The 144179-nt window shown below is 38.1% G+C and overlaps 2 protein-coding genes across 2 annotated transcripts; both read right to left on the reverse strand.

Moving 5' to 3' along the window:
• Nucleotides 1-11710: 11710 nt before the first annotated feature.
• ITGAV (integrin subunit alpha V) lies at nt 11711-57369 on the reverse strand. Its single transcript, XM_059820122.1, has 30 exons — nt 57218-57369; nt 52474-52601; nt 40728-40819; nt 40107-40221; nt 38758-38819; nt 37097-37142; nt 35419-35544; nt 34646-34690; nt 34417-34460; nt 34272-34328; nt 33777-33829; nt 33167-33369; nt 30848-31039; nt 30691-30736; nt 29993-30094; nt 29176-29234; nt 27985-28139; nt 26267-26404; nt 25480-25547; nt 24140-24287; nt 22849-22941; nt 21721-21800; nt 19471-19551; nt 18314-18419; nt 17192-17350; nt 15646-15759; nt 13935-14048; nt 13733-13840; nt 12569-12691; nt 11711-12183 (listed from the first exon to the last, which is right to left on the reverse strand). The coding sequence occupies exons 1-30, from the start codon at nt 57367-57369 to the stop codon at nt 12088-12090; spliced, it is 3105 nt and encodes a 1034-aa protein (XP_059676105.1). The 3' UTR covers nt 11711-12087.
• A 13126-nt stretch (nt 57370-70495) lies between these two features.
• Nucleotides 70496-84167, reverse strand: ZC3H15 (zinc finger CCCH-type containing 15). The gene is made up of 10 exons (XM_059820368.1): nt 84049-84167; nt 81559-81660; nt 79125-79236; nt 76932-77084; nt 75753-75844; nt 74518-74700; nt 73680-73826; nt 73413-73517; nt 73056-73182; nt 70496-72323 (listed from the first exon to the last, which is right to left on the reverse strand). Exons 1-10 carry the CDS (start codon nt 84124-84126, stop codon nt 72130-72132), a joined length of 1293 nt encoding a protein of 430 aa, XP_059676351.1. The 5' UTR covers nt 84127-84167; the 3' UTR covers nt 70496-72129.
• Between the last annotated feature and the right edge of the window lie 60012 nt (nt 84168-144179).

Raw genomic sequence — 144179 nt, forward strand, 5'->3', positions numbered from 1 at the left:
TTTTTTCAATTTTTTATGAAAAAAAATATTCAAGAACATTTAGAAAACCAGCCAACAAGTTAAATAAAGCTCTAACTGTATTTAAACATAACAAACAAATGCTGAGGATCAGCTCAAATGATAATTTTTAACATTCATAAAGTGGGATTAATCATGAAAGCTACGTACTGTAAGACACTTGCAGGACTTCCATACCTCAAAACCTATGAAGCATAATAAGCAAATAAAAGAAAGCAACAGCAGCTAGGCATGTGGGTCTGCAAGAGCAACAACAGCAAACCAGTAGCATTGGCATAAAATTGTTTGGTACCAACAAAGATTTTGGCCAGGGCTGAAGGCTATAAGGTAATAGAGCTTCTTGAAAAGAAATCAATACCTGAAACCAGAGGGTCATTGAATTACAAAAACAGTCCCCTTCCCTCCCCCCTTTTTTTTTGCCACTCAATTCCCCCTTTTTTTTTTGCCACTCAATTTTTAATGAGCAAAATGTTCACTGCACAAGTTAGAAATGCTGCCAATGCCTTTTAAGTGGGGTTTCCTGGTGATTAATGGTATATTCCTTTAAAAGCACGATAAGAAACAAAATAATGAAAAATCATCAGTTCAAAAGGAAAAACAAGAACCAAGCTGTTCATCAAATAGTCTTCTTTAAAGTCTATAGTTTAAACGTTTGGAAAAGAAAAACAACAAAAAACACAAAACCAAAAAAAACCTCCAAACCCACACAAGAAAGAAACCAAAAAGCAAATCCAGGCATTTTAAGAGTGTATGAGGAAAATTTAAGAGTGTGTTCATATTCTACCCAATCTAGTTTCTCATTCTACATCTTTAAGAAGTTATAAGTAAAGACCATAATGCAAAATGTTTGCTTGTATTTCCTAATTAACATACATACTTTGGCAGCTTTGTAAATTGGCTTCAATTCAGCAAAATATTAACCATATGCCTGAAACTAAGAACATTTTATACCTTCTTGAAATCAACTGGAAATAGAAACATGCATGTACGTTAAAAATGAAACATATGCTCTAGTGATATGCCCAAACGGAGCCTTGGTGCTAAAATGTCTTAAATAATTCATGTTTGAAACCATTTTGAAATTCTTTGGTGAAAGGCAGTATGTCAAGAAAAATACTGGTTTTACCCTAATTTAAGCCACTAAGATTTCAGAATATACACATATATTTTAAACTAGACGATAGAACAAGCACCTTATCACTCGCCCCAGTTCTGCAAAGGGGTAACCTCACAGATTTGACCGCAATACCAAGGCCTAACGCTGAAATAAGTACGTTATTTTCACGCTCTCAGCTGTTGGATAAACGACGTGTTTTCTCGTTCTGCAGACAAGATGCAAAAACTAATGAGCTCACCAGCCCCATCACTCATTCGACAGGCTGAAGATACCTGCACATCGATCAGCTGGTTTCTATTTATCTTTACACTGATATAGATATCGAAATACCTTTATGTGTATTACCTATGTGGTTTTCTATTTTGTGTATATACACATATCTTGCCCTGGTGACTCCTGGCAGCAAACAGGAATCTGTAGAGCCGCGCTTCCCCCGCGGCCCTCTGCCCGGCCCTTGAGGGAGCGCCTCCAGCCAGGTCAGGCACCGGCTGCCCGGTGACGGGGCCGCGTTCCTCGCCACGCCGGTGACACGCTACGGCAGCTGCATACAGATCTTGCGATATTAAAGATGGATCCTGCTGGCCCCGCTGCAACCGCCCCGGCTCCGCTACCCGCCTCATGAAAAACGTAGCGGCTTGATGTTGGCTTCGGGTACGCCGCCCGTCCCTCGCACGGCAGCACAACACCGGGCTCAACCGACGCGCCCCTCCGCAGCCCGGCGGCGAGCTGCCGAGGACACCGACCCCCCACCCGGGAGGAGAGGGACGCGGTGGGGCTGAGGGGGCCTCAACGGCGCGGCCCCGGGGAGGAGAGAGGAGAAATCTCCACAGGGAAGGCGGGAAATAGGGGTATCTGCCCGGCGGCAGCGGGGGGGGGATCGGTACCTGAGGCCGCCGCGGCGGCGGGGGCGCCCCCCGGCAGCGCCGCCCGCTGCTGCTGCGGGCGGGTGGCGGCGGCTGCGGCGTCGACGGGAGGCGGCCGCCCCATCAGCAGCAGCATCGCGGCCGCCAGCCCCAGGAGCAGGGAGGAGAGGCGCCCGCAGGTCCCCGGCATGGCGAGCAGCCCGAGGGCAGCGGAGGCATATTGCGGGCGAGGACGCGGGCGGGAGGCCGGGACCAGCGGCTCCGGCGGCGGGACTGCGGCGGCGAGCGGCCGCCCCCACGCGCGGCAGTGGCCGGCCCGGCAACCGTGCGCCCGCCCCGCCTCCCGCACGTGACGGGGGCGGCGCTCGAGCGCCGGGCGGGGCCGCGCTCTCGCTGAGGCGCGGGCCGGGCCGGGGCAGCGGGAGGCAGGTGAGGCGGCCCGCCCTCAGGAGCCCTGAGGGAGCACCCCGGCGGGGGGGCCCCGCCGCCTCTCCGCCGGCTGCGGTCCGGCCTAGAGGCCCTGCGGAGGGCGGGGGGATGCGGCCTAACGGCTTTCCTGAGGAGCCTGTCGTGGTTTAACCCCAGCCAGCAACGAAGGACCGCACAGCCGCTCCCTCTCTCCCCCGCAGTGGGAAGGGGGAGAAAACCGGAGAAAAGGTAGGACTTGCGCGTTAAGATAAAAACAATGTAATAGGGCAGACGGGGAAGAAAAGGGTAGTAATAATGATAAAAGAATATACAAAACAAGTGATGCACAATGCAATTGCTCACCACCCACTGACCAATGGCCAACCAGTTTCCGAGCAGCGGCCGCACCTCCCACCCCAGCCAACTCCCCCCGGTTTTTTCTCTTGTTCAGGATGATGCCTTATGGTATGGAATATCCCTTTGGCCAGTTTGGGTCAGCTGTCCTGGCTGTGTCCCCTCCCAGCTTCTTGTGCACCTCCAGCCTCCTCACTGACAGGGCAGTAGGAGAACCTGAAAAGTCCTTGACTTAGGGTAAGCACTGCTCAGCAGCAACTACATCAGTGTGTTATCAACATTGTTCTTGTCCTCAATCCGAAACACAGTACTATACCAGCTACTAGGATGAAAATCAACTCTATCCCAGCCAAAACGAGGACAATATCCACCCCTTATTCTATACCATCTACCTCACACCCAGGTCCCGCACTTTCCAATACATCCTAAGTAATCACTGCCGCCTTTCCTAGCTTTTGATATATACACGCAGATATCATTCCCTAAGTCTATCCCTCCAAAATGTCCGTTGAGTTCATGCAGTCCATGACTTTGGTTTCCACCTGTCTTACCAGTCCTTCAGGGCAGGAGAGACGGTGTGTGGTGTTGAACTATTGCACGCTGAAGCCAGTTCTAGTTTCAGTACTGCTCCCCTTGACTGGTTCTATCATCGCTGCACTTCGCTCGTTTTCATTGAAATTCATTCTTCATTAATCTGGGTGACTCTTACTGTAATACTGTTGATATGGCATATAGCAACCATAGCAGTGATAACATACAGTATTACATAGCAAGTAACATCATACAATTCAAATTATTGGCTATTCTCACTCAAATCCCCTTGAGGTACACATCAGAATTCCCCATCCTTCTGCATTATCCCCCAAGTGCACCCAGGTCCTTGAGCAAAAGCAATCCCATGGACAGGTTTGCCTTTGCCCAAGGCAGGAATTAACCCAGACTGTCTTCCCTAGCATATTTTTTCTGTGCACTACAGAGACTTTATCCCCTTCTGCAATACGCAGAAGTGTCAACTGGGCAGGGCCAGCTCGATTGGCAGATGCCCTAGTGTTGACTAACCAGGTGGCTTTTGCTAAATGTCTCTTCCACTGTTTGAATGTCCCAGCACGCATTGCTCTCAGCATAGTCTTTAATAGTCCATCGTATCACTCAATTTTCCCAGAGGCTGGTGCATGATAGGGGATGTGATACACCCATTCAGTGCCATGCTCTTTGGCCCAGGTGTCTTATGAGGTTGTTTCGGAAATGAGTCCCATTGTCTGACTCAATTCTTTCTGGGGTGCCATGTCGCCACAAGATTTGTTTTTCAAGGCCTAAGACAGCGTTCCAGGTAGTGGCACGGGACACAGGATATGTTTACAGCCATCTAGTGGTTGCTTCCACCATGGTTGGTATGATATTGCTGCTGGCGCACCGTTGCGGTAGCGATCAGCACCCATTGCTCTTCGACCCCCAGCAACCCCACAACAGAAGGGTCCTCCGAGAGACTGGGCAAGGTAGACAGCTGTTTAATTTCCTCCGTCTCCAAAGCAGCTATACCAAAACCCCACCGGTACCCTTTTGGGTCCTTGAAATACCCTCTCCTGAGGTAGTCTATGCGAAGGATGCATGGAGCTTCTGGGCCAGTCACAATGGGGTGCTTTTGCCACTCATTCCCAGTTAGGCTCACTTCGGCCTCCAACACAGTTAGCTGTTGGGAAGCCCTGTCACTCCAGAAATACAGATGGGTTCTGCCCCTTTATGGCTTGGTGGCATTAAGGTCCACTGTGCACCAGCATCCACTGAAGCCTTATACCCCTGTGGGTCTGATGTGCCAGGCCATCAAATTCACACAGTCCAATAAACCCAGTTGTCCCCTTTCTCCACCTGGCTGGAGGCAGGGCCCCTCTAGTCCTGGTTATAGTATTCATTATTCACTTCTCGTAAATACAAATCAGAAGTCCCTTTATTAAAATTGGAAGCAGGATCAACTCTTCTACTCTCTCTGGGGAACTGCCCACTGGAAACTGGAGCAGCAGTTTTCCTGGAAGAGCCCCCTTTTGTGATTGTTTTTCCTTGTAACTCACATACCCAATGCCTCTAGGGTCCAGGTAGGTTTTCCATCCCACTTCATCATGTCCTCTCCATGGTCACACAGGTGAAATCACAGGGTGGCCTGTGGTGCGTACCCACTATACCCTCTCTCTTGAGCAAAGGAATGCTTACTGCTAGTAGCTGAGATACTGGTCTGTACAGGTGGGGAGTAGGGCATATCCTCTTGAATTGCTGGAACTCCCGGGACAGTTTCTCCACAGCCGAGACGCAGGTCCATAGGGAGAAAGAGAGACTTTCTTCATATTGCGAGAGTTGGCCAGCCAGTTCATCTACCGTTTGTCCTTCTCCGTCTTTCCAGGTCATTGCTGCCAATAAGTTGGCATATGACAATGGTGTGCTCCGTACAAACTTCCACCACATCGGTTGTATGCACCTGACTTTGTCTGGATTGTCTGCTCATTGTCCAAGTCATCACAAATCACCTCCAGCACAGTTCATTCCCTCAGGTACTGGATACCTCTCCCCATGGTGGTCCACTTGCCTGGGTGATGTATAACATCTTCCTCAAAGGAATACCTTTCCTTCACATCTGACAGGAGTCGTCTCAAGACGCTGAGGGCTTGTGCCCCTTTTCCAATGACTTTGTCAATGGCCCCTTCCCCAGAAAGGGATCCCAGCTGCTTGGCTTCCCTACACTCTAATTCCAGGCTACTGGTCCTACTATCCCAGCACTGGAGCAGCCAGGTGACAATGTGCTCACCTGGACAACGGCTGAAATCTTTTCACATAGCTCACAGCTCACTCTGGGATAGGGATCAGGCAGTTACCGCCTCCTTCATGATGTCTGCATCTTCCTCTTCCTCTTCTCGTGATGGCCCTGCTTCAGAGTAGCCTGTCTCATCCACTTCTTCCTCCCTCCCCTTCTTAATAGGAGTTTCTCCCTTTACTAAATGAGCTGCCTTTCACATCCAATATTTCTTCTTGTGTATAGCGGCAACTGATTCCGGCACAGGCTGCTTCCCTGGTTCAGCTGCAGTGCTTGTTGCCAGGGTTTGAGTAGCCGCTGTGCCTGTCTCCCGTCTTGCGGCACCCACATCCATCTCACAGCCCTGGTTTAGGAAACCCCTCTGTGCACCACGCTAGAGTGCTCAGCTGCCAATTGTGCCAGCACGAGAGCTGCTTGCCTCGGCAACTGAGTGCTAGCTTTGGTTACACCACATTTAAAACTCCTGCCATTGCTCCTGGCCCCGCCCAGGCCCTCGCCCAGGTCTCGTCACAAACACGTATGCCTTCGTTGTGACACAAATCATTTACTGTCACCCCCTTCACAAAGAGAAGTATGATTGTTAATCATAAAGATTTTAATACTAAGATAAAATTAGTCTAATAATACAACAAGCAAAGAAACACCACCTCTCTGAGAATCTTCCTAACCAAAGGACAAGAATTCACCATTTTCTGCAGTGATGTGTCAGCTGTAAAGTCTGAAATACTTATTTGTGGTATACAAAAATTTTAAGAAATCAGGTTTCTGGTGACAGAATGTAATTTGTGACTAGATCCTCTTTCTTGCTTGTGATTACAAAATCTTTTGACTCACGGCTAATATGTGTCGCTTTAGCTGAGCATGTAAAAGTTGTGTAAATGTGACCTTTTTGTATTTACTAGACAACTGTGGACTACAAACATATCGTTTGAAATATTTTCAGGTGAATTAAATGCATTTAAAAAAATACACTTAGGATAAAAAAACCCAGAATTCTTGTTAATTAAGAGGTATTTTATTCCAAAATTCTAAATATCAGAATCAATTCAATACATTTTTCAGTTTATCCCATCATAATATTTCGAAACTGTATACATATATAGAAAAATATAACCTAATAAAATCAATCAAATTTGAATTAGGATGAAAAAATGAATTGAAAAGAAAACCATAGCTTAATAGCTATATATTTGATATCAGTACAATATTACTGTGCCACAATACCCACTTTTTTCCAAGACTGATAATTTAATAAAAATAAGGTGACTTCAAATATATATTGCTCTCCTTAAATGTACCGAAAACCTTTGAAACAAGTTCATAGTTACCGAAAATATTCCCATTTATGTTACAAGTGTTTACTACACGACTAAGAAACCCAAAATGCAGCACTCTCGTTAGTATGTTAATTTTCAGCTTGTGCAAACAATGCTCTACTGATTTAATGCACAAGCAAAAACAAAAAGGCAAAAAATTTGTCTATTACAAAGAAATAAAATGTTACATTTTCAACTTATTTGTATCATAGCAAATACAGGTTTCCTTCATCGACTAGAAAGGGCCACCTAAACCTGTGAAAGTTTTTTGAAGGTTCAAATGCTACATTAAATCTTCATTTACTTTACAAAAGCCAAGGGTCAAGTTATTGAACCTTAATGCAGCATATTTGGAGAAGGTCATTGCATGAAAGGTTAGATTTCCTGTGTTGCATAAAAATTCTACACACTGGAAAAAATAGACTGAAATACTGAATACCATAATCACATGAAACAGTAGTAGCACTACAGACTCAAACCCATTATTGTATAGTCTCTAGTCAAATTTTCCACAGTAGACTTAAAGAATATTGTACCAATTCTCAATAACTCAAGACTTAGTAATGGATACACTTTAGAATATACATCATGTTTCACCCAATGTGGGTGATCAAAAACTTTCTATACCATTCATTTATCACCTCGATTTAACACACTGGTTTTGTCAACATCCTTAAAAATATTGACCACTGCAAGTCAACAAATGCTACATCCCTTCTTAGGCAAACAAAAATAAAACAGACGACTTGGCAAGTGAACTAGATCTGATCATGTTATATTGCACTTGGGAATTAGAAGCTAGAGATTTAGTACCGAAGATTTCAGATCCCACTCAAGTCAATGCGAGTTATTAGAGCTCAGCATATAATCATGATTCAAACTGTGGGATTTGTTTGTGATAGGAGGCCACTGCCAACAGTGAACTAATGGGTTCTTCCCATCTCAGAAACAGACAAACACAAAAAGTCATCTCTTTGCTGTAAGGCTCATCTGTGGTCTGCCACCACCTTTTTATTTTTTGGATTTCTATTTTCCTTTTATAAAATCCCATAATTTTTTTTCTCATTACCAGCCAGCAGCATTGAACAGGGTCACATTCAACGCCAGTTGCAATGAGTATCAGGTTTTCTGTGACTTCATTAGACTGTGCAATATGTCTTAGTCTGGACCAAAGACAAAAAAGGACTAGATTGCACCAGGGTAATGCTGCTCTGCGACTATTTCTGAGGGTGTAGGAGAAAATACTGCCGGGCCTATGCCAGGGTAACCAACAGCAAATCCTAATGTTGCAGAAATCCAACTGCAATATGAATCCTTCAAATCACCAAGAACATGCTGATTATAGCTCAAATATTTTCATAATATCTGTGAGAGTTTACCTTAAAGACTATTTAAACATGGACACAAGTTTAGAAACAACTAAATATTAAAAATCTTTGCTTGGAATAAATGTTTTATAAAGAAAGAGCATATATAATACACTTTCTTAAAGTTTCCACAAGCATGTGAATCAAAGATCAACGTATAAATCAAAATTTAAAACAGAAAAATGAGACAAATAAAATTATAAACTTGATACTGATATCTGTGAACATTTCCTCAAAGATTTCAACTTACGTTGATAAATGTATCCCATATTTGACTTTGCAGTCATGCTTAAACAAAAGCTATCTCCACAATTCGGTAGTTTCTCAAAAGAAATGTAAACCTATAACTCAGGTTCCTTGCTTTACGTCTTCTAAATGTTGTCAAATATAGTAACAGATAATATGCATGTTGTAATATAAATCACTTTTAAATAATGATCATGAGATGCTGCAATAATTGCAAAATGGAGTACTTATAGAATTTTGTATTTCACCATAGAAAATACAGCTTTTTAAAAATGTTTTCATTGTCTAAATAATTACATAGCTGTTGATTTTATAGTCATTAAAAATACGCTTCTGAAACATAATTCTCAGAAGAGGACTCATTCTCTGTTACTGTACTTGTATTTTTTTTAATGCTTGCAGTATGCATCTTATGCACATCAATTCTGACTCAAAGGCATTAATTTCATTCCAAAATACATTTTTTAAAGTTTCTTTAAAAGTTTTAACATCATTCTACAATACTTGCTGTAAAAATACATCAGTGCCTGTAAGTCAGCATGAAATTTATACTGACACAAGTACATATATAGTCTGTAATCTTATTGCTGAATCTAGAATGTCATACCAAATGTTTCCTGCACTCCCATGCAGGAAAACATCCTGTTCAGAATCTTCCTGAAACACAAATGTTACTTTAAACATTTGAATTTGGGGTGTCATATCTATGTTCACTAAGTAACATGTATACTCCATTTAAATGTGCTACTGTGGGGTTTTTTTAACCAAACTGGAAATTAATGGACATGGGAGAAGCAACTATTTGCTTTTATTCTCCAGTAGAATGCAAGTAGATAAGTCACTTAAATAAGTCTTACTTTATGTAACTTCAATAAATGGAAGAAACTTTCCATAGCTACAGTAGTTGTAACACTAAAATGTACCTTCTTATCCTGAAAATCAGCAAAATTAGTTTCCAGTTGCCACAGTAAAATTAAGATGCAGTTAGTAGTGACATTAACAACGCTGTGGTATCCCTTCCATGTAAGCTGAAGAGATCTTGAGCGTGCTCTTTTTTTATTTTCATCTCCTTATAATGCCTAGACATGCAAGTAGTCTAATAAATTTCAAGTCAACATGGTGTGTACATGTAATAAAAGCACACATGTAAGAATTAGAACTATAATCTGTCTGACAGTCTCTTAAACCTCTTAACCTACTAAGATTAAGACTGGGTAAAAACAATCTCCTTGCATATAGATAATCAGTTGACAAAGTGTTGTGAACTAGAAGCCTGTGTAAGTAACTGAAACTGTGTTTTATAAAAGTCACATTTTTGAGGCCAGGATCAAAGCTTGACTCCTCATTCTTTACTATATTACCAGCAACGATACTAGAAGTAAAAGACAAAAATAAAACGTTGGCCACACTGAAGACCTTGAAAGTTCAGTGAAAGCGGAATTATGCCCTATACCCTCTCATATAAACTAATTGTATCTAAACAAATTGTCTAAACCAAAACCACGTAAATGGATAAATATGCAAGCCTATATCTGAAACACATACTGGCCCCCAACAGACTTTGTGCTGTCTCTCTGAATGACTCAAATGCCATCACGGTTCAGTGAATAAGAATGGACTTAACAATGAAAGCCATTTGTGGATTTTAAATCTCAGAAAGGATGCAGAAATGACAGTTGAATCAAACTGTTCATTTCAGGTAATTCTGGGTTTACTGGGCATTGCAGTATTTATGAGGGAGATGCAGCTTTGAACAAAAACCCCCAAGATACAAAACCTAACCAAACCAGAGTTTTTGTCCTTTTAAGAGCTTGTCTACATAGAAATCTCACTGGAATAATTATAGTAGAAGTCTTCCTTTCCCTATGTGGCTGCATACAGGGAGTTTATAATGTAATTTATTCCCTTTTTGGAATAGAGAATAAACAAATCTCATGTAAGGTACCTTTGTAATAGTTTAAGTATGTCCACTCTCAGATTTGTGCAGCACAGCTACACATGGTTGCAAGCCAAACAACCTCCTAATTTGCAGTTTCGTATCTACTGAAATGCATATAGACAATGTTCTTCTGTTCTCTTGTAAGTATAAAAGGCTTCATTTTACCACACCAATGGTAAGGGAAATAAGCTAAGAATGACATCAACCCATGGCTTTAAACCACTGAACTTTTGGTATGTGTAAAAAACAACAATGAAACAAAATATTTAGTGTCTTTTGTGGTAATGAAATGTATTGAACATAATGAAATGTCTTGTGCAATGAAACGTATAATGAATGAAACGATGAATGAATGAAACATGCCAAATCAACCTTCTCTTTTCAAACCCTTTCGCGTTGCCAGGTATACTTAGCTTCATTTGACAAGCTCACTGTTCTCTCAGGGCAGGTAGCAAAGCAGGCATGAGTGTGGCTTAAGTACTGATGTGATCTAGATACATTTGTCTGGCAGACAGTCTAGTTTAAACAGTCCTTATATTATTCCATCCTGCACTTGGACATGGTCAACCACAGAATGTAAGAATTAACAACAGCTTCCTTACAGTGCATCAGGTAACCTGTCACAAAGTATTCCCTACACTGATTTGCCAGAAACTGAAATTCAACCCAAGTAATATACAGACTTAACTTCAAACCCTGTGGAGGTTTAACTTGTGAACATCGGTTCACAACATCTGTTTTCTCATCAGACATGTCTGTTGGCAGCCACAGTCCAACATCTTGTCCCTGGCAGTACCTGAATGAATCCATGCTGCCAAGAATTCTTAGGAACACCTGGATCCTGCTCCATGGAAATATACAGCAGAGTCTTTGGATCTTGCCCTGAATCTTTTCGCTAGATCCCATCGAAAGTACATCATCCCCAGCTTTCTACCGCTCACTTCCATTTCTGTAGCCTCAATCCCTACAGTAACAGACCTAGGACCTGGAGAACAATATCTGTAAAGTCTAGAGGGAAACCACAAGACAGATGACCAAGCAGGAAGAGGAACAGTCATGCAGAATAGGTATTGGATGTGAATCATCCCACTGAATAATCTTTCATATTTTTTGAGCAGGAGGAAAATCACCAGCAGAGTTAATGGGTCAAAGACTATTCTTCAGTTTTGTAAAACAAGCTATGGTCATTTTTTTGTGCAACTAGCTTTCAAGAGCCAGGAAATGAAATGTAGTGTACTCCAGGAAAAAAAAAAAAAAAAAAATCGAAAAAAAAAAAATCAAAACTAAACATGTAATCCAGCAAGTATCTATGGAAGCTGGGAAGCTGTTGGCTTCAAGAGCAAATGCAGAATCTGTGTAGCAAATCATGTAAAGTTGGTCCACGAATCAAAAAAGATGTTTCCTACGTCCCAATAAGCAAAATCATAGCACTACATATTACTTATTTTTTTCACACACAAGTCAGTGCAGATGCTTTAGTCACATATATGAACATAATTAATACAAAAAGGAGGATTTAAATATATTGCTCTTATTTTGTACGTGCTGATACCTTTCGAGACCAGCAGCTTTGCAGTCATGAGTGTTTTTTCGTTAAGGGGGAAACCAATATTCGTAGGCATTGTAAAATTTCAGAATGTCTTACAGATAAAACTCTGCTTAAGCTTCTGATGTTCCTTCCCCATTCTCATGTGGTTGCAGCTGTTCTCTTTCCTGTTCTTCCTGAGGTGGTCTCACACGTTTGAAAAAGCCCATCTGTGAGTCAAGCGAACAATAAAGAAATTGCATTGTGATTTTCAAAACAAACACACATCCTTTCTCTCTCTTTCCTTCTTGATCAGATCTTAACTGATGAGGTTTTTTTTTTCCCCTCCTACTCTTTTTCCTTATTTTTGACCTCCAAAGCCAAGAAATACCAGCTGAAAAATTAAACTGAGTAATTCAGCACAATCGCAGACATCCTCTTTTATTCAACTTCTTCCTGACAAAGCTGAAAAGTTTTTACATCTGTCCAAAAAACTTAACTGATTCAGATGATTAGGGGACCAAGGTATTTCTGCAAGCTGCTGCTACTATTTGAAGTAATACATCACCAGTAGGGAAAAAAAAACAATACAAAAAACCCAAATACAGTACTTACCCTGTACATAACAAACACTAGAACAGCCAAGAGCAATAATCCTGCTAGGACAGCCAAAATTATAACCCACACTGGCACAGGCATAGGCTGCGGTTGAATGCCCCATGTAATATTTGTAGTAACCTAATAGAAAAACACAATAAATCACACTTGGCACAGCAGTGACATGCCAAGTTCATTCACACATTTTAAGTCTTGTATATCTTTATTCTTTCGTGTTTAAAATAATCTTAACCCAGCATAAATTACTTTTTCTCTCCAATATGAATAAACAGCTATATATTAATAGTGACATAAAGGCTTCACGGACCCAAATTTAATAGGATTTTAAAGTTAAATACAAACAGGGGTTTGGGGGTTTTGTTGTGGTTTTTTTTGGTTTGGTTTTGGTTTTTTGCAATCAGTGACACCACGGCAACATGTATGCTGTAATGCTTGGTGATTTTCAATAAAACTGTAGGAATCGGGAAACATTTGCAATTAGAGAAAAATAATTCAGGGCTTTTCCTTTGTTTTCTTAAAAGGCAGTATTCCTTGAAACAAAAATCAACTCCACAAGGCTTAGGAGAGAAAAAAACAGTTAATAATAGGCATGAGAAACCATATTCAAAAATAAATCTATCACAATCCTTTTCAACCCATTTCTTAAGATTTTTTATGCTATAGTGCCTACTGAACACTTTTACTTTGGCAGCCCAAATAAATGGCCTATATCTTCCTTTCTGTTTGCACCCTGTCTTCTTTCTCTTTGAAACCCTCTATGGTACAGACGGTCTTTTTGTTCCACATTCACATAGTACTTCATATAATATAATAAAGGTCCATTATTCAACTCTAAGTGCTACTACAGTAAAAGACAATTTTCAAGTAAAATATTTCTCTAACAACAATGGCATTAACAAGAACATTAGGACTGTTCACCATGATTTTTTTCATTTTCAGTTAAGTCTTTAAAGCTACAAATATTGTTAACTCTAGTTTTTGGACAAAAATTTTTGTTTGACCCTCAATTGTATGCGTGTAACTGAAATTAAGATCTGAATCAAATATTTGACAAAATTACAATTACACCAAGCCACAAAAAAGCTACTCAACAATCATTGTTTTTATATTTATTTCTAAGTAATTAAGTATGGTAACTCAAGCTGGATGTAAATGACTTACTACTGTGGAATTGTGGATATCTTCAAAGGAAAGGTTCTTATAAGGGAACTCTATAACATTGAAAGAAGCAGATGATTTGAGAGAATAGGAGTGATTCTGATTTTCTTGCTGTGTAAGAAAAAACAGAGTTAGTATCGCATGTGGGTACAAAAATCACTTTCTATGTTTCAGAAGTAGGGACAGAATATTCACAGTCACTCACGTTCATGAAAGTTTGGGTCCAAAGGCGTGATTTTAAATACAATATTGCGCTCTTTCCCCTTTCCAGGTGGCCAACTTGACAGACTATCTTTAAACAATCAGCAGTTCCACAGCCCTGCATATAAAAATAGGAAGGATATTCCAAATATCAAAATATTTGTAAAGTCATTAATGGCCTTACTTTACTCACATACATAGTTTATTGTCCTCTTTTCCTGGCAAAGCACCATAAATTATTCAAATACATTAAATAACCCCCAATACTGCATAACTACTTACAGTATTCCATAAATTTGCATTCAGAAAAATATTCTGTGAGCCACTTGGATCCCAATGGTGAAACAGCAGGCAGTAGCTTTAAGCTATGTACTTTATCTAAATATATAGGAAAAAAATGTTGGAGGGTGGGGAGGCGGTTTTTGGTCAATTCACATTACGATCCTCCACATGGTTTTTGATAGGAAAACTCATGGCAATTAACTGCACTTGGTGCCAACAAAATGCGCTTTGTTGCATTCAGCGGAAGTCTTCAAATTTGACTGACTGACCTAATCTATAAGCCATAGTTAGGAGTACAGAAGTTAAACTGGCCTTTCTCAACCACATTTCCATTAAAATCCATCAGACAATACTGATGTTAAACCATATTTCAAGAAGAAAGCAGAGCACAACAAGGCTTCATTTTATGATTGTGTTTTTAGCTGTGCTATAGATAAAAGCACTATACAGTGTAGGTACATCTGCCAGTGTAAGTACAACTCAGTGAAATTATTATGAATACTGGATATTAGTCTCTGGGGTAAAATTCTGCTAAGTCATTGGGAAGATCTGGCAAAAACCAAGCCCTCAAAAAAAACCAAAACAAACCAACCTTCAGAACTGCGTTTATAGATACTGAAGAATACTTGTAGCTTATATCTAAAAAAAAATAAGGTAATTTTTCTCACCATAAAATAAATTAATTCCTATTTTCACTTTTTTTGCTCAGCCCTTTTTTTGTCCTCTCCAAAGCCTAAACTTCCCTGGAATCAGGGTTGTACTGCCTTAGTCCCATTGGTCCACGCTAAACTCCCAAACATTTCTCTCAGGTGCCTGCCTGTCCTGCCTTCCCCAAAGCAGGGATAGGTTCATTTCTGCAAGCGCAGTTACAAAGACAGCGATACAGTAATATATTTACTTCATATTACAGATCATTTCCAATCTTGTTTAGAAAGGACAGGTCCTCCATGTGTCTGGTTGCAGAATGCCCAGTGATCAGCTAGGAGGCATGTGTTGTGAAATCAACTGTAATTTGTAGCAAAGATGATGACTGCAGCACTTACCTGCTTCCTCTCAGGTATCCTATTTCATCAGCCTTCCTCCTATGAAGTACTGATTTTCAAATTCAGAGAATAGCACAATATATAAAGACTGACACTGAAAGAAGTGCTCAACTTGAGCTTTGTTTTTAAGGACTTAAAACATAACAGCACAAAACTGTAGGCATATGCCTCATTGGCTGACTACCCCAAGGAAAAATGATGCACATGGGAAAAAAAAAACAAAACCCCAAAACAAAACAGCTCCAGAGCGTATCACTTTTTTGTCTGTTAAGCATTTAAGTACAGAACATGGATTTTCTGAAATGATTCTTCACCTCATGGAGCTTTCATCTCCATCTTTGTTTCTTAAAAAACCAAAATATTATCAACATATCAATGCTGAGAGCTTACCAAAGTATGCACATCTCCTTCAATGGCAGTTATGTCCCTTCGACTGATATGATGATCGCGATTATCTTCCCTGCTAAGTGTTTCATTCTTATCATCATCTTTAGAAGCAGAAATCTAGGATACACCCAGGAAACCCAAATAATAAAGAATTCTTACATTTAGATATTTGCAGACTTCACAGTTAGGTCAAGAATATATATAACTGATCAGGTTTCTCTCTTTCTATCCTAGTTATTCTTCAGAACCTGGCTTTACCTACAGCTGTAATTAAAATGTTACTCCTGCCTTTCCTAGATCACTGATGCAAATTTCTACTAATAACTAAGACAGAGCCTTGAGTATCTTAATTCTTCTTCAACTCAAAACTTTTTCATGTGTAGAAAAATAATACTCTTAGACTGCAATAAATAATTCAGTTTTGCTATCTTTTATTAAAGATTTTTCCTCAATATTTCAGTTTTTAACTCAAAAAATAGCACTAGTATGGTACTGATGTACCACATACCACTGTACATGTGTACACATGTTCAGACATACACAACAGCTTTTTTACAAGGGGCTTGAAAAAGTATACAGTTGGTTTAATAAATGATTTCAGTAATCCCTTAGAAATTCCCAATGTAAAATTGCAATCTTACACACAGGACTAGGCAGAGCCATGCTACTTGTCCTCTATGTAATAAATTTATATGAGAAAACTTATAAGAGTTGTTAAAAAAAAAAGTATTATTACAAATGGTATAGCAAAAGCACAGGAAATTTGTATTTATATATTCACTAAAGTTGATTTCTGATTATCAAAGATACATGAGTATTCTTTGTTGTTCTATACATTGAATATCTTCCCTTAGTCTTTTTATACATATGTTTGCTCAAATTCTTCTAGAACTAATATACTGGTTTTTACTACTTGTTCTAAATTGTCTTAGAATTCAGCTCTCTAGTCTCCATCAAACTTGCTAGTTTTTATCTGGTGTTTCTTTGTCTAGTCCAACCTAGGAAAAAGGAGTTTGTTCTGCTCCATGCTCTGCAAGCTGCATGTTTTGCTAGCAGTGATAGCATACTTTTAAGCCCCACTGAAACACCCCTATTGACCTCCGTGGCATTTGTATGAGAGCCTAAATAAATAAGCTAGTAATGGAAAAAATAGTGCCATTTTCTTCCCCCAAAAAACACCAAACCTCTGAAGATTCACATAAACAGCCCAGAAGCACCTGGAATGTTTTTGTTCATGGCCACATTCAATATAATTCCATTGCTTTGGACTTAGAACTCATACAGTACAGTCTTCAAGAAAAAAAAACCAACAAAAAGAAACAAGACAAATTTATCTTTGGGTTAACAATCTATTGTCTACCTTTTATTTTACGTGCTATATACAGTGACAAGTACTATCAAACAGTGCAGCCTTGTTCCTCCTCAGCAACAGATGAAAACTTAACTTAGCCAGTGTTAGGTATTCTCAGGGATTTGGGTATTTTGAGTGTGTTTCCAAAACAAACAAACATACTTCATTCCACTCAAACAAAAGAGAAGTCCTGCTTACCTTAATTTTCAGTGGATTGATTTCCATATCAGAAGTGCAGTTCATGGGACCGTCAATTTCATACTGAACAATATACAACAGTGTGTAGTTTTTATATTTGTAAGGCCACTGCAGAGTCATCATCACCTTGCTGAATGCACTTGGACCGTTGTTTCTCAGCTGATTATGAAAATAAAGTTAACAGATGAAAAAAAAAACAAACCCCAAAACAACCAATGCCGCCTCCTTTGTTAATGTGCATATAGTTATTATTTTATATTTGAGCCATAAATGATACTGCTGCTAACCCTACCCCCAACCACTTATGGCAATAGCATCAACAACTTTACCTAAAAATGGTAGCTAAACATCAGTCCCTAAACAGGCAAAACTTAAAATCGCTTCTGTAATTTGATAAAAATTACTTCGAAGAAAAGCTATATGGCATTAGGCTTTTTGCCTTGAAGAAATTATTTCTTTTTTGCCTTGAAAAAATGTATGTTTTTTGTAGTCTATTACATGAATCACAGCCACTGTACGTGTCTCAGCCAAGATACTCTGAGCACAGATACAGACCCCCATAAGTTTCGTTAGATAAATGGTCTCTTAAGTTCCAGAAGAACTTTTAACTATTCTTATTCACACAGCTCTCGAAGTTTTGTTTAATTAAACAATCTAGATTAAAGCTGTGATCATTCTTTTAAGGACATTTTAAATACTTAAAATCTTTCAAGGCAAAAGACTTTAAAATAATGATTCAGAACATTTGGAATACAAATGACGATACTGAATAATTTACAGTCATGAGTCATTTTCTGAGTTCAAGTTACTTCAAATGTTTTATCTAGATTTCAAAGGGCTAGAAAGTAAGCCGTGTGTAATGCTGTAAAAAAATCAGCCTCTTCTATTTGGCCACTCCTGTTACACTAATTGCAGGCATTCTGACGCTTCTTACTGATACCAATTACTGATCCAGCATTAAAAAATAAGTAGTAATAATAATAATAAAAAAAAAATCTTTGTTTCCATGCAAGACTAAAATTAAGAAAAAAATTATAATTTACTCCAGAGAAAAGCTACAGCAGAAGATTTCTTCTCATTTATCACAGAACTGTGTAATTGAATTTAGAAGTAATTGCATACCTCATAGATATGCTGAACTAGAGGCCCAATATCATCTTCTGTTTCTGGATTCTCCTTCGGCTGCCAATTTGCAATAGGAAGGAATATGTGATCAGGAGACGACACGCTAAACATCAGAGCAAACAAGTCGTTATTATAAAGTAAGAAATGATATATCTAAGTCTCTAGAACATCTCAAAAAAATCAACACGCTTAAAATACAATCTCCAATTTTTCATCCTCTGCATATAAAACAGAAAAGAACAGAGGTTGAGTGGGTTGTATATTAAATGTTCAGTTTTCTTCTCTACATGAAAAGATGAACCTTGTATTTAGAAACATTTTTTCCTGCCCTAAACTTTGGATTCATCCCACAACATCTAGTAAAACATTAATAGAAGTAAGATACATGCATATCATCCAAAAAACCATAAAGTATTAAATACTTCGATGATGAGAAATATTGATGATGCAGAGACTTATCAGTGCACTCAAGAATAGTTCAGCATGCACAGCAAACAGGGAAGGCAGCAATAATGTTTTCCAGCTGTGCCATCCCCCCACCTCTCAGATATTAACAAAATTAGATCACAATCATGAATGTAGTGGAAATTAAAAAAATTATGACACGGGAATCTGAGTTAAAAGCTATACAATCCTCTTGCTTAGCCAGTCAGGTGTGAAGTGTAGACTTCTGGTAAACAGAAGTAATGGAGGTAATGGAATCATTACAATATTAATAGCATGCTTCAGACTGAAGAAGGTGAGGGCATTGCAAACTTATCTTCAATACGATTTTCAACTTTGGTTTTAGAAAAGGTTTCAGGGGTTTTTGGATGAAAACCCAGTCAGTTCGTGGAAGAGGAAAGTGACCTGAGGATAGGTGTGCAACTGCAAAAATGAAGGGCGATTTTTTTTTTTTTCTTCAGAAAAAGCCTAATGCCAGTAATAGAGGCACGACATTCCTTTTTTGGAATTATTTTTTTAATTATTTAGAATTATTTAAGATCTGAAAGTCCAAAGGGTGGCTATAGAGAGAACCAGATTTTCTTTATGATTAAGTATTCCCTAAGGCTTCCTGAAAACTTATGTAGACCTGGAAGTTCATTGAATATAAAGAAGCAAACATGCAAAGCTCGTTTGAGAAAGACATTTATTAAAACAGTATCAATGCTTACCCTCTAATTTCAACAGCTGCTAAAATAGCAAGGTCAGCCTGATAGAAAGCTATTGGACTTAGATTGTCATACAGGTTGGAACTGCAGAGAAAATAAAAGTTAATTTCCTATATGAAAGAAGCTTAGTATTTAAAAAAACCTTAAAATAATTGTATGTAACATCATAACATGTCTCCTGAGCCTCTGTAAGAAAGCGCATTTACTAAAAACTAAGGGGCAGATTCCAGGAAGTTCTCACTTAAATGCATGACAGTCCCACCCTCAGCTCAGTTTGGAGGTCCCTCAGCAGCAAGAAGTCAATAAAGGACACAAAGCTAACGATGACTCTGTTCCTTAGCTGCCGCATGTAGGAAAGTTCAAGTGCCAGCGCCGTGGGATAACATCAACTATATAACTAGCAGAGTCTTAAGTTCCACTTTAGGACATCTGTTTTGCTCAGGGCCTTGTTGGCCTCAAACTAGCCCCAGGGCAGAAAAGTATGCTAGGGCTACTTTTGCCTACCCCTCTTCACAGTGTTAAAACTAGTACATGAATACAGTTAATATCTAATTCCTACACTTCAGATACACCAAGAGATGACAGATATTAAGGCGTGTAGAGTCATTCATACATAAAATTTTTCGGACCTTCTTTGTAAACAGAGAAAAAGAAATACAGAGAACAATCCTATTCCCCTCAAAGTGGAGCTGGAAACAGAACCCTGATCTCCTTAGACACATCTGACTATTTTGTCTATCTAACCAAACAGTTTCCTTTAGAAAGATCTTCTTAAATCCTGTAATGATTCTTCACTGCTGCTGTAATAATAAAAAATACACGCAACACTGTTTTCTTCACAACGTGTAAAAACCTCATTCTTCCAGAGAATTGCCAGCTTCGGAAAACTAGCTTTGCGAGTTTAAGGCAGCTAATGTGATCTTTAAAACCTCTTCAAGATAATACCTTGATAATGTCTGTCACCATGAACTGTGACTACCGTGTCCGGCTGCATCACTGTTCTTGCATTCAGAAATCACATAAGGAAATTCCTTCCATAAAAGGTGTAAAATGTTACAGGAATTTCCTTTCTCTTCCATCAGAAGAGAAGTATGTGACTTAAGCAACCTCACTGACTGTTTCTTCTCCCACTGAAAGGTAGTTAGTGACCGCTGTTAGCCTAAGGAAGACGACAAACACCCCAGAGAAGATCACTTTCCACAAAGAACTGGAGTCACATGCCACTGGCACAGCCTGCTAAGCTGATGGAGAAGAGGGGAAAAAAACTGAGCAGACAGCAATGTGCGATCAAAGAGGTATTTAATGCTGCCAAGGCCTTTGATCAGTATGGCAAACCACTGTATCATTAAAATAGAATGGCAGGTTTAAACTTAGTTAACTCTTGTAGACAAAAAAAACATATATGGATGAGAATAATTTATTCACTACATTTTAAAAAAATTAAGCACTTAAATGGAAAAAGAAAGCTTTTGGTCCATCATGGGGGGGAAAAAAAAGCAGCTGTATTTGTACTGTCCATTAAGCAACATAAAACTGTATGGGTAAAAGAGATTCCTATTGATCACATCTTCAAATCTTAACTATCATCTCCAGTAGGTATAAATTCAGAGTTATAGATCATATTTATATGAAAGCACTGTGCTCATAATTAACAGGAACACTACTGTTTTGTTCCATTTTAATTTTAGACTCTCTTATGCTGGCTACTGCAGAACACTGAAAATGGTACACTGCATGTTGCTTCTGCTCAGACCATCACATGCACGGCCTTTTCTGAAAGACTTACACCTCTCATCCTCAAAACACATAAAATTCGAAATTCTGACTTTACCTCAGAAGGAATTGAGTTCAATCAACAGTTTTAAAACAGGGCTAGAAACCCAGACACAAGTCATTCTGTGGCACTACACAAGTGTCAGGAGATCACAACAGTACGCAGGTACAAAAATACAAAGTTTTTCCTGAAGCACTTTAAATGGTTTTGTTCCTCATTGTTAGTATTTTACTTGTGCCACGGCCTGTCTAAAAGTTGTAAGCAAAAGAAACAGAATGCAAACAGAAAACTGTGTTTTCTCACACCTTTTTCTCTATTTTAGAAAACATAGTTCATTCAAAAGATGCGTTTATTTTTCAAACAATTACGAGGCAGAGACCAGAGAATTAGTCCAGAGTTAAACTAACTGCTTAGTTCACAGTCTATTTACTTTAGCATGTTATCTACCAGGTGAGGTACATACTCATAGATTTCCGTACCTTCGGATTTGCAAGTCAAACTTCACAGAGGTATCCATTTCAGACTGCTGGTGCACACTGAAACGCAGGCCAGCTAATAGCTTTAGGAAAAAAATCAACATGGTTCAGTGGAAGCACAATAAAATACACGATAAAAGCTTCTTAATACTGTTATACTACAACAAAATTGCTTGAGGCTTGTGGTCATAAGAGAACACACACAGAGACTGGCAAGTAAAACTTGCCCAGTTCATCAAGACTAGAAATGCACCGTGCTCTCTGCAGATTTCAGCCAATGCATCACTGCCAGAAAATAGAAATGTAAGGTTTATATCATGCTCACCCGCCTTGTTTCAGCCATGTTTATTCATAACTAAGCCTCCCTACGTGTTGCAAAAAGTACTGTAGTCTAAAGAACAGGGCACACTTTAATGATTCTAAATTCAGTTCCCAAGGTTTGTTGTAAGTCAGTACATGACAGTTGCTTCAACATCTGTACAGTTCAGCTTGATATACTTCGAAAGACTTTGCAAATAGCATTTATTCATCTATACAAAATGTCTCTGAAGAAAAGCACCATCAAAGTGTTTATAATTGTGACTGATTTTCACTTTATTTCCTCAAAAAGTAAGACTTACGTCATATCATCTTAATATCTGCCAAGTCCCATTAACAGTTTTTTAATTCTTCCAATTTCAGATACATTTGGTGGAAGTGCAGAGGTCTCAACTAGACAAAACTCTCTCTCAAACTTCACAAAACCAGGCAGAAGAGAGAAACACTATTAGGTTTCCACTAAGAGAAAGGTCTGTTTTGAGCTAGCTCTTTATTATGTACTAAAAGACATATATCAGGTAAGTTTGAAGACAAATTCATGAGGGACCAGAGTTCATTAATTCCACTGTTTTATGACACAACTCAAAAGGATTAGTTCATTAAACTCACGAAAACTTCTTTCAACCTTTAATTTAGCTGAAAAGTTGAAACCAATTACCACTGAACTAACCAAACATGTGGGCAGCTAATATCAGCTAGATATAATCTTAAATTCCTGTGAGTAAACATCCTGCCCAAACACTGCTGTGATTAAGAAAAATGCCAACTGTGCTCCTGTGTGAGCTACCAGACGGCTGTTGGACCAAACCTTACCTTAGTTCCTGCTTTCATGGGATTTCCCAGGTCACAGACTACCATGCGAGTTTGATTCTCTGTTTTAAATGCACACGACAGTCTTGCTAAAGCCTGCAATAAACCAAAAAGAAATCTTAAGGAATGTCATTCTTTACATCGGGACACCTGCATGAAAGTCTGGAGAAAAGTTCTAGATATGCTGCGTTAATTTAAATATAGTTTCTCAGTCCTAACAGAGACAAGCACTGTAATTAAATACAATCTGAGTATGGAAGTCTCCATGGAGACTAATATTTTTGATACAAGATAAATGCTCCTTCCAAGGTTATAAAAAGAGAAATTCAATACTCTCATACTGGGTAGCACTAATGATTTTTGTGACTTAAAGCATTTCTCCACTTGATTCTTTAAAATCTGTGTGAAGAAACTTTGGCAATCGGGCCGACTCTGCACAGGAAAATAAAGACTGAAAGGCGAAATAACGTGAATACTTACTGGCTCACTCAAAAAGAGGTCTCACAGAAGCTACCAGATTTTGGATAAAGCCATATCACAAAGCTCTAGAGTAGCAGAGGCAAACTGGAGAACCAAACCAAGGCATGGTCCAACATATATGAAGGATATGGTATCAAAGTTGGAATCCTTCGATATAGGGGGAAAATAGTTTTCCCCTTAACATTCTGCAGCTTTACAGATATATTGATTGATAATAGATTATACCAAATAAAAACAAGGATGAAGAAAATCTGAAAGTATATTACTTATATATAGCTATAATGGGCCGAAACAAAATTTGGACTATACCCACATTTCTTCAAAGAAATAGAAGTTATACAGACATTTTGTAATACAAGGGAAAGTCAGGAAATAAATTTTAATATTCTGTGTAATCAGGATAACTGACAGCCAAGACTTTCTGCGTACTTCAGTGGAAGAGAATAGTAATACCCAACATCACTTTTAGCCTCACAGGTGCCCAACTCTTCACCTAGCATATGACATGCTAATTCTAACTTTAAATAAACTAGCAAAGGCACTGTTCAAATAAAGACTTGCAGCAGATAGACTGTGTCTGTCAAGCTCCATCACACAGATGATTCTCCTTTGTTGCTAGCAGTAGGCTCTTAAACTGGAGCCATCCAGCCAGGTGTTACACAGCCTTGGGACTTGGAAGAGCCTTATCATTTTTTCGGTGCTTTGCTTTAAGATTGAAGCATAAAACCCACCACTAACGGACCCTCTCCTGCAGACTTCCATAGCAGCACCTGAAATATGACTACTCAAAGAAGAAAAATAGTTGGAATTTTACCTCGTTGTTACGAACAACACCAATGAAATCTGCTTGGGGTGGAACGATGACAAAGAGTTCTGCTTCATAGGCTCCTTCCCCTTGATTCTGAGCACTGACAATTAGTGTCAAGGGATTGTCATCACCAATATAGATCTGCTTCTGATCACTACAAAAAACAAGTGTAAAAATGAGCTTTGCATTCAGGTTTTAAAGTGTATTGAACTAGTTGAACTTATAGAAACAAGAGACATTCTGAAATTGCACAAAGACATTAGAGAAATCTAGAGGCAGTACCTATGCTTCAGGAATATCAGGAAAGCTCTACGCCACGTTTAAAACAAAAATGTGTCTATAATCACAAAAATGGAGCAAATATTACATGCTGTTTTGTAAGAATATTTTTTATAAAATTTACAATACACCACAAAACCACCAACACCTTTTTTTAACAAAGAACAAGCAATTATGAACAGATAAATCACTGTGTACATTTTGAAGCACATGCCTATCAGCAGAGGTACAAGCACACATTTATAACAAAACTTTGATGGAAGGTTCAAGTACAGAATATAGCCAAGACCTCTGTAATACATTTGTTCCAGACACAAAAAGAGTATCTTTGCAAACAATGTATTTTCATTTCACCGACAACAAGGAAACCTAACTAACTGTACCTGCAGTGATGTAAAATATTTCTGAAGCATTTGCATGAACGAGTGTGCTTGTGAACTCTGTTACCCACATACATGTGCATATGCTATAGCTCTGCACTAAGGGCATTAAAAAAAAAAAAAAGCCAGATGACATTTATGAGTAGAGATAATACACCAAGAATGGCTTTCGGGCATACAAAGTACAAAAAGCCCAGACTCATGAAAGATTTACGAGTTAAAACGTGTTTCTTTTTTCCAGGTTTAATAAAAGATATTGCCAACACCAACAATTTTTTCATACATGTGACAACAGACCCTACTCCAACCCTTGCCAGATAAAATCATGCCTGTTCACATCTTCATGTGTCTGTCTAATATTAAATAACAGAACAGCGATACGATTGCAGCTAACACTGGTTTATGCTTGCTATGCATGTCCAGCTTAGCAAATATACAAATAAATACTGCGTACTTATAGTGGGGGCCGGGGTGTGGGCTCTCCCTCTATTACATGCTAAAGACATGAGGTTACAAAGCAGAAAATGGGTTTTCCTTAAAACAAATAAGCATGCATTTAGATTGTATACATTGAGGAGTCCTACTTATTTCAATACATCCTTTTAACAAAAGTATTACAAACTCTTGAGGTTTAGAATTCAAGCAGGGAAGTTACTTTTCCCTGTATTATGTTTCTCATGTATTTACCTTTCTACTGAAACCTCCAGCTTTGGTTTGCAGACATTGTCATCACCACAATCCAGCAGAATATGAGCCTATGCAAAAATCAAACGCATATTGTTGTAATAAGTCGTGTATCGGTTCTAACATACATTTCCAATAATACTGTTACACCACCAAAGAAAAAAATTCTAAATAGCTGGTTGAGATATCTTCATCCCATTAGTCTCAGAAGAGAACAAATGAGTTTTCATATATGGGGGGCACTGTGCCTCATCCTGCCACACTGCAATTTTAGGACTGATGTCTACATAACTTAATCCTCTTTCCATACTTTGAATAATCTGTTCATCTTGAGTTGCATTTCCACTATCCTCTTTAGAAACAAGTGTAAAAATTTGTACAAAGGGCAGAAATAGAAAAACTATGTTTATACCTTAAGAGAACTAGGGATAAACATAATACACATTGAGCAGCATAGTATGAGCAATGGATGAAACACTCCAATCGTTCAAGATTAACACCTTCAACACTACTCTAACTGCTTTTCTCCAGAAAACTGTTAATTAGTATATGCAAAAAGGAAGTCCAGCACTAAGGAATAATGTGTCAAAAAGAAATCTGAGAGAAGGAAAAAAATAAAAGACAAACATACAATAACCATCAATATTTCCATAATTCAAGACTAAAGCCTAGACGTGTATTTTGGTATCTTTATTTTTTAGAAGTCCTAAGATGAACGTAAGTATTGAATAAGTATTGAAAGCTGAAAATATGTTCTGGGTTCTCATCACAGATTGTGTAAGAAGCATACCTGTCTGCTCATATTAGCAGGAGTGAACTGGTTGAGGATAGGGTGCAATCCTGTTGCATCTGCAGCTGTTCTGTAATCCAGACGATATTCCATAAAAATAGTAATGGGAGTTAGCTTGTCTCTAAATTCAGATTCATCCTGAGGAAAGCAAAGATTTGAATTGCAATTAAAACATGTGAAGAAAACAACAACAAAAATATCCTTCAAAAGTCTCTATAGGCAACAGTCATCCCAAGAGCAATACTGAGCAGTGTTTTTATTTATTGTTCATACTACAGTAGGAATGAGGAAGCCAAAACAACATTAAAACTTTGGAGCTCTTTTCAAACTAGAAAATCTCTTGTCAGAAAACTTGCAGCGTAAACTTTGAAGATAGACAATTGTAGTAGTTTTATGTTTTCAAAATGCCTGTTTTACAAGTAGAAAAACAGGAGCATAGAGAAGTATAGCACTACAACAGCGAGGAGCCTAAAGGGCTATACAATTCCACTCTTTCCTGTCAGACAAAATTCAGTATGCTTCTAAGATCCCTCACAGATATTGATCTTCAGACTTGTGATTTTTCCTTCCTAAAATTATTACTTTGCACTTGAAGTTCCGGACTTTCATATTGTTCATTTCAAATCATTCTGTTTATCAACTGCTGAACCTGCCTTTCAGAGTACTTACAAACCACCTCTTAGCTTTATGTTAGCCACAGATTTTACCCATGTAAACTCTGCTTCCTTATTCTTATTTTTGAGAATAATGAAAATTACTGAATCTAGAACAGCTCATTGCAGCATCTTACTTCAGAAGCTATTGTCTATGGGTAGAAACCTATTGATAACTTACAGTTTTCAATTAGTTTTGCACCCAGTTGAAGGTAATTTCATATACATTGTGTGTCATTACTTTCTTTATGAGAATGTCGGGTGGAAAAGTATCAAAGCTTTACTAACACCGAGATCTGGGATGTCTATTTCCATATATATTCCACTCACAAGGCGAAAGAAAGGTATTACCTATCCTCCATGAAACCTTAATGATTACTAGCATTTTTATCAGGTTTTGGTGGGGTTCTTTTGGGAGAGGGGAGTAAGTATTGTTTATGTTTTATTTATAAGTACTCAGAGATAAATCTGAGCTGCATCTACCTTACATAGCTAACACTTCGACATGTCTTTCCTTATTTCAGCCAGTGTTTCTTCTACTGGGTTACACTTTTTAACTGTGTTAACACCTGTCCACATGGGGGGTAAAACAAGAAGACTGAGAAAAAGCAAACAATATTTCAGCCTTCTCTGTCTCCTCTGTTATTTGCTGATCTTTGCTTTTTAGTGGCAGATCCGTATTTTTCTTTATTCTTTCACCTCCAAAGTAGAAGCATAACCTCTGCTTAGTGACTTTCATGCTCCTTTGAAATTATAACTAATTTTGTGCCTAGATGACTTGTCCAAGAAGTCCATAACAAAGTTCAGAATTGAATTTCCAATCATTTTAGTGACCAGGACCTTAGTCACAATAATATCCATCATTCATCCTCTGAGAGCAGTGATAACTTGGGACAGACATATGGTTTTAGTAATTTCAGTTGTACCCATTGGGCATGAAGTTTCTCTAGCATTTCTTTTTTCTACATTTTTGGGTTTGTTTTTTTTTTTTAAACACCTAACACAAGGAACTTGTACAGACAATGCACCAAAAATTATTTGCCTAAAATGTAAATGGCTACTTACCCTCAAAAAAGCATCAAGTTCTTCACAATTCATTTTGCCCCCCTTTGTAATAGTCATGTTCTTCGAGTGGCTAGGCTGTTTGCTATGGAGAAAGAGAGCTCTCCTTATAGCTCCTTTCTGCTTAAGTTTATCCAACAGCAGCTCCACTTGGAAATCTGTCCAATCCAAAGCATTTAGGTTAGGGATATTTCATTCAATTAAACACAGTGCAGATTCCCATCAGAAATGGAGCTGAACACCGATTTCAGCTACCATGAAAACCCAGTACTTGGCACTTTTAAAACTTCCAGATACTTCAATATAAAATCTGTTACTACACTAGTTCTCAAAATAATAACTAACAAGCACTGTTGTTGTCCTAAGTTGGACTCTGCTTTTTCCTTAAAAACTGGAAACATGTAAGAGCACTGATACATTTATATTATAATTGCTATAGAACTGGAAGAACAAAAGTTAATTTTTTTCTCCCAGAAAACTTTAAAGCAATCTTGCACATAATGCTTATATTATTGAACTGCATTGCTCATCTAATTACTTCAAATATTTGGTATAGATAATGAAATTTTAAATATGTAACAGCTATTTATATGAATATTCCCAGATCATACCACCTCTATCATGCCATACAGAAAATAAGGAAAAGCTTTTATAATCAGTAGACAAAACCTGACTGTAGCAGGTCTGTCTGCCACACTACAAAATCTCTTAGAGACAACTTAAAAACCTGTTCACAACAATCTCTTTCTGATTCTGATCCAGAGAATCTGATGAAAAAAATCAGTGACATCAATCAGAACGTCATGATTTCAGCAGAAATGTGAGAAGTCCCTTGTGGCTTCTCTATTTTTTTCAGGCCTAACAATGCACATACTTGACTATTCTTGTCTAAAACTCCCCTTAACGAGAGTTGATCTCAATTCTGTAAAATACAAAGGACTTTCCATGACTAGTTCCACCAAGTGGTTAAACATATGCTTAAAGTCCCAAGTATGCTCAACTCCCACTGACTTGAACACAATTCGGCAGAAAACCTGCTGAAGACAGTCATATAGATGTATATGGTTACTGAACTGTAGGATTGTGCTGTAAAGGGCAACCAGCTGTTTAAATAATGAAAAAGAACAATGAACAGTGCTCATGTCTGCAAACAATATAAAAAGACTTTAAAGTTTTTAAACTAGCAGAACTTACTGAGTGAATTCGGGAGCTTTCCTTTCCCATCCGCTTTTAAGCAGAACTTTACTTTGAAGCTGTTTTGGAGAAAAAGAAAATATTCATTTCACAGACTTTTTCTCTCATTTTCTTCTAAAATTCTTTACTGTTTTTCTCAGTTCAAAGGTATTCTCTTTTGAGACTCTAGGTCACTCCCCAAAAGCTATTCTCTACTGGTGGGAGAGAAACGATAACCTATTAATAAAATGGACAGCAATGCAAGCAATGCAAAGCTTTGGAGTCTTGATTCATGTAGGAATAGTCACCTGTGAAGCAGAGCATTTATTCCTGAAATCAAATGTGGCTCGTGTATTTTTAAAGCTAGAAGGAACTGACATACTGAGTTGAAAAGGAAGTTAGCTCTAGAAAGGAAAAGTGGGTTTGGATAACAGTCCAGGAACAAGAACCAAAACCAGTTTGCAGCATAGATCATTTCCCAAGGGCTCTCCACAAGCCCACCTAAAAAGTAAGTTAATGGGTAAAAACATTGCTAAAGCTGTGTGATCTGTTACCGTCTTGGGAAGATCTTATTCTACTCACAGACTACTGGCAATCTCTGCAGGTAGGATGTAACTTAGGAGTCAGTCTAGCATCTACTGAAGACAATGTTGGTCCTCCCACTGTTGCCAAAGAGTTCTTATTTTGTATTGTCTGTTCTTTCAGAAAAATCTGTGTTTGATTGCCTTTTTTTAATTAGATGACTAGACTTCCTGAATCCTTTCAAAATTGAAAGCTTACAAAAACAAAACCCAAAAATGTCCCTCCCCTCAAAGGAAAACAAAGATACCCTGCTTACCAAGAAACTTTTACATCTGACAGTGAACAGGCTTTGTTTTCTGGGTTTAGAATGGTTGGATTAACTTCCAGGGCAGCATTTACTCTAATAACTGGTCTAGCCCTGCAAAGAAAACATCCTCTTGAAGAGCATTCAACACCACGGTAGACAATAGCCTCCCCATTCAAATTGTGAAATGTACACATACACACTTAGTATTTAGTGAAACCGCAAGAATAACAAATAATCATCGAGTAGGTTAGAGAAAAGCAGGAAGCTTTCCTGTTCCCTTTCATCACCAGAGTCAGAAAATGGACAATTGTGCTAAGAGGAAGTCCTATCTATTTCTAGCACAGACAAATAAGGTATTTTCCCAAAATGAGCAAGTTTGGATGAGAATATCAGGATTGCAGTCTAAAAGCTAGCAGCACCCTGTAAGTCTCAGAATCTAGAAAACTGTCACTCAGAAAGCCTTGAAGACAGTTTATTTATATTTTCTCTTAAATATAGATTATTGAGAAAGATAAATAACAGATAGCAGACTGTAGATTTACTCAGTGAAAACAGCAATATAACCTTTTTTTACCTCCTGCAGTTTGGAAGGTGGGATGGCAGAATTTTAAACTTCCCTGATCCTTCCTGATTTCTTTTGTAACTGAAGAATGCTGCTGAGCTTTCATTCTGCTTGCATTTATGTAAAAGGATAGAGGGATACTCACCTATACAGAACAGCTGTGTCAACACCAAAGGCTCCAACAATCAAGTCTAGGAAGAAAGGAGAAATATTACACATTACAATTTATTTTTTAAAATACGCTGTTAGTCAGAGGTGGGCTACTACTAAGTTATTCTAAAGTGACATTTAGAGCAAAGGACCTGGATATCCATTTTTGTCCACATCCGTAGCTCCTTTCAGCGAGTACCCAAAACTGGGCGGCATAGTGCGAGCGGCCCACTGCCCTTCAAGAATTTGAGATGGGACTGCATTCAAACCATTTGCTCTTCCATTGTAGATATAGACAAGTCCTCTCTTGTCCTCTCCACCATATGGCGCAGCGACTGCAATATCTGTAAACCGAAAGAACAATCGTCAACATCTCCAGACACAGACAAGGAGAACATATTTGGGCTTACATCAGTCAGTAACTTCTGATATTACAGTTTCAATGCGTGTCAGTAGGGAGGAAATGCAACCGGGCTTTAAAACGTTCATCAACAAGGTTTTGGGGTTTTTTTTGGGTTTTTGTTTTCTTTAATTGGATGCTGTTTTTTCTAGAAAGTATAAATGTTTAACAAGAACATATATCATAGACTTGTATGGGGGGAAGGAGGCAAAGGAATGTTTCTGCAAACACTTCCGCACTTCAGTAACTGATTTACAGCCAAATCATACGGATTTGATATGCCTGTGAGAATGTTAAACACCCAGAATTAGTCACTGTTGGCGCCAAATCGCAAAACTAAGTGGGACTATCTGCCCATTTCATTAACACAATCATGTTCCAGAATTATTAAAATGTCCCACCCTTTGGGGGAAAATTTAAATCAGTCTAAAACAATGGTAAATATCAAATTCCAGTCTATCCTGATCACAGCTTGGCAATATGTTTTATGCAGAACTTTCACTTAGTGCAATTATGTTATCTCTTAAAGCTTAATAAATTTGAGAGTACTCATTATCAATGACTAACAAACAGTAATAAACAAAATGCTAATTAGACTATCTGTAAGGACAGCTTTAGAAGTGTACATATGATCTAAAGTCAACATTTCCACAGGCCGTTCAAAGACCAAACATGAAACACTATACAGCGTAATTACATTATTCCCTCCTCTTTTCCTAAATTTGAGGAAGTTTCAGGAAAAGAACGAGGACTCAAAAGTTGACCATTTTGTATTTTTGACTCATCTTTACAAACTTTATGAAAACAGCAGAAATTCCAATCTTGCACCATACTGTGATGGAAAGCATTTTAATTAACTCTCCCAAAATGAAACAGAAGAGGAAAAAAGAGACTAAAAAACCCAGACTAAATAATGGCAATGTAATTAAAAAGAGGCAGCTTTTGCTACAGTTTTCTTCACCTACAGTGTATTTCAGATTGAAATATGATGGAATCAAAACATTTTTTGGATAAGCTCATCAAGTGACCGGATTTTTAGCTATCAGCTGTAACCTTTCCCATGTCTTCTGTAAATAGTTGCAGTGAAATTGCATCTTTACACTAACTCTGTATACTATTAGCAACTAAAAAGGTCCCTTCCAACCCAAACTATTCCATGATTTTATGATTTAATTAAAAAAATTAATTAGAACTACCTGGGAATTTGAAATATTAGCCTGTTATAATTTTCGATCTTTCAGAAAATACTTAGCTTACAAGCAGAATGGAAAAAACCAAAAATGAACATTTTTTATGGAACTCAAATTCCTACCACGCTAGGAAACACTGGAGTATGACTTGCAAAACAAAGTGTTCTCCCTAAGATTCCTGGAAGTCTCCATCCCAAAACTATATGATTCTTGTCTGTTTCATTGCTCCCCATTCCTAAGCGAAGGTAACAAAAAGCACTGGCAATGGGTTTGAGAGTCCACAGCTTCAGTTGTATCAGACTCAGACTTCTCATCCAAATACTTGCTCAAGACACTCAGCTCTTGGTAGAGTTGGCTGTAGTTGTTATGGGATATTTTCACCAGATTCTTCCACTTTGAAATAAAAAAAAAAAATCTAGACTTTTCTCAGGAAAATCTCTTCTGTCAGAACATTTTTAACCAGCTCTCTGAAACAAAACCTTCTTTTCAGTCATCATTGTTTCTGAGGAGGAAAATTGGCTTTAAGCAATGGAAACGGGAAAATGATATTGAAGATGTCCTAACAAGTCACAGTGGAGAGTCAGATATTTCATCGAAGCTTCTGTTGTACTTATCACTTAGAAAGTAATAAACTGATCAGTGTAACAGCTAAAATAATCCATGCTGTAGTTTAAATGGTATAGTCTCTGCTCGATGCATACATGTAACTCCTGTTAGCATTCTTGGGAGTAGCATACAAGCATCGAAAGGAGTCTAGACCTTAGTGTCCAACATTCAGTCATGGTTTGAATGCCTAATGTTTGTGTGCAGAATCCACATTCAGTGTGCTGTCTTGATTTCATCTACGAACGGAAAATACTGATCAATAAATGACGTCCTACCATTGAAGCCATCCTGATCTAGATCCCCCAGAGGTGCAATAGAACTGCTGAATCTTGCAAATATCTCAAAACCATTCAGCTTTGTGATCTGAAACCCTCCAGAGGCTCGTTGTAGGCAAATGGAAACTTGGCCGACCTCTTGAAGTTTTCCATCAGAACCTCGATCCATAAAAAGAGGGGCTCCAATAAACAAATCTGTATAACTGGACCAAAGAAGGATAAGGTTTTTCAGTAACAGCATGACGATTCAGCTTCATTCTCTCTTAAGCATCCATTAGTAGGACTAACTCAGCACTGAAGTCAATATTAAGATGAAAGTTACCCATCTTTAAATTGCAACTGAAGGCAAATACTTATTGACAAAGTAAGCACAAATATACCAGAATTTAATGCATTTAAAGCATGTGAATACACACATGTGTATTTATGTAAATAAACACAAAACCCAATCTACAGTTCTACAAGTCTACAACTGTTAAAACAAACGCTGAGTGTTGCACAGATATATGTTAAGCCTGTAATGAAGCCTGTGGGAAAGACTTTTTAATAAAAACTTCTTTTTTCTTTCCAGAAACAAGTTGGGTGGCAGTGGGGAGAAGAGGGCACTTACTTGTCCCCATTGATATCTGCAGCAGCCACCGAATACCCAAAATAGGCCGCCATCTGGAAAACAAAATTCAAACTTCTGAGTTGTAGTGATATAAACGCACAAACAACTTTATACAAAGCTGTACAGAAAAGATGTTAGGGAGATGATAATATATACCACAAAATTTTTTGTCTCCTTTCTCCTTACATTTTCCTTTCTTTTGCTTACTCTGTTAGAAAGTAAACTGATCAGTTACCTTCCCCACTGCCCCTTTCATGATCCAGTTGTCTTTCCCAATTCTCAAAATAGGCATTTAAAGAGGATTGTTTTTCTAAGTAGTACTACAAAATGAAATCTCACAGAACACATTTTTATGATTCCTAAAGACTTTATAAAATTTTTCTTTGGCACATAAGCTAATAACATACAGAGTATTATATGTTCTAGTACCCTAAGTACTGTCTCAGTGTAGGAATAGCCTCCCAGTCACCCACCACACTGAACAAAGCTACATACCTGCTCTCCAGTGAAGTTGTACATGGAAGACATGTTTTTCCCATTGTAAATAGACACCTGCACATGAAGAAATACACATTACAGCATACCAACAAAATTATTCTTTTTTTATTTATTATAAGGTTTAATGTTTCCAATTTCCTACCATGCCCAGCGTTCTTGCTGCTCTTGGGACTCCTGATACAAAGTCTGAAAAATAAAGCAAGAGATCCAGATAACATTCAGGTCCCAAAGCACAACGACTTTGAACAGAATAGCTCATTCCTAGTGCTTCATGCATTTTCCTGGGCACTGTATCATTTGTTCCATACCATTTATTTGAGAGACCTGCCCAGGCTATTAACATGATTTCTTTACTGAAGCAAGGGTCTTACCTTCTATGCCATCACCATTGAAGTCTCCAACAGCCACCGAATAACCTGATCAACAGACAAAATTAGTAAATCACTTTAGAAGCTTTATTAAACCTTTCATCTCTCTTTACACTCTTCACAGGTGTCTATGCACAGACCTCTTGCTTCCTCTTAAAACACAATGGAATAAATATTGCCTCTAAGTAGCATAGACTACGAACAGCTACGTGAGTAGACTGTAATACATCAGCATCCATGAATTTGAGATCAGAAGATGGAAATTTTAAAATTACCATCCTGGGAATTGTCCTGGTTTATCCTTGCTTTTTTCTGAACCTGGTTAGACAGACATGAAGCTAAACGATTATTTTCTACTCCTCCCCCGCCCAAGGGACTCTCTTCGTTACTTTTCTTCCCAAACACAATTCTTTCACATTTTTATTTTGTTTTGGTAGATTATTTGGAAACAGCTGCTCTTCTAAAAGAATAGGTATGTGACTAACTTCCCACACAAAAATCATACCTCATCCATTCTCATATTAGGCCTGAATCACAGAGCACAAAAATTCATGGAAATATTTCCATTTATTTTTTCATCAGGCGCTTTTTGAATCAAGCCTATGGTAAGATAACTCAGCTTCTGTCATACACAAATTACTGCATTGTCAGGTATGTAGCTCTTTAGTTGTCTGTCAAATGTTGAATTAATAGTAGCATGATTTAGACTTAAATATGAATAGCGCAAGGGAGTTTTTCAAGTACAGCTGGGTTTTCTTCCTTTTCAAACTACGCACCCAAGTAGCTGTCATCAAAAGCAGCACTGGCAGGTCTGGTTGCTAACTGGTCATCATACTTTGTACTGTAGACTTTGGAGTCATATTTAGCCACAATCTCTGTCACTCGATCAGAAATAAGTTGGCCTAAAGAGAAAGAAAACAGCTTAAAACCACAACTAAAATATGTGTGCACTCATTCAACAAGCAACAGGACTCATTTACAGAATGCTTGCTTCTAAAGCAACAACTCTTGCACAATACCCACCAGAAAACAGCCAACAGCAGCAACACTAGAAAGGATATAAGTGAAAATCTGGATCCTACTTCAGCAAAGATTTATGCACATATTTAATAAAAGCACACAAAGAGTACTCACTGAAAACAGAAGCTGCTCCTACATGTAAGCCAGGGCCTAAATGGGACTGCTCAGTTAGGTAACAGTACACATATGCTTATGGTATTGCAGAATTGAGTCATCGCTCCTTGTCTAAATAGCCTAACATGAGAGCTTCATGTCAGAGGAGAGGCTAGTTAAGATGAGCACAGGGTACTATTGCGTTCTGTTTTCTCGTCACTAGCCACTAGGTGGGGACTTCACTACATTCTTTTCCTTCAGTTTAAATTGCATCTTCAATCACAAAAAAATTTTTCTTCACAAGAGCACTCATTTCACACATACATATTCATACCTGTATGAAGTACAGGGAAAACTACTCCTCCAGATTCTCAGAAAGTGGAATAAAAATTTGGGGTGAAAAAAAAAATAATCTAGTTTTTAGAAGTATACTGTTGTCTTCTATTCAGAGCTGAGATTTTTCTTTTTTTGGTAGAGGAGAGTAAGGTTGTTTCAGCAGATGAGATGTGGCTTTTGCCAAAATGCAATAAAACCAATGCAGAAACATAACCTATATTATACTGTATCTGCAGTTTCGTTTCAATCATTTTGGTTTGTTCAGAATTTAAAACATAGGACTGGAAACAAGCCTTCTGTGCTGCTGCATCTCCACGTAGGCTGGCGTGATACAGAAAGTCTTTCATAAACGTTAGTATTTACATTAATAAACAGGCAGCAAAGTTTGGCAGATATGTCCTGACTGTAGCAGCACCATCTTTTGAACAGAGAGCTATAGCTAAACGCCGGATCATCCTGCAAATACTGACTGAAGCCCATATTAGCAAAATATGTAGGTAATGTTCTGTGTAAACAGCACAGTTAGAGGTAAAATGTGCACCATGGCACAAACAGATCAATATGAACAAACTCAATACATCTTTGCCGTCAAAGAAAAATAATGATAGCTCTCTTCACAGGGTACATTTCTTATTGAAAACACATGCTTCATACGTGTGTCAGAAATTAGAAAACATGTAGATTTTGAAACAACAAGCAAAATATCCTAAAGGAAACTTATTCTGCTGATGGAAACAAATTCCACATTCCTGGGAAAAAGCCTTTAAAACCATCATAGAGTTATTTAAAGGACACATCTATAATAATTATTACTTCAGCTTTAATCTGTGGTTGCCTTGATTATTCAGGAAATATTGTGAAGGATGAATTAAAATTACTCCTGTTAGTTTTCTTACTGACAAAGACTTTGACAGTGGTTGGAGGAGCACGGACACAAATGACTAAGAGGATAAAGAGAAAAATCAAAGAGGTCAACTTCTCTGTAACCTAAATGATATATCTCACCTTGCCAGTAAAAACTTCCAGGTCCTCCAAGTAGCACTCTGTCTCCCTTTGAGGGGGGGAGGCAGAAGGGAAAGAAGAAAGAAAAAGAAAAAAGAAAAAACACATTAAGCATATCTAAAGACAAAAGAACATCTCCTATGTTTATGGGAAGTAATCCCATGCATGTATATCACTGCAGCTTCACTGACCCCAATACATTTTATTTTTTGAAGGAATGATTGACTAAAAATGCATCTCTCAAAATGCTAAGATAACAAACAATATGCTTTCAGTGACTTGCTTCTCTATTTTACCCATTTAAAATTCGAGGCAGAATTCTGTTTTTATTGTAACAGACCCTTCTCCCCACATAAATCTACAACAGAAATACAACTAGGAGAAAACTTAAAGACTGCTACAAGGCAATCATAACGTTTTTAGGTCAGTACACAAAACTAGTTTCATCTTCTGCCCCTGCCACTTTCTGTAACTTATCTTTAGAAAAGTTTAATTCAGAAAAGCTGTGATGCAATTCCCCCACTCCATATTCCTTGGCACAACTGCAATCCACAAACCATTTTATGAAACTTCAACCACATTAGCCATCCCAGTGCTGGGAATTTGCTCCGTAAGTACTGAACTGGGCCATAAGCTTTGCTGCATAATTAAGCCACTTATTCAGGTTTTAATCTTAAAAACACCCATATTCACCACTCAGAAAAATCTAGGTCAGAGATCTGGAGATACCTTACACCCAGGCTTGCCCACTCAACTAGGGTTTTGGATTAGAGCCCAAGGCTGGTTTTAACTGGGGCTAGAGTCTGCACAGTAAGCCTGAAGGGTGCGTGCAAAATAACTCAAACACTTACAGTTCTATACTGCATTTTGCATGGTTTCCTCTGGAGGAAAAACAAGAGAGTCCTCAGGCAAAGAGTGAAGGGATATGACCCAACCGTAAGATGTGAAGAACCCAAAAAATTGCCACATCACTAATAGGACTTGCATGGTCTTAACATGTCTAGACTATGCTAAACAACTTAACTGTACAGTATAAAAACCCTATAGTTAGTTCTCAGATTCATGCACAGTTTTATTGTGCTTGGATTTAAAAAGTAATTGTGAATTTTTTTAAAAAAAGAACAGTAAGAGGCAGGGAGAACATAAAAGTAAAAGACACATAAGACAGACGGCAAAAAAAAAGTCTACTTCTTCTAGCTGATGAGAAAAACAAAACATAACTCATAAGAACATTGTTTACCAGTTCCCTTTAGCAGTAAGTTATTCTTCCTCAAGAAGTAACACTATGCACCGATCCCTTCAAAGTAAGCGTCTCAAAAAACCTGACTATTAGAGTTCTTTCACTTGAGGACTAGCTGCAGCAGAGGTTTATGGCACGAGGCTGGAAAAGCAGATTATTTGTTCAGGACATGATTCCTACTAGAGGTGAAAGCGTGCTGCTGTCAAGATGTAGAGAGAAACAGGTTTATAATACCAGAGTGGTTTGAAGTTATTTTTGTTTATTTACAAGGATGTGCTCAGTTGTGGTTTTTTCAAACCCCTCCCCCAGGAATGGTAGTTTACATTTAGTTTCACAATAGCTGTGCTTGTATGTGGTAGTACCGGGGTTGTTGTTAACTTGCAACTATCTGCTGACTCGTAGGAATTGAGAAAGAATCACATACCTTTGTAAAGTCAATACTAAATCCACCTTGACAAAAACCCTGTCCATCTGCATCGATAGTGGCTACAAAAGAGAATGGATAGAAAAGAAAGAGAGAGAAAAATAAATAAAATAAATATTATCAGTACTAGATCAGATGATTCTGTGGATAATTTCCAATGCATCTTCCTTAAGTAACCTTGCACTCCTGAACTCGAACCTTGGAAATTTTTTTCTCCTAAATCAGTATTTTCTCTTTGTCAACAACTCACAACCAAATGCTGTAACAACTTTAGGGCTGGCCTAACATACATACAACATTAACATACATTCTAGCCTAACACACTCAAAGTTAACAGCAACTCCATATTCCTTTGTATGTAATCTTCAAAAGTTCTGGGGAAAAATATTTGCAATTTTTATTCAGGAAATAAGGTATCTGGAAAATAAGGAATAAGTTTTTCTTTCAGTATGGAAGGCACATAATCGTAAGTGGTTTCAAGTATTGGCCTAAAACAAAAGAAAAAAGCCTACCTAGCTGAAAAAATCTCTACATACTGAGACTCGTTCCAGCAAAAATTGTTATGGCCGAGTTTATCTTACGATTATACAGCTCCAGAGTAGAAATGTTGAGACCCCCTTATCTGGAAGTGTGACAACTTAAGTAGCATGATTTAGTTTAATAAATGCTTATTTAACTTCTTTTTATGTTGGACCACACTGGATTTCATTCCTGCTGTCCATCAATGATTTTCAGCAAATAAAAAAATCCTAGCTTGAACGTCCAAGTTTTAGACTTCTGTATTTTAAAAAAAGTTTTAAGTGTCTGAATAATCTACCAACTCAACTACATGATATGGAAGCAAAGCGTTTGGAAAATAAGACTCAAAACGTTCAACAACGAATATAATTAAAACAATGCATCGCTACGTACGTATGCATATATGGAAATCAGAACCTACTGTGCAAAACCTTGTCTTCTAAAACGAGCTTTCTCTTTAAATTACTTGAATAACAATAACCAAGCTTCAGAAAATTCTAGAGTTGGTCTTCGAAAAAGCACTTGCTATATAATTTTGCTCAAGTGATTACTACAGAAGTGGTCCTTTCAAAAACTGAAGTCCTTAATACCAACGATACTTGGACTTCAGATTTTCCTCTGGCCTACAGTAAAGAAAGCAAGGTCTGCATCCTGACCATCAACTGGTGGACAATCCTGATGTCTGGAGCTAGCTTAGTTTTTTTTCTAATTGCTCTGAGGCTATACATGGAAGGGGGAAATACCTGTAAAACACGCCACTTCAAATGTACACAAAATATAACACAAGAGAAATTCCAAACAGAAAAGCAACCAAAGTGCTCTACACTTACTTGACCTGCAGGGTGCATATTCCACAGATTTAGATCCGGCAAGCAGGTAACAAGTTCCTACAGGCTCTCTCTCCTGTTTTGTTTCAGTCCTCCAGTGGTATAATGGGGCACAGGCCTAAGGAAGAAAACATGGCAGTGAGAAAAGATCTCCTCTTCAAAACGCTGGGGGGTATAGAGTAATACAGTGGAATTTCAATTTTCTACAGAACAGTAACAAAAAAAAAAATTTGGTGGATGTACCACGTGTTATTAGAGAAGACTTATACTACCAGCGCTGGCGCAGAAGCATCACCAGTTTGTATTCTTAGAAATAGCTGATTTATCGCAAGAATTTTAGAAATAATAATTTCTTAGAGCAACAGCTGTAAGGAGCTCAGAAGGAGTTTTTAACACCTTCTAAGTTCAGGAAAACTAATTCTACTACTTTCCTCAAACCCAGACAAAAAAGCTACAACCTTTGTTTATAAAGAGTTAAAAAAGGTTAGCCAATAAATCCTGAAAAAGACAAGCCATACTGATTAGGTGCATTTCATTTAAATTCCGAGTTATCCGGATAGTTTAACATTTTTTTCCACTACAGTATACCAGTACTGAGGCATTTGACAGGCATCGAAAACCTACCAGAATTTTATCGTTTTTGGATCTCACAGAGGCTCCAAACCACTGATGAGACTTAAATTCCAGTGGATCATCAGGAGCAAAATCTCTGTTGCCTACAAAGAAAATGAAAAAGAATCATAGTTTTACAGGAGACTGTACAATAACAATGAAAAAAAGCTAAGTCATTAGTTTTGATGCATACAGCGAAAAGCTGAAAACAGTAACGCTGGAGGATATCACCCTTCCATGGAAATAGGCTTTAAAAAGGATTTATTATTATTAATTTTTACATCTAGAGCCAAATACAGCTATTTTGACATACGAAGCATTTGTACAATACTGATTTCTTGTAAAAGCGCAAAGTTTATAGCATCTTTGACAGAGACACAGTAAATACCTCATACTTGAGATACTTGACTTTCAAGTCAGATTACAGCACTGCTCAAGAATCAGTGCCAAAGCCAAGTTAGGAGTAATGCTTCTAGAAGAAATATTGCCCTGATGAAGTTATGTGAGTTTTGCCTTTGGCTAGAATTGGGACAGAAATTCTTCTACTATTCTACCAAGCGTTAACATCTCTATTCTGAATGTCACTGCAGTGTACAAAGCATGGCAACTAGCATGCTTACAAGCTATGAGTAAAGTGAAAGGGTATTCAGCAACAAAAATGTTAAGAGAGTTTGCCATACAGAAACATAAGTTAAATAAGGGATAACTTGCATCGGTGTCTGTATGTTAACTGCTGGGTGATGAAGGTGGGTAGAAGGAACTTAATGAGTGGTATTTCTGCAAGCGTGAATGCTAGAAGTCTTTAAATCATTTAATGTTTCTTATGTACTTTCATTGGAAGAACAATGGAAACTTTGCCAGCCTAATGAGAAAATGGATGTAACACTCTGCAAAACATATCTTTTAAAAAAAAAAGTCACCGAAATCGCTGGTTTACAGTGCCTAAAGCTAAAGGAGTCAATGAGGCCAACGGCTATACATCCCTTCCACAGACTGCTGGGGGGAATCCCCAAACCCAACCCCGCTGTGAATCAGAGACCTGTGACCACTTGAATCAAAACTTCCTTGCTTGTCTCACGCCTTGTAAAGAGCGTTTTGTCTGGAGAGACTGTGTTACTTCCATTAGGAAAATCCCATGAAAAGGACAACAAAAGTGATTCTAATCTGTGGTCAACCAAAACAAGCAAGTATCTGGACTACTTTTGCTCTTAGGTTAGAACTATGTAGAAATCAATGCGGAGCACTTACCATCACCGAGAACTACTGTGTTTTTTCTAATTTCAGCAAAGGTAATTAAAAAACCCCACTTCCTTCTGTCACCCCCTCCTCCTCCCTCTTACTGAGCAGGTGGCTAAAGACACGGAGGGCCTGATGATTAGCACATCTGTACAAATTTATGTACCCTTGAACATTTATACTGTCACCCTCGCACAGACAGAAACGTGGTTTGGAGACCTGCACGTCACCTTCTCAGAGTACAGAAAACCAAAACCAGATCAAGATGTTTTCCAAACAGGGAATTGTCTTGAGCACACTTCTAAAATCCCTGTTCTATCATCTTCTCTTCCCTTCCTTGACTTTAATTCATGAAAATCCACCCAAGGACAGTTTTGCTCAAAGGATGCAGTTGCACGACTGGGTTAGTTCTGGATGGAGCTGCCACCAAAAGGGGTAGCAGTTCCCATTTGCTCCTGTCCATATGTTCCTGCTCCCAGCCTCTGTCTTGGCACTACTACCTTTTGGACACATAGTCACAACATGAACCACCTAAGAATGAACCCTACTAAAAAAATACTCAACCGGATCAGGGACCAACCCAGCTGACTGCATGGGTGGGAAGTCGTGCTAACTGCTGGGGAGAAGACAGGAACATATGGCTGGGAACTATATCCTTTTTGGCAACATCAGGGACTTAAAATCGGTTTATTCTGCTTGGAACCACACCCAAGGTTACGCAGGCTAGAAAGACACATTTGGCTTCTACCCTCTATTTGTCCAGCTACTCTCAAATACAAAGAAATCTCTCAGCTTTACTTGCCAAACAAAGCTTTAAACAACATAAAACTTGGGAAAAGTTATGGCACGGCATTTTACACCTTTCTCTACTGTTGGAGACTTAGGCAACACTACGTATCTATGACTAAAATGAAAGGTAGTACAGCAGTTTTAGAGTATAAAGCAGATTCCTATTGTGCTAGGTGCTATAAAAGCATCTAGGAGGTAAATGTCCCATTTCAGTTTAAAACAATAGGCAGCAAGCAGAAGGAACGGTCTTGTTGCAATAGCAGGTAAGCAGCCATTTGTTATCAGCAACCTGATTTTATCACAGGTGTTAAGGAAATTAGTTCCTTCAAGTTTCAGCTGAATGCATCAGCTGAGACAGCATAAAGCAATAAAAAAAGAAAAAAGAAAAAAAAAGACAAGAGTATTGGTTACTGGTGCCATCTGCCCCATGTCTATGTTGATAGCACTGGAGAAGAGGGGAACCAGCAGTTTAACCAGCACAGGCTGCCAGAACAGCCCCTCTCTGCCTTTTCCCCATGCAGTCCTGAGCTCCAGGCACTGCCCCTGCCCAGGGAAGAATCAACATCCAGGACCGCAGCTACAAAAACCTCTCTCTCCCTCAGTCTTTAGGGGACAAAATTGTGGTTTCTACAATACTGAAAAAGCTCTGATTCAGCTCTAAATTGAGGATAAAATTGGAAAACTCTCTTCAATTTTATTTTAATAGGTAAACATCTAGGCTTTGAGATACAGTCAGAAGCTGGCATATAAAAACCTAAAATCTCCACATCAGAAAACAAATGAACACGACCCCAGTTATTATGTTCCAGATGTCATGACTTCAGAAGCCAGCATCATAATTTCTGAAGGCCTAAATAACAAATTAGGAATATTTATGCATAATCCCCTCCCCCAACCACACAGTAAAATGTGCTCCATTAGGCAATGTGGCTAAATAAATTTTATTTGTTTATAATACGCTGCTATTGCAAAAATATTTTACAAACATCCTAGTTAGCCAAATCATCTAATGCCAGTGCACATGACATAAACATCACTTGCTACAAGGTTAAGATGCCTTACATTGAGTTTATCCTGTATTCAAAAGTTTCATTAAGTTCTCTAAAACTCGGGGCGGGGGGGTCTTGGGGAGGGGGGCTGCTGTTCAGCTTGAGACTGGCTGTAACGCAGGAAAGTGCACTTAAGACACAAAAACTACATCAAGTAGAAAGTAGGTACATTGGAAACATGGACTTTTCAAATAAAAAAACTGCAAACATTAAATACAGGTCAAATCTGATGGTAACTCTCGATTAAAGAAGAAAAATAACCTTTATTTACCCACCCCCATTCAAAATTCTCCCCAGGAAAACACTGGGTAATAGATCATGAGCCTTTCCCTCAGGTCCAGAAGAGAAACTAATTTTACAAGGAAATCTGGAAAACACCCTGTCATTGAAAATCCCCTTGCTTTAAGTGAGAAACCATTTCTCCTTCTGTTCCTGACTGGGGAAAACAAACATAAAGGAGACTCAAATGTGAGCCCTCGCTGAAGCAAATCAGAGTTAAATAAGGTGATTTAGCTATACTGTAAAGTAGATTTGTCATGGGAAGGTATAGGACTGACTTCAGCATTTCTGTGGTTTAGTGTAAATAAATAAAGACTCTGACTTTATCATTATTTTATCACAATATAACTTTTCAGTGGTAGTTATAAAAAGAAGCCCAAAAGCCTTCCCCCATACCCTTTAAAAATGGTACCCACATTAAATGAAGCAAACTGTAATACAGGTAGGACTTAAACATACAGGGTTTTATAAATCCAGACCAACGTTTTGATGTAACATAGCCAGCCTTACTGCTGTAATGGTTCCTATAGCTACTGCTGTTTTTCTTGTATTTCTAAATTATTTTCCATTTAGAGTGTCTCAAGAATACCTTAGAGATGTCTTTAAACCAATGATGTACACTTTAAACAGGCATTCAAACAAATATAGCTAGGCAACACAAACTATGCTCTGTCTAGATTTATTCAAGAAAGCGTTCAGAGTTTTTACACAATGCTGTTTGTCAGACTAAAACACAGCCGCTACAAGGACTTCTACTTGATGGGTCATTAATTCCAGGATTATGCAATTTGACCATAGGGTATTATTTTATATCTGTAAAGGCAGCTTATACGGTGATTTTTCCTTTGCTCCTTCTTATTGTAGTAGGCATCACACGGTGATTCTACGTAACTCTTTCACTAGGGAAAAAGGGCTGTCATGCCAAGTCAACGGAGCTCTGACTCGCAAAGTACCTTCCAGGTGGGGTGATGGGGTTGTAGGAACAGGTTTTAAAAATCCATTACATAGGTGCGTTGTTGCTGCTGGACCAATATATCACTGTCACTTTACTGCACTACATAGGATTTAAATATATAAATGGAATCTAATGTGGAGGGTTGCTGAGTAGAAATTGCAGAAAAAGAGAAAAAAATAGTCTAAGCCGTCTTCCAAGTAATAATAAAGACATCAAAAGCTCTTTCAGTGCTGAATTTCTTTTGGCTATCAACTTTAGATAGCTGGCACCTTCTTTTTCCAATGTAAATGTTATCAGTTACAGAAACCATGTTGTTACTGCGAAATGATTGCAGTTGAGTAGGCGGATCCAGTTGTAACTTGCAGTCCATCCATTTGCATGGTAATGAGAAAACTGAACTAAAACATTTGTCCCTGATCTTGAGTGCCAGACTTAACCGAGATAATCACAAGCCAAGAGGCAGTGAGCTGATGAAGCCTGGTTCAGTGTCATCATACTGTGAATACTTAAGAAGCTGTAAAATTTGAATAGTCACCCAATTCACAGAATTTCCATTAAAATAAACCTCTTTGTAACTATGCCAATTCAAAGTAAATGATGTTGCCCCTTCTAGGTAAAGGGAAACTTCATGCAGCTAGCCAAAAGAAAGACAAACTTAAAAAATATCCAAGAGCGCTGTTTTCATAATACGAGGACCTTACGTGCTATAAAGCTAGCTACCCTCCATCCAAAATCTCAGTGACTTCGACCTCAGTTAACAGGGCCACAGCGAGTGAGTACAAGCTTATCTTTACTTGAAACTCCTCATGCTGTGAGGCAGCTGAGGGTTTAGCAACCTTGGTTTAGCCACAGCGTTTTGTTAATGACTCAGGGAGACGGGAATACAGAGCTTCCCACTACTCCCCTTCCCTCTTCTGAAGTAGGAATCCTGCTTCTTTCCCCGGGTGGGGCTGGAACAAAAGCATCTTCTCCCTTTGCCTAATATAAGAAAGACACTTTTTTTTTTTTCCAACTTGTCATGCAGTTGAGATCCAGCTACACACACACAGAGCCAACAGCATTCACGCAGGAGTCTACCTAATCACAAAAGCATGAGCATTTTTCCACTGTCAGCTATAACAACGCGCGGAGGAGGTTTTACACATTCTGCCGCTCACTTTTGCATTCAGAGCAGTACCCAGAGCCCAACGCAGACTCGGTTATACCAGCACACGCGATAAGGGTAACAACCCAACTTCAGTGGGGCTGAGGTAATGAGAGATTTAGCGAGATAAAAGTCAACCCATTTTACTACAAGTGAATGAATGGTCTTCACCAGATTTATTGCTTTGCTGTTGACTAAATCCGTAGCCTTTTGAGATTGAAATCCCCATACAGATTGCACCTCAATACCAATAAAACAATCAGCTAAAAATAAAACTGTACTTTGTTAAAGCGTATTATTCTCACAAAACACCGACCTATCCCACACTTCCTTATCCGTCTCCTTATTCCATAAGCGGATAAGATGGAGTTACGAACAACTGACTCATTTGCACAAATGATCAAAATCTCCAAAAGGCAAATACAAGCTCATGGCACCCACTCCAGACATAACTTCCCAACATCAGCAGATCTTAGGCTGTGCAATGCTACAGCATGAAGCTGCGCAAGGCAGTTAAAATACCCACTTCAAACTAAATAGGTCACAGATAGATACAGCCATGCCAAACTGGTGGTTTAGGCTTCCAAACAAAGACTCCTATTGTCTAGAATCACCCACTTGGGGATAGGAAAAAACCCAAACGTGGAAACATAAGGAGGAATTGGCAGAGTTTTTGTAAGTGTTTGCCTTTTCAAAAAGCTTCTTTCTCCTCTTTTAGTACAGATCAAAATAACCAGTCTTAAAAGAATTTCATACAAAAATATTTAAGAACAAACCATTTCTCTAAAATTACTCTGGTGCATCAAAACACACGGGAAGGGGAGGAGAGGAGCGACAGATAGTGATAAAGTGATAAAACTCTATGCAGCCAGAGGCTATACTGAATTCTTTTTCCAAAGCAATAAAAACGCCCCATGCAGAGCTGAAAACATTTGAGATGCTCTCAGTTTTTAGTATTCAAGAGCTTCTCTAAGTTTCCCCAGTCCTGAATTTTGAGATCTGATATAAAGAACGAAAGCAGTAGAGAACACTTTCCCAAAAGAAGGAATGACAATTTAGCAGCGTGTCAATCTGTTATGCTGTGTGTCTCAGAAGAGCAAAACACCACGTCGTCTGAGCAAGCAGATCTTTCTGTGCTAAGAACGAAATCTGCAATTCATTAGCGTAGAAGTTCAAAATTGTCTTAGGAGCATATTTTCCTTTGTAACAGTTCGTAGAGCTGTCTGCATTTCATCAGACGATTCCAAATGCAGAAGCTCTTGAAACAGTCTCAGTATTGCGCTTTTTAATGCTGACATAGAGAGCTGTGCTTTCAAGCATCCTGTACCGGAGCAGGTACATGTCTCAGTTAATGTTTTCATTAAAGAAGTGGCAGGTTTTTGCAAGAAACACTTCATCACCACAAAACCATTTGGTTACATTTTGATGAAGAGCCCTGGGAGCATGAAGAAATGCTACTTCTACCAACCCACTTCCCCGTATTCTCGACTGATGAAGAGCTAGAACCCCAAAGAGGAAAAGTAGAATAATATGAATAAGATTGTTTCCTTTTGGAAAACAAGCACATCGGAAACTCATTTGGTTTACATTAATTTGCTACATACTGCTCACATCTGTACAGTCTGATTAACTCCAACTGGTTACATGGGTCTCTGAAGAATTTTTTGTTTGTCAGAATGAAAATTCAGAGTGATCCTGCTCTCTAAAATTCCATGGCCAAATAATGGAGGGATTTATCTGGATGTCAGACAATTAGCTAAGTGTATCCACCCTGCTATTCCGTGTATGCCCAACTGTAAAATACATAAATAAAAATATAAAGATGACTTGATTTCCCTGAAAAGCACACTTGATCACCCCTCTGCTCACTGGTTGTGTTGTCTGGCTCAACGAGCTTTTGATCCTCCTCTTGCACAGAAAAACCATGTTTAATTTGATACACAAAAAATGGACAACTATACAAAATATAACTCGCAGAAAAACCCTTAACTTTTCAAGAATATTTTCCCTGAGCAAGATTATGGAAATACTTTCAGTAATATTTGGTACTACCTACGCAAGCTTTGCTGTGCCAGTCGGTGACAGCTGTGGAAGGAGAAAAGGGGAGGGAGAATAAACGTGTCTTTAAAACAGATGGTTTTGGACCTCTGTCTCAAAACTGATCAGAAACAGAAAATGAACTGCTATATTAAGTGCATTCCTTTAACAGTTTACCCACAAGAAATATGTTTTTCCTGGAAAAAGCTGCTAAGCAGCTAGCAGATGAAGCCAACTGCTCACTAGACACTGAAGCTTTCTAAGAGAGGAACCACCTCTCCAGTCAGTCTTGTAGAAAGAGTAGTACTAGGGCTCGGCAAGCTCTAGGAGCAGTGTTCCCACTGTTTGCTTTCCCAGATTCTTTCTTCTTTATAAGATTCAGAACATTCCCCTATTGCTATGGATTAAAACAAAAAATAAGCTAAATTTTCACCTCACAAAATTATCTCGTGTGGAGAAGGGTTAAGAATGAAGACAAATATTTACCCACCTTGACCTATAACTTGGGGTTTTTGGTAATTTGAATGTGAAATGTAAAACGCCTTGCAAAGGAAAGGATTTACTGATATTGTTCATGCTTATGACAATTTTGAAGAACATACCCTCAGAGCAAAAACCAGCCTGAAATAAATGCCTAACGATACTTGAAAGCCTTTCAGAAAAAATTTACTCTAACTTTCCGGCCCTGAAGACACAAGAACATACAGCACAGCTATATGCACCCCTGAATTCGAGGGCGTTTTCTACCACACATGTTTGTTATGCAATTTTCACATAGTCATAACTATGTTAAATCAAAGCCAACTGATGTCAATGCTAAAATGCTCAGAAGCCCCACAGCGAAGCATCTTTACATTTGGGAAGTGTTAATGTGCGATATAAACATTTTGCCTTCCAAAGCCACCATGTACAGCAGAACGTCAAAAGCAATTAGTATAATATGCACAGAAACACACGCACACAGACATATGTACAGAATATTCTCTAGTGCGTTTTCACGTGAGTGCAACCACTGTGTTGGGAGATCCGGGACAAGGGGAGATCCCCCTGCCCCTTTGCAAATATATTGCTGTTTTAAATGAGAAAATACACTGTGTAGAACAGTGAAAAAACATTTTTTTCTGGCCAACAGTTTAAAAATTGTAACATATGCTTTAATGAGGGTTTGGGGGGTTTTTTAGTGTTACAGGCTGGTGGGGAGGACATGAGAAGCAGGGAAATACATGTATTTTTAGCATGACAGCTACACGAGCTCCATGAACAGACTCCTATTGCGAGGTGCCCAGCTCCCCTCCTGAAAGAGCCAAGCTGTCACGCACAGGAAGGAAGAAACAAAGTAGTACATTTGGTACTACCAGGAACTATCCGCTTAATCACTTCCCCAAAGGAGCTGGGGTGAGGGCAAATGCAAGTAACGAGCAATGCTGGTATAAGGGCTTGACCAACTCCTCTGCCAAAGATTAAGTTAAGGCAGCCAGCGCCTTCTCTCCTGGGCTACGCAACAGCTGATGCTTTTGCCTCGTGTAGATGACCACGCTTCTGCGCCAATACGGTATTTCAGCCAAAAGCAAGAGTTTGAAAACGGAACCCAATTCTGTGCAGCCACTGCTGTGCAGCTGCGCTCAGTGTGGCCTTTGTACGGACGGGCAAAAGGACCCATAAAGCTGGAGGAAAACGTAACTAAAAACAAGGAATGTTTAATAAGAAAAAATAATTGAGAGAGAAGAAACCTTGCTCGCTGGACCTCTTAAAAACCCTACTCTCCTATCTATTTGTGATACCACCGTGAGACAAGCAGACAAACACAACCTCACACAGTCAGAAGAAGACTCGCTCTTTCCTCGGTTCCCTGGCTACGTTCACAGCCCAGACGCGTGGCCTCCTCCTCGCTCTCAGGCACTACGCACGAGACGCAGTGGCTTGGCTTGGTCCGGGATCTGCCAGCTGCGCTATCTGGCACAGGGAAGCAGGCGGAGGAACAGGGGCATGCCTTCTAGTAGTTTTATTTTTGCAACTCCACCTACAGAGTTTGGCATCGACAGGTAAACAGAGACAAGCCACAAGTACAAACGTTCTCATTTTCACAGACAGGATTTCTCAGTGGCTGTAAACTACTAGAAGAGAACTACGAAGAAACGCATGTCATTAATTATGCAGAACCTGTGCTGCTTTCTCCATTAACAAAACACTTAAATAATCTTGGAAGGGGAATAAAAGTCTGCCTTGTACCGCAGGGCTAGGACATACCTCTGGAGTTACAAATCATATTAAACACATGTTGAAGTAGCGATGGATGAACCTGAATTCTTGCAGAGGTTGCATTTAGTCATCTACAAAAAGCACCTTCACGTCAGCACCACAAGTCAGTGATCAAATCTTCTGCTTCCTAGTTCCTGCGAAGCAAACCACAAGTTTTCCCCAACCCCTGTTACCTTATGCGGCAGGGGCCGGCAGGAGCGGGGCTTTACCCTGTGTTGGCAGTAAGACAGTGTCATCATAAGGCAGGGAATCGGCCATTGTATTATGCACAAAGAAAAAGACGTTTTATTTTCTCTCAGTGCATTTATTATTTTATTTTGCTGAAACACAATGCTCCTTTTCACCCAGAGAATAATTGACAAATGCATTATTTCCCAATTCATTGCCACAAAGCCAGAATGAGTTAAAATGTGCCTGAAAGAAATCCTCTTAAGCTATCACAGCCTGCTATTTTTACTGTTAAATTTCAAGTGATTAACATACCCATTACTGAAAGGCAAATTGTAAGCAAACCAGTTTGCCCAGTAGCATATACCTTAAGCACAGACACACAGCAAAGCAGTGTGGCCTCTGTATCTATTTACTCTGCCTGGCACATGGAAAAGCTGATTGCAAATGTTCACAGTATAAACAGATAAATGCACTGCAATTCCCACTGGAAGGTGCATCTAGAACATACTCATGGGGCTCATCTTTCCCTACCAGAAGGTTTCTGGCTATTATATTAGTGGTGCTTATTAACGAGGGACATCTAGATTCTTTCTTCACACACATTTGTATTCTAGTAAACAATAAGCCCAAAGTCAAGGGGAAAAAAATATAAAAAAATCAAAACCAATTTTTGCTCTCTTACACTGACACAGACAAAACGTCACACTTTGCAGCTTAATAGAGAGCTTAAGTAATCTGGCAGAAAGGTTCCTGTAAAGCGAAGTAAAGAGACTGATAACGACTTGTGTTTTGTGTGTACCATTATGTACTCCCCCCCCCCCCCCAAAGGGAACTGGTAACATAATAGTTTTCAGAAAAATACATAGAGATTTCAGAAATCTGAACACGAACAACATTTTGTGGTATACCTTGACAAGGTAATTGGACCAAGAGCTTCTCCACTGTATCGTACACGATTTACAAAGGCCACATAAATCTAACGGCCTTTAGACTGCCGAGTCAAAATACCAGCAGCGGCAAGAACGAATTACAACCAAATAGACCTTACAGGCACAGGTGCTTCCTCTGCCCTACCGTATGGGTCTTGCTAATCCACTCCCATGACATGGAAAGATTTTTCCGCTGGCCTGAAACACGCTGTGGAAAACAGGATTCAACACTGAACGGCTCAAGGAGAAAAGCACATGCAGTGTGTTCTCATATGACCTGCCACAGCTTGTGGAAATCACTATGTGTACCGGAGCATGAAGACCGAGTAAAATGTTTCACATCAGCATCGCTGCCACTCAGCTTAAGTATACTTCAGAAATGGGTAAGTAATGCCTCTGACCTGAGGCACCCCGAGTGCTGCTTTCATAAATACTACAAATACTATGAAGCTACAACCAAGGGGAAAAATAATTAAAAAAAAAAAAGTATTTTTCCCACAGTTTGAAGTCTATACTCCCAGTTTCAGATTAAACTTCTGAATATTTCTGCATACACCACCTTTGCTGATATTAAAAAGTATCTTCTCATATGTCATGTTCTTAATAGGCAATAAACCCCTCGGGGTTTATTGGGAATTAGGGTGCTAAATGTTTTAGGATTGCTGGGAAGTACAGAGGAGAAATATAAATAGGTTAAAACAAAAGAAGAATAATGTATGCTCACTCAGGCTTTCAGCACATACCAAGGACAACAGAATTCTCAAAAGTCTTGACTAGTTGCCAGTCCAAAACCAGCTGCATTCACATTGACCATCAAAAAACCCCACGTGAATCTGAATCCCTTCTGCACTCTCACACTAGAATTAGAGCGGAGACACCCCATCTGCCCCCACAGCAAACAACACGTTACCTGTGGAGTCAAATATGATGGGCTGGCAATTTCTGTTGGAATCCCAGTTACATTTGAGCACCTGGCCTCCTTCTACGATGTTGTGCTGGGTAGTGTTTGCTTTTGGAGCTCCCACCAGAAGAAATATCCTGCAGTAAAAACAAGAAATAAAACAAAGGTTTTGACACCTAAGGCATAGATGTTGTTACTTTATGACATCTGAAAAGTTAATAAAGCAAAAGCCTTGCCCATTCAAATCTAAATCTGACTAGAACTACTTCACAAGTTTCAGAGAAAGTCGTATTAGGTTTCAGGTCTTGGGTCCCTCTTTTCTGCAAGCAAAAGCAGGCAAAAAAACCCTATTTACCAAAAAGAAGAGACAAAAGAAGATAAGAGAAAATTGAAGTATTCTGTCCTACTTAAAATGATACTTAAAATGAGATAAACACCTTTTATATTCTTTTTTTCCTTTCACAAATACGTATGTGTGCAGCGGAACAAGAAATCGTGTACTTCCGTAATTTAAGAAAGCCATCAGATGGCATAATTTCTGGTTAGTTTTGTACCTAAGAGTAATTCATGGAAGCCAGTCAAAAAAGGAAACAATATATAAACAAAACAGTAGTGCTTCTGAGCTCCGAAGGTACTAAGTGGTGAGTCAGTCTAGCGTTAGCAAATGCTCTTCCAAGAAGAATCTCCAAGTACCCAAGAGACTGTCAACCACAGGTTTGTATGTTAATGAATCTTAAGTGACATTCATTACCCAGTAATAACTTTCTTATTAAGATCTGTTGTGCTTTTATAAACCTCTGCTTATATGAACATGTTAAGTGCACTCTGAGCAAAAACTGCTGCAAGATTATGCCTGTGCAGGTGGTAAAATTCAGAAGTTGTGAAAGCAAGAAACAGACTGAATAAAAAGCCAAACCGAACAAGGTTCTTGGCATCTTTCAACAAGGCGATTAACATCTTCCAGGAACTCCAACACCTCTGAGGCACACTTGACTCATCAGCACTTTCCTGAGGAAGTCAATTTGAAGTATAGACAAAAACGTATAGAAGACGTAAAACTAAATGCTTCCTTTCATCAGAATCTTGCCTGTTGTTTCCATTTAGACTGCTTAAGAGAGAATATAGCTTGCAAGAGCAAGTCTTACCATCCCATATCAGGTATTACGGTTACTTAGTTTTGAAATCGGTTTCGCTGAACAAGCTGCAAGACTGGTTGGAGAGAATGTCTACAGGTAGGCAGATGCAGACTTATCAAACTCGTTCTGGTTTTCACAGTCATCTTCCAGACTTCACTTCAGTGCAAAGCTAAGTTTATATTCCTTAATACGTAAATACCAGGTATAAATACGTAGCACCTCATCAAAGCTCAATTCATATGAAGAGCAACATAGGCTACTAGTTTTCACTCGTTTGAATTTGCAGAACCTTAACAATTTCCTGGTGTGGAGCCTGATACAAAATCTAGGCTAGTCGGGAATCCATTTGTTTCTCTTAGTTGCCATTCATAGACTCTCTAGATTCCAAGAACAAGAATCTGAAATGCTTTAATCAACTTAAAATGTTCTCTCTGGGCATAACAGAAACGCTTAAAAATAAACATCATAATGCCAAGTAAAGAAACACATTAATTATTATAATTACAACCTATTAAACAAGCAGTAGCTTGCCTTCCACTTCACTCTTGCATCACTAGCATTTGAGAAGCCCCCCAAATTAAGTACCTGTTTTAAAAAAAATAATTCCCATTCTACATATTTAAATCTTTCTTAAGATAATCTTTGTCATGGAGTTTATTAACAAGATTACCAACAAAGGAATCATTATGGGGCTCCACAAAGGTTTAGTAACCTCGTTTCCTAAAGCAAAATAAAATAAATGCATTTTTATCATCATAGACCAAACGGGCAGATTTTGTCATAGGTCTTATAATAATATACCAAGTACCTAAATATAAAGAAGTCTCTAGCCCGCATACTTTGGGAAAGGGGGAATAGAGGGAAACGCGTTATTTCCACAGGAATACAGCAGCTATGTTTTGATACTGCCTGTCTCCTACATGATGCAACCATCTGCCCCAGCACAACGCTGTGGAGAAGACTGGGAGCGCACTGACACCAGCAGCAGTTCACCTTATGTAGGTGTACGTCCAGGAATAATCACTTGCCAGTGCTTTGCCATGGGCCAATAAAGAGAAACTGGTATTTACATGTACTTGTATACTGGAAGACAGACTATCAAATGCAATTCTTTTAAAACATAGCGTGTATGAGAATCCTTTTTCAGTTTTTATAAAGTTATGTTCAGTCACTTAATGTTACAGTTTTGCCCTCTGTCAGGCACCACATAGCAGCCTGATGCACGACTACCACACAGACTCCTAGAATAGGTCTTTCGTACTGGACTTCTAAATATGCTTTATTTTGGTATCCAGCAGGTCAAAATAGACTATGAAACAGCAGCTTGAGCATTCAAGAACTAATAACACTCCTTCATTGTAAGGCTACTCAATCCAAACAGCTTTAGCTCAACTAAATTTCCTTAATCTCTAGCAGTCCTGCAAAGAACAGGTGATAAATAACAATTCACCGAATTTACAACGGCAAAGGTGTGGAAACCAAGTGACACACATGACACTCAATAGAAATGCTGTAACAAGGCTCATTTTACTAAACACCTTTTGCTAATCGTGCTGCAAAACTGAGTGAACGCTCAGTTTTCTACCTAACGTTTAACTGCAGACATTGCTGAGCTCGCTGTTCATCACTACCTGTCTCTCCCCTCCAACAGCTCGAGGGGATCTGTGGGCATTCCAGTCCGCGCTCTGTGCGTGTTGAACCTTCTTGAATGATGGTGAAGACACATGCCTATGTCTGGAGGACACGGCATACAAGTATTTCTGGCTATTTCAGGAGACAAAAAGATCAGTCTCCATAGGCATAAACTCAAAATTTAACACCATTAGAGTCTGTTCCTGTAAGAGCTGCATAGCTCCTTTGTTCCAATTATGAGCCTAAATTGAAGATGAAGTGCAGTACTAAACTTTAGCTTAGCAGATACAGAGTAACTTCTAGTCACAGCTAAAAACTGAGGGGAGAAATCCCTTAAAAAAATGAAGCCTTCCATGCTGTCTGAAAACCACTCGTGCTCAAAGTTTAAAAAAATTAAAAAAGCCTACGCTGTTTTCTCTTACAGCCATACACTTTGATGTCAATAGTAATTATAAAAATAATGGAAAGGTTCCAAACAGTGATTTTGATGAGAGCTGGGTCACATAATTCCTTATCGGAAAGCACGAAAGAAAGTTTACTACATGCATTTACCAGTCTCCTGATAACTCCGCAGCCACACATGCTGACTTAAAAATAGAGGGAGGGACACAAATGGAACCTTTTTTCTTTTAGTACTAAGACTTAGAGGATTAAGATAGCACAGAAAGATGTTGCAACACACGCAAGTTAAGACAAGATGACTTCTAATACTTGCAGGCAATAAAGAAACGCAAACAAGGCTAGCTGATGTGCTGCAAGAAGACTTGCTCAATAGCTATAGAATTTGTTTATAAAGTTCTATGAGCTAAAGATCAGGAGAGAGAGAGAAAACCCCCTCAGCACGATGGAAGCCAGCAGCTTTTCCAGCTTTCCAGCCCTTTCTTAAGATGGGGAAGGAAGGGCGGGGGAAAAGTGGCAAAAGCTGGATCTTAACATAGCCCACACTTGTGAAATACAGAGTAATTCATGATGGCAACACCACGACTTTGAAGTGAGCGACACGACTGTTCCCAAGGCTGAGATACAGCAGGTAACCGGCTCCCGCGCTTTGCCTGGCTCTGGTTTAAGGAGAAACGCCAACACCTTCAGGAAGCAGACAGGGAGGGCATTTACAGGGAACTTCTCCTCTAGACTCCCCAGCTGCTTCGAGACCCGCGCAGACACAGCGCAACTCACATGGCACTTCTGCAAAGAGCAGTCAGAAAAGGAGAACAGCAAAACTTCTGGGATTCCACGGGCCAAAACCTCCGGTGCGAGACGTAACGAAGCAGAATACCACACCTCCATCTTCCTACGCTGCATTTATTATCGCCATTACTTGCATAAACCGCAGACCGATACGGCCATTCAGAGAATCCAGCGGCGCAAAGTTTACGCCGCGTTAGGAGCTGCCCGGCAAAGGGCTCTGGGCGGCCAGAGCCACCCCCGGCGGGGGAGGCGACGCAGCCCCGTTCGCGCCCCCGGTGCGGCTCCGCCGCCGCCGCACCTGTGCCGCCGCACGCCGGGCAGCGCAGGGGTCCCGCCGCCCAGACCCGCCCGGCCTGCGGGCCCAGCCGCGGGCAGGGCACCGGAGCCGCCAGCCCGGCCGGGGGCGGGCACGGCTGGGCTCCATCACGGCGCTCCCCAGCCACGCACCCGGGCCTGAGCAAACGGCCCCATCAATTAATCGCTTCTCCTCCCAGAGCCGCCCCGGTGGCAGCGCTCCCCCTCAGCCCGCGCTGTGAACGAGCGGGAGCAGCTCGGCTCGGGACACGGGGGGGGGGGCTTCGCCCTCCTCATCCTCCTCCGGACGGGCCGGGCTCTCGCACCTCGCCGGGACAACGCCGCCCTCGGCCCCAGCCCGGCCGCCAGCGCACCACCAGCGAGCGAAGGGCCGCCAGGACGGACCCCCGCCCCGGGGAGCGGCAGCCCCGGCAAACGCCGGCCGGGCGGGAGGGGACGGGACGGGACCGGCTCCGCGGGGCAGGGCGGGGCGCGGCACTTACGAGGATGGGTCGGGAGCGAAGAAGTCCACGGCGAAGCCGAAGTAGCTGCCCTCGGGGCCCGAGTAGACGGCCGGGTGCTCCACGTCCAGGTTGAAGGCGCTGCCCGGGGCCAGCGCGCCGCCCAGCAGCACCAGCATCCACAGCCGCGCCATAGCCCGGCCCGGCGCTGCCTCCGCAGGGCGCGCACCGCCGCGCAGCTCTGCCCTGGGAGGCGCCCGGCCCCGCGCTGCCCGGCCCGGCGGGAGGGGGGGGCGGAGGGGCCGCGCGTTGCCGGCGGCGGGGCGGGGAGCGGAATCACTTCCTCCCGCCCTGCGCCCAGTTCCCTTTTCTCCTCGGGACAGGGGCGGCAGGAAGGAGAAGCGCCATCATGTGGTGCCGGAGGCGGGCCCTGCTCCGCTGCGGGCCGGGGCCGCCGCGCCGCTGCCGCCCGCCTCTCCCTGCCGCCGGGAGCGGGCAGGCACGGCCCCGGCCAGCGCTGCCCGGGCAGGGAGCGGCCCTCCCGCTGCGGAGGGGCGGGAGCTGCGGGGGGGACACGGGCCCCGGGATCAGGCAGCTGAGTCTCACAACAGTTCCTGCGGAACCCGAACGCTTGCAGAGGCCAAGTGCTAGGAGAAGTGCTAGAAGTAAGGAGACGGGGACATACCCACACGTTGTTTTACAAAGTCTTTCTCGGTGAGACTTTCTCAAGTAAAGCCTTTCTCACCCCGTCTGGGAGACGAGCTGGTTCAGGACAGCTGTTAACACAAGCGAAGAGTGAAGCGAGTACCTGCGCAGACCCGTCCGTGGAGGAGAACAACGACGATTTTCAGACGAACAGGATATTAAATGAAGCGATTGAAGATCCCGGGGTGCCAGCAGAGCCCTGCAGCACCTCCGCCAGCCGCAGCCTTGCAAGGGCTGTGGAGAGCTGGTCTGTAACACCTCCCAGCATGAGATCTCGGCTCCTCTTTTACCACTGCACTACCCCTCTGGGGAAGAAGAGTGCGGTGTCCAGTTTGAACATCTTCCAGCGCAGTTTGTGGCACTTACGTATCATCTGTCACTAGTAAGAAGAGTTTAGCACTGTCGTCGTAGTAGCTGAGGCAGGTGGAGGCTGCTATCAAATCCCTCAGAGCCTTGCCCACGTCAGCCTACAGCAGAGTTCAACCTCTGCTCAGCATAGCAGTGTTTCAGGAAAAAGAAACCATGCTGGAACACCTGTGAAGTGGAATTAACTCATATTAGTTCAGAATATTAATTGATAAAACCAATACTGTTACCGTGTAATCAATTTCACACTATTGCTACCAAAAGTCTAAACTTTTAGCTTTGCTTTTCTCATGTGAGCATGATAAAAAGTAAAGGAACAAAAAATGATGTTGCAAGCCCTAAATACAAGTTAAAAGTATCCCATACATATTTACCAAGGGATAGATTCAGAGTTAAGGGAATCCTGGGAAAAAAAATAATTTATAAAATAAGCATATGAAAACCCACAAAGCTATCTAAGAAAAAGCCTCAGAAGACACATCATGTGGAGATGCTATGCTGAGGCCTCGTTAACAGGCACAGCAGCAGCAACAAAAAGTTGGAAATCCTACCTTAAAGGGCTTGTTTAATTTAAAGAACGGAAGTTACATCAGTTAGAATGTCATTCTAAACAACTGGTATAACTCCCTCCCAAACTTTTGAACTGGATATAGGAACCACTGGTGAAATTTTAGACTTAGATTCTACAAGAGATCATTTTACTTTGACAACTGTTCAATTGACTGTAAATAGACTTTTGCAGGCTCAGTTTGGAAAAAAAGGTGCATCAGGTAGAGCTAACAAGATTCAGAGTGAGCAAAATTAGAAGCCACTTACAGAGAATGTTTTCAATGGAGAGCAATCAACATGGCAGAAAAATAATTAATCAGGAATACTGGTAGACAACTGAGTTAATACAGTCAGAAGCATAATGTTTGTCAAAGAACTGCTAGTTAACCTACTGAAGAGAGACATGATTTAATAATCATTAAGTATTCCTGAAGTTTTGGTGCAATGGTTCAATGTAGACAAAGTGGTATATTAAAACTTTGAATGAGGTGCCTTTAACATCGCCTATCTTCCTTTTAATGAATTATTCTTTCAAAGCACCCAAGGACCTTTCAAAAAAAAAAAAAAAAAAGGTGCTTTCTTCATCCCAGCTAATGAATCACATCTCAGAATTAGTATCAGTTTCCTGTTTTCCCTTGGAGTGCAAATTTACAGTCACTGTTGTTTGGGTTGGGTTTTTTTTTTTTTTGGTAATGTCCAGTCAGCCTACGTTCACTGATAGCATGATATTTAGGCTTATGAGAAAAAACATGTAATGTATAAAAGATTCCAAGAGGAAGAACCAAACACTGATATTGGGTGATCATTTCAATTTCTCACTAAATGAATAGAGAAAGTTGCTTTAAATTAAAAACGTCAATATTGTTATATCTTAGAGTCAGATTTTATGTTAACATGCAAGCTAAAATTAGATGGTCTTGAAGCCAACAGAAAACACAATAGACTAAGAGAAAAAGGCTGAGTAGTGGCAGCCTTTTAACAGCTGGATTTAATACATGTAAGCTGTATTGTACACCAAGGATTCTTGACAAGCTTACTGCTACTTACCTACTGTTAAAATTTTTTTTACAATTTCATGTGGAAAAATTACCAACACAAGGGGTAAAAGAAAACAGGGATAGAAAGTGAGAGAGGATTTGACAGTAAATTGGTTTCATTGAAAAGAGGTTGCGAGGTAGAGTTTTTCATTTTAAAAATGCTTTAGGTCTGAACTGTTTTCCTCCCATCTAGAAATACATGCATAGCCTTGATACTTGCACAACTCTGCAACACTCTTGTTCCACTGTAAGCAGTAAATAATACATATTTTTCATGTTTATACTTCAAAAAAGTGTTTTTCAGCCATCTCATGGTCTACAAAGGAAGAATCCCCCAAACATTTCCATTTATTCATTCTCACAACTTCCCTGTCTGCAAGTAAAGTATATCACAGCTTGACAAAGAGCAGCACACAGAAGATAATTGTTTTGTTCACGTAAATCCATGGCAGAGCCAGAAAGAACCACCAGGTAATCCTGTGTTCCAGTCACTTGTTCTTGCTACCAAGCGATAATAATAATCCCTTAAGGAAGCCAACTCAAAAATTCTTATTCTACCAAGAATAGGAGAAGAGTTCCTATACCTAGACTTGGTCGTTGTTGCTAATTTTCCTAACTTTGCTGCCTCTTCCTAGGCAAAAACAAATAATCATTACTAAGATTATCTTTTATTGTTATTACTGACTACACTCTCACTGCTGTTATGCTACAGACCTGATCAAAGCAGATCGGCAGGGTTAATAAGTTCCCAAATTCTAGCAAATAGATAGGGCAATAAACTAGAGAGAAAGAAGTGGTTTATGTGTACTTCGATCAGTAAGTCAGTAGCTTAGGGAAAAGGAGGATTTATTTTCTCTACTTGATTGTATAACTTCACAACATTACACAAGCAATGAAGGATAAGTTACTTTTAAGATACTGGAATTGTTTTACCAAATGGTAAATTTTAGCTTCCTAAGGATTGGCTGTGCAGCACTACTACTTGTTGTCAGCAAATTGCTAAAAGACAGGCCAGGGGAGTAACTCAGACTTTACACAGAGTCAGGGGTTACTCATCCTTCGGGAAATCTTTTTTCAAACCATTTCCTCTCTTCAAGAAGATAATTGCTTTTTCAACAGCTGTTTCATGCATATCTGCTTTCTCCCATCATTCGGGCCAAGAAAGGTACAGCAGCCTGTTATCTTCCTGACTCAGCACTGAGCACCCTGCTCCGCTCCCACAGAGTTTAGTCACCAGTTGCAAGCGGAAGCGGTGGCGTCACTGCTGTCTGGCCTTAATTCAGAACACAATCAGAGTCAATCAGTCTAGACAGCCGGAGAGCATAGCCACATCTCCCTATATGGTATTATACCCCCCCAGCCTCAACATGGGAGGAATCTGAAGTGTACAGGCTTGGGGTTACACTTCTAATCAAAGACAAGCTTCCTGTAAATGAAAGAAAGTAATTTCTGTTGCAGAAGAGACCGAGTGATCGATTCCATCGCTTGCATTGAGCCACTATGTCTGACAGAATCACGGACAGAGGAATGAAAGCTTAAAGCAGACTTTGCTGTTCATTTAAAGCAGGAAAACACCCGTTCAGTGAAGATGCAATTTTTCTTTACTAGCTTGTGAAGTTCTCAGCATGACTAACAAATGGATAACAGCTACTGAGATCATATTACAGAATGTGAACAAATGAATTATATGTTTGTATATTTACTCTCCTCTTATCTCTAGTTTTTGATTTACAAGCTACTAAGATATTCAGTGGTGAAAATTAACCACTAAGAAGTGGGCAGAAGAACTATGATTCCTTTTAACAAGACACCAAATTTTTACCTGTATTTATAAATGAATAGAACTATTTTGGAATTCTTTGGAGTCTAAGGAACTGCTTTCCATTATTCAATATATAAAACTAATTTTCTGTTACAAGTTGTTAGTCTTGTCAGTTTTTACTCATACAACTAGTTATTAACACAACTGAATAAAACTGCAAAGATGCAAAGCACTTTTGGTAGACAGGTGCTAATTTTTTCGCTATTCCTGAGTCTCCAGCCTGTAACATGGATAGAGTCTTTCAGAATATTTTTTCCTTTGTAATTATGTCTCCTCCTCATGACATTATACTCATCCGCAAGAAATGGACAAAGTCCTATAATTTGGTAGAAATCACAAGTGTGCAAGCCACCATGGTCCTACTTAAAAGGCTCAGCAAGATGTCCTATATGTAAGCGATAAGCTTCAGCCTCTTAGCTGAAGTGCTTTATAGTATCAGTAGTATTAGTATCTGGAGCAAAGAAAGGATTACCGCTGATTTGTTCATCGATACTATTATTAGTCTCCCAGAAAAGCCTTTATTGACGTGAGAGTTTTAGTACATATTTTGCTCTTATGCCATCCAGATACTTGGACCTGTGAAGAGGTTTAGCTGCCCTGGACAGATGTTTTAAGAAATAACTCAGTTTCTAACAAGGCAGTAGAAAGCAAGCCTAACTTGACCTAAAAGATGGACTTTACATATTATTTTGGTTTGGTCAGTCGATGCCTTTTATTTCTATTTTGTTTAATATTAATCTTTAGTGTTCACTTTCTTGGGGAGGAAAAAAAAAACCATTAAATCTGAAAACTATAGAAGGATTACTGGATGAGAAATGCAAGGCAACAACTACAGTTATGTTGTAAGCTTGATTTGCCTCATTGCTTCTAGGAGCAATTCAACACATCAGCAATATTTCATTCATTTGTTATGCAATAGCTGTCCTTAGCCACAGGCTATAGGGCAATGGTTTTTTTAGGACCATGAGGGTTTGACTATGTTTTTAAAATCAGCTTCTAGGTGTTGAACAACTCTCAGTGTAGAGTTCTAAATCTTCCAGTTCAAAAGGAAGTGAGTTGTACCAGGATTTTTTTTCTGATTTGTTCAGTACTGATAGCTGTATTACTTCAGTATTAGTCAATGTCTTTCCACCATCCCCTTTTTGTGTTTTATAGAATGCTCGTTGCTCACCAGGCCTCTTTTTTTTATACTAGGATTTCATAGCATCAAATTCAGGGATGGCTCTACTAGATTTACAACAGGATTCGTATTTCTTCAGTCTGACAAAATGAGTCGTCATAAATCACTTGTGTGTCTCGGTTTTTGCTTCACAGAGCACTTCTGCAGATCTAACACATATCCTGATGTCACTCAGTAACACCCCCAAAGACCTAAATGTTTTTAAAAGATATTTTTAAACAGTATTTTTACTCTAGAGAAAAGGATCAACAGGAAATAATGCAATAAAGGAGAAACAGATCAGGAAAAAACCCAACCTCTGTAATATTCTCTACACAATCTCAGTGAAAATGTTTTCATAGTATCCATGCATATAAAAGATGTAATAGAGAGACAGAAAGTTAAATACCACCCTATTGCGTTAAGGGATGGGGTGTGGGAACACACCAGCCCAGAGGGAAAAGCCTGGGAAGTCACCACACCTACCTCCAGAATCAGCACGGCACCCTTGGCTAACCATGGTGAAGGAGCTTTCAGGAGACAGGCAGGGAGAGACAGGGGTCTCGTGTCTTCAGGTGGGCAAGGTCTCAGCAGAACTTTCTAGAAGGGGATGGGGAGAATTTGCTAATCTAGAGAGTGTAATGAGTTGGCTTTCTGCTTCTAGAGTAGGAAAAGAAAACAGATGAGAGGAGACATCAAAGTCACAGGCTTTCTTTGCTCTTTCATGTCACATGGAATATGCGTATTGTGTACAGAAGGTGTTTCTGTATTTCTGCTTCTCCTACCCTACTGAAACAGCTGACGTTGCATAGCATTTATGTAGCCCGCTAGATGAAAAAGCTCCAGCTCCATATTTTAGTTACTACTGCAGTGGCAGTTCCTTTATAGGCTGATCCCATCAGACAGAACTGCGCTTAGACCTGCGCTTCTTCCTAATCCACCCTTCGGTTTTTATCCTGCAGAGCTAGTAAATACAAAGCAGGCACAATTAAGACAAGAGTCTGATATTAGACTTGATTTAATCAAGAATCATCCCTACTATCTCTTCATCACTCCCTCCTCCACCTTTTTCTTCCATTCCAGAGATGGTAAATTGCTCACTGTATGCCACGAATTCAACTCTACCGTTTTGCATTCACAAAAAGATCTTCTAGGCACACTGCTTTTATGCAGGTCCCCAAAGGTAAGGAAGAAATCATTATTCGTCCATCATCTTAGTTGCATCTAAATTTCTTTCCTAACAACCTCTCCCTTCTTTTCCTGTCACTGTTTTCATACAATTTTAAGTACTGTCCTTTCTGACGAGACCATCAGCCATAGCAAGGGCATACAGAACAGGCTACTAGAACACACATACAGTTTTTATTTAGAAAGTGGAAGTGACTATGCCTGGCAGAAATAATTATGAAACAGTATTCTGCCAGGAGCAAAGAAAAACAGAACACTTCCCTACAACCAGGATCTATAGGCACAGAAGGCAGGGGTCACTTTCTAGTAGATTTCCATTTATGGAGAATTTCCAGAAGACAAGAGGCATTTTCTAGCTTTCTTACATTCTTGCCTGCTTCTGGTTATACAGAAATACCGGAGATCGCTGCTTCCTGTTATTGTAATATTGCCATTCCTGTCTTCAGTGCAAATAATCTTCTATTTAGTAAAAGTGTGACAGTTTGTTATGTACAACTTTCTTTCCATTCCCTAGTTTTTGAGAATTTTTTCTAAGATTTTTTTCATCATACATTTTCAAGTAATCTAACAAAGCTCAGTCTCAAAGAGCAGTCATCTTAGCTTTTAAATTTATTATTTCAGAAACATAATGCCACATCTTGCCTTCAAGTCCTCTACTGCTCCTGTGTTACTGTAACACTTCTACGCTCCTGCTAAAGGATTTGGAACAAAACCAAGCTTAAAACTTAAGAATTCCCTGGTTAGCAATAGGAAAAAAATTCTTCAGACTGGTCTACGCTTAGTAATGAGTCCAGACTTTAAACACGTTGAAGAATTATACAGCAAAATAATAATAGAAAGCAGGGCAAGTAGGATTGAAAGGCAATGGAGTGAAGTAGAGCCAAGCTCTTTTCTATCTGATACTCTGAATATTCTTTTACACTCACATACAACAGCACTAGAAGACTGCAGTAAGACAAACTGACATGGAAAAAGATATTTCCCTCCCCCTCTCTACCAAAAAGTGTTTCATCTGTTCGAACCCAGGTATCCCAGGCCTTGATAAACCAGCTCAGCCATCAGCTCTAGCCTCTTGACTTCAGAAGACGTGTTACCATCTTACAGAATGCCCCAGAGTTCAAACTTCCTCCCTTTTCCCCATCCAAAAGTCCCCCTTCTCCCAAAACAAACTAAGAACCCCAACTCACCCTCACTTTGTAAGCCATTACATTTTGATCCTGCGTATCCAAGGAATACTCTCCCGTCTGGCATTACTATTAAATCAAAGCATGTCGTTCTCTACAAAACATTATATTGATGACTACGTCTTTGCTGGGTTAAAGAATAAATATTTAAGTCAAGGAATACAGCTAAAGAAAAGGGATCAATACAGACTCAGGTCTGTAACAATTCTAACAGGGGGTTTGTGCCAGGGACAGGATGGTGGTGTTCCATGTGTTTTGTTTTTGAAGTTGTTATTGTTTGCTTTTAAGGCATTAGCCTGCAATTGCCAGGAGGTTGTTCCAACAGACTCCCAGTAGGGTGCTGCTGGTGAAAGACCTTTTTCTGCATCTATCAAAACCAAGCCTGCCAGTTAATGCTGACAACAGTTATCAGTGATAGAAATTGCAGACCCTTCTGTGCTTTGAATAAAGAGCACATTCAAAAGCTTTTTCCTTTTTGCTATCTTGGGCAAGAGTCCTCATTCCACTTCTTCCTGCCTCCCCATACATACAAAGAATGGGCAATTATTTAACTATAGCAAATATTCTGTAGAGTCTAACTTCATATTTCTATGTGGAAGATGCTGTGTGGGACACAAAATCCAGAACCGGTATTTATAGAATACAGACTTTCTCTATCGAGAAGACTGAAAAAACCTGTGGTATAAGGCTGATCCTACTGACACGACATGAAGTTCTGACACCTACTAGCTTCTTACTCAAGGAAAAAGTTCACAAAGGTGAGAGAACAGCAGTTAAACTCCTTTCGATCTCTTACAGCTTATGCCCTCTTATCATTTTGACTTTAGTCTAACAGACATTTGAAGAGATAAGATCTTTGCTATATCCTTTCTGACCAACTTTCCTAATCCTTCTTCTCTCCATTTTATAAACAAAACCCTGGAGTGTTTAGAGCCACATTAGGAAAGCACACCACCAGGCAATACTATGCTTTGCTCCATGCCTGTGGAGGGAGCAAGCCCAAAGGGAGAACACAGCCAGATGGCTTAAACAACGATTACTAAACTAGCAGATATGGATTAGATATGTCAGTCAGAAAAGCCTCCCTTATGTAGTGTTTATACCTGGAAGAGAGAGAAGACAACAAAAGAAAGTCATCAAGAGTGAAGATTAAAAGTTTCTTGACTAGAAACTTCTCTGTTATCTGATTTTAAGGAGGCATCACATTGCAGCTATAGAATTTTTTAAGTGCAGTTCAATTCATCCTTTTCTTAAGTAGTCTACTGTTCCCAGACCACAACAACTAAACTACTTGACATGTCAGACATTATTAAGACTGGCAGAAAACACTGACTGAGAGTTTGCAATGGATTCGTATTACTGCATAGAGATGTAATGCCTTCGACACAATCTTTACATGCAGTGTTCAGAGCACAAGACTGACAGCCTCAGTGTCAGAAGGTAAACCAAGGAATAAAACGGGAATGGAGACAAAACATGAACAGGACAAAAGCTCTCCTCGAATAGCAAGCCTGTTAAAATTTGTTAGAGACCTGAGAAATGTAAGGTTGTAGCTGATTTTCTACAACTACGAAAGATGCACTACACCCGTATTACACGCTGACAAGATGTTTCATTCCAACACAGGTCCAAGGATGCAGCATCTGTAGAACATGTTTCCCTAATGGCTGACTGTAGAAAGAATATTGTTTTGCCTTGGGAACCTTCTATAATAGCTTGCTCCTCTCTTCCCTTCAGGAATGCTTCTACTTCTTTCCATGCGTTTTATATAGCAATTTAGGAGGTGTTTGGGTTTTTTTAAAGGAAAGCTGTGATGCTTTCTTTTCCATTGTATCTTGCTTTAATTTAGGCGTCCATCTCATTTTTGAATTCTGATTGGGTGTACTTTGGGAACATCTCTAGTTTTAGGCCAGCCTTGCTCAAATTTATGTTTAAGTGTATTACACACTGTAACAATTTTCAATCACAAGTGTCAAATAAAGATATTATCTCTGAGGTCTCTTTAACGAAACACAAATGAAACACTGCTATTTTATGATCAAAAGAACTGATTATTTTTGCCATTCATTTCAATACTGTGCTATGAAGGAGCCCAGTGTGGTCACATATTAGGGCTATAACATCATAAATGAATAAAACATCTTGGCCTTATTGTTAATACAAGCAACAGCCACTCTCTGTAAAAAGACAGAGCATCTATTGAAACAAAAGAATTAAAAGTGACAGGCTAAGCCAAGGTCACTTCTAAGCCTCTAATACTAGCGTGAGGGAAAAGGAGAAGGGGGATTTGCAGATATCACTGTAAAAGCACTTAATGTGATCATAGCTACATAAAATACATCCAGTATATAACCGGAAACAAAGACTATTTGCCTCATTAAAGACTTTGCTGATTAAGGCCCATTCATAGCAAAGAATTAAGCACCTTAAGAAACTTTCTAACACTTGTAAAAAAATGTTTCTAGCACTGAAAAACATCAAGAGATTGTATTTCAGTTGTGAAGAACACATCAAGTCCTTTTTTTATATCTACTTTCTCTACTTGGCATAACGTCAAAACGAAAGGAAGGCATAGGATATCACTTCCTCCAAGTATTTTTCCCTAGAGATCTAATAATACAAGCTAGTAGGAGTCATGTTCAAAACAAGATGTAGCAGAGCTGTGGAACTATAGTGTTTCCAAAAGATGCTAAAAATGTATAGGGGTTCAAGGGAGAAACGGGGAATGTACTTGGGAAAGAAAGCCATCACAGGCTATACCTAGTAAAGGAAATCTTCTAAATTAAAAATAGTTGGAAGCTACGTCTGAGAAGTACATGGGTTTGTCCTTTCCTTACCTCTTTCTTCCTCATGTGTCTGGTGTTTGCAATGTGATAAATAGTCTCCTGGTCTGATGCAGTGTAGCTGCTGTTACTTTTTTTGCAGTTCCTCTGGCCTTCCCAGATCTCATTTTTCCAATTCTCTTCTTAGTCTTATTGATGTTATTCAGGGGGTATTTCTGCTGAGATAGTTCACATGAATGTATATGAAAGGTATTTGCATATGAGAGCAATCTCATTCTCTCAACTCAGGGCTGTAATAATCTCACTGTGAGGGAAACAAGGATCTAACTTCATAAGATTTTTAGTTTAGTCACTTAATCACTCTACAGTTTCAGTAAGTTATTCAAAACTAGCACATGGAACAAGAATAACAAACACTGTTTATGAAACTTCCAAGTATGTTATTTGCAAGATAGACAAGCTCACAAAATATTTAAGCCTGTGTGCTTTTTAAAAATTACCTGAATATAATAAGGGGTATAAACATGGCAAAATAAGTAGAAATCAGCATTCAGAATGTCCGAGACATACTTTTTTGACATTTGTTATTCCACGCATCAGACTAAAAGAACTGTGAAATAAAATATTAATAAAAAATACTAAATTTCTACAATGTGTAAGTTCTTTCTGTACAATCTATTTGCTAAATAAACACAATTCATTATGACAATACTGAAGTGCCAAGAGAAGTACCACTGCTTCATCCAAAATTCATTAATAGTAAAAAATCCCCTTGATAAGAAGCAGTTGGGGAACGTTGTCCATTAAGAAACGGCAACATTTCTGTTACAAACAACTAATAGATAATGTAGTATTTAATGTCAGTCTTTACATTTCATTTTTCTCCAAATTTTTTCCAGGCCTTTATTAAGAGTGTTTATTATAAAACAAATAGGGAGCTCTGAGTAACAAAACAGTGGCAAGCATAAAATTCAATCCCACAGGTCTCAAGAAAATCCTATGAGAATGTAAAGCTAGCCAGTTGAAGCAGTTCAAGCAGTTTTTGTGTGCGATGGAAACGGGATTTTAACATACATCAAAATTTGAAGCCAACCAATACTCTACTTCCACAACAGCAAACACTAAGAAGGAAAGGCATGAGTTTTCGGCAGCATTTGTTAAATTGGTTTTGTCCACACGGGTATCCAGTAACAAAGGTGCTGTGAAGGCAGAGTGCTACACTAGTGTATTTCCTCAAGAAATGTTAAAGCCATAGCTACACTACACCTCTGACATAGTACTCATTTCAGTTATGAGAGAAACAAGATGATGCAAACAGTAGAGCAGGCTGCAAGGGATAGGAATAAAGCTTATTGCAGAGGTGTTTGTTCCCTGGCTTATGATCCTTAACAGCCTGACCCGGACCCATGAAGTGTCTTGGACCAAGCCTTCCTGCTCCTGTAACAGTGAAATACTGTGGGTTTGACCCATACAAACTGGACAGTCCCTCAAGAGATGATACTGCTATTTTAAGATTCAGATTGTAGCTAATTTTTCCGTGACTCATTCACTTTACATCAGATTAATTTCCGGAAACTTGCATCAATAGGAACAACTCTAAGTCACTTTCAGGTGGACTCTGCTCTATCACAGTGCTCATTTCCAAAATATTAATCTACCCTAAGTAAGCTCTTTGTATTCATTTTTAATTAAGCGTTTATTGACTGAAACTCCCTGTCAGTTTCGAATTTAGGCTTCTTTAATTCACAAGATTGAGAACTTTTAACAGGTTATATTCAAGCCTATCTTCAAGCAGAAGGAAGAAGTAGCAGCATGCTGCTACCAATTTTTAAAAGTATACCTGAATGCTACACTAACAAAGCCTTATTTAGAAGCAGCCACCCTGCTTTCATGGTTAGAAATCTAGACAGACCAACCAAGCCAAGAAGCTAGAACAAGTCCAGTCAGGAGAAGTGCCAGAATAAGTTGAGATGAAAGGGTGAAAACCAAGAAGGGATACCAAACTATTGTTTCCTGACTATGTGACATAATCTGTCAGTAACTACTGCCTATGAAAATAAGTTTTTCTTCAATTAACTTATGGATATGCAACATATTTAAATACTATGCAAGGCAACTGTCCTAATGTTTAAGTGACACATGCACAAAGGAGTTATGCACCACAGCTGCACCCTTTAGACCGAAAAGAGCATACATACGCTCTCTCTCTGCCCATCTATCCCAGTGTTTTATTAGCTGAAATTTGTTATGAGTTACCCTGTCATTCCTCCACTGTAAAATCAAAATAATTAAACAACATTGATACAATTGTGGCAAAGATTTAACCTATTTAGATCAGTAAAACATATCAGTATTACTGAAATCAGTATTATATACAATATACCAGCCTCTACGACACAAAATATAGAAAGCCACTTTCATCCTTGATAATGATTAAATTACTTTTATTCCCATTTAAAATATACAACTTTGAAAAATTATGCATCATACATTCAAATATGAATTGCATTCTTCAAGTGTCCTGATATCCAGGTATCCTATTGCTGGCCAGTATAACACAATAATCTGTCAACACTGTTTATTTACAGCCATAGGAGAAAGAAACTCCATAAATAAATATTTATATCTGATATTGCAGCTTTTCCTTAAACACTTACATTTAGAAGTCAATTTCAGTAGGCCTCTTTCTCCCAAACACTGCTTCTTGTTCCTATAGGAGAAAACAAATTCCAAAGATCCCAGAAAGGGCAAAAAATGTCCAGGTCAGCTATTTTAGAAATAGCATTCATGAGTCAATTTAGCAGTGTCAGAAATAACCATTAAAGCTAATATTACCACCTAAAAGCAGCTCGAGAAAGCTCACTACCAATGCCACAAATCTTAATGGTCTTTAAGTAGTAATTTAGCAGCTTTAGAAACATCAATACAAACAGTATCATTAGTACAGCAACACTGCTGCAGATACTATTAGGAGTATGGCAAGGAGGCACAACCCACAGGCCCCTTGAGAAAGCACCACTGCTGAGAAATCTTTATGGCAGGGTTTTGATGAATTTTAAAAGAGCACATTGACTTCATTCAAGCCTGACAGTAAGTGCCTCCCTGCAGGGTACAACACTGCTTTGCTTTGAGGCAGCTTACTACTGCATAACTTCATGTTATTTATAGAACACCAGAGATAGGACAAGCATTTTTTAGACCGTACCATCCCCGCTCTGCAGAACTTGAAGTTTTCGCTAATATACAAAACACAGTGGGGAAAGAATGTGACTCAAATAGCAAGGAGTGATCTATAGCATGTATTAAATCAGTTAATGGATGGGTAGGAGATAAGAACAGTAGGGGAAAAAATTCAGCTGCGATGTTTTACACTGCATGAAGTATAGGAAAAAAACTGTGATTGCAGTTAGCCCTAATTTAACTGAAGCCAACATCATCACTCCTGTCTCAGGACTGGAGAGAAAAATGTTCATCACTGTATTAGAAAATGACGTTATTAACAGTTTGGTATGCTATCCTAACTTAACAGAGAAAAATCAACACAGGTATTTTAAAGTTGATAGTTTTTATTTACAGTTTTCTTGGCAAAAGGCTGTGGGAAAGTTTAAAACATTTTAAACAGAGGGCACCATATTGTATTGTATGATGTATCAGTTCACAATTTTCAGTATCCAGCTGATCAAATAAAGCTAATCACCGCTTAAAGTAGTATAATCTGCATCAGCTCCATTAGAGTATACTGCCTAAAAACACTTCAGGCAGTTTCTAGTTCAACACAATTGCTAATAAAAACACAGTTCTGGTGATGAATGCATACTTGGATTTTTTTTTATACTGTACCTGGTATCAAATTGCCCACTTACACTTGCGTACTGGCAAAGCAGTTACACTTCCTACTTTTACTTGCAAGTTACCATCTCATTTTCTGCAAATTCAGCTGTCAGATAATTCTGAACTACTCTGAATATGTTACTGGGAGCATAGTCAAGATTGGAGTAGACGAGATTGAAGGAAAACATTCCTGGTATATGACGTGCCCATCAGAATCAGCTGGGTAACCATAAACATCCTGTTTAAGAATTCTATTTGAAAAGGAGAAAAAAAATGTAGTCAGTTTTCACTTTGTCACGTAGATTTAACTCCTCAATTGAGCTTTTTAATTCATTCTTCTAAATCAAGGGTGTTTAGTTCTTCTTCTAGTTCATCCAAGTCCTCTCCAGTAAAAAGATTTTCGTCAACTGGAACTGCATCAATTACTCCATTTTCCAACTCCCCATCTCCATCATTATCTTCCTCTAAATCATTTTGCTCACTGCTGTTTATATCACCACCAGAAGCTTCACTTAATTTATTATCTGAAAATAAAAATAATTCTTACATATTTCAGTGTCACAAGTCTCTTATTCACTAATTCACAGTCCTACTAAACAGGTTTTAAAGTTTTGAAACTATGAAGAAATTACTGTATCTGAAACTTATGTAGACTTACATTGGTTAAATTGCATGTACCTGACTAACATGCAGGTTTGGATCATCAATTATTAAAACAGGTTGAAAAAAAAAATAACTCCCAACTTCTCGAACTCCTATTTTCATAACTGGGTCAAACTTCATGAGCTGCTCCTACTCAATGTCTGTATTTAAAAGATTCAGGGTCTTAAAGATCAGGGTATACATTCCACAAGCTCACTATGATCAAGACTTTGCTCTAATAAAATTACAAGTTAACTTAAGCTAGCTAGAAATTATGAAGAACAGCTTGGATTTTTGTTCATGTTATTCATTCAATTATTTATTAAAACTGAAAAAAGGGAAACTGCTAAGACTAATGTCTTGAGGATTTACTTGCAATGGCCATAAACACTACCTTCTATTTAAACTTGGATTTAAGAAATTAAGACGTGCATAGCATTTACTACAAGCTTTTTCTTTAGCAACTACATGGATCATTCATAGTAACTTCACTTCCCTGCCCTTGTTAAACAAATACTTCTTTTCAGCAGATCTGTTAATTCATTTCTACCTCCCTTTTGGTAAGCTCTTAACAATTCAATCCTGTATTAGTGATGCCTAAATAATTAACTTACCATCTTTTTCTATTGAACTGTATGTGCTGAATCGCTCAGGACTAGCCACAGTAATACCAGTCTCATCTACAGCCTTTGGGACATACAGGTTCAAATCTACATCATTTATGCACACGGGGTCTTCCATCTGAAAAATAATCCAAGATGCTCTGCATGAATTACTTTTCCACAGAAATTCTCATTTCTGCAGGATTTCTACAGAATTTTTTTTAGTCTTCCTTTTGACACCAAAATTTTGACAAAATATACTTTGTGGCAGTGTTAAATTAAGAAGCTTATTAACTGCACTGTAAGAGCTCTCGAAAGTTTTCAAACTTGAATGTAACTTGAAATATTATTTGAGTTAGTGTTCTTTACCTCATCATCTTCTCCTGTTCCTTGAATATAATGGGTGTCATCTGCTTCTTCATCATCTGCATCAACCAACTCTGGACGGAACTCAAATACCTCACGTCCACTAATCTATTCACAGAAAAAGAAATCTTAATTTATCACTTGATAGAATTTATACTGCTGAAAAAAAAAAAAGTAAGAAAAAAGCAAAGCAATTCCAGGCCAGCTACCTTATTACAAAAACTTAAGTACTCTTTCTTCTTACATTAAGAATTGGAGTGTAGAACATACCACCAATGCTTTGCCAGCTTTAAAATCTGCTTTCCTCCTCTCCATATCTTGCTCAGCCTTATCAATTTTTTCTTGTCTTTTTCTTCTCTTCCATGCAATAAAACACTCTAGAGTAATTTTGGTAACATTTGGTCCTAAGGCAGCACGCTGTCAAGTAAAGAGACTGATTAATACTAGAAATTGTTTCCAAAGGCTAGAACAAATTAGCGATTTAATTACTCTTTCCCAGAAACTAACTGAAAACATTTCTTTCTAACGCCTTCTTCATTCTCACCACTGTTAAACATGCACCATCAACTTAAAGGTTGACTCAACACGATTTTCCAGTTAGTAAGATAAGTCGACATGAAAGTTAACATGGAAAGTGGAGGAGGAAGGAAACCAACAGTAATAGCTCAGGTTCTCCTTAAATTGACACTGCCAGGCAATGGTGACAAATAAACAGAGCAGCTATGCAATGCCTTCAGAAGGCCCCGTTCTCTTGGTGTTGCTTCCTCATTACAGAGTTATGCAAGAACTAAGGAGGCAGCGAGCTGGGGATGAGAAAGGCCCATAGAAACAGTTGTAACAGATAAAGGAAAAATAGCGGTAAGAAATAGACGCCTCCTAAAAAAGGATTAGCAACACCTGCAGTAAGTATGCAGCTATAGTTTAATTTATTCACTAGGTACAGTTTCTAAACAAAAACATGAATCAAATAGTACGCATCCTTCACCCTAGCTCATACAGCTATAAAAGCATTTTATACTTGAACTATTAATTAGGAAGTTATTTACAACTGTCTCTTCAGAGTAACGAAAACAAATACTACCAAAAGATACCTGTCTGACAACTTTACCTCTTTTTCTATTAGATCTTCTAAAGAAATTTCATCTTGCTTTTCCTCCTTCTTTTTGTCTTTTTTTAATACAAAACCTGGAGGGAGAGCATGGCGATACATGCAGTTGTCTCCTCCACCTGGACAGACCCAAAACCATCCATATTTGTTGTTTTCAATAGCATCAAGGAAATATTTGCAGACCTGTATAAAACAACAGCTGTTAGCACTGCATTCTCTTTTCATCCCCAGCAATTTACACTACATGTCAAACTACAGTAATTCAAAGCCAGTTGTGTTCAAAACTGAAGAAACATGAAATGCATTGCTACGAAAAAAGTAGAGCAACTAATTATCTATAACTCATGTAGTCACCAGATTTTTCCCCTTAATATAATCCCAATTTAAAAAGACAGGATGACTCAGAAGACTGGCAACTGTGCACTACTGTAAACCCAGCTGCACATGTAAAAGCATATGCTGACAGTCTTTCTCTTCCTGCTCACCAACATCAGTGTAGTTTTAATCAAAGTAAATAGAATCTACCTCAGATGATAAACCTTCCAGCTCATGATGATGAAGTAAAGATACCATTCTGGAACTTTTAACAAGCAATTCATAGTTCATACTTAGCCATATCAAACTTGAAATTTTGCAAATTTAAGCAGTTATCAATAGAATATTTAATTATTTGGTATTGAAAACAAGGTGAAATAGTTCTGAAGAATGAAAAAGAAATGAAGATATTATACCATTTAGTGGACAAACTAGAGGATATTCTTGAAGCTAGAGGTCAGAAATTACAAATGACTTGCAATTAGTAAATCCTAGCTTACAGGAGAAAATTTAAAACTTATATGCTTATATGTCACCCAGTACATAAATAAGCCAATATATATGGCAGTCGCTGGAATGAGATGACAGACCTAAGTAATCAAAATACTTGAATCTTCTAAGCAAGTAGGATGCATTAGATATATTACTGATTCATTTAGCATTGCTATTTTGAAAGCATTTAATCTACTATACATTTGTATTTTACATGAGAAAATACCTTATATTGACTGAAAGAGCTTTGGGGTTGGTTTGGTTTTTTTTTTTTTTTAAATATATTATTAGAAATACTATCAGCCCAACTATATACTCAGAATATTGTTATAATATTCCATTCAGTATCTTTAGACAACAATATCTAGTACCAGACTGCAGTTAATTCTCTCTACTACAGCTCAATAAAAAAAAAAAAAAAGACATACTATTTGAGTTTTGGGTTTTTTCTTTTCCGCCTCACCATGCTTCTTGTTCACCACTTCTTCCAGCTTCTTCTCATCCCAGTTATCCATTGTATCTAGAGAAAGACAACAGATGGTTTCACAAAAATTCCAAATACTAAACAATGCTGTGAAGTTGCTTTTCTCCCTAATAACAGTTTTAATATGCCATTCTTATATTTTAGTTAGTTTACAGAATGGAAAATAAATTCAGGCTTTTATAATGAAAGTTTTCAAACTCTCCTATGCACAAGACAATTTCCTCAAAAGCCTTAGAAATTTATATTTTCACATGCACGAAGTGCGTTTCAGTTAAAGACTAAAAAAAGGTGTCATTCCATCTGTACACTACCGAGCGTGGACAAGGGAAAAGGAAGATGACTGATAAAAGAATGTTGGAGGCTAATGTTCAGAAATACAGATGATATAACTTAAGGATCAAGAGAGATAATACCAAATTTTCTGTGTTAAAGTTAAAAGAAGGTGCCATCGAAAGAAGCAAGATCCATGGTAACAGTAGTAGTGAATCTATGGGATCCTATCATATTAATTTAGGATGACACAGGCTAAAATTCAAATAAAGACCAAGACATGATGAATTGTGGAATAACAAAAGAAATTATTTTGACTACAAAATCTAAGCCCTGCTAAGTAAAAGTAAAATCCAGAGTACTTTGCCAACAAATGATTTGGGGAAAGGAAATAGAAGTCACATGAAGTTCCAAAGTATCCTGAATTCTAGAACGACGCACATTTGGGTAAACACTCGTAATTGTACTTGAAGGCAACTATGGCTGCTCGTTACACTTACTCCTTTCGCACTTCTGTTTTATAGAACTTAGAAGAAAATAGCAACTATAAAAAAGACCAAATACTGTATAACTTGATACTTGTATGACATAATATATTACACAGCAGAATTTAAAAACCACCATCCAATATCACTAGGACATACTTATTTTTCTAAGCAATGTCTAAGGAATACTTGCAAGCACACTTTTTAAAGCAAGTTCCACTGTTGTTCATAATTTTGAACATAGTGGTACGGGTTGCCTTGGTCATTGACCAGGCTCTTCAGGATCATAACCACAACACACTCTTAATCCTAAAAATCCAGTTTCAGTATCAGAATAGCTTAGTAGTAATTTTCTGGAAATATTATACCTTTTTCAAGGTCTTCATCTCTTGCATCAATGTAGACACTTCGTTTTTCACACTTCCTTTCCAAAGACAAATCATGAGAAAACTTACACTTGTCTCCTTTAGTGCATTGTCCTTGCTTGAAGAAAGCACAAACTACAGATTTGGGGTCAGCACCTGAGTGAATAAAGTTTTTAGATTTCAATACTATTTTTAAGCAAAACAGAAAACTGGAACAAAAGATGTATATTAGCAGTTTGAGAACTACGTCTAGGATCATACAAACTTTAGGATCTGTAGAAAATGAAACCACACTTTTAAAAATTAAAGTTATTTAGTGTGAAGGTCATCACAAGTAAATATTCCATGTCCTGAAATTTGTCATATTTACTTAGTATAGCATAATATTTGCATTAAGTATCAAAGCTGGCACTTGACTATTTAAATAAATATGGATAACAAACAGTGTGCCTGAGCTAATTATTCATTCACATAACATAATACATATGAAATATCACTCTGTGCAACTTCTTCCCTGTACAATAAGCTAATTTTGCCTCTAATACACAGTAATAACCTAATTTTGCCTCTAATACACAGTAATAACCTAATTTTGCCTCTAATACACAGTAATAACCTAATTTTGCCTCTAATACACAGTAAAGCATCTTCTGGATGTCAGCCTTACCTTAATCAATCAACAACAAACTAGAATAAATTATTACAATCTAACCTGCACTCATTCAGACCACTTTCTTTAATAATAGAAATAAGATGGCTGCTCATAGCCCCCAAAATAAGCAACTGTTCTTATAGTACAAACTAATCAATCAACTTAACTACAGTTTAAGTAAGTATCATCCCACTAAAGGAATTATTTGACCATTAGGAGGTGACAAAAGAAATGAAAGCAGGTAGAAACGTATTTATGAGACACAACTAAATCAGAAATGCTTTACTTGTAATATTCATTAAGTGCTCATGTAAGATTTTAAGCCCAAGTTTTTCACTTGCTGATTTTAAGCCTGCTGCAAATCACCAGTGACTGGAGTATGTACAGCAACACCTGTTTAAAATCTTAACTAAAATCCTAGTTTTTAAATGCTGAGTGGACCCCTAAAAGAACTTCAGGTAATATAGCTCTCCTTGTTGGCAATCTCAATAGAAAGGCAAAAATTTAATTAGGACAGTACTAGTCTTCTGAAATAACTGAAGTCAAGAGTTACTTTATTTGGAGAAAGCTGACCACTGCAGATCATTAGCAGCAGCAGAGGCCAACTTTCTGTTAAGTGACACAGTGAAGAAATATCAGATCTGCTTTAAGGACATAGATGGAAATCACACTTGTTTAGTTAAAAATTACTGTGCATAATTTCATTATTTCCAGAAGATTAACAAAGCAAACGAGTTGATAACATTTAGTTCATTCCTGAAAGTATGGGTTTTTTTCCTCCCACATGGCAGCCAATTGTAGATTTTCCTAGAAGGATCAAACACTCCTAAACTTAACATTTCATCACAAAACTAGTTTGTTCAATATCTGAGTTCAAATAACACCACACTTCCGAAACCAAGTCCTACCGGTAACTGTGAGGTGGGACAGAATCAACTGGAAAGTTTTTACTGTTCTGACTTGAATACAAGTTTTCTGTGAAGACAATAGTTATTAGAACAGGCTGCCCAGGGAGGTGGTGGAGTCACCATCACTGGAGGTGTTCAAGGAACGTGTGGATGTGGCACTGCAGGACATGGTTTAGTAGGCAAGGTGATGTTGGGTTGATGGTTGGACTTGATGATCTTACAGGTCTTTTCCAATCTTAATGATTCTGTGATCATATTATATTCCTTCTAATACATGAATGTTCACATTTCCCTGGGGAGACAAGCTGCTTTAAACAAATACCACCACAGAGACAAAAAAAAAAAAAATCATACCGCTGATCCAGAAGCATCTAATTAATGAACCTGAATACAAAGTATCTATAGCTGCCCTGTCAATATCAATGTAGCTTTTGATATTCTAATGATCTAGTAACCCCAGATGACTTCCTAAAAAAATGTCATATCATTATTGACAAACTACTTGGTACACTAGATGGAGAAGGAAACAGACATACCTACTGTATTAAAAAATGAACTGGCATTTTTAAAGGGTTATTTTACGTGAAGTAGATATATGAATAAGAACATAAATTAAGAGAATTCAGTTACTCATACCTTTGCTAATTTTCTGTGCAGCAACCACAGGCTTGAAGAGTTCATTTAATTCTTGTAATTCTTTTTTCTTATCTTCTTTTTTTAATTTCTTCTCACTTTCTGTTTGAGCAGCCTATAATGACCCCAAATTGGAAGTTATTAATATATAATTAGAATGACATTACTCACTTCACATGAAGTGTACATTAAAGTAGCAAATAATTTTAAATTACTTTATAAGGGGAGGAGGGAAAGAACCTGTGATTTCTCAGTGTCTCAGAATTCCTGCCCTTGCATGACTGGCCAGTGCCATCTAGTGGTACCGACCTTTCAAATACAAGAGATTTCAAATGCAATTTGTCAGAGATGCAAGATGCTGGTAGGTACCATTAGATGACACAGTTAGCTCTCTTCCACTTTTACAGGCTAGGAAATCAAGTGAAATATGTTGAGACTAAGTAGAGTAAAAGTTAGTTGCTCTTTTGTGATACATTAGCAGTGCACCTATTCAATGCAGTTACTTTAAGATCTGTGCAAAAAACTTCTCTATCTTTAGTCCCCTACATGCTGCTTTGCTCCTTCTCTCTGTGTATATACCAGTAGCACTTCCAGCAAATCTGTCTGCAGAAGTTAGGAACTGCTTTTAGAACATTCTTTTGTTTTAATTTATATCAATTCATTGATAACTAGTGGTTTATAAGACAAGAACATTCATTTTATAGGTAGTGGGGGGCAATGTCTGAAAAAACAAACTCACCTAAGAAAAGAAAAGTTTATGTATAAAAAACCCCCTGTGACTCTGCCTTACCCTTTTTGGATAAGCCAGAAAAGGATTGTATCTATACCAGAGTAGTAGAGAGGGATGAAGACATATGAAAGAGAACGTAGGAGAAACATTAGATTATTTGATTCTTATCCTTAAGGGAAGCTAGTGAGACTAACACCACTATACAAATATGTGGGGCACTTAATTGGTAAAATACAGTGCAATATTAAAAAAGGACCTTTGTTCTTATGGTGAATTTGGAAAGAAAATGCCAAATTGTTTTAAGAGGGAATTGATTAATTTGGTCCACGTACAGAACACGCATTTTTCATACTGGAAGTCCACAAATCCAATTTTATACAGCATGCAGACCTACCTATGTCAACTACAAAAAGTAGTACTTTAAGAACACTTTTGTTTCACCCTAGGGTTCTAAAAGCATGAAGATGAAGCTTGCTTTTTTTTTTTCCTTTTTAAACAAAAGGCCTTGACAGCATTTCCATTTGTATCTCAGAACACAACAATAATTGCTTTGAAGTGTTCTTTCTTTCTCAGGGACAATCCTAACTAAAAACCATTTTACAGGGTAAGAAAGGTATAATCGGGTCTAAAAGTTAGCTTCTGACATACATCAGTCAATAGCTAAGACCATTCGAGAAACAAATTATTTTACATTGGCCTATTTACATACTGGTATTCCATTAAATGCTACAGATTCAGGGATTTCATATAGAAATTTCTGAAGAACTGTTTGAGTTAACACCAATGTTTCTGGAGTGACACCAAGCAATCCTTTCCACTACAAGAAATTGTTAGCTCTAATGACCCAAATACCAACTTTACCTTTAAAAGTTGTACTTGACATTTGTTAGTTCACCCTTATGTTATGCAAGGAATTTAACACGAATTATGACATCATGAATTTAGCTGATGCAAATGTAATATTCTACAGGCTTATTCATAGACCAGGAAGCTGCATAAATACTTAGCAACTAGCTTCCCTAGCACCGTAGGAATAAGAGACCTGGCTCACTTCCAGCATAAAAATACTTTCATGAAATTTGTGCTTTCTGACTAAGTGTAATCTAAACACTGTATCTCAGCCACATCACATTTTACTTCATCATACAAAAGAAGAGCAGAGTAGTAGACAGTGGCTCAAAATTTCAGTTTCTTTGACCAGTTCACCAGACTTGTCAGACTTGTTTCCATTTTCAATTATAATAAATACCTCCATAAGTAGAACAAGCAGCACATACGGGGTCATACATTTTTTTAATCTTCCCCCAATTGCAATTTTAATGTTAGTAACAACTACTCTTACTTGTAATATTTCACTATTTCTTGGATTAGGTGGGAATTAAAGAGAAAAAAGAGAAAGAATGTAAAACCGCACATTGCTGATAGCCAGTTTCTACAATTTATTTACAGGTATGCCTTAAACTTAATTATGTTACTATTAGACTACTATGTTAAGAAACACATACCCTTATTAGTTGAGTTTGATTTTTTTTTGGTACATAATTCTCAGCTAGACAAGCTTTGCAAGAAGACTATTTAGTTAAATCTGTGCTAGTCACAATACGTTAGGCGTACTTTTTTCTACTTAAGTATTGTATGACAATCTATATGTATAGTGAAAGATTATTTCACTATACAGTGGGAAAACATTACAGATTAAATGCTTACCTGACGTGGATTTTGCTGACCGAATTTAACCTGGTGAGTAACAGCCTTGATAAATTTCTGTTGTTTTGCACCTTTTTTATTCTTCAGGCCAAATGTTTTGTCCTAAATCAAGAGATAAATACAGCCAAATTAATTGAAACTGTCCAACAGTTGGAACAAGCTTGTTACCAAAAAAAAAAAAACCACCACCACCCCAGGCTTGCCATTCCTCTCAGGTTTTCAGTTAAATACTGACTATTTCCTCCAGCAACATAAGCAATCCCAGAAACAGGATGGACAATATTTAGACCCCTCATACCATCTTTAAAATTTTCTTTTGAAAAGAACCTACTAAATGCTGCTTTTGTGCAAGCTATTGCTTTTATCACCAAACCTACTTGTGTCCAAGTATTAGTGTAAGCATGTTTTCAAGCCTGTCAAGACAAAAGGACAAGATGTTTTTGGTGACTACCCAAGTAACATCTGAGGAAAATATGAAGATTTAATAGCCTTAAAAACTGTTTTTTTTCTATCTACCCAAAAAATCACTTTCTACTTTTATCTTCAAGTATTCATTTGTAAGTGTTATATATTTACGTTATGCAGATCAATATTGCCGCAAGTAACATATTATTTTTTATTTTCAAGTATTTTAAGCTTTTTATTTCCTAACTGTACTAATTTGAAGTCTTCCCCCATATCAAGTCCAGACAGGTGTTTATACTTCCTAAATTCCACTGCAAGTAGTTTCAGTTTACTGCCTGAACTGATTCTTCCTCTACATCTGCAGTATTATTGTTAGAGGCACGTTTCTATAACAAACCTATTAAAAATTTCATTAAAAAAGACAGCTCACTCTCACACAAACATCTGAAGCAGAAATTATTTTTGTAACTGAAATACCTACATTACAAACCTATCCATGCCTTTGATTTGATACCATTTTTTTCCTTCCAGGAACAAGTAACAGACCTTCATCCAGTGATAGCACCTCAGTTCAAAAACACTTTTGGAAACCCTAACAATCCAGAAATATATGATGAAAGAATTCTACAATAAACAGTTCCAAAATACCAGAGTCACCCTGTTTTCATTCACAATGTATCCCCTATCAAGACCAGCTAGTCCTCCGTTATTTTATGCTAATTTGAAAAGTCTGTAATTTGTCAGAATAACTAGTTGGGAAAGAAAATAGATCATTCATACATTTGATTTCTGTGGCAAATGCCACATATAATCTCTGTGTATTTGAATTATGCAATAAATTATTGTTAATAATCAATGCAAGTTTTTCCCCTTTCAGCTGCATTTTTTGTAATAAAAAGCAGAATTTTCTTATGTAGCTGGATTCAGGAAGAACATCAGAAACTCTGAAGCCAACAGAAAGAACAATCAGTCTAACCTAATGCTTCCAAAGAACATAGAAACAATATTCTGCAGTGCTAGATTTAAAAGAACACTTGCATTACATGGGTATTCTGCTTAAAACAGCTGAGCAGCTACTAACTTTCTTGCCAACAGATGCAGGCAAAATTTAATTTTCTGTAATTGCTCTCTCTTTGTACTCTCAACATAGCTTTTTTTTTTTTTTTTGTATAGTGGAAGATTTGCATGACTATCCTAATAACTAAAACACAGCAGTTTGCTGTTTGCTGTCTAGCCGTTGTTTTAAAATCTGGTTTTACCATGGAATTGAGCATCACAAGTTTAAATAGAATACAAGATACTACTGATTAATCTTCAAATTATGTTGCATTCAACCTCTATGAAAGATTTGCTAAACTGTTATTCCAGGAAATGCCTCCTTGGCCACACATGTCACCAAAAAACCCCCAAAACAAACGACACACGTTTTAAACTGAGCGAGAAGTGCAAATCTACATCTCAGAGAGTCGGACTCCAACAATATAGGAAAACATAAAATGCAGAGATGGAGAAGGGAAAGGGTGAGAGAGCAAAAGAGGAAGAGCACTCCTGTCAAATCACCATCAGTCTGAAAACAGCTCTGGCCAGAAAATGCCCAGGCTGAAAACCCAAACCCCAGTCCAAGAAGCATCCACCAGCGCAAGTTAAAGGACGACCGTCAGCGATCTGACAGATCTGGAGAGCGCTGGGGCCGCGAAGGGAACCAGCATCCCCCGGAACGGTGCTTCTGGGCTGGGCTGCGGCACCGATCAGGTGTGCGTGAGCATACCCCTCCGCGCACACCAAGTTTTGGCTTTATGGCTATTTCCTTGGCCGCTTCAGCTGAAGAGGCGGCCTGCAGGCCCGGCTGCCCGCGGGCCGTGACGGCGGGCTGTCGGGAAGGCCGCCTGCCGCCGGCAGCAGCGTCCGTGTCCCCGCAGCCGAGGGGGCGGCAGAGGGGGGCGCAGGGAGAGAGCTGCCTGCGCCCGAACGGCAGGAAGCGGCAGGCCGCAGCAGGGGCAAGGAGAGGGCCGCGGCGGGAGAGCGGCCGGCCCGCCCGGCGTCGGCCGCGGCCCCCTGGGCCCAGCGCGGCCCTGCTCGCCTCACCTCGATGATCTTCTCCTTCTTCTTCTGGTCCGCCTTCTTGCTGCCCCCCGCCGGCTGCTGCTGCTTCTTGGGGGGCATGGCGGGGAGGGCGGAGTGGCCTCGGCTCTCGCTCGGGGGCTCTCAGGGCCGCGGCGAGGGCGGGACGGGACGGGACGGGACAGGACGGCGCCTCCGCCGCCGGGGAGGCGCAACGAATCCCTCTCGCAACGCCGGCGACCGCAGTGCACGCTGGGAAGGCAGCGCGGGGCGTGCCGCGCGCTAGAAGCTGGGCAGCGCGCGAGGGCCCAATTATCTCCCGGCAGGCAGCGCGCGGCGGGGCGACGGCCGGGCGCTCCGCCTGACGTCACGCAGGGGCAGGGGCAGGGGCAGGGGCAGGGGCAGGGTACCCCGGGTGGGCTGGGCCCCGCCCCGGGGCCGGCAGCGTCTCCCCGCGGGTGGTGGGGCCGGGGCGGTGCCGTGCCCTGGTCGTAGAGGGCCGGGTCGGGCCTCGGGCCGGCGGTGGGTTGGACTGGGCTGTGTGGCATCTCTCCCCCTGTGGAGGCGCTCCTCCGGCGGGTGAGGCCGCCCTTGGCAGTAAGGGATGCGGCTCCCCCCGCGCCTTCTGCGGGGGTCGTTACTCGCCAGCCGGGGAAATGTTTGAGTGAGGGGGGATGGCGGTCCCCGAGGGCCCTCTCCGGCCGAATCCCTGTCCGGCAGTGGGAGAGCCGCCTTGTGGTGGTGGGGGAGTGGTTCCCCAGTGGGAGCTGCGGCCTGTTCCCCTCATGAGCAGTGGCTGCGTGGAGATGCGCTTACTGCCACCGCCACCTTCGGAGTCCGAGACCTGCCAGCGAGCAGGGTGTTGAACTTGCTGCCGCAAAGAGCCTGGACCCAGCTAAACGCCGGCAGTCCTTCTAGGCAGCCTATCCTTATCTCTGCCAGTTCCAAGGCTTCAAGGAAGCAATCGGGAAAGCAGAAAGTTTAATTACTGCCTAAATGGACGCAGAATGACAGTTGGGTACATATTTGTGTTACCCGCAGAGGCGGAAAGGAAAACTCGGGGCAAGGGTCAGCCTTATGGAGTCAGACACCTTTACCAGTGCCACTGCACAGCTCTCATAAGGCCGAAGGGGAGGCCTTGTTGGAAAAGCGGCAGGTGGTGAACAGGCTGCCGGCAGATTTCTGAGCAGCTGGATGTAGGACAATAACCAGCACCCACCGTAGCACTGTTTGTCTTCAGAGAGCACCTGAGTGCTGAATCACTGTTGGCCCATACGGGATTTGTATTTTATGGAGGGAGTGGGGATGAGTAAGGTGATAGTGCATTCATGCGTGTATGTAGTTGTATTTTTTGCTGCAATCTCTTTGCCAGAGGAGGGAAAGCAACTGCTTTATAAGGACACAGGACACTGCTGCTTATTAATAGCAATGATTTCCTTAGGATCAGCTACAAAATAGCATCCCAGAGAACCTACAAGCTAGACAATCACATGTCAGTCAGGAAAACAGACTGTGCCAGGCTACGTCAACAATCGAGTAATAAATATACTTGAAGTCAGCCACTTGCATGGTCACCTTTTTTCCCCCTCTGAGTTCCACCTGACAAATACAGCTTTCTCTAAAGACTGCCTCCAAAAAACAGCTACAGTGCTGAACTCTGATTCTATGTTGGATGCACTGGCACACACTCACTAGGGATTAACGGGAGAGAATTTGGTACTGCAGAGAGCTCAGATGTTTGAACGTTAGCTACCTACTGCCCAGGGGAACTCTGCAGAATAAACCATCCCTTGTAAATACACAGTCTTTCTGTGTGCAGAAGGTGTGCTCTACTTCATGTACTTTATGAGAACTGGGTTAGGTTTGAGTGTGTGAAACAAGGGTAGTCTGCCTAAGGGAAGATAAGCTTTCCACTTATCCTCTTCATTTCCTTTCAAAGAGCCAAGGCTGGGTTTGGGTTCCACCAAGAATGGCACAAATCTTTCTGTAGAAAGGGTGAAACAATCCTAAATTGACTCCAAATGGCTAAGTAGGATCATGGTCTGCTACATAAATCCCATGCAGTTTATTAGCCTTTGTCATGCTATGGCTTGCATGCATGTTCTCTTTCGTCATGCCACGAGTGTAATTTTTCCTTTGGTTTCATGAGATGGGCTTTCATGGCTCTTTCCTTCCCACATGTGGAAGAGTTTCTGCAACAGGAAGAAATGCAAAACTGGTACTATGTTAGCTGTTTGTGCGTGGTACCTGTATCATCTAAAATGACTAGAAAAAATTCTTTGAAAAAAGTGAAATGTATGGAAGACATATGTTATCCAGATTTGCTAACTTTTGATTTCTGAAAAGCGTTCCAATATCAAAATACTAGTTGCTGATAACAGGTCCGTCTGTTTCAGCCACTATAGCACAAGTTTCCTTTCTTATTTTGAATACGGTGCTTAAGTCTTGTATGATGTGCTATGATGTAGTTTCATACTTTGCACAGTAGGTAAAGAGTCTTCTGTTCCTCACCAAGTTTAGTAGTTTCTGGTACAATCTGTGTCCAAAAATCTTTTAATAACAAGGCATATTTTTAAAATGATCTCATGGACCAGAGGTAAGAAAACAGGCTGTTCTTTAAGCAAACAGTTCTTACAAGACTTTAAGCACCCACACATCTGCAACACAAAAGATCCAAATAGTTCAATAAAATACCTTAATTTTCAGAGTGCTTAGCTAAATGACTGTACCAGCCATTTGTTACACATGTCACTGCTTGTATGCTCAAAAAGGATGGAATATTTTGGTTCTACAGTTTTATTTCTGCATAGTCTGCATAATATAGGAGATGGAATTTCAGATTTATTTTGGTTTTAAGATGAGAATCACAAAGAAGGATGAGACAATGGAAGGTCTAAGAGGCTAATTGATTACTATGCATGCTTTATTACATGGGTAAGATTTGTAATAACCAATGACTTCTTGATCTATCAGGAAATACATAGCTGCACACAATAATTGGAACCTAACACAGGAGGAATTCAGTCTAGAAATGAGCATATTTTGTTTGAGCTATTGGGACAACTTGCTGCCTCAAGTCAGGCAAGCTCTCACGAATGTCATTGTGATTCCACTGTACTGGGAGCCAGGCCATAACGTTTTCCTCTCCTGTGAGATGTATTGCACTTGCAGCGAAATTCATCAGTATCTTCCAACATAAAGGAAAAATTATTCCCATTTTGTTGCCTCCTCTCATCACGATCTGAAAGAATTAGTGGAAATTAAGATTATCATAAATATTTTATTTGATCTAGATTACAAAAGCCTGCTTTGTGGTCTGAGTACATTGAGCCATTCATTTAAGTAGTTCACGTTCTTGTGTTGCAAGTTCACATGATGAATTTTGTATTTTGATCACTTGTTCAGCTAAGAAATAATTAAGCTAGTTCTGAGACACAGAATCAAAGGAAAAACACCAAAACTTAACACTCACTGAGGCCCAATTGCGTACTAACATATACGGGACTGCCATAAATTTTGGTGCAAGTTCCTTTTTACCAGAGGCTGCAGTTCCTACATGCCTGACTGGTTCTTCAGATAAATGTGAAGAGCAGAAAGAACTTCTTGCCAATGATAGGTAGTAGCTTGAGACCTGAACGCCTGAAAAATGCTATTAAAAATTAAGTTGCTATGTACTAGACATTGGGGAGAAAAAAAAAAAGTATAAATTGATCTAAGATATGTTGTAGGAACCAATCATATCTATAACTTTCAGTGTTGAGCAAGCTAATCAATCTTTGTTGAGATTGTATTTCTTTATAAAACACATAAATTAAAAGATGTATCCATCTAAGCCTGAAGAACAGTATTTTATTTCTAGCAATTTATGCAACTGGGTTCTAGTTGGCATCCAGCATTAGATTTAGAACTAGCCAAGTCTAAAATTATGAGCAAATACAAGTCAGTACTGCCTACAATATTTCATTTAAGAAGTCCTAAATAACAACAGAAATATCAGGCTTAGCATAACTGTAGCTTCTTGATTTTTTTTCAGCTTTCTTTGCTGTACCTTCAAAATTGAGATCGTCACTCTAGTTCTTCTTAACAACAATCATTTTATGAATAATTGAATGAATGAGAATTGAGTAATTAACTTCAAGGTGTTTATGGGTAGTCCAAGAGCCCATTGTACTTTAATCACCATGTTATGTGTGCATTTTCCACAATTAAAAAAATAAGCCAAATGTGATACATTGTACCATTCTTTCCACTGAAATAAAAATCTTACTACGTACTTCTGCTAAGTGAAAAAAATGAGTATGAACTTACAAAAGCACAGCCAAAGAGCTACAGTTTGCATCTGAATTGGAAAACAAGGAGCAGTTTTCAGATCCTTTCTTCACTATCAGAAGCCAGCTGTACAGTTGTTACTCCTACTCACCTGTATATTTCTTTTGCATTTCAATAATCCACCTCCCCAGCAAGGGCACTCATTTAGTCCTCTTCATCTTCTGAGCTACCTGTTTTCACAACATTTGTGTTAAAACAACATTTTAAGCTTCTAGCCCTCTGACAGGCTTTCTTGAAACTGAGTAATAGGTTCAAAGCTGTCAAAAAGAGCCTGATAAAGACAACACAAATGTTGTTTCTTCTCTTTTCAAGAGATCCCCTTTAACATAGCCTAAACACTAACATGTTCAAGCCACCCCACCACAGCTTTCTTCAAATCACCCCAGCCTCCAGTGGAGGGTTTTATAAGATAAAACCTAACTTAATTGGTTAAGTGCGCTGGAGACGTTCTGGCTAATGGCGAGAGCCACCTGGATAACATTATCTATCAGCTCATATCCTGAGGGAAAGGCAGGGTATATATAGTGTTCTTGGGGGCTTGTTAAATGGTTTGTAACCCCTGCTAAGACTTTAGTGAAAAGTGAGTGTTGTTGTGACCTTCTGCATGTTAATTTATGTATAATCTCTTATTGCTTATGGGGAAGTTTGAGGAGAGGCTGGGATGGACTTAACATGAGCCCAGGGTGAGGTGTGTGTCTAGGCGTGAGGTAAATGCATCTGCTTACCTGTGTTAGTGTGGTAATAATGGATCAACTGTGGCATGATCCTGTGAGCTCACTGATCAGGAGACAGCTCTCCTAGTTCCATTTGGGGGTGACAGCCTGTTACCCTGTATTTGTGCTGGGAGCTAACCGGGACAGCCTCGTGGCTGAGGCGGCCCCTCAGGCACAAAGGTGTTTTGGCGGGAATTCCTGCCCCAGAGGAACCCTTTCTGCAAACAGGGCTTCGGCGGTGGGTGAGTTACATGTCTCCCGTAACCAGACAAGAATTTAAAACTCCTAACTCTCAGCTTTCCACCTTTTTATCTTTAAAATGTTGGCCGCTTTTAACAGCGAGGTCAGAGGCTTCTCCTGAAAAGGGTTCCCAAGTCTTAGGTACCATATCTTTCCTTTCAGGAAAAAAGAGGGAAAGGGAAGAAAGCAAACAGCTGCCAGTAGTTTCTTAAGGTTATCTCAAAATGAGAGGATGATATGACAAATGGGCAAGTCACATGCTAGCAAGGTTAGTGGGACAAATTACAGATGTAGTCAAAGCCTCTTCTGATGCAGCTCTGGACTGTTGGACTTGGCTGAATTTAAAATAACATTTTGTGTAGGGAAAGACCTGTGCTCAGCATAGAGCTGCTGTCAGCCCTCCCTGTGAGGGAGGGCAGAGCCTGAGGAGGCAGCGTGGCTGCGAAGCTCTTAGGGCGAACCCGTAAGTGTACGTGCGCCATTTTGCTGTGCCTTTGTCTTTGTTCACTCGCATTTGATTTCCTACACGGCCTGGAGAAGGGAAATTTTGTTTTCTCTGGGGCCAGGCTACTGCCACAGGATCACTGGATATCAAGATCGATATCCTGATGAGAGTAAGACATTGTGGAGCCTGGAGAGATATGCTGTAGAAGCAGCATGTAAACAGTTCTCCTCAGGGAAGGCCCCTCCCCGGTTGCTCTGAGGGAAACTGGCTTGCAGTTACTCTATTGCACAATTAGGTGCTTAAAAAAAAGGTAACCCACGACAAAGATGCCAATCATCCAGTTTTTTCAGGACAAATATTTTAATTTGCGCTTACATAATTTGTTTATTATGGTAGAATAACACCCTTTGTGTAGAATTTCACATTCATTTACACAAGAGGGTGAGGGGAAGGATAGAATGGGAGGCCTGAGAGGTAGTAGAGATCAACAGGCATCTCTCTTTTTGCAGGCCTGTTCTTAAATCCTATTACTTGACAAGAACATGGCCGTTTCCATTTTCCCAACAGCAAAATTCTTAGAAACTGGAGTCAGGACTTGTTTCTTTCTACGTTATGCCAAAGTGTTGGACCATTACAATGAGCCATACATGTTAGAATACCCTTCTTTCTTCATTGTTAGACCAATATCATTTTTACTGCAACTGCAGATAACCAAAGAGTGCATCTCTCAAAAATGGTGTTATAGAAATAAATTGCTTTCATGGTATATTGCACTTCATAAATGACATTTCAAGTACTTAAATGACATTTTCTTCTCAAATGATTTTTTAGCTTTCTTGTAGGTGGAAATAAAGTAGAAATATTTTTTCAGTTGGAATGCAATCCTGTAAAAAGATGGTGCTGGGTATAGACAAGCTTGACTTCGGTCAAGAGCACATTCCAGGCTAGGATACACTAATTAATAGCTTTTGTTATTTTTACTTCATTTCTGAAACATGCAATAAGCTCATTTTTAAAGAGTCTCAAGCAACGTTAAGTTAAGACATAGAATTTGTATAAATACAGATATTTAGTATTATGTCTGTCATTGTTTGCAATAGTCTGGTTCTGTTCATTAACCCATGCTAGAAACGAGAAGTCTATAAATGCACTGCCTTTAAGTACGCTTAAATACGTATTATATTTTGGGGAAAAAAAAAATAGTGTTTGTACCTTCTTCACATCTAATGAGCTGTGGTTTTCTTCACTGAATTTACCAGTTGGAAAGTTTTGTGATGACTTGTCACATATATAGTAAAGTCTGAACCTAGATCACTGGAAGAATAAGTTACTCCCTAGTTCATCAGAATTCATTTTAGGAAGCTGTCATCTCACAATGTCAATATTAATTGCATTATTAAGCAAAATGCTGTTGGAAAGAACATGTCTTGCTACACAAATAATAGAATTATTTTTATGTCTACAAAGAGCCATTTCTCAACCACACAATTGCTGGAGCTAATTCAAGGGAGGGCATGTGGGAGAAATAAATCCTCTGTTAGGGTTATGCTAATTTATGCTGATTATGAACTCACAGTTAAGTTTCTTCCTTAGCACCTAGAGTTACCTACTTCATTTGCAGGGTTTTGTTAACAGAGATTTGCATTTCTTGGTGTTTACTTTGTACTGTCCATTTCTTAGTATGGGCTCTTGCAAATCCACGAGGCCTTCTAATTAAATATTGTCACAGTATTCCCCCTGCCTTTAAATCTGGGTGACAGTATTTGTTTTTCCTAACTTCGGGCTGTTGGGATACCCCCTTACCTGTCCCATCAACTTGTGCCTTTTAGCAAAGTCTTAGAACCCAAAAAACCTGCCTAAAGGAACTATGCCTTCTGACATAAAGTATTTTTTTTCCTAGATTTTCAGCTTTTCCTTAGAATGTCTTTCACTTTCTCAGTGCTTACTTTTTTATGATCCACAGAGCAGGTAATTGCCTTTACAAACAGTCTGCTTTTAGTCCTGTGTCCCCATGAAATGGGAGCAATGAGGATGATGTGGCATTCTGGAAAGCTGTGAGGTTAATATATTGGCCTTTACCATAAAAAAGACTTTATTCACGTATTATTAGGTGAAATACATTATTTTGAATTTATTTATATACAAATCTAATTAAACCTATTTGAAAGCAAGACTGAGTGTATGCCAGCTTTCCTGGGAGGAGCTGCACAGCTACATGACTCTGTTTTGACAATGGAGCGTGTGTCACACTAACCCTTTGTTTCATTACTTTCCCTTTCCTCAGGTACTTGTGCAGCTAATTGAGGGAGGGAAAATATCTCAGAAGTTTTCAGGGGAGTTTTGGCAGTTTTGCCAAGAGCAGAGTCCTGCACAATGAGTGCTGTGAGATCAGGCAAAAGTTGATATGGAAAAGGACACCAGAATTGTGAGTATAGTCTGAAGCACTGTTTTAATTCTGTGACCAAAAACTGGTAAGTCTTAGCTATCCTGTATCCATTGGTCATGTGCTAGCAATTGACTTAAGAATAAGCAGAGCATGCTCAATAATTACTTAAAGTACTAGTGAGAGATACTTCTTACGTCTTGTGCAGAGATGTGGCTAGTGCTCATGTACTATAGATGGACTTGCCATACCTGCTGCCTTGATTTGGAGTGGCTGTGATGAGACAGATGCTAATTAACATAAGGCACTGTTCATCATTGCTGCCGGTGAATCTAGTGTGGTAAAAATAGGGAGTGAAAACGGTTATAGGTGAATCAAGAAGGGGTGCAGAAAGGATCATAAGACTTTGATCTTCAGCAGAAGGACACTGAGATAATTTTGTTTGAGCATCAGGGGACTGTGCAAAGTGTGTAAGTTAACTTGCAGGAATTCAAGTAGCATTTAAGCTGGTCACTTTGCTTCTGCTAATGCTGAGGCCATGCTTATTCAGGATTTATTATAGGTCATATACAGAAACAGCCATAAGGTGTCAGAATTCCCCCATGTTCAAAGTATATTTCCCAGAAAACTGTTTAGCTTGTACAGTCAAATTGTGCTTTCATTTACAGCATAATTACAAGGGTTTACAAGCTGCAAGTCAAAGTCTTGAAAAGTCATGTGGTTGCCATATATATATATATGAATCCTTTAAGTAAACCTTTTAAAGGTCTTTTCACACCAGGAATGAGGGACAGAAAATAAATGACAATGGATAGCTTCTTTTTATATATCAAAAGAAGTGAGAATTGAACAAAGTAATTTCAAAGACTGCAAGATTCAGAGACAGGTTTAGTGGGGAAGATCCAAAGGAATGTAAACCTGCAAATGATTCCCTGGGTTTTTTCATGTGCTCTATTCTTGGAACCATGTATATTGTACCTGGAACATGACCAATGCCAATACAGGGATGTGAAGGAGAGGGCAGGTGTCTCCAGAGGCGACAGCACTGTTTTCTCTGGATTTGCACTAGGGTAACATCAACTCCATGTCTGGAATAACCCTGTGGTAGCCTGGATCATATTGCAGAGATTATGTACTGGATGGTATTGCCTTTCTGAGGTTTGTATTCTGGGAAGTATGCTGTAACCTTTATATGTCTCATTTTTGTACATCTTCCTAAACAAGGCTGTGGTATTCTAAGTGTTCTCTGTGTGTGTTAATTTGGGTTGGGATTCTCAGAGCTTGCACTGTCCCTATAGAAGAATACTAGAAAAATATAATCTCACTACAGAATTGTATATGATAAATCCAAAATTCTGTTGGAGGATAGCATTCCCTAGAACATGAAAGAATAAATAATTAAGGAGGTAATTTTAACAGGAGTTTAAAATATGAATCAATTTTAAGAATTAAAATGGATTCTTTTGTCTAAGGTTCACATATTACAGACTATGTTTGTCAGCTCCTGATACCATAGCTGTTTTGAGACATCTGGTTTGTGTCATTTGAGACAGCAAAATGAAATGCTTTCAAAATTATGGTGATCCAGTGTCAGCGGTATTGGGTTTATAAGCTCTTTGTAGGACTACTCTTCATAAGCTAATGAATATTAGAGATAGCAACAGCATTTGATCTTGTAAAGAAGGCATTTTAATGAACGCTATGGACTTAGGGAAAGCAATTCTGATATCATTTAAAGGTTAAAAAACTGTTTCATAAATTTTTGTAAAGTCTAAATACCACATGATTTCCTAATTTACAAAGCTGAAGCTAGTACTTTATCTCATATTAAATGCGTTAAGAACTGACTAAGAGATCACAGAAGTGTTTGTGGGGAAACATCATTGTCTGCCAAGACCAGCAGAGGACCTCTCTGAATATTTTCATTGTTGAACTGAAAATAATTATAACATTTTTATGATAAATATTATGGATGACAAAAATAAATGGCTTGGTAGATGAGAAAGATGAAGCAGTTACGCAGAATAATTGGACTGTTTAGTGAGCTGTGCTAATACAAAATGTTTTCTTACTGCCCAGTGTAATTTTTTTTTTCTGGAAACAAGAAAACTGGTTATGAAAAGGGGCTTTCTTTGGTTACAAGCTACTTTCTGAACAATACTTAAAAATTCAACAGGAATATTTGGTGTATCACTGACAAAGAAGACTCAAGTGATGCTCAATGTGTAAGCAGGGTAGAACTTAGTCGTAGCAGGGAGGACATTTCATATCAATATTGGTGACATCCCTGTTAAATAGTCAAATCACTGTAAAAGGATTTTGAAAAAATGGGAAGAGTATTAGGGAAAGAGAGTGAACAGTCAGTTATTCAAGAAATGGAGGAAATGTGCCCCTCTGGAGAGCACATCTCCAATGGTGACGAAGTTGGAGTCTATTTTTTTACTTTGGTGTATAAAAATAAAGGGAACTGAATGCATTATATGCTTATTTTTACATCCTATGTATAAACAAAAGATGGAAATCCTGAGTACAAATGGAAGTCTACTTTGGAAAGGCTGGAAATTGAAGCTAAATTAGAGTCTTTATTTGTAACTAATTTGGAGCTGGGAAATAAATACATAGTAGAGATGCAGTAAATTGTTTTCCACTTAAATCTGGATATCATCTGGGAAATTATAAGTTAGTTACATGCAAGTAATTTGGATTCAAGACAGGAATAAATTATAATAGCCTGTGATGTAAAGAAGGCCATACTAATTGATTTTTTTCTAGCCAAAAGCTCAGAGAATCTCTTGTGAGCCTGGGAGCCAGTCTTTCTGTCTTACAGATTGTCAGGCTCCTGAAATGAGCTCCTATATGAGAAGTGCAGCCAGTAACTCTGATCCATAATCAATATAGTTACTCAGTTTCTTTATTACAAGAATCTCTGTTCCTGGCCCTCTTTTTGCAGTAGGTCTTGCCATAGCAAGAAATTAATCAAGACTTGTGCCTCTTTTAGCTCTGCCTAAGTGAGTTGTCACAGATCTGGAGTGCATCAGTATGGAATTGCTCAGGCAATTGTCTTTAGCTGCTATTGTTCAACTACTTTTACTTGAGTTTTCTTATGCTGCATTAACTCACTCTTGTGCTATTGATACCTATACTGATGACATCCATATTAGACACCAAAATTCTAAAAGCATTCAGAAAAAGTAGTAAGAAATCATAAAAAATGTTTCAAAATTCTGGAGACTAATTTGTTAATTGGAATGCATAAAATGTAATGGATAATTATAGTTAGTGTATACACACTTAGCTGCCAATATAAATTAATAATTGTCCACAGCAATTAGAATTTTGCTGTTCTGACATTGAGACCTGGGGGAGCTCCTATGTTTGAGCTTATTAGCAGTTATTAAAAATGTAATAGGACATCCTTCCTCTACTTTGATTTATTTTCTTAGTCACCGGCAGCTCTTTTTAAATTTCTTTTAAAAGGTTATGACAAAACAAATACTACATTTTGTTGATTCTTCTTGCAAGATACACGGCTTGCAATGAAGTAAGGATTCTTCATTCTCCACTTTTCTGCACCTTCTGCACTCTGTAACCCTAGTATAGTATAAATGCTAACTGGGAAAAGATGTGGTGCAATCTTGTATAATATTTTACTTCCACCTTGTATGGCATAAGTTGCTGTCTTTAATGATTTTCTTTCTTTTTAGTGCAGCAGAAATATTTCATACTGCATATATAAAATGAAAGTATTCAGAATTTATTTTTCAGCAAGTTTGTGGACTAAATTTCTGACAGAAAATTGTGCAGAGCAGGATGCTATTGTATGTATAAGTTCAAAGTTTTATTGTCTTAAAAAAAAAAGTGAATCTGAACTGTATTAGAGTTGAGGCTGGCTTAAGAAATAAGTACTGTACTGGAGTCCATGCTCTTTCTTACGAGGTTTCTGACATTCCTGTATTTTGACTGTATTAGAAATAATAGTGTCTGTATAATTGACTTTAAAATGAAAAATGAAACAAATTTTTTGAGTTCTTCAAATCTTTGGTGTAATTCCATGAAGTTTGAGCTTGTGTTTATATCAGAAATGCTTCACCCAGGTCTATTTATCAGGGAGAAAAAAAGGATAGTTAGCTTTGTTTTTCTTGTACCTTTGGTGGAGGACACTTGATTGCCTTCATCTTCAGTAATGACTCTATCCATACTGTAAAGAACAATGTGTTGTAGGTTAAGACAGACAGGCACTCCTGAAGATGGCAGCAAACACCATTTTTGTAAGTGGAAGAAAAGTTCAGAGCTAGTGCAAGATGATACTGCTGTTACTGTCTACCTTAGTTTGTCAGTATAAGGATTCTAGTAATAGAAGAATGAAAACTGAATTTGCAGATACACACATGGCCACATTTTAAATATTTCTTGAAATGCTCTGTGGAATCTCTCTGTCACTATGTATATAGTGACATATATGACAATCTCTCTCTGTCTATATGTATGGTGTCCTCAGGTGTTCTGTTTATTTCAGTTAAGTTCCAATTAAGTAGCTACAGGAGTAGGAAAACTGAGGAATTGTAGTAATAACAAAACGTCTACATCTGAGAAAATCTTAGCATAGAAACACTCTATTTCTTAGGTGAGACCCATTTTTGAGATAGTATCAATTGATCTGCCAGTGCTTTACAACAGAAGGCAGCGTACCTATCCCTGTTCTACAAATAGGTACTTATGGTACAGAAAGGTGAAGTAACTTGTGCGTTTTCATCCAGCAGGCTGATGGATGAGCAAACAATCAAAAAAAAAACCAACACCAAAAACCAAACCCAACACCAACAAAAGATGTTTTGTGTCATAATCTAATGTGGTATTGACTATGCCATCCTGCTCTGCCTTTAAAAGAACCCAGTTTTGTGTAGATTTGTGCATGTCCTAAATTACAGCTTTATCAGGGGTTTTTGGGTATGTTTTTAAAGGGAATAACTCCATATTTCCTGAAGAAACACTGCTGTAACTTGGGAGTGACTTAGTCATGAGAATTTCAGTGTCAAAACAGCATCTGAAATACATCTGATCTTCATAGAAATGAAGATGATTCTTTTAACTTTAAATGAAGTAAAATATAATTGAACTGAAGTATATACATGAATGAAGCTCAAGATTCACCTGAATTCTTATACATAGAAAAATAAGGGGAATTGTTTGCTTGACCCTAGTAATATTCCAATAATGCTGCAGTCTCATTTAAGAAAAGGAAATAAAAGTATATTGTACTTTGACACACTTTTGAACCATGTTATCAAATACTATTGTTGACTGGATATTTTAAGAATAAGACCTGAGAGATCTAAGATCAAAGCATTAGTCATTCTGCATTTCTACACGTTCATCCAGTCAACAGCATTTTGTGTGTTATAACTTGACACATATATGTACATGCTGTACTTCTGAACTATCAGGGAAAACAGTCTGAAAATAAAGGGAAATATGCACACTTTCTCTTAATTTATTTACCCTTCTTATTCTTAATGCTAACAGAAGTTCTTGACATGTATGTATGCATTTAAACACTGGAATAAGCCACTAGACTCTCATTTTAAATGTGTTTTATTTTGAAGCATTTGAGAACACCTTATTTGAGAACATGAATTAGAGTAACCATTACCAGTAACCACCTTCTGAAACGAGTTGCATTGTCTCTTATATTCACCTAGCATCTTAAGAACATTAATTTTCAAACAGAAAGCTTTTAACTGACTCTTCTTTCATCTCAATATTAGAACAATTAAAAAATAGATCTAAAATTGGTCCTGTTCAAATAGTCATAAAGTGCAATGGGCAGTTCAGTGGCTGACTGTAAATTTATTCCAATAGAGAGACCATTTTATATAGTGTTATATAAAATGAGATTGAGGGTGTATCCATATTTCCCTTTTTTCCTGGGTTTACGTGGAATTAAATGAAACAGGTAACAATAAAGTATATGGTCTACTGAAATTAGCTCTGAAGATGCTCCAAATGAATGAGGATCCATCCCTTTTTCCCTTAATATGGAAAGAAAATTAGGTTGGTAGGGAAGTGTCCAAAAAGTAGTGAAGAAAGTAGCAGAAAGAGGAAAAGCGTGGCTTTTGGTTTAGTCTTCATTTTTGCAACCAGGGGTTTTGTTTACTTCCAAGGTAAACCATGGCCAATTCAAACTGACTGTGAGAGGGAGTTCAAAAGACTGTTGCTGCAGGAGAATGACTGGGTATTCTTGGGAAAACTCTGACCCTAAGAGATCCTAAAAGACAGAATTTGCAAAAATATCTTAACCTGCAACTTTTTTTTTTCATTTGAGTGAAGAATAATTGTAATCAGAAATCCTACTGTTTTCAGCAAAGGCTATTTGAATGTGTTATCTGGAAAATCTATCATGCCTTCCTCAATAAACAAACTGTAGATCAGATGTCTCACACTTCTGGTGGCATTTAGGGAGTATGGAAGAACTTCTGAGGAAGGCCACGGAAAATTGTGGTTTCTAGAAAACTGAAGCCAAAGAATTTTTTCAGGCAGTGTCTGCTCCTGGAACACTTGTCTTGAAGCATAGAGCTGCAGATGACATACAAACTATTCAGAGCTCCAGAAATGTGCATTGGTTTTGGTATTTGGACCTTCTTACAGCAATTTAGGAAATGTTGGTATATACCTAAAGTGTTTTATGATGTGCAGCCTCCTGCTGTCCATGGTGCTTCCAGGTGGCTGGCTTGAGGTCAGGTCTGAACCAGAAGTTGAGGAGCTGTTGGTGCAGTCCTAAGTCGAGCTGCTAAGCTTGTGAAAGCCAGGCATGTTAGGTTGAGCCCACCTCTGTGTCCCTGGCTTTCTGGTGGACTCAAGCTGTTGGCCTTTATGTCCAGCTGCAGAAGGTCTTCAGTCACTGCAATTACCACAAGTTCTTGACAGTACAGTTAGATAAAAAAATCCTATCTATACCCAGAGGTATGTCATTTACAGAAGTATATTACTTCTAAACTGGATTCAGGCAAGTTTTGTATCTGCATACTGGCAAAAAGGATCTGCTGATATCGCTTAAACATGAATTTAGAGTATATGAAGTTCTTCAGAGTTGTTTTCTTTAAACCAACATTAAAACAATATTAATGTTAATTTAGGCAGCTTATTTTGATTTCTATAAGTTACATTTAATGACTGATATCAGAGTGATAATAATAAAAATTAAATGAACTTTAAAAGAAAATTCTGTAGTTAGTATTATGCTGCAGAGTTGAGCAGGCATACTATGAGACGTTGCTATACCAAAGTGTTTAATTTTTGCCCTATGAAGCAGGGCAGAGTGATACTGGTCTATTACAAAAATATTTGTAAATATTATATATGAGAATTTAAACATTTTTTCATTTGCTCAGTGCTGTCAAATGTCTACTTTTCTACTGTAATTACAGTATATTCCAATTCCTCATGCAATCATTTCAATGGAATTTTACATATGGAGTACTTTTGTGAACAGCATCTCAAAAAAAATGCCTTGGTCTGTGACATCTCTTAATGAAAGTAATAAAAAGCTGGCAGGCAGCTTTTCTGTGAGGCTGTGTTTTGAATTTTCTTTTATTCCTGGTTGTCTTGTTGCTGCTGCTGCCTGCTTGTACAGATAGAATACTGTGCTGGTCATTCTGTTCAAAGAAACGTGTGTTGTTCATAATCTCGGTGGAAGTCAAAGGCATCTCCTGTGGACCCTTGGATGTATGCAAACATTAGCTGTTGTCATGTTCTATCTAATACCACTGTGGCATGGTGTTTGTAGCAGACAGGATCTGCAGTAGTGCATGTGGCAGGATTGCAATTTTGTCGTTGGGGTGGAAAACTCCTAGAACATTGTTATCTCAATAACAGTGACTTAGAAAACTTGTCTTTTTTTGACTTAGAGAATTGAACTTCATAAAATTTATGAATCTGAAATTTTAGATCCTCCTTTGTTTACTTACAGATTTAATTCTGAATATGGAATTGCCTGCTTTCTCTCCTTCCATGACACTAGTCCTCTGTTGAATAGGAATTTCAAAGGCTGATGGCAAAAAGCTAATATTTTATGGGAGTACTGCTTTCTAAACAAGATTTTTTTTTTTCCTTCTCCCTGTCATGTATAGTTGATTTAGAGAAAGAATGCCTCACTTCATACTGCATCTCTCAGATGGGTCAAGTAAAAGTCACATTAAATATCCTTAGGAAAGAGGAAGAAAATAAGTATTCTCAATCAGTTCTATCAGCATGTCATTCTATTCCATTAGTGAAAGGAAAATGCATCAGAGATCACTAACCTGCCTAGATGCTGATATGGTAAAGTTATTCACCTTGTAAATCAGCAAGCATTCCCTGAAGTCACCTGATTCTAGCTTTTCTTTGTTTTGTTACAAATTGCATGGCATGACATCAAATGTAGAAACGTGTTGAAAACATAAATAATGTGTGTGGTCTTGCAGTGACAATGTGTATTGGCCTTCAAAAACTTAGTCTGAGCATGTGTTCTATGTATGACTTAACAGATGCTACAGATACCTCCTGTGCTTGCTCAGTTCTGCCCCTCATACTGTGTCCAAGCAGGTCATGAACCCACTATATGAATCCAAGTCATGAATTCCATTATATCTTGTATAGGACAAAGGAAACTGTGTAGATCATGCTGGCTTCTTAGAGGGATTGTAATCGGCTTTTGCTGAAAAGAGAAAATAATGCCTATTTTTAGTTACTGCTTTTAGTTGTACTTGCGTTATCTTGCGTACTATGAATTAAATTGTCTCCTTCAGAGAGTCAGTTTTTCATTTATTATTGCTGAGTCTGATCTATGTATACGTGGGCTCTTGATGGGTAGTTATTTAAATGTATATTTGAAAACTGAAAAATACTGAGGAAGCTGTTGAAATATTTTTATTAACTTGTATTGATGTGCAACTGAAAGATTGCATTTCTCAGTACAAATACTTTGTGTCTAGGCATGAATGTTTTCATGCCTCCTTTGCTAGGTTTGGTATGCATGAAGTAATTTGGAATGGATTAAGTGACTTTTATTTGCATATAGCTCTTAGGAAAATTTCTGCTCTCCTTTTGCTTAACCATTTAGAATATAAAGCTTAGTTTGCTGTTTTTTTAGTAAGGATAAATGAAGAATTAGCAAGGACTCTTAATCTTTGAAAACAATGTGATTGTTCTTGCTGTGTTTAAGTTGAGTGCTAAAAAGCATGAGATGAAGCTGCAGGTAAACAATTCAGTTTTGAGGGTCATCAGGGTCTAAATGACACAGAATGCTGGTGTCTTAAAAGTTAGCCGTGTGAGCCAAGGAGTTTTCTTCTATCGTTTGTATTGCATCATCTGGTAATAGAGACAACATGGAGCAACGATGTACATGTCTTTTTACATTTGTGCTGAAAAGCACACTTAGGTATGTGTGTTAAAGTTTTTCAGAACACTCATGGAGTTGCAAGTCCTGCATGCTCAATCAGCGAGGCATGTATGGTCTACATATGCCTGGCTGTAAGCATATGAATACTACTGCTACTTAAATCAGTAAGCTCATTCAAATATTAAATGTCTTGATCACTTTGAACTGAAATATTTCTTAGAAGGAGCAACATCAGCTGAGAAGAATAACTCCCATCATTTTCTCATGTTGGGGGGGAAGCTGCACACATTTCTTAATCCATTTCATAATACAATGCACACTGCGAAATAAATCAACAGTGGTACTGTGCTTACACATCTATAGTTTATCATTTAAAATTTATAAGGAAATAATTTTGTTTCTAAATTAACTAGCAGGCATGCTGAGTAATGTAACTTAAAATTGATTTCATTTATCAGTCTAAAGTATTAAGAGTGTCAGACTGATGGATAGCATCCAATCAAAGGAAGAACACCCAATTTCAGATTAATATCATTAACACTTCAATGTTTTGTATGACAATAAATTCTCAATGCATCCAAAAATCTTTGATATTCCAGTGCAACAATAATCCTCTGGTGGATTTATTATGATAATTTTAATACGCTTTTCTTCTCAAAGATTGTTTGAAAAGCAAATTATAATTATTATGAATGCTGGCATTACAATTAAAAAAAAAAGTTCTGAAATATAACACCATTTTGATGTTATAAATTGTTTCACATTAAGATCAAAAGGGAAGAAAGCCAAAGCAGTATCAAGGGCTAGGGACTTCTTATTTTAATGAATAATTTCCAACCCCTGGGTTGTGGATACACTTTATTTTTTTGATTTAGCATAGATTAACTCTTCTGTTGTTAGATCTTTGTACTTGAAACCTTTAATGTGACACAAAGTGTGATAGCTTTTGACATTTCTCTCTACTCTTAAGGACATGCTGCATCCCTGGTTTTCAGGATTTTGCAGTTCTAATTTCAGCCCCAAAGTCAGAAATTTTATGCAATGTAGGGTGACTCAGGCCCAGTAAGCACAGGACTACTCTGTAAAGATGTAAAAGGGCCACTTTCTTTCTCCTTCAAAACTGGATGAATATCAAGGATCTTCCCTGCTTGGCTCTAGTCCTTACTATATTCTGAATTAATCTGAAATTCTAGGAGGACTATATGGGGAAAATACTGATATTAGAGATGCTCCTGATACCCTATGGTTTGCTGGAGTGCATAATACAGCTCAAGGTTTAACATTCACTTGCAGTAACTCTCTCACCACTTGCATTGGTGAAAGCCTCCGTTCAAGTCTGTATAGAAATTGTTTTCCTAGTAAAAATATTTTTCTGTGAATCTAGAAGAAAAGGAATTATTATAGTTTCTGGTTTAGAGCAATTTTAAATATTTATAAATATTTTTTCATATTTGGTCTCTGTTTAATTTCCATTGAAGTTTCTTTGAGTTCTGAGAAGCAAATGTCATACAGTTTTCCTACAAAAAAATGTTTCCAGTCCATCAAGGGGTGAAATTTTGAGTGCAGCATAGACTTCAGCATAGAGTTCAGCTTTTGGGAATAAGCTTCATTTTCCAGCTCTGGCATTGATGACCATAACAGTCTATATTTTTTTAGAGGGTCACTTGTGATGAAGGTAGATAAATACAAGTCTTAAGTAGAAAGCTATTATCCCAATTTCCCTTTACACATGCTGATGCAAAGTATATTTAATATCTTATTCCACTCTTTCAAGGCTGGAGAGCCTGGATATGAAATGTTATGTTAAAAATGGAATTTGAATTTACACAAAATCTGGAGTTTTAAATTTTATGTACAAAGCATGTTGTTTTCTAGCCCATTTTAGACAACAGTAATCCTCAAATTATTTTCTTAAGAGTATGTATTATTGAATGAAAAAAATGGTGAGGTGAAAGAAAAATGCTTAACAAGTGTGCATATTATGAGCTGAGAGGATGTGTAGTACATCTCTACTGAGGAAAGATCATTCTAAATTCTCTTCCCCTCAAACTATCCTGATATCTTTTCACATTTTGTTTTAGGTCAAACAAATGTTTTAGGAAAATACAGTTTCTGTTTGGTTAAGTCAGCATGACTCTGAAACAGCCGAAGGGAGAAATACTAAGCTTTGGCTGCTTGTGCACAGCTAAAGGGTGTCCAAGGGCTGTAAAGGATGTCCAAGGGCTGTACTCAGCATGGTGCTGATGTAGTCAGCTACTACAAATCTGTAAGTCCCTTGGCACAACACATTCATGTATTTTTACTCACGTATCAACATACAGATGGTCAAGTCATGGGGAGGTGTTACAGAGGGGATAAAAGAAGGCTTTTATTAGCCCAAATTTAATTTTTTTCCCATTAAATGTATAATGTGCTGTATCATACTACCACTCAAACTTTTATCGGCTGCTTCTCCCATGGTCTTTTTTTTCTCTAAGCTCTTAATGAATTTTTACTATAGTGGAATAAAAAGTAGCAGTAGATGTGTCCTTCAGAGTGTCTTAGACTTCCATACTCTTAAGTACACAGATGTTGATGAAGCAGCTGGTAAAACAGGATGTGATCTATGAAGGTCACATTCTGTTTTGGAAGTTATGGGTTGATTTTTTTTAAATTTCCTTTGGACTTACCTTGTTTGTCAAAATCAAACTAAAGGTGCAAAATAGATTTAAAGGGGAAGCTAGAAAACAGTGTGCCTTTAAAATCAGTTAATGTTAAAACAACACACTTCTTTTAAGGAAGGTTGAAATAAAAAATGTGTTGAGGCATAATCAGAGAATGAGAATGTCTTAGATGGGAAATGGGGACACTGCCCTTTTATTGCTCCCCACAGCCCTCTTTATTATTTCCTATTTTGCATTTGTTTTCTGGAAGAGAAAGTCTTCATGTTTGATTGCTCGAACAAATAGGCGCAGAGCAAAATATTGGGTGCTGTGCACTCAGGGAGAGACATTAAAGATTTTTACTGCAGTTCAGGTTGCCATTTTGCATCTGAAAGAATGTACCTGTCCTCATGAAGGATTAGCATAGGATTAAGATTTTGAGCTATGAATTTTTGAGGCTCAGGTAGCCATCTTCTGTCACTGCAGTTCTCATTGCAAAGTTGACTTGAATCATGTTGATTTTTTGGTTTTTGGGGAAAGTGGCAAGGGAAGAGGAAAAGGAACAACTTGATTTTGATGACAAGACCAGAGGTACTGTGAAGATTAGGAGTGAGGAAAGCACATGCACTTTTCTTTCTATGCTGCTGGTTATGGAAGAAAGGATATCTTGCTCTTTTTTAGCTAGTTTTCAGATAATGACTTAGTTAAACCTCACTCTTGATGTCTTGCTTTGCTAAAATATCTGGGATAACTCTGGGGTAGCTAGCTTTAAAACAAATCTTGGGAGAACAATGGAAGACATTAGGAAATAAATTTGTTAACTAGAAGCTGACATAAAAAAGCTGATTTCATGACAGGGGTAATGACAACAGACAAATTATAACATTAATTAAAAAAATTTTTGTATTATAGACTTAGGTTTCATTGAGGACTTGGAATTCTCTCATGGGGACTTCATACGGAGTATAAGACCATGTGCACTGAATGATGGTCAGAGGTGGAAGGAGGACTGTGGAGAAGGATAATTGATGATAGGAATAAAAGAAAAAAACCACCAAGCATAACTATTTAAAGGGTATGATGTTGTAAGCTTTGGTCTAAGGCATTATTTGGCTAAGTTCTATTAACACATCTAATTTGTAATAGTGTAAAGTAAACATCATTAATTCACAGTGACCATTCTTATGATATTAAATCAAGCTATCTTTCATTCATTAATAAGAGTAGCTCTTTGTTTACTCTCCTTGAATGCGGCTCTTTGATTCCAGTTTATTTTTTGCACTTCAGAATGTTGCAGTTAAAGGGCAACAAAGATAGTAGCCTTTAACCTTTTTAAAGAGCGTGATGGTGTCTAACAATTAATTTTAGTAACTAATAACAATAACATTTTGTGTATCCAGTGGGAATGAAAAGGTTGCATTGTGATCTGTGTAGCATGAGGCAATGTGGAAAACAACAGTTAGAGCACAGTTTTCTTCAAATAGTTTCAGAAGAAAGACTGCTATCTTAGAACTGTCAAACACTGTAGAATTCCTTAAAGTTCTTATCCTATGTAAAGTTGAGTTAAGGTGCAGTATTTAGTGAAGTTGGTGGAAATTGGAGGCCTTTACTAGCTTAGAAGCTTGTGCCCATTGCAATTAGAAGAGTAATGAGAATTTAGTTAATCAAAATGTATGTTTCATTTCAGTTTGGACTTGTACTGTTGATACTTGATAAGCTAATCATGTTAACAAAAATAATGGGTGCAAGATTGTGTATTTTTCAAAATCTAAGCATATTCCTCACCTTTGACTTTAAGAAATATACACAATATGAATCATTCTGAAGTCTGTTTGGAGGCAGTCAGAGTAATTCATAGCCTTTAGAGTAAACCTTACTGTTCTCATTGGATCATGACTAAAAGGTCTTCTCACGTATCTTCTGTCTCTTAATTACTGTTGTTTAGAACGTCTTAAATTATGGATGACTTGAAAACTAGAGTAATAGAATAGGTATGATGATATAGCAGTATCTTGTTTGATAGTGAGTTACCTGTGCTCCATGACTCTAGAAAGGAAAATTTATAAATAACTCAATCCTATTCTTTAACTAGATCTTGAAATAAATACATTAAAATACTCTAATGACTACAGCCGTGGCTGTAGTTTATGAACCATGGGCCAAATACCAAATGCTTTACAGTTAACAAGTTTTTGGTAGGCTATACATTAGTTGGGCTGTAGTGACTCTGCTCATCCCATCTCAATATTCCCTGAAGTCCTTTTGTAACACCACTGATGATAAATACAGGGGAAGCTATAGGGCTCTGCAATCCATCAGCAATATTTCCTGCCTTCTGTGATGTGACAGAGAAGAAACAGCTCTGAAAAGGTTGTAATGGACTAGGACTTGTCCAGGTGTGGATTCCATAGCACATCTGATCCTATTTTGTGTTCTCTTTTGTATACCTCTCCTTTGTATAGCCCTTATGCTGAAATGATGCTGGTTTCATGACTGAGAAAGTATAGCAATTCTCTCTTATATGTGGTATTTCATCATATTCACAGGAGAGTCAGTGGCAAAATTTGTGTTCACTTCCAAGGGAATAGAATGAGCTGTAAAAAGCTGATCCAGCAAAGAAACTTCCATCGATTTCCCCCTCCCCCTGTCAAGGTACTGAGTAGACTTTCAATAAGCACCATCTCACTCTTTCTAAGGTATTTTCTCATTAATACATTCCATACAAAAGCTCATACTTCAGGTGATAAACTTTTGATGTGCAAATTATTCAGGTCTGGTCCTGTTAGAGATGGCCATTGTTAGCTGGAAAATAATTATGTATTGCTAATGATGTAACCTCCAGCTATTTTTGACAGACTCAGATTTCCTCACAATATAGAGCTTGGTCACCAAGCACTTGTGAATAGTACACATTTCCATCTGCATTCTTATTTCACTTGTCAAATTAAGTGAGCAAATCTTTGTGCAAAGTAAGTTGGAAGCCTCTTCTGTCAACACAAATAGTGTAATCCTTATAAACAGCAGCAGCGAAAAAGCCAAAGATTCTAATTATTTACATAACTAGGCAAAGAGCCATGTTAAAAATGCGCTAGGAACTAAATGGTAAATATAATATGCCACATTTTAAAGATTATGAGAAAAATTGAGGTGTCTTGGCTGTCTATAGCCATTTGAGATGCCCTAGGATATCCAAAACAACTGCATGGGATTGGCAGATACGGCACAAACTTCAGGAGACCTGCATCCCTCTGAAATGGCAAGTGAACGTGAGACAGGATTTGGCTCTGATAGCACCAGATGCCGATGCTTGCGCACCTGAATCACTTTCTCAGACCCACTCATATTGCGTACAGGCACTGGCAATTATTTTTTTACATATGACCTTACTGGCTGATAGGAAGGTGGAGAGCTAGGTGGCACAAAAGTTCTCCTTTGCCAATGATGGTGTGATAGCATATTTATTGTTCTTCTGTGCATGCCTACTCCGTTTTATCTTGCTTGAAGAGACTCTACAACTACTCCTTTTACAAAGTATGATTTAAAAGTTAATCATTATGTCAGTTCATAAAAATAATTTTAAGATCAGAAAACAAGGATACTTTTAAGAAGTATGAAAAGTATTGAACTACATTTGAAAAAATAATCTATTTAGATTGTTTATCACTCATAATCATCAATCAAGAAGATACTCCATGTTTTATAGTAGTCTATGGTTGAAAGAGACTTGGATTAATTATGCTGCAAATGGATTTCCTAATTTTTATCCACTTAATTGCAATTGTAATATGGTCAGAAAAATATGTAAGATGATATAATGATTCTGTATCAAACTAAGTATGAAAATTGGGAAATTTCCCAAGTAGATGATAATTGACTCAAAATAGAAAAAATGCTGCGGTCTCACAGATTATTTAAGAACATACCTATGTCTTCTGAATATGTATAAACTGAAATGCATCTCTTCAGATGAGTCTAACTAAAAGTGCATATAACAGCCTAAGAAATTAAAATCAGAATGACATTTGAATAAGGAGCCACATAATCAATTGTTTAAATACAGAAAGTAAAAGCATGGAAACTTCACACAAAGTACAACACAGTGGAGAGGCATCTGGTTATGAACCCAGAGTTTGAGGTGAGAGATCACCGACTGCAAAACAGACCTAGAACATGAAGTCTATTTAAAAATTTTAAAATCTGCTACCTGAAATTAGTCAACTTTTTCCACAGTCTGCCAGGAAACCTGCACAGCCTTACATGTTGCTTGTGGGGGTTATTCTTTAGTCATCTGCTTGTTAGATGTAAAGATGCTAAGAAGATTCTGATACGAGTTCTTCTAGCGAGTGAATTCACCTTCCTGTCATGACTTCAGTTGTGTAAAGTAAACTTTAAGTTCTTCATGTTTGTTTGGTACCAGGCTTGGTTCCATTTCTTATTAAAATTTTGGAGAAAAACAATTCCCAGCATTCAGTCACATGAGCAGGAAGCTCTTGTTAAGTTCTCTGAATTTAACTATTTAAGATCAGTAGATTCTATGCTTTGTCTTGGGCTAATTGCTAAGGCCTAAGATTAGCTTCTTAAACCCTTTTCAGCATTCCTCTGGTGCCTAGTATTTAGTAAGTGTATCTAGTGAAAAGTTTTCCATGACTTTCACTAGGTAAAAACTGGTTGGTTAAAAGATGCTGTACTCAAACATGAAATTATGCATTTGAAAGAGAAATACTTGTTTGAAAATTACAGTTAATATTGTGTAGATTGTCATAACATTGTAAGCATCATGATCATAGTATGATCTTACAGAATTAATAATCAGTAAGTCCATTAATCTTTTTGCGTTTCAGTGCAGATTGCTTTTAAGCTTAAGTGCGTTCTTGATTCAAAGCCACTCAACTTTCTAAATTAATTACTATTTAAAACATTAATGTATTTTGGTTACTGCTGGAATATATGACAGGAAGCTATTAAAAATTTGCATTTTTAAGGGCCAAATGTTTTTATTTAGTTTTGAAAAATGAGTTTCTATTCTACATGATTGTGAATGACTGTAAGACTTAAATATCCTGCTGAGGAAAAAACCTCTTCATCTAATTGACTGTGTGAAAGGGCCAGTAGTTATATGTTCAAGACGTATATGACTGCAAAGGGCAGATTGAATAGTTCTATTTCTATTAAAAGATGTGAGTGTGCATATGTGTAAATAAGCTTTAACATTAAAAAAAGCCCCAAGGTAGTGTTTCTTTGTTAATTATTGAGTTTCTCCAAATCTGCTAAAAATAATTTCCGAAAGTAGAAGAAAGTACTGTATATTTTTCTTTCTAATTATATTTGGAGTAAGTTTTGTAGCATGTGTCTAGATTACTCATATGCAAAAATTGCCTGTGAAAGGATTCTCAACACAACTATGGGATGTAGACCTATGTCTTCAGTATAAGACTGTAAATAGATTAAAAATCACAAGACTGTTCTTGAATACTGCCTCTTATAAAGCTGAGCTATCAAACAGACATTTTCTGCATTCACTATTTAAAATAAAAAACCCATGCCTTATCATAATATACAAAGGCCAAGTATAAACTGCGTTGGCTGGATAATGAAATTCTATATAATCAACCTTTCCTCAAACTCATGCAGGAAATTTGTAACACCCAAATGTCATGTATGTTTCTCTGTTATTTAAGAAGTCATGATGCAGCTCTGGTTTGTAATCATAGCTCAAGAATTATCTTAGTAATTTTGTCATTGACTTTGGTGAATGTTGAATCCGGCCTGTATTGTATTACTGAAATAATATATAACCTTTTGTAGATAATGATTGTGGGCTAATTCTTAAATACTACATAATAACTTAAAAAATTATACTAGTAATAATGCTTTGGATGACTTTTTATTGCCTATTACATGAATAGACAAATTATGCATTTTATGTTTGAGAATTGATACTTGAGTGGAATACCACTATTTTGGTGGAAGTTCAGCTGTAATTTTAAAGCAGCTGGGGCAGAGATGGGAAGAATTTAACAAGAGCTGTTTATGAAGTTGATATTTTCTGTATATCAACGATTTCTGCTTTGCTGTTTCATGGCTTGTAACTCTAGTGATAAGATGATGGAAATATTCAGGCAAATAAGGTATTTTTCTCCAATTGTCTCTAAGGTACAGCAAGTAAATTTTGGAATATGTCACTTATTAATATGTGACCTTTTACTTTCAAAAAAACTTAGGGATGAAAATGTATTGTACATCTTCATGATTAAATAATGATTAAGAGGTATTTTTGACTTTACCATAGACTCAACAATATACAGTAGATGTTTGCATTGTTGAATTATAAAAGTAATGGAGGCTTCTGAAATGTAATTTTAATGGATGTATCATAGAACAGGGTTGTCACAGAATAGCAGACTTCATTTGTGGGCAATAATCCTTCTAGGCAATGAAAATCTTGGAGGGAATTTCACACAGATTAGTGAGTTATTTAACTGACAATAAGCTTACTAAACACCACAAGAAGGAGAATGCATTTACAACAAGTTGGTCAGTTGCACTAATAAGAAATGTGTTCTATTTTCTTACGGTATATTTAAGGTGCCTTTGCCTATAAGCAAGCAATTTTTCCGGAAATTCAATGTGTGAAGTGAGTTGTTGATTACTTTCTTTGGGAGCTTAATTAAAAGTATTATTTTCTATATGTATGAAGGTATCTTGAAAGTTTCCTGGATTAGTGTGATAAAATTCTGCAATGATTGTTTCACATAAGGTTTTATCAACCATGTCGTGTTGCTACTATTGCCATAAATAGTTGTTAACTGCTGCATTTTTGAATGCAAAGCAGAGTAAAGCTCATTCAAAACTTAGATGGCTGATATTGTAGTAACTTTTAGATTTCATAGCAAAATTCCTGGAGTTTACATTTGATGGTTACTCAGAATAACCACCATTTTAGACTGTTTAAAATAACAAAAGAAGGCCTGCAAATTAGTTTTGTGTGGGCACTGATCAGCATTCATTGAATAAATAAATAGGTCATGGTTAAACACAATGAAAAGTTATATAAAAACTGACTTTTAGGTAATTTTCTTTCTCATTTTCTTGTTTAAGTGATGACATACAGTACAAAGTATTTTTCCAGAAAATTGACATTATGAGGAGATAAGAGCCTTGTAGAACTGCACTTTTATTTGCTGTTTAAAGATAAATAATTCTATATTATAGACTTTGTATGTAGATAAAAAGTTGTTTTATTTAGAAGCTGCAGTGACTAATTTCTAGTATCTCTTGAAATTGAGGGAGAAATGTCTACATATTTTGTGACTAATTTCAAGTGTGCTACTGCTAAGGCTTAAAGGGAATACGAATGTAATTTGCTCGAATTCCTTGGATATCATATGGATATGAATATCACTTGGCATTGCGGCCTTATGCTACCTTGTAAATTAGGGAGGATCAGGCTTGCTCTGGCTTGCATGCAAGGTCTGTAAGGGACACAGAGGTGTCCGTAAGGGACACACCACTGGCAAAGGTGTCAGTGAATCAGTAGGTGGCACTTTTCCTTATGAGTCAGCAATGAACTGGTGCCTCCACAGAGAACTGGAAGGCAGAGTGCTTCTGATTGTACCATATTTTAGGTGGGAAGTATAACTTTGGTCTTGGCCTTCGGCAGTCATTAAAGGCTCTATGGCATGATTTACAACAGGAAGGGTGTTTGCCCAGAGGCCATGGTGAAAAACAAAATGAGGTAACAGTAATTACAATGTACTTACCTCAGATGTCCCTGCAAGTTTTGAATATATTAAAAATCCTCACTCGTTGCCAGTTTTATTTTTCTGGCCATTACAGAGTACCTGCCACAGTGGATGAAACAGCAAGCATGCCCAATATTCTCTTCTTCACCTCCTATCTTACATTTTTTCTTATGATACGGAGATTAGGAGGCTCACATAATTACATAAAGTGAAATTGCAACAGGTATTCCTAAACTCTCACTGAATAAATTGGGTTACAACAGAAATGGCAGCTTGTCATCCATCTGAACCTCTCAGATGCCTTAACAGTTGTGTGTGTATTGGGAGGGATTAGAGTAGGCAAAATTCTCAATAATACTAAGACTCAGTTTGGAGTCTTGATGGGTGACTTGTTAAAGTCACTATCCAGATTAGGGAGTAGGTGTAGGGTACAGGTTGCCTTCTGTACATGATTTCTTCCTAATTGTTGATGATGGTTTTCCAGTTCTCCAGAATGGGACAGAAGAATGTGTCCTCACCAGCTTCAAGTATACTGGAAATGCTAAAAACCTTCACACAAAAAAGAAATGTTTTCCAGATACTTGGATACATGTGGCATTTGGTTTCTAAATGTTGATTTTACAACATATATGCAAAACAAAAGAATACTACTATCCTTTTAACAAGCTGAGAGAAATTATGGTTCAGAATACAAATGATGTAGATGGAATTAGGTGTGTGGACTCAATATGTGATGTGAAAATCCTCTACTACTTGGATGTTTAGCCATGGTAGTTGCCAAACTCAATGAATACGTACGCAGCGTAATTGAACCAAAATCTCAAGTCTTTTCCTCGGTAGATCTCTTGGAAACCCACACTGGTTTCTCCCTCTCCTGTGAAATATGCTAATAAACTGGCTCCAGAAGATAGTCAGACTGCAGTTCATTAAATAACTGCTTTTGCTATTTGAACTGTACACAAGGTGTTGTAGCACTGTATAAAGTTGGATTTTAATTGAATCTTAGCTCTTACTCCACTCAGATTCTCTCAAACCTTTCCACTGTCCATTTGAGCATAACTTCCTCTGCTGATCTTGTACTGGGATCCCTCGGTAGTAACCATGTTAACTGGAACCATGCTGGGATGCCAGGGGTTGTTATTCCAGCAAGGAGATGGAATCTGTGTGTGCCAGTGCACGATTACATAGAAATCAAACATTCACTAATTTTTCTCTTTACTTAAGTAAAATATTTGGACTGAGAACTGTAGTGAGTTTTTTGAAATGATAGTAGAAAGAATACATGGGATTTTGTCTCCTACCTGTCATTTGTTTCATGAAAAAATAGAATGAAGATTTTGCAATGAAGGAAAAAATCAGACAGTTGTCAAGTGCCAGTCTAATTCATATTTCTGTTTTGCAAGAACGTATAAAAGATTTTGGGTTTGATACACATTGGAAATAAGAGTGCTAGGTCTTACCAGTATTTCAGTCTTCCTCTCCTCCCCAGTAAAGTGCATTTTCTGAAACTCAGTGCCGTAAGATATAGCTATTGTCAAGGCTTTAGGAGCTGATTATTTACTTCTCTTTGTTGCCAGGTATCATTGTACTGTGATTCTGTACCTGGAAATAATAATAGTTTTTTGCTTTTTCATTTCTTGGGCTAAGTTCAAAATAACTGGTCATATTAAAAACATGAGGTTTCTAAAGTCTAAGAAGCATAAAAAAAATGCAATGCATATGTACCATAACAAGAAACTTGTTGTACTGTCAGGGGACAACTATTTTTTCCTTTAAGATTTTTTTACTGAGTTTTAGTATCAAAAAAGTGTGTTTTTAATCTTTTAGAATATTGACTGTAAATTCTGCTTTTAATTAATTGACTACCAGTTTAATTACGTTCAGCACAGCTATGGGCTTGTATTCTGTCTTGTTATGTTTTTAAAGTGAATAAATTAAGTCCAGCAAGCAGAGAAAAACTAATGAGGAAGCATTCACAGAATGCAGAAACAAGTATAGGCCCTATTCTTTATCCACTTTATATTTTTAAATAAGCCAAAAAGTTAAATTCAAAACCCCAAACATGCTAATATGGCGCTAAGTTTATCTAATTAAATATTCTGAAGATAACTTTTAAGGTAGGTTCAGCGACATTCAAGCTGGTGGCAAGCAAACTAATACCGAAGCCAAAAGCTCTGGAGAGAGTAGTACAAGTGCTAGGGCTCATTTCATGTAGTCCAGTTCAGGAATGGAAGGAATGGGACAGCATTCACATGTTACAGACCCATAAGGATGCTAAGTAGATAAGGGCAACTGTATAAATTTGGTTCTGGGTATGAGCTAGCAAGATCTTAAGAGGCTTCACCATGCTGGGTCGGCTGGACCTCTACCAAGTCAGTCTGGCATGTATGGGAACCTATCTAATGCTCTCTTGTGAAGTTAGGTATTGTAATATGGCTGTTAAATATTAGATTGCAAATAATTTTAATAACCACAGGGGATTATTTTCTTTAGGAAGTTGCCAAGGAATGTCTGCTACAGTCATTGCCATGGTAGGAATGGAGAAAGATTACCATAACACTACAGGAAATCCCTTTCAATGTGCCTGTGAAATAGTGCTCTATTTTTCTCCTAAAATATTCCAAACTTTTTTTTTATGGTGCTTATTTATTTCTTTGGAATTATCATTTAAAACTGAGAAGGAAATTATTTTCAACTTCTACTTACAGAGAGAGATCCAGCTTAGAAAATTTTAGGCCTCAAAGTTTTGTGTGGAGAGTTATAATGAAAAGTGTTTTTTCAAACCTAACTCTAATGTAGGCAGCTGCTATAATTTCATAGGCTCCATCCATTTGCCCAGTGCAATGTTTTGGAGGATACATGTGTCTAGCATCTAAACAATTCTGGACCTTCTTTTAATTGTTCTGACTCTTTTGCTGAGTGAGCAACAACTCTGGGACAAGCATTATGTTTTAGTGCTGCTCTGGTTTTTAGAGCTTTTTTCTCTAGTAGCTCTACGTGATGTCCACTATGCCCAGAAGACCAGGGAAAATTAAGAGTCTTTTTTTAGGCAGCATTTCCTGAAGTAAATACCTGTCTATCATATACTGGTCAAACAGACCTAGATTTTATTAGACAGCATAACCTGCTTGGTTTAACTAATAGCCTGGAAGATAATAAAAGTGATTAACTTATGCCTTCATTTAACAAACCTCCCATAACTCTAATTTAGTTACCTGAACATAATGAGATGAGAAAAAGTTAGAGGGTTAAAGAACTGACTGAAAGAAAAGCTCTTGAATGCTGACCTCTTTGATGTGTGTGTTAAATAAGGAGAGACAGAAAGGGGGCAGCTCTTAGGAACAGAACAATTCCTGTTATCCTGTATATGCCTCTTTAAGTACTGATATCTCTTACTCAGAGAGATAACTCAAGCAAACAGTATATTGCATGACATTGTATTTTCATGGGTGATTTACTGATTGCTGCCCATTTCTAGTGATCCCGTTCAGAAATTATTTATAATGCGCAATAATGTAGAAAGAAAGCTAAGCTAAAGAGCATGGATGCTGTGACAGAGTAACTTCATAGTTGTGTCAGCATCCTCAGAGTGTCATGAAGTAAACAGCTTAAAACTTGTTAATTCAAATACCTAAGGAATCTGTTAAGGGGCAGAATATAACTGCTAGAGAAGAGTTCTCTCATCCTCTGTTAAGAGGAACTGTTTCGTATCCTGAGGTGAATTGCATTGGACCTTTAAAAGGGATCATCCATCTATCTGTCCCTTTAAGGAAAAGACTTTTGGGCAGAGGGCACTTTGACTCTGTGGTGGAAACTTCTTATTAAAGCAAGTTTATCCAAACAATGATTTTGTCTAAAAGAGTTTCCCAGGGGAAAGTTACTTTATGGAAATGTTCAGGTGTTCAGTGCTGTGATTGTTCTTGTATTTGGACACCAAATTACAAAAAGGGGAAAAAATAAGATTGCAGTAATATACATGAACCAGACTAAAAAGTAGAGTCAAGGAAAAGTTCAGAAGTCAAAGATGGAGAGAGATTCAGAGTAGCCTGAAATTGCTATCCAAGATTCTTGGGAGGAGAGTCTTCATCTTTTTGGAAGATTACTGTTCATGAATTCCCTAATTAATACATTGGGTCTGTTAGACATAATCAGCCAATTAATTTTTAACATGAAAGGATTTTGAGGAAAACCCTCTGACACCAAGAGGAAAGAAAAGGTTCTGTGGAAATTTTGTGGTTTAGAATCACTGCTAAAATAGAGGTGCTATTTTGTTAGTGAGAAAACTCAGTGAAATTTAAAACATTGTGATTTCCTCAGGAGTGCCACTATCATAAATTCCCTTTGTAAAATACTTAAGTCGCAATTCAAATTTTGCGCTGTGCAGTAACCCATTGCTCTAATACTTAAACTCTTTAGGGGACCATCCACATAAGGAGCAACAATTTGGTGGTAGCAAAGAAAGATGACATTTGTATGATCCAGATGGAGAAAAAGCAAAGCAAGAAATGCTGTAAAATAGAGACATTGTGTTTGCTCACACCTGAAAAAAGGTTTGTGATCATAAGATACACAGGCAAATATCTGCTTTAAATGTTATTTAGTCAATTCTTTATCTCTAAAGCTGGATTCAGCATTTATATATTTTCATGTCCCTTTACTTCAGTTTAGAGGTATGAGATACAAGCCTGAGGCTATGCAGTCTGGTTCCTTGTTTGTACCCTCAGGTGTACAGTGACTATTCTATATAGAAAGTGGGTAGATCTGGGAAATACTGAGTCTTCAAGTATAGGGACTCCTGGTACATATGTTGATACATCCATCGCATGGCATGGAGGTACTCAGCCCACTTGATTTGATAATTTGCTTCTAAGAATCTAATTTTTCTAAGAAAATGTTATTGTCTCTCTATATATGTTACTCTATGGCTAGAGCCGCAAACATTGTTTAGTCTGACTAGTATTTACATGATTTATTGTGTACTGCTCCCTCTGACTTTGTGGCGCAGAAGTAGACCTAACTGTCTAATAATGAATTATTGCTAGGTAATTAATCAGCATCTCCTGTTTCAGACAATTGCCTCCTGGAACTTACAATAATTCACCTCTATCAGCCAATACATATAGACTTTAATTGCCTTATAATATTGTCAAGAATACATCAGCTAATATTGAAAGGGTCTGACTGCATCTCTTTGAGCTAAGCAACGTATATTAGTGTTCTGCCCCTATTCTCATTCTACACATTAATCTTACCAATGTCATGAGCTGGATTGAGGACATATCATCAGGGTGCAATCAGGAGCAGATTTGTCAAAGTGAATAGTAATTTCAGACTTGTGGTGTGAAAAGACTAACTCCCCACAAGGCAAGTCTCATAAACTACTGGATACTGACAGCTGGGGCAGTAGAAATTCTCCTTTCAGTGGAATTTTTTTAAACATCAAGATGAAAATATAACTATAATGCTTTGCATGCTTAAAAGGTGCAAATAAATAAATCTCTACTCTCATTTCACTTGGTGAAATTCACTCAGCTTCGTTTTGGAGCATTGGAGACATTTTTGAATTTCAAAGAATATCTGATTATTTACCCAATATTTGGGCAAATTATTCAGATTTGTTTAATGTAGATGTTTTTTCTATTCTAGACCCAAGACACTTCCATATTATTTGTTATTTTGATTAGTGTATTGAAGTTCCCTGACACTAAAAAATATGATCCTATTTCTTCAATTAATAATGCCATAGTAATTGCATTTCTGTTAGTCTTTGGATGCATCCCTGTCCCTATGGAAAAATGTTTTTGAAGATAACAGGGAGGTGGAACACTTGAAATAAAAGGCCAGGCTAAATCTTCATTGAGATGAATAGACTCTTTCCCTTGACTTCAAAGAAAAAAGCAGCATAATAATTAAACACAGCTGAGGGAAAGAAGAAAAAATGAGAAGCCTTGGTTTGAACATCCTTTGGAGCAGAGCATAAAGACAGAGAAGAGTGAGCTCTGAGAGGTAAGAGTAGAGAAGAGGGAATAGCAATATTGTTCAGACTGGTTAGCTAGTACTGCAGTATAGGCTGATCTCGTAAGTGTAGGACGATAAGAAAATACACTAGGAAGGACAATAATTGAAGATTGATGCAGTTTGATCACCTGGTGGTTCAAGCAAATTCTGTTTCACGTGAAGGGCGCACATGAACCATTAACAGTGAAGTTCCCTGATTGATTCTAAATACAGTAGAGAATTAGCCCCTTCATCATAATGTCTGGATTTGTACCTAAAGAGAATCTCTATGGAAAGAGATTGCAAAGTGTGGCCATACTGAATGAATCATGTCAAAGGCATCTAAAAGCTGTGGTAGCTGGTGTCTGCATGGCCTCCCTCCTCCCACTATTTTCAGTGAGTATTTCAGAAGCCTTTATTGGCAGGTGAGACATTCTTTGAAGTGTCTAACTAGTTCATTGGGACTCCCTGTTTTCTGGCCAAAAAGTAGGAGCCATTGTAAATGGCCATGATCCACAAATCCGTGATATTTGCCAGGTCATCACCATCCATCCTTTGAGGAGGAAGGGCAAATCACACTTCGATTCTTTTCAAGGTCTGCAACATACTGTATATTCCCTTCAGATATTTATTACCTCTACTGAGAAAGAGTGAGCTTGTAGAAAAAATAGCTGTAAGGATTGGTTTAATACTGATCCATAAAAAATGTTTTGTGCACATATTTAATAAGAGTTTCACGTGAGTTACATAGATTTAGCATTATAGTGTTCTATAGTATTTGTCCCTGTGGTAGGAATTTTCATGCCATGAGATTGTCACAACTCACATAACACTTTTGAAGCACCATTAGTAAAAAATATGCACAACACAAGCAATTTTGGATCTCTACATTATTTTATTTTCACAGTGAGATTTCCTAGAAAACTCCTTGAGCTTTATCTCAAAGAAAAGGCTGAATATTGCTGCTGGATGTTGTAAGGTTGGAGTGAAAGTGTAGTCAGGAGAATATCTCTGCTTATAAAGTAATCATTTAAAACAGTTTTATGATATGAAGATATGACTTAGACTAAACTAGTTTTAAGGTGATAAAACAGCTGAAGACTGTTGTTGATACTTGTAGAGGAGCCTGTTTTTCCCCAAAACAACAGGGAATATTTTACTTTTGAAAGAAAAATAGCTTTTTTTAATGGCAAGTTCTTAGTTTTATCAGATGACAGACTTTCTTTAAAAACAATTTTAGGGGTGGTTACTCAAGCAAGTATTAAATATAAAATATGCAGATAAATGTATATTTATTTTTAGCAATCCATTAAGAACTAGAGGCTAATCTTCTTGAAGCAGTATCAACTTCCTTATGGGACTGTCATCTTTAGATATTCTTCTAAATTAGCTGCAGCTGTCCCACATTCTGCCTGGGAGGGACCCCCTGGGTCCTGGCTTCCATAAGTAACACCTGTGGTGCTTTCCCCGGGTGTTTTTGGCAGCTGACTCTTTAAGAGTTAGTTTAGTAATTGTGCTTCTACATTTGGGATCCCCAGAAGGTCTCTGTCTACCACATACTTGGATGTTGTAAGATTATTTTTATTTTCTGTTTCAATATATGCTTGTCTCTTCTGTCCACAATTAGTCTTTGTAAAGCACAAAAAAGAAGGTTTTCTGATGCCTGTTTGTTACTTAATTTGATGGAGAACAGATGGATGTAATTATATAACTTATTTCTATCAGATTTTCTAGAAACTTCTATTTCACTTGTGTGATCTTTACTGTTGTGAGGAAAACTTTTTTCAGACTTCTGGTAGGCCATGAGTTTTTTAGTTCTTGTTCAGATCATGCTTGCCCTGCCTTTCTCCTCATTATCCATTTTGTTTTAGCCCCTAAAGGGCTAAAAATCGAAGAAATACTAAGTCACTACTCAAGAAAACCTCATGTTGAAACAAATGAGGCACAGCCAATAACCAATCAAGCTGTTTCTATTATAAAGAGGAAATACCTGCAATTAGAAGTGGATTCACAACAGCAGAAAGTTTCAGATATGCTTCAGTATGCCATCTCTACGCTTCATGGTAGGAGAGGTCTGATAAAATGAGTGTAAGGCAATGATATGTGAGCTTTTTGGGTCTGTGGTTGAGTAAAACTTGGACTTTTGTTGTTTTATGCAACAAATAATTGTAGCTGTTCTATCAAAGACAGGCTAGAAGCAGGGGCCTGGAAACTATTTTTTGGGAAGAACTGGTTCATAAAACTGGGCCAAAAAATCTGTGAGCTGAGAAGATTCACAGTAGAGATTTTTTTTGTCTTGGTGTGTTGTGGTAATAAGTCCATGTGGTATATTTTTAATGCTTTTGAGTTTGGGTTACTATACAGATATGAAGTTTGTCTTGCTGTTTTTTTCTTGGGTGGATTTACAATATACTGCCTATGCTACTCAGTAAATGTTAAGTTTTTATATTAGTACTTAGTGTTGTTTTTTGGTTTTTTTTCTGCTTGGGGTCTAAGCCATTAGCAAATACATATAGGCTAGAGACTTCTACGTTGTGCATATTTATCTAAAGTTGGAGAAAGCCTATGATATTGCTTGTATTACTTGTACCAAAATAGATATAAATGATACAATTGTGTGTTTTCTTCTTGAATGGCTCTTTGTTTCTGTGGGTTACTAGTTGGCAAGCGCTTGGCTGAAGAATGCTTTGTGTGTTTTGTGATATTGGCGGAAGTAAAACAATCAACTGGTGAAAAAGAGCTCTGGGACTCATCTTTAACTAGTAATCACAATTTTGGTTTGTTTTTTGACTTAATAGCTCATATTTATGACTTTAGCTTTTTCTTCATATTGTTAAGAGCATTTTTTCCTTACATGAAAAGATTTTCTAACTCTAAAACCATAAAAAGTAACTTTTTCTTGAAACTGGATTAAATCTATATAGACATAAAACCTATATATTATTGGAAAAAGCCTCTTTTCTAGGTGTCGAAGGACTTTAATCAGAAATGTCACAAGTCCTCTGAATTCCACATTGGCCTCTATTAAAAGAGTACAGGGAGTCACTTTGGATATATCCAGAAGTATATATTTTTGCCTAAAATGTCCTTCAAGAATTTTCCCATGTGGAAAATAGAGGTAATGTCTACAACTGATTGCTTATAAATAAACAAATTAGTTATCTCACAGGAAATATTTTAATGTTTATTGGCCTAAAAGCCACAAAGGTTTAAAGGAGTATAGGTGGTGGATCCTGGGTTTGGAAGAGTCCAGGTGTGCTCTCGAACAGCATGCAGGTGGATGAGGTGGTGAGCAGCTCCTTCCCTTAGCTCTCTCATATTTTTTTCTGGCCTTTCCTAACTTGTTAAAAATACTGTATGTGCTGGAGAGATGAAATTGACACATCCTGCAAATGCTTGGAATTTGGTATTTGTCAACTCACCTTCTGTTTTGTATGCTATCTCTTGGATAAAAGACTGAAGTAGATTGGCTTTTACCTGATGGTAAGCTGCAAGTCTGTTGCATTGTATTGGAGGTGTTTCGGTCCCTCTTGAGAGAGCACTGGCTTCTATCTGAATGAAAAAATACTGCAAACCTGTATGCAGGTGTTTATATAGACATAAACTGGTTAGAACATGTTAACATAACACTAATAACGATCAGTGTGCTACTGGGTCAGACCCAGGCTACACCTAAAACAGCATTCTCTCTTTGATGGTGGCCCCCACCAGATAGTTAAAGAAAAGTATAAAACTAAAAAAGTATGATAATTCCCAAGTACGCTAACAGTGTCCGACATTTGTAGCTCAGGGACTTCCTGAGACAGTTTGTACAGATACAGTAAATCTCAATGGATTTCTCTTCTATGAAACAGTCCAACCTCTCCTTGAACTTCCATAGGCTTTTTTACATTAGTGTAGTGTATTCAGACAACAGAAACAAGAGGAGAATGTATATCTTTCAGAGATAAAGGACTATCAATTAGAAATGACATGATAAACTGAAATTTACTGCGGGACACTGAAATTTGATTACAGTAACCTTGATCCTCTACACGGATCAATAGCTACTCCTTGAGCATCACTTCAAGCATCAGGCACTTCAGGGTTATTTAGAATAGAGGATAAATGTTGTTTTGATGGAGAATAGCAAACAACAACAAAGGTAGTGCAAAGTTTTTAGATTTTAAAAGTGCTTTAGTTGTCTAGATCTCTTCTATAATTAAAACATTGGTCTTCAATTTATAAAGGGTTTTAAACAGTTGATCACGGTTAGATTTTCTTCATGCTGTCTTTTGAGAAAAGTACCAACCACTCTGTTCAGGATACAACCAAGATGCAATAACCATTTATAGACTGAGCATATTTCTCTTCTGGTATTTCCCTGTAATGAATTGAACAAAAGTAGGTTGTCTTAGCTTTCAACCTTCTTAAAAGTTGCTTTTTTTGAAACTAAGCCTGCAGTAAGGAAGATTTTTATATATATATGTAACTTTTAAAAATATGGTTATATAGAAATATGTAATCTAAAAATATAACTCTATTTAGGGGGACATTGTCAAGATATCAATCTCACATCAGTGTGGGGAAAGGCAGCAATTTAAAGCAGTTTTAACTCTAAGAAAGCCCTCCAAAATGCAACAGGATTTTCACTCTTCTTGGTGTTGATTTTTCTGACCTCCCTTTTACTTAGCAGCAAAATATACCTTGACTTTTTCAGGTCCTGGGCCAAACCATAATCTGCTGCTTGTCAGTTATATACCTTCAAATTGCATAAGCAAAAGATGTGGCTTTCAGTGTCTTCTGCTTTATGTTGCATTTCATCCTTTGTGCTTTTAATTTTGATTTCAACCTAGGAAAAAGTGCAGCAGTTAGAAGACAGATAAAGTCCTAATCTGAGAAACTTCTGTGTGCTCAGAGACATAAGTGGTTGTTTTTTATTTTTTTCCCCACTTCCTTCTCCCATCTGGAGTATTTATGTTTTGCATAAAGTATTTATTTTCTTAATCACTTAACAGACTGTTTAAAATGTTGAAATAGAGCATAGTATGATACTTGGATGAAAACTATTTAGCTGGTATCATTTAATCCATCTGTTATTGCTATCTCCCAAGTACTGTGCTTACCAGGTGTGATATGTTTGTTTACCAGGCATAGTGGCAGCAGCTTCATGTGGCAATCTTTAAATGAAACAATTTCAAAATGCTTTAAATTGCCAATTATATTCTTCATTGCATGGCAAGTGATGAATCTGGAGTATGTGTCCCTTTTTTGTTACGTTTATTGCTTGGAACTACCTCCTCCTTCAATCTACAAGCTTCTTTTCCAGTAGGAGTGTTACAAACTTTAATGTAGACGATGCTATCTGTTGTAAATACCATCAGGGATGTGAAAATAAGTTATTTATTCTCACTGCCTAATCTCCTTTAGACTGTTTTTGAACAGGCTGTGAGTTTCCATACAAAGCTGACCAACATTTTGAGTAGTTGCCAAAACTTACCACTTCATGATCTCTGCTAGAAACATTTACTTAGCTGTGGGAATGACACCTGTGGAAATAAGACTAGCTTCATGGCTTGGAAGTGACTTCTGTTTCAGGGCTGGCTTTGTTTTATACAAAGCTGCCAAGGAAAGATTGTTTAGCTCCTCTTTTTGGCACAGATGCTTGTATCAGAGCTCCGATTAAATAGGAAGTAGCTCTAGGATGGGGAGAGAAAAATAAAAGCTAACCACCATAGGCTTTACGTGGGACTGCAGGGTCCTGAATCAGCAAGGCATGAAGAATTGCTTTTCTTTGTTGTTGGAAATAGCTCTTTTAACTACCAGTCTCTTTCATGTAAATATTAACTTGTATCTCATGGACATTTCAGACCCATCTCAATGGGCAGTCTTGTATGTACATCATGTCTTTCAGAGAATTGGGAGCAAGCCAGAGCTGCTTGAGTGCTGGTTTGGGTGGGGGAGGTGTTTGTGTGTGTGTACTTCAGATACGTTTTCTACCCTTGTGTAGCAAGTGATTTGGAGGCTTGTGTGGCTCGGCAATTATGCCCATTGCCTTTATGTTTTAAGGTGACGTGTAATTCAGCTGTTCTCTGAAAGCGTAATCTAATCCCATTGGTGTAAATCATTAGGAAACCTATGAAGTCACTACCCCAGAGTAATATAATTACTTAGTTTTAGGATTAATTAATGCTCTGTAAGTTTAATGTATTGCAGTGGCTTAAGAAGTCTTCTGTTGTCAGGCTGGAATTTCGCACTGATGCAGCAACATGCTTACTTAAAAACATTGGTGTACCAGCTTTTTCTCTCATTGCTTCCCACGTGACTTCTGAAAGATGTCAAAGATAAGTGAGTCATCTTATGCCTTTACCCATTTCTCCCAATGAGTAGAAACATGCCTATTACTACAAGCAGGGAAGCCTTTCTCACCAGTACCAAAGAATCAAGAAGATTACTTTCCATCTTAAAGTGTAGCAAATAGCTGTGGCCTGCTTTGTGGCTGAGAACAGTGCGTCTCTTCAGAAGGTGCACCGTTTGCTAGAGCATAGAAAAGAGATTTTATCTTACTACTAAATGCCTGTAAGCTGAAGTTACTTATTCGGCTGGATGGATGGAAAATGCCAGTGTCTTAGCAAGTAACTTGCTAAAGCAGGGCTTGCATTTAAAATAAACAGGGAAGGGAGAGAGAAATGCAGACAATGTAAAACTAGTAATGAATAAATTGCCCCTCCTATTGCATTTGTTTTGGGGGTGCGTCACTCATTTCTTGAACATTTTATTTTTAAAAGCTTGGTTTGACTTGGTGAACGTCTTTCAGAATCTAGATTTTCTATTGTCTTGTATTTTCCCTGTTCATTTAAATTATCATAGTGTCAAAAAGTCAATATGCTTTTGTAGAACTAACTAGGAGCTTCATAAGGTATTTTTTAATTAATACCTGACTTCAGGGGGGAGGGAGGGAAGAAAACATGTAAATACTGTCATAGTTTGTCTACTTGAAAAGCTCTTTTAATATCTCTTTTACTGTTGATTGCTGAATTATATCCGAATCCAAACACATTTCAAGCCTTCCCTCCAGTTTTAAACCTGGACCTGGTCAACTGAAAATTACCTAGTGTTGTTTACACAGTCTCTTTCCAGGAAGCCCTGATGGTGCGTAAGAATCCACTTTGTTTTTCCAGAAGAATCAGTACTTTATGGTATTGTGGAAAACTTCAAGTCATTACTGTGCCAACCTATTACAGTTAATATTTTAGCAAAATGAATCCATTACATGAAACGATTTCAATAGATTTCTTATGCAAATTCTGCAGCAGGTGGTCAGATGCCTTGATTAGCTTGGCCTGTTGGAAGAGTGGAGACTGCACATTTAATATAGTCATCCTCCTTTGGGACAGTCATGTCTGGGTTATGTCTTTGTAGCTACTAGCTTACAGCAAAACCTGTTTCAGCTCTTAGCCTGACTTGTTTCAGCCTGAACTCAGGTATGGCATGATAATTCTGATTTTTCTATCCTTAATATTATTTGTCTACCAATACTGCTGCTGCACAAATTCGTAAGACACCTTTGTTAAATTCCTAGCATGGTTGTGGGAAACAAAGATGACAGATGTGGTTGGATATAATTGCTATTTACGTTGCAATACATTTTACAGTCTTGTTTGTGAGTATCTTTCCCCACTACTCACCTGGCTGTAATACATACGAGTACCTAACTGAACAGTTATTTACCAGTGGTAAGTCTGTTGTACGTAAACTCGGGAGAAGGTAAATCTCCTGGCTCTGTTTATCTTACTTCATGAAATATTCATGCTCATAATCTTTGCAGCTCAGAGATGCTGAAAGATGAGCCAAAAAAAGAGGGAATAGTTCCTCTGAACTCTACTGAGACACTTGGGAGTCATTCTGATTCATGTCTAGGGATTTCACAAGGATTTGACATGCTTGATCTTTAGCTTGTAATTAATTGTCAGAGCTGCTATCAGCTTTAGAAATCACTTTCTACTAACTGGCCAAAAATAGCAGTGTTGGTCTTTCAAATCATTGCCTTTTATGTGCGAAATCAATTGCACCAAGAGCATGTTCTTTTCACAAGTAACAAAAAGAATCATGTTCTATAATGTCATCTGATTTGTTTGAAAATGTTAGCACTTCTCATTTCACAACCCTTTCTGTGCACGGTAAGGGTGTGTGAAATTTGAGGAAAGAAATCTGCACCTGGATGCTCCTTGTAAAATTACTAGATATCCGTGATTGCTCTTTATTTTAAAATTTGTTTTAATGCGATATATTCTGTTAAGCCAGTCAGACAAACAGAGCAGACTTTTGCTACTGAAAGTGCTGTTTTAAAGATTGTCATCTCGTCTCTCTTGCTGTCAGCACATGCCTGATAGTTAATAAGAGCTTGGAACTGGTATAGATTCAACCTATTTTTCTCCTGTTTCCCTCTTGGCTGCAATAAAAAGAATAGGTTCAATTAGATAAGTCTTTGTCCCTGCAAATAATAATTTCTCTTTTAATGACAAGAAAATGTATAGAAATGGTGGAAGCATAGCGAAGCTTCCTGCAACTGCCGCACTGCTAATCATTGCAGCATATCTGTAACTCAGATATTGCCCCCCCGTGATATTTTGCATTGAATGAGTGTGAGTGTACCGTGGTGGAAAGGTGTACTGCAGCTTCACCTTTATCCGCGTGGAAAAAGCTTTGGTGGCAGAACTGTCTCTTGTCAGGATATATGAATGCTTTGTGCCACTGCATGTCCCTTTGTTTGCAGCCTGGCTCAGTGCATATTCTCTGTTGGTCCCCCTTCAGCCGCTGGGAATGACCCTTAGGAAGTCTGTGAGACTGCCCAATTCTTGCTTAGCCCAAGAAATTTGAGGAATTAAGAACAGGACTAAAACATAGCAATGTCTATCACAAAGATATGCAGCAGACCTTATTAGACCTAGCAGGCGTGTTCCAGTCCTGTCTCCTCTACTCTGAATATGAGAACAAGAAAGATACTGGTGGTATAGTGCATATACTCAGAGAAGAAAAAGGTACTTTGACAGCTTACTTTCAGTTAACTGTTTTCAATAGTGTTGATATTTTCATCATCTGTTTGTTGAGAATGTGGCTGCTTGCATTGAAAACAGACTTTGTGGGAAATGTAGATTTTCTTTTGACTCAGGTTAGAGGAGAAATATATTTAAACATGTCCAGCTGTAATGTTAATTTGTTTAATTTGTAAACTTTATTTGTAAGCTTTGAAAAGGTGAAAACTGATTAAGCATTATTAAAGGTAGAAAAAAGTATTATTCTTTGAAGTATTAAATTATTTTTTAATTTTCAGGAATCTGTATTTTCAGAGATACCAGGCTGTTTTTTTTTTTCCTTTAGCAGTAGGAAGTACTACTACCTGTCTCGAGAAGCCAAAAAAGGAAAGATGAGAGCTGTTCAGATGAGACAATTCACTTCTGTCAGTTTTCAATGGCAGGCGATCCAGACGAGGAGCTCCACAAAACTTAAAAACAAACAATCAATTTTCCCCTGGCCCTGTCCCTAAAGTCCAAGAAATAATCTAAATGCACTCAAGCTACTCTCTTTGTGAGGGAAGCTTACTCTTTTCTGTTGAGTGGAAGTTTAGAAAATGTTTAGTTGTACTGATTATGTTAATTGAAGTGATCTCTGTTTTGCAAGACTGAAACTCATCTGGGCATCCTGTTCTGTATAATTACCTGTCACAAGAAAGAGAATGTATTAAGATGGGAAACTGAGATAGATGTAAAATTCTGTCTTATCTGATCTGTAAGGTTTATCAACAGTGTATTTCATGAAACTTGATTATATCCAACAGTTTTCGGGAGGCTCCTGGTATCATGTGAGAATACTTCTTTAAAGAAAGAGTATTTATTTGCATTTGTTTTGGTGACTCAATACGATTTTTGTTGCTTCCTATAGCAAACAAACTGTGAAATGTGCATGTAACAGTACAGCTTGATCCTCTCTGGTAGTTTCACACAGGAATCTCCTTTTAATACTGTTTGGTATGACTACAGAATTTCACTGGCAAGCTGTCAGATATCTAGGTAGGACATGTTATTTTGAAGCCTATGGATATGCCTTGATCTGGCTTACCTTTTCTTCTAAACATGAATGTCTGTTATTACAAGAGATACAAACAATGCGTTCAAGGAATGATTATATCTGGGAAACTTTATCTTGCTTCTGGAGAAAAAGTCAACCTTTTTCCAGAGCATTTGTCTTAAATAGCAGTAAAACCCAGAATGGGCTGAATGTCATTTTACCCCATTAAAATTATTTTATACAAATCTAACACAGCTGTGGGTTTTTAGTTGTGTATATAAATATATAGGTGTAAATGTATATTTAAATATTCATAATGTAAATATACCTATGCATACTTCTAGGCGTACATACACGTGTATATATCTGTATAGAAAATGCATAGCAGCCAAATTACTTTGTAGCTGGTACAATAAAATGAATAGCTGCTTTAAGGTCTTCATCATAAAAAAACATTGAAAAGTGGAAGAATTAGTACAGAAGTTTTAACTTGGGGCTTCAAGTAGATGTGTATGGATAGTCAAATATGAACCAAATTCTTAAACAGAGGAATGTCTGAATTGTGTTAACATATATCACCAGATTGTCTGCCCCAAGTTATTTTTGTTATCAGGTTTGTCACTGTGCAGTTTTAGAATGGTTACTATTTTGTGCAATTTAAGATTCTTAAAGAAAATAATTCTTTTATTTGAAGACATGTTTTCCCGTGTTTTAAGTATAGGGGAAAAAAAATGAGCTCTATGGACTCTTTTCCTTCCCCTTCAACATTCAATTACTCTCATTCTTCTAAAATTTTCTGAATAATGTGCATATGAACTTTGTCATTTCAAGTAAGTGAGACATATTTTTTGAAGTTTTGCTGAATTCTGCTTTTAAATTGTTCATTCAGTTTCTGTTGACTTGATGGGGGCTGCATCACGAGTGCATGAAATGAACTTTTGTTGTTAGCCAATGCTTTTTCAGTTACTCCCCTTCTACAGTTTATGACCTCTAATTAACTCTCGCTCACCTACTGTCTTTGCAAAACAGACGTTCTTTCGCAGAATCACTTTAAATCACCCAGCATAACAAACCTAAGCATATATAAATGCACGCACTAAGGAATTTGTATTGTTATTTACAGCCATCAAAGTAACAGCTTCACACTTGCTAGAAATTAGACAGTGTAACTACAGCTCTTAAATCTTCCTTTTGCCCTGTGTCCCTCAGTTCAGTTTTTCAGTCAGAATGAGTTAGTGACCAGTTGGCATTTAACAAATATGACCCTTTATCCTCGCAGGCCACTACAGGCTTTACTTCGCTAAATACCTAGCAAAACATTCCCATTAGTCATTCTTCAGGAAATAAAATGTGATATTGGACACTGTGGTTATTATCTCCCATCCACACTTGTTTTTCTTCCTTTGAGAGAAACCTTGACCGTTTTATTCATTAAACTGGAAAATGTGTTAGAAAAGACTTAAGGTTTGTTTATTAGTGGCTGGGTTTTTTCTTTAAAATTATAAAAATGTTATATATTCTATGAATTGTATGGTTTGGCACTACTCCAGAAGAAAGCTTAATTGTTGAAATACTTCTTGAATTCCTTTTTTCCCTGTTTTTTTTAATAGTCTGTACTAAGCCTTGAACAGAAACCTGCGGTGGAAGTGCAGGAATGAAGTAAAGTTCCTTTGGGAAATCCTATTATAGTTAAGCAAATGCAGCAGGTTTTGAGTAATGCCATTTGGTCTATTTGCTCATATGTGTGGATCATAGGGTGCATGAGATGGGATCTGGGAATATCTGACTACAGTCAGGAGAGCCAGGGAATGGGAGCCAAGACTCTTTAGAGAAGTGTCTGTAAGAGGAGTCAGCTGCAAGGTGCTGGTTTCCAGTGACTTCTAAAGGTAACTGGATCAGTGTTATTACTCCCTTGCATTGGAACACAAAACTACTGATCAGTTGGCCATCATGTTGCTGCTTTGACGGAATACTTCCAGGTTCCTCAACCTTAGCCTCCTTTAGAAAATAGTGGGACTGTCATTAACAAAAAATGAGAGATGCAGTGTGCTATTGCAAGATCTTTATCTCTTGCTTTTTAAGTCTTGCTGAGTTTACATTTTCTATTTCTCTAATGCTAAGAGTAGGAGAGCTTCCCATAACTGTACCTTGAAATGGTGCTTGTTGGTGGTGGGTGTTTATTATTTTTATTTAATCAGGCCAGTATATGTAACAGAATTGGTAGCAAAGAGATCAGGTCGGTGGAGTTTTTACTAGAGATCAACATGCTGCTGTACTGTTGGGAGAAAGTAAAGATGCCTGAGTACAGGTTCCCAGATGGTTTTAGCAAAGTAAGGTGGCAGGCAGACCTTCTGTGAGCCAGTGGAGAGTTGCCCTTGGAATAAGTTGTTGTTGCAGTTCCTTGCTCTCCTGACAGAATTGCTCCACCTTGTTGTCTTAATGTAGTTGAGTGTGCCAAATCTGGGTTAAGGTATCTGTATCCAGGAGGAAGGGAATGCTGATGATGCCTCATTGGGTTCTTGTTTTCTTTTGTGAGACAAAATAAAACTTTCAGTGGCTTTGTGGGGCTGAAGCTGGCCCTCTTTAGTTACATATCCTTCTTATATAAATTTAATACACACTTTGAATCTATAATTAGAAGAATGGAAATCTTGACTATAAAATGCAAAGGCGAAACTGTGTATGCCATGCATATAATTGTCTGTTTTATTAAAAATAATGCTTCAGAGCCTGTCCCTCCTAAAAATGATGGCAGAGGTAGGAGAACCCCTCTCCTTCAAAGGAGCTGGGCTTCAACTGTGGGAGGGATAAATGCAGTGTTTGCCTGTGGCCTACAAAAAAAAGGTGGAGTGATGAATATACTGAATTGCATAAACTAGCATTTACAAAAATTGCAGAGAACAGTTTAAGTTGATCAAACTTCCTTCCATGAAGTGTTTGTGATTTGGTCTCTCTTCTCTCAAGAGTACTTAAGTAATTTTTTTCCTGTGCGGGGAAAGGTGTTGAAGAAGGAAGCAGATATGAAGAGGGCAAATTGAACAGCCAATATTGCCAGTGGTAAATAACATCTTCAAAGTTTGCTTGCAGCTTGTAAATTAAGGATGCCAACTCTTCCTTGCACTGCACTTAAAACAGCCACAAAACATAAGAAACCTAGTGACTGTAAGGAGAGATGGCAGGCATTTTAATTGGTAGCTTTTTCCAGACGTCCAGAATTAACATACTTCCCTGAATGATCCAAGCAGGAACAATTGTCTAGAAATCCCAAAGGCAATCTGTGGTTGCTTAAACTATTTCCAGTAATTTTCTTTACTGCAGCTCCAAGTTGGTTGGAACCTATTTTCTGTTTGCCTTTGGGAAAGATCTAGTATAAATACATGTATAAATATATGTAGTATAAACCAGCATAAATTAAATTTCTCTCTGGAAATATAAGTGGGAAAATTAAGGATTGAAAACTGTCAGATTCAATTGTGATTGAAATTCAGTCACAGCTTAAACAATTAGTAATGTACTAGATTATTCATATTTAAATAGAATCTCATACTGTAGTGCTTGAAACATATCTGATAACATTTTAGGGAAGACTTGAGTGCATACAAAGTATTACATGCATCTGTGTAATGACATTAAGTAATTTTGGGGTTTTTTAGCCTCTCCTAGCACCAGTATTACCTTTGTACAGTTTCTGCAGTCAGAGATCTTATTTCAAATCCATCAGAATTTCATCTGCCATACAGAATATAAAGCAATTTAGTCTGAAGAAAAGTATGGGTATAATTTGAAATGTTAGTCTTCTAGAAATGGAAGATAAGCATTATGCTGGGTGAATGGGACAGCAAAAGAACTGTTAGACCATCTCATTCCTTATTTTCAGGATCTAAGTGTGAATATTTTTGGTGTTGCTAAAGGTTATCTCACCGATGTAAACAGATTTTTCCAAATAATGTATAATGTCTCAAGTGAGATTATCTTGATGCTGAACTGCACTTTTACTGCTGTGGCTTTCAGGGCACAGTGCTGACCAAGATCATCTATATGATCTTTGTAGCCTGTTACTGAGAATCCAGGTTACTCGTGTTCAAGTGGTTGCTGGAGAAAGTGTGCCTGTGTTTCTTTAAATCCTCCTGATGACCAGAAATTAAACTGGAGACTGAGTGTGCCTAAAAAGAAAATCTGAAGATGGTCAGTGGTATGCAGGGGGTGGGTGTTGTGGATATGCAACAGTTCTGGATTACAGTCATTGGCAGGAAGACTAGGTTCTCTGACACATGAACCCAAACTTAGTTTCTAGCTTGGGACAGCTGTCATTTAACTGTCCTGTAACCTTCCCTGGAAGGTGTAGGAGCAGGTTATAGCAGTGCCGGGGGGGCGGGGCGGGGGCGGGGGGGGCTTTTGCTATAAGCAGAGGGCAAAGATGGGCTAGCTGGAAGGTGCTGCAGTTCTGAGTTGTTGCTCTTAAGCATTGAAAATGATATAAACCTCGTGCTCTTAGAAAGGTGTAATTCTATGAATTTTGTTTTATTTCGAGCAAAGACAGGATAAATGAAGATAAATCTGCAAGCAATTTTAAGAAAGTTGCTGACTAGCAACATTGCTTTAAGCAGGTTCAGGTGGGGCAGGAATAATGTTCAGATTATGTTTTGGAAGAAGGGCAAAGATGATGCTGAACAGAGGACAAAACACCTATGTTATGTATGGTAAAGTGTAGAGAAGATAAAACTGAAATATAACAAGCACTTTACAGCTCTACAAAATGGCATGGGCTGGTTGTAGGTCCATCAGTCTCGTGACTATTATTACAGTAATGATTTTCAATTGCATTGCTCTATGAGTTAAGTCAATGAGACAAAAATAAAACTGGGGCAGGTAGTGCACATGACCTAAATGTGCTTCACTGCTTTACAAGCATGTGCTTCAGAGACCAACTATGGAAAGTTTTGAATCAATTTTTGGCAAGGAGCTATGTGGTCCAAGCATCTCCTATCCCTTTCTCAAAAAATACACCAAGATTATATGCCTCTTTACTTTGCCCTTCCTTCCTCTTTATTTTTCTTTGGGCTGTTCTTGTACATACATGCATAAATATAAACTGCATAATATGTATATATAATATACAAGTGATATGAATGTCTTAAGTTCCTGCCAGTAAAAGGAATTATTAGACAACTTGTTGGAAAATGTGTGTATAAATGTACACAATCCCACAGCTTCTACAGCAACTTTGTTTTAGTGTATTCACCTATCTATATTAATGAGAGGTCAAGTGAGTTGATGTGGGTGTAAATTATGCATGAATATAGAAATGGACTTCTAAAAGCACAGCTTTTGAGCTTGAAGCTGTGGAAAGTAACATGATATGCTTGAGAAGTCTCTTGGGCTGAGTGATACTCTTTCATTTGCCTCCTAGCGAAGGGTTTTAACTCATACTTTCAGTGAGAATTTAATTTGGATGTCTGAAGAATTAGCTTATTCCAGTGTCTCACCTCCTTCAGGACAGTACTAGCAAGAATGGCAGGCCACAGCATGTATCCACTCTGAAGCAGCTGAAGTTTAATGCTAGCCCATTAGACTTGAGTTTACTGCTCAACAATTCACTTAAACTGTGGTGACTGCAGTGCAAGTATGGCCTCTTCAGACTTGGTTGATTTCAGTGGTAGTCTGAACTGAGCCTACCAAGAACAATTAGGAATTTGGTGGAGTATTTTTTTGGTCTCTGTGTGTGTGCTTTTTTTGTTTGTTTTTTTTCCCAAGGGCTAGTAAATAGGGGCCATCCTTGCTAAATTACGCACATGTAATAATACGAATGCTTGTAAATCTGTATTAACGGAAGGGCAAAATGGTGTTTAAAAGTCAGTCTTAACTTGTTCTGTGTTTTTCATTGACCATTAAATTTTTTAAGAATTTTATAGTCCTCTACTAGGAACAGAGAAGTTCTGACTCCCCCTTATACAGGCATACAAACTTGCATAGTAAGCAAATACTTTTAAAAAGGGTTTGATTTGTGTTGATCCTGTACTTACTGAAACGAGTGAGAATCTCAACTGTGATTTGTGTTGGCACAGTCTATAGGTGTGGAGGAATTTGAGACTTGTTTGGTCTTTTACAGTTCAAGAGAGTCCCAGTTCTACCTTCTGCCATTTTTGTGAAAGGAAATAACCAAACACTGACAATTTCTGGTGGAGAGAGATGTGTGACACAATGTTTCATGGTTTGGTTTCTTTTTTGTTTTGAACTTACTGGACTTCACTGCTCTTAACAGAGGTTGCAAACATGCATGCAGGGATATGTTATAACTGGGAAAACTGTCCATACTAAAAAAATTTATGTTTACTTTAAATGCAAGTGTGGAACCTGGAACTTGAAAGCAAACAACAGAAGTGCTGCACAAAGCATTAAATGTTGGGAGTATTTGGAACACGTGGAGGCATCCTGCAGTTAGGAGCAGTGGAAAATGTCCCTGTGGTCTGCAAGAGGTAGTGAATTGAAAAGCCTTCTGAATGGGCGGAGGAAGGTTGTTTAGGGGACTACTGGATATAACTAGTGATGGGAAAAGGGAAGATACTGCATCTTGTGTGGTTTATTTTAGTAGTAATGAGAATACTGTCAAAGGTAAGGAAACTTTAAAGTGGGAACAGCTATTCTGCCTCAGTCTAAAGGAATTAGGCCTAATTTCAAAGGAAGTTACAGCTGAAAGTAAAAACAAAACTAAAAAAAAGAGTAGCATCAGAAATTATAGTTAGAACATCTGTTCTTTAACCTTTCAAATCACTTTTCATTGTATCACACCCCTTTAGATGGGAATGTTTCAAAATTGCTGTTAAGTACGCAGGACTAACAGGACCTCCCCAAACTAGCCACTTCCATGTACTTATATGAAAAACAACATAAAAAGAAGTCTCCTGTCAAAGGGGTGAAAAAGTTAGTACAAAGAAACTAATGTTCCCTGCGTTTAATAGCATCTCCATTAACAAAAAGTAATTGCTTAGAGCACCAAACAAATAATTAGTTTATAGATAGAATCCAGAAATGCAGATAATTATGTGATGTATCTTTGAAGTAGAGCGATATTTTCTTCTGATCATTAAAAGCAGACATGCAAGCTATTTATACAGATGGTACTAATGAGTTAACCTAAACTTGTAATCACTCGAACTTCTTTCTTTGGCGGTGTATCCGGTTTGAGGATAAATGAGCATAGGCAGTTGTTGTGGCTCCTAGAGTCGGAACTGAAACAGCAGAACATTAATAAGTGTTCAGCTGCTTTTGTTGAGGCACAAAGGTCAAGAACAAGATCCCAGTGACTAATTGCGCAAGTATTATTTCATATTGTTTTCATTTATATTCACAAAATAAATTCTAATTCTGAATGAAAGATAGACTATGCTTAATTGTTTACAGTAACTTAGAATTGGCTTTGTAGTCAGTGGTTGCTTGTCTTAAAATATAAACCAGAATCTTGATAAAGCTTAATTTTTTGTAGATTGAGCTCTAAACTTTGCATTTGTGTGGGTCAATTTCTCTGAGACTCTTCCTTAAATTGGAGATAAGTTTGTCCTGATTATACAAAGGATAACTTTACACTTAATAAATATTCACATAAATTACATTTGCAGTGGATCTTTAACTCTAATATTTTGGTTATGTGTACAAAATCAGATTAAAGGTGTATAGGATTTCTCTTTAGGAATGGTAATTATTAAGGGCACATTGGTCAGTGCATTTTGTCTGGAGAATGAGGTCTCCTGTTTACTGATTGAGCTAGTGCTTAATAAGCAGTTTTAGAACAAGTTTTCTTGAAGCATCTATCTTGAAATGACAGTATTTATGTCTAGATGACAGGGGAGAGAAGGCTGTTTCACTATCCATCCTAAACTGAGCTTAGCAGTATGGTAAACTGAGGAGACTAGTGTTTGAGCTTGAAAGCTAATAAATATTTAGGAAGAATAGTATTCAGTCACTGAAGTAACATGTAAACAATTACTATGCACCTTAACAATCATTTACACTGGGAGTGAGATTCACTTGTTTATAGGAGTCAGCAGTAGTATCCAAGTGGCACTGAATGGACTTTCATCAGAGCTATGCAGAGACTTTTGGCACCCTCCCTGCCTTCCTGCTACTTGTCAGTCATTTCAACTGCAGATTGCCACCCTAGCAGCAAAGTTAAATTCTTCCATAAGGTGTCCTTTCTGTGCTGTTCCTCCATTTCCATGTGCTCTAGATCAAGTCCTGTGTGTTTTTCTGTTGCACCAGTCCATAATGCAAGAAGCGTTATGTCTTACAGGGATATTAAATCTTCTGAGCAGTCTATGCTCACTTTTAATTATTAATTTATATTTTTAAGTCTCCAGAGCCCTGCTTTCTCTTCTCCATCCTAGGCCCAGCAAGAAATCAGAAAATGTTAAATGTCAGAGAACTAAAAAGCAAACAAAAACCTAACAAATAAAAATCCTCCCGGGCAGGTCTATCCCCTGCAACTCTTGAGCAGAAGGTGATGCTGTAGTTACTATTTTGTTTTGAATGAGAGTAGAAATGAGGTGGATGGAAACTCACCATATTCCAAAATGATGGCTTAGTGTCCTACTGATAAAATTGAGTTTTGGGGTACCAAAGGTGCTTGAATACTGGAGTTGTTCTTGCTCATTTTTATCTCTATGAATTTTTCCAATGGCTGGAAACAGGAGTGGTGGTATGTTTGCCAAATTACTTTCTTCAGTTTCTGTTGGCCCCTTAAAAAAACCCAACCAAACAAAAACCTAAACAACAACAAACCACCTTACAACACAACTTGTAGAAGAGTCAAATTGGTGTGTTCATGTGGTGAAGACTCTGACTTTAAGAGAAATACTGAAGTACCTGGCTTTACTGTCTTTGTATCTGAGGGTGGTTTGTATACAGTAGTTGTTTTAAGGTAGAAAAATGTACCTTTTTAAAGAGTCTAGACAATGTCTTTGAGTAGACTGAAGCATCACATAATCCATGAACTCCTTGTGGTGATTGACAACAAGAGTGACAATTAATTCTAAATGTGTCTGTGGTTTTGTGAAATGGATACCTTCTTGCTAAAGACTAGAATGAGATCATCAGCTTATTGTCTTAGGCCTTCTAATAGGAACAACTAAAGGTCAGTACTGAGCTAGATTATGTTTGAATCATTCATGATCTAATGCTCTGCATCCAATTACCAATCTCCTGAAAAATCTTTTCCATGAAGTTCTGAATTACTCTGTTTTTTGAAATGCTGCTATTAAATGCTTATGCTGCTTGCAAAAATGCCGTTGTAAAGATTAATTTTTATTCTCTGTAGCCTGATTCTTGTAGTCCTGTTTAAAGTCTTGAAAGATGTTGCTTTTGCCTAATGAATAATCGCTTTCAATTTGCTAAGTGCCTGAAAAACTGACTGCATTCCCTGAGACATCTCCTACATGAACTCTTTGAGAGGGAAATTACAAGTTGGTTTGTATGCAATAATAAATGCTTTCAGGGTTCCTTAGTAACTGAAGTTGGGGGGAAAAACCCACCCCAAAACAAAAACAACATCTATATAGTGTTGGTTGGTTTTTTTATGGATCAAAAGTTAATCCTCACTTAGTTGCTAGAGATCTCTAAAGGGTTGGACAGTGATAATTTAGAACACTCAGAGATGTTAAAGCAAAATTCAGAAATTAAAGAAAGGAATGGTTTAGACTGACCATGAGGGAAAACTCCCTTGTGCTCCTGGTTATAGGAGATTTTCCAGAGGATATTAAGAATAATGTAAGTTCTTTGGGATAGTGACAATTCAATTTTGAAACAGCAGTGAGCGACATGGGGAATACCATGATGTTGATGGAAGCCCCATCAGTTTCCAAGCGCTTCGAAACGGGGGAACCAAGTGATCAGTCTGCACTAGCAGGAACCAAACTAGAGGGTGTAATAAGTTCTTTTTCTGGATTTTGGAGACACTTCTGTTTTCTGCAGATGTCAGCTGGTACCTGATGTGCATCCTCTGTTATAATCTTTTACCCTAATATAGCTGGTTTAAATATGCTACTGGTAAGACTATTGGTCAAAAATCAAGGTGAAGTCAAGTGCTTTTACTTTTTAGCTGGCCCTTATCACACTGCTAATGTTCTTGAAAGGTATGACTTTGCTTTTATGAACTGTTTAATGTTCTCGTTCATCTTGTACTTGTGTGTCTTGCTAACTGTGGATTTTGTTTGCTGGTTGAATTTTGTATCTAAAGGAGTTGTTTCTAAATTTTTTTTTTTATTTTGTACAGCTTTCTAATTCTTTGGCATGTTTTGTATACTTGCACTACTGTTGTGTTTCAAAATTTCACATTATTTATAAGTGTTGATGGAAATATATTCCTTTTATTTGACTAAATGATAAGCCTTGAGCTGATGAAAGATATTCCTTCTGCCATGTTTCTAGCTCTGAAATGGGCAACGGTATTTTGAAAGCACATAAGCTTTTAGTACTTGAATGTAAATTGAGTTTTACCATGGAGAAAGATAGCGGGTTGACAACTACTGTTGATTAAGGCTAGAATTTAAATAGGATCGTTTTCAGAAAGATTTCTTTTCTATCACTTAAGTTAGCTTTGAGAGATTATGCTTCCATGTTCAATTAGACAGTAACCTAACAATTTGGGACAGTTGTTCATACTGATTGACTGTCATAAAGGCCATGATGGTGCCTCTGTCAGGTGATTTCTGAGCACAGAAGGGAAAAGCTTTAAATTTTCTTCTCAATTTTCTGAGATACTTTACTGTCTATCTTGATATTGTTGTAAAAAAGAGAATGGAATATCCTATGATAAAAGCAAATATTGAGGGAATACTGCTGCATTACTTTACATAGGCAGCTTATAGCTTAAACCAGTGCGAAGTTTTTTCCCCCTATTTTACCTGGTCTTTAGGCCAGGTTGTTATTATGAAGGAATTAGATGCATTGCAATGACAAAGCCGTGTAAAACCAGATACTACATATGACTTTCCTGTGTATTTTTCCACTATTCCAACATGTTTTAAATTATAGTGGCAGCAATCATTTTGTGTATGCATCTATAGAAGACCTGCTATTGCACATGGAGGTCTGGATTCAGACTGGCTTTTCAAACACAGCTGTTTAAGGTGAACAGCTTTTTGGGTAAGATTACTGTTCTGTCACATTTTATTCTGTTACCTTTTTTCATTGTAAACTCAATTTTTTTTTGTCAAATGATTTCATTGCTCTGTGTGTGTTAGAAACCAGAATGAAACTGTTATATCCTTTTGCATTGATGCTGTTTGCAGCTGAACTCAGAAAAGATTAAAGTCTAATGTAGTAATAGAGTTTAGAAAGATTTCAACAACACAGTTTGGCCTGTGTTTTGCCCATGTGTTATTTACATCACTGATCTTGCAATATTTGTCTTGGAGAAAATGTTTCTAGATGTAAAGGCATAATTACTCATGAAAACTAGGATTTGCTTTTCTGTCTCTTAGTTTACTCAAGACTAGCATTCTGTCATTACAAACAGAAGTTAAAAAAGAAGTTTAAGAATGCTTTGTCCACAAGTTGTGAATGTTCCCTGCCTTTGAATTTGATTAATATATGTCTTTAAATTGTTGTTGACTAATGTAATTAAATAAAATTTAACTGCTATCACAATCAGAATAATTATATAAATGTAATGAAACAGTTGTCCTTAGTATTGGAAACCTTGCTTTAAAGAAAATGCTGCTCTATACAACTTTGGAAAAACAGCATGCAGCCATGTCCTATTTCTCTAATCTTTTCCTTCTTGTACCTGATGTAATATATTTTCAGGGGTAAATTCTAGATACCAATAAGAATATTTCAGTGAAACTAGAACGAAAATTGTAGTTTAATTGCAGTCTACAAATATATACTTCAGCTTCTTAAATACTTCATTTTGAAGACCTTTATTATATTTTGCTGGAGAAAAGGTGTTTCCAGAAAAAATCAGTATTTAATGAACTATTTGAATTAAACACTGACAGTAACCTTCTGTGAAGAGGTTTAAAAATATTTTATTAATACATGCATAACTTAAGGTAGAAAATTTACCAGTTGAAACTTCCGAAGTCTAAACTGCACAGAAAGATGTAAATAAGTATTTGAAAAAATGAAATTTGCACATACCGAGTAGGAAATATTCTCTTGTCTTGGTGGGATTAGGATATTATGTTGATTTATAGGGATGTGGGCCGCTCTTAAGCACGTAACTGTTGTCTGCTTTTTGGTGTTCAAGTCTGAGCAGGGGTTTGCACTAGACGATCTCCAGAGCTTGCTTCCTTCCCACCTCAACTGTTCTGTGATTCTGTGGCTGCCAAGTACAGAAATGGTCTAGTCATCCTTCTATATGGATCTCTCGGTCATAGTTTAATAAACAAATGAATGGATTTCTCAAAGATCCCAATCCTGCAATATGAATTTGTCAGGCAAAACTTTGAATATTTGATAAGCCTTTGTGTAGGAATTAAGCTGGTTTGTGTCGGTTGGTCTTGCCAATAAGCTAGTCCCCAGTCCTGCTTTATGAAATAAATTTGTAGACCCCGTATTTCAGAGGCCTTTTAAACCTAAGTGACTATTAGAAGGGGACAACCAGATGTTCAGAAGGGGATTAACTTCACCTAATACTGTTGAGCACTTGAGTTTTTAACTGTTTTAAATTCATTGGTCATCCTATTCCAGCAGCTGCTGCTTTTGGGTCATTGGTAGGCATCTATAGTACTCAATGTCTGTACTGAAATACTGACACACTGCTTTCTCAGGAGTGGCTTTGTTTTAGCCCAAAACCTAATCAGCAACATCAAAGAAGTCAAACTGCAGCTTGCTAGAAGATGTCAGCCTTGTTTATGTAACGTATGCAAGAAATACAATGGCAATAACCTTCCCACAGGTTTGCTGTCTCTCTCCTAATCCCACTAAATTTCCTCTGGTGCTCTGTAAAAGAAAACACTTTCATGAAGCTTTATCTTTAGGCTGACAGCAACCGGAAAATTACTACAGGCACCGGCCTAGATGTCTCTCACAATGCCATCTCTTCATGCTACTTGAAACAAAAAATACGAGCAAAGTGACAAGCTACCTAGATAAGTGGCCTCATACGGTCCTATCAGTGAGCTAATAATCTGATACAAAATCTGTTTTATGTGTACCAATCTGTTGTGTGTCACTAGTAACCTTTTAATAGTGGTAATTTAAGGGAAATCAAGCCATTCCACCTGAGCACCTGCAGTTGGGTAATAATATCTCATACAGCAAAGACAGAAACATGCAGCAAATGGCTTATTTTTTCAAGAGTGAAATTGATGCTGCCAATAAAATTCTCCTTGAAGGGAGGGTAAAATGTTCTTTAGAATCCTTGTCAGATTGGGTAAGAAAGCAGCTGGCATTCATGTAAAGAAGGTGATATAGAAAAAGTCACACATAATTAACCTGGTGGGGGTTCATCACTACAATAATATTATTTCATGATCCTGTGTCTGAAAATGTTCTTTTTTTGGCCATTGAATGAATGTAGGATTGCTTAATATAAATTTGACAGGGAATGAAACAACCTCTCTTCACCTGAAAAACACATCTGCCTGTGCATACTCGTTCTCTCTTTCTGCCTGTAATAGTAAATTGAAGGTCATTTTAGAGCAGCATGGTTCATCTCTTTGATCTTCACATTTTCTTGTAATGACAGATTCAGAGGGGTCGCTGTCAATTCATGGCAGGCTGAACAAAATGGATATGTACCATGTGATTTGGCAAAAATGTGGCTACAAAAGCATCTATTGACCTCTGAGTTGAGTAGGTTCTGTATTTTATGACCTATGCAATCATTAACTTCAAAAATGCATTATGGTATGAAGAGGCACTTTAGAATATTAACCACTAGGACTGAGGATACTCTACATTGTCCTATAGTCCTCCTGATATACACGAGTAACTCGGGAGAGCAATAGTAGTTGCATGCCTGCATTTGGAGGAGAATGAGAAGATGGCATGTTGAGGAAAATAGAGCATCTTAAAAACTCCTGTTTTGTTTTGTTTTTTCTTCCTTAAAAGCTGTCTGGTCAAAATCACCCAAAACTCAGATTTGTTTTCTTTGGTTGCTTATATAATGAACTCTAGACTTGTAAATGCTTCAGTGATGACTTTGGTGAAAGTGGGGAAGAGAGTCAAGATGTCTTGCTGCTGTTTTATTTTCTCATTGCTCATGTTTTGTGTATGTGTGCATATACTGAGGGAGCATGAAGGGGTCTGTGCAGCTAAATAAAATTAATTAATACACAGCCTAACCTCCCTAAAGGGAAAGGGGAGACTTATATATCAGATTTGTTAGTATATTCATTTAAAAGCAGAGAACTGTGATAAGGAGAGAGTGAAGGTAGGTTCTGTGGCAGCTCTGCAGTTCAAATTAGAAGCTCTTACATTTAATTTTAAGCACTCCAGAACTATGATTTAGGAGTAACAAGTAGAGGGGAGAAGAGGAAAAGAAATAAATTCTTGTTTCCTTTCTTGTCGTCTTTCTAAGTCTGTTCCTCGTTTGATACAAGACAGTAGGTCAAAGTTGCCAGCTGGGAAATCTAGGCTGAGCCTGCATTACGAAATTTTGCTGTTGTGCCTGTACTGTCAGAACCTTCCTAGAGCATATCCACTGTGTGATTTGGCTAACTGCATTTGTGCTGGGCATCCTGCTAGCGAAGTTACTGAAGAAAAAAACAAAACCAGATACTAACAAAGTGGATGTGCCTCCCGGGCACTCTGTGGGGACTATCACAGTGTAATTATAGCTTTTTCATATAACGGATGTCATTTGAGGATGACAATCTCATCTGAGGTTTATTAAGAACTTTAATTTCAATATTAGTTTTAAAACAAGAGAAGAGAAACTCTGAAGAGGTGGGAAACTCATCACCACCGTTTTTATAATGATGATCTCTGCTAGTAACGTTTCCTTCCCAACATGAGCCTACCCAATCTGCATTGCTGTTATTTGCTACCTCCACACGAGAGGCTTATATTGTATCCATTTTCCTGAAAATTACTTTTTTTGCTCTTGATCATGTGTCAGTGGTTACATTTTACCTCTAGTTTCCAGTATTACCATTTTACTTACTGTTAAAGAACTGAAGGACTACAATGTGCGTCTGTGTGACCCAAGGCCAGTACCTTGTTGCAGTAGTTGTTTTAAAGGATAAGTGAAGCAGTGATTGTGTAGGTTCTGTTAAAATTCTGCTACCAGTTGAAATGTGAGATTATGCTGCCTCTAGATATTACCCCTCCTTATTTGAATACTTCTGTACAACATCAGTCAGGGATTACATTACATTTCTGGAGGCTCTATCAATACTCCTGCAAAACAAATGCTTTTTCTCTGAAATACACAAATTCTACCTAGGCTCATGGCTCACTGTTGCCCATAAAAAGAACCATAGGGATGATACATGCCTTGCAGTTCTTCTGTTGCTTAATGTTGTATTGTTGTTTTCTAAAGTGAGCTACGTAACAGATGAACTGTCCTTTTATTTTAATCAGAATCTATGTGGTACATTCTGGTCTGCTGTATTGGCTGAACTCACTGGTGTTGTAAACATGAATGCAGTTTGTATTAGGAAGAAGTATAGACTTGCCATAATGGATTAGACCATTGAAGTTCTTTGTGAGATCACTGTCTCCAACCATAGCCGCTATCTCATGGGATAATGATACCGGACAGCTCTTTTAAACCCTTCTGCAATCCAAATGCATCCTTTACTACCATCTAAAAAGAAAATGGGGCTAGAGAAAAGGGAAAAGCTGGTTGTTCAGACTTACCAAGAAAGAGAAAAATCTCTTCTTGAGAAATAGATAATGGTGAGAAGTCCTTGTGTCTGAGTTACTATTAAATAAAAAGCTTTTTTTTATCAGAGATTTGCTTAAACAAAACTTATTTGTCAGAGCCTACATGAAGCTATAATAAAACTACTAGCCATTTCTGGCAACTTAGGAAAAACCTCGAAGTTTTGAATTCTTGTGGATATTTTTGTGATCTCACTAATGTAGCTGGAATTTACTAAACTTACTAATTTAGTGAATTATTCTCAATATTATTCTGCACTGGCAACTTGGTACTTTACACAGTAAACTTGTCCAATCTGTCTTAATTATATTCTCTATTGAAATGATATTTTTTTGTTAGAGGAACAGGATTATGAGACGTCTCTAGAATAATTCTGATTGCAAAAGGTATTGCTTGGATTTGTATAGAGAAT

The sequence above is a fragment of the Gavia stellata genome, chromosome 8 (assembly GCF_030936135.1).
Source record: "Gavia stellata isolate bGavSte3 chromosome 8, bGavSte3.hap2, whole genome shotgun sequence".
NCBI classification, from domain to species: Eukaryota; Metazoa; Chordata; class Aves; order Gaviiformes; family Gaviidae; genus Gavia; species Gavia stellata.

Coding starts and splice junctions, on each gene's coding strand:
- ZC3H15 (XM_059820368.1), bottom strand. CDS start 84,126: ATGCCCCCCAAGAAGCAGCAGCAGCCGGCGGGGGGCAGCAAGAAGGCG. Junction 79,237..81,558: donor GTCAGCAAAATCCACGTCAG/GTAAGCATTTAA, acceptor GGGTCATTATAG/GCTGCTCAAACAGAAAGTGA. Junction 75,845..76,931: donor AGATGAAGACCTTGAAAAAG/GTATAATATTTC, acceptor GTCTTTCTCTAG/ATACAATGGATAACTGGGAT.
- ITGAV (XM_059820122.1), bottom strand. CDS start 57,369: ATGGCGCGGCTGTGGATGCTGGTGCTGCTGGGCGGCGCGCTGGCCCCG. Junction 52,602..57,217: donor TTCGCTCCCGACCCATCCTC/GTAAGTGCCGCG, acceptor TTTTTACTGCAG/GATATTTCTTCTGGTGGGAG. Junction 21,801..22,848: donor CCATGAAAGCAGGAACTAAG/GTAAGGTTTGGT, acceptor TTTTTCCTAAAG/CTATTAGCTGGCCTGCGTTT.